This window comes from Podarcis muralis, chromosome 13, assembly GCF_964188315.1.
Source record: "Podarcis muralis chromosome 13, rPodMur119.hap1.1, whole genome shotgun sequence".
Lineage (NCBI taxonomy): Eukaryota > Metazoa > Chordata > Lepidosauria > Squamata > Lacertidae > Podarcis > Podarcis muralis.
The window spans coordinates 30222678-30365022 of record NC_135667.1 but is presented as its reverse complement, the minus strand read 5'-3'; the positions used below and the strand labels follow the sequence as shown (position 1 = coordinate 30365022).

At 46.0% G+C, this 142345-nt stretch overlaps 5 protein-coding genes and 1 non-coding gene across 6 annotated transcripts; all 6 read left to right on the top strand.

The window, feature by feature from the left end:
• Positions 1-10611: 10611 nt before the first annotated feature.
• LOC114582592 (keratin, type I cytoskeletal 17-like) lies at positions 10612-24208 on the top strand. The gene is made up of 9 exons (XM_028703744.2): positions 10612-11031; positions 14487-14615; positions 14956-15038; positions 17931-18087; positions 18861-19022; positions 20334-20459; positions 21927-22135; positions 22410-22438; positions 23953-24208. Exons 1-9 carry the CDS (start codon positions 10792-10794, stop codon positions 24048-24050), a joined length of 1233 nt encoding a protein of 410 aa, XP_028559577.2. The 5' UTR covers positions 10612-10791; the 3' UTR covers positions 24051-24208.
• Positions 24209-57700: 33492 nt separating this feature from the next.
• LOC114582343 (keratin, type I cytoskeletal 14-like) lies at positions 57701-67413 on the top strand. Its single transcript, XM_028703290.2, has 8 exons — positions 57701-58546; positions 60428-60510; positions 60667-60823; positions 62429-62590; positions 62708-62833; positions 64036-64256; positions 65657-65691; positions 67167-67413. Exons 1-8 carry the CDS (start codon positions 58040-58042, stop codon positions 67262-67264), a joined length of 1389 nt encoding a protein of 462 aa, XP_028559123.2. The 5' UTR covers positions 57701-58039; the 3' UTR covers positions 67265-67413.
• On the top strand, positions 58579-58652 carry TRNAI-GAU (transfer RNA isoleucine (anticodon GAU)). Its single transcript has one exon. It is a non-coding gene; the product is annotated as a tRNA-Ile (tRNA).
• Positions 67414-78659: 11246 nt separating the features above from the next.
• LOC114582404 (keratin, type I cytoskeletal 42-like) lies at positions 78660-90551 on the top strand. The gene is made up of 8 exons (XM_028703412.2): positions 78660-79465; positions 84347-84429; positions 85240-85396; positions 86200-86361; positions 86488-86613; positions 88331-88551; positions 88879-88919; positions 90159-90551. Exons 1-8 carry the CDS (start codon positions 78956-78958, stop codon positions 90254-90256), a joined length of 1398 nt encoding a protein of 465 aa, XP_028559245.2. The 5' UTR covers positions 78660-78955; the 3' UTR covers positions 90257-90551.
• A 14166-nt stretch (positions 90552-104717) lies between these two features.
• Positions 104718-113175, top strand: LOC114582571 (keratin, type I cytoskeletal 19-like). The gene is made up of 7 exons (XM_028703683.2): positions 104718-105528; positions 106465-106547; positions 107219-107375; positions 108052-108213; positions 108972-109097; positions 110791-111017; positions 113029-113175. Exons 1-7 carry the CDS (start codon positions 104788-104790, stop codon positions 113156-113158), a joined length of 1626 nt encoding a protein of 541 aa, XP_028559516.2. The 5' UTR covers positions 104718-104787; the 3' UTR covers positions 113159-113175.
• An 8456-nt stretch (positions 113176-121631) lies between these two features.
• LOC114582074 (keratin, type I cytoskeletal 17-like) lies at positions 121632-129953 on the top strand. Its single transcript, XM_028702852.2, has 6 exons — positions 121632-122325; positions 123880-123962; positions 126556-126712; positions 127190-127351; positions 127952-128077; positions 129187-129953. The coding sequence occupies exons 1-6, from the start codon at positions 121735-121737 to the stop codon at positions 129424-129426; spliced, it is 1359 nt and encodes a 452-aa protein (XP_028558685.2). The 5' UTR covers positions 121632-121734; the 3' UTR covers positions 129427-129953.
• Positions 129954-142345: the final 12392 nt, after the last annotated feature.

Here is a 142345-nt window from a genome sequence, read left to right as displayed (position 1 = left end):
TAATAATAATAATAATAATACTCCTGGAACTTCATGCATATGCTTCAACATTTCTCTGATGAAAATAGGGATGTCCTGTTCAATACTAATACTAATACTAATATTAATGCTAATACTAATATTTATACCCCACTCTTCTGATTGGGTTGCCCCAGCCACTCTGGGGCGGCTTCCAACATATTTAAAAACAACAAAACATTAAATATTTAAAAACTTGTCTATACAGGGCTGCCTTCAGATGTCTTATTAGTATAGTTACTTATCTTCTTGGCTCAGGGGTCGCATAACTCCATGCCCTCCAACATTACTCCAATGAAAACATGGACATCCTGCCATACCCTCCAACATTTCTCCATGAAAATAAGAAATTTGGGACATCCTGGAACCAAACCAGAAACTGGGATGGCTTCTGTAAGTCTGGGACAGTCCCTGGAAAATAGGGACACTTGGAGGGTTGTTCATGTTTCCTGCTGCTTACCTGGGATGTTCACTCTTCTTTTTCACCTGCTATTAGGCTGGAAGCTAGTTGAACCTTATAACGGCATAACCTGCTTTCTATAGCCAGTTGCCAGATCTTCCTTGAATTGGTTTTGACCCTGGGGCTCCTAGGTGCTTGACCCCTATAGTAAAGCAATGCAGAGAAACATCTGGATGTTATTTTCCTATGACTACGACTCCCCAGCTGGAACCAGAACATACCTGCCCAAACCTGATTTGTATTTTCTGTGTGGTGCAGATCACATAAACAGGCTCTCAAACATAGACTCCATTGGATGACCTTGCACCAGATTGTCTATAAGCCATTCCACAGAGGAATGTGGCCCAGTCAGTCAATGCAGGTGAAAGCTTAAGAATGGATTAACTCTTTCTGTTTGTCGTGGTTTAAATGCCTGGTGCCTGTTTTCATCCCCAGTGTCTGATCTGATTATTTTATGCAAAAGGGGAAGTGATGCTTCGCATTGGATCAACTCGTGTGTTGCAAGCGTATACACGCTTGTGGGTTCAACCTTCCCAAATGTTTGGTATTCTCCACGCATTATGATTGCACCTTAGATGTGATTAATTTGTGCGACTTCAAGCTCGCGTACTTGAAAGCTGGCCGGTTGAAATCCCACAAGTTAATTGCCCACAAGGCAGAGATCTTAAAGGCTCCCTTTGCTCTGAGTTTCCCCAGCGTGGAAATAGCTTTTAAACTTTCAGAGTTGCTTACCAGGCCCTGGGAGGCTCTCGTGAGGTTTTGTGGGGACTCAAACAGAGCCTTCTAGAGACTGGTAAGCAAGGCAAGGTTAGCCATGTGGGGGCAGTTCCAAGGGGGTGGTACAGGTGTTATGTACTGAAGTTCTCACCCTGGGCCAGCAGGGGGATACTGTAGATAGTTTTCACTCAGGTCCACGTCAGTTATTTTAGGCGGGAAACCCTGGGTTGTTGTTGCTACAATGTTGACAGCTGGCTGCCTATAAAAGCAGGCCGGCTGAGCTGTTTGCTCTTCAGTTTCTGTTCCAGCTTACAAAATAAAGAGCTGCTTTGGAGAAATCGCTGTGTCGTCTGCCATGTCTACCCACTATTCAACAACAGGTATACACAATTTTGCGTGCATGTGCACAACCCCCGTGCAAAGCGTGTTCCATTTCTCGATGCATACATTGCATGAGTTAGAGATTTCCCATGTGCAGGGCAGGCAGGCAGGAAGAAATGTGTCTGACGATAACAAAATTTGGGTTCACCCTTTGAATGGCAGCTTTAACAAAAAACGGTACTAGACTACTTGTCAAGGGTACAGCCATGCAAATAAGCTACCAGAGAGGCTGCAAAGCAGAGATGTGTAGAAGAGGAGGGGTGTTGCCTGTGGGGAGTCGAAAGAGCCAGATAGAGAAGCCTGGAGGGGAGCATTTGGTTCCCCATCCCTGAATCATTACCGTATTTTTTGCTCTATAAGACACACCCGACCATAAGACACACCTAGTTTTTAGAGGAGGAAATCAAGAAACAAGAAAGCAACACAAAGCCTCTTGAGCGAAGAGGGAGGAGCACTCCGGCTGCGCTCAAGAGGCTTTGTGTGGCTATCCCTGAAGCCAAGAGAGCAAGAGGGATCAGTGTGCACTGATCCCTCCTGCTCTCCTGGCTTCAGTGATAGCTGTGCAGCCTGCATTCACTTCATAAGACGCACACACATTTCCCCTTACTTTTTAGGAGGGAAAAAGTGCGTCTTATAGAAGGAAAAATATGGTATATGTTGTATTCTGGAAACGAGGTTTTCGATCTATACCCTGATGAGCCTGGCTTCAAATTAAACCTAATGCAGGGAGGAAAAGAAGGGTGAGTGTGATATACAGCAATCTGTTTCAAATACTTTGAATTTGCCGCCCCTCCTCCTATACAGCTTATTGGGCCCCCAAGTTCACCCCAATAAGCTGTTCCATACATCCTTGTGAGATCTTTGCTCATGGCTGTGTAAAAGGATCTGTGGAGCAGTAACCCTACGCTGGGGCAATGAGAAGAAGAAGCAGAGCTGTGCATCCCCGATGGCTCTCCTGTCTTGGCCAATGAGGCAGGGAGAGAGGGATCCTATTTTCCCCTGAAATGTTGCGTCATGGCCTGCCAGGGCCCGCCCCACAGTTTGCAAACCACAAAGGAGGCTGGAGAGGGAATATCCTGGAACGACCTTAAAAGGCAGCTTGCCCCTGTTGTGTCTTGTCCACCTTTCCAGAACTGCCTCTAGGCAAAACATTCCTTCTGACCAGATTTTCTTCTCTGAAATTCCTCCATTCGCAATCACCGCAATTTTTAGGGGTGGTGGCGGAATATCTTGCAGAAATAAGCTAGAGATGATTGTTGTCAGGTCCGAAGGATGAGTTCAGGGTTGCAACACTTGGCTGAGCCGGTCCTGGAAGTCAACATACATTATTTCATCCCATGGCCTTAGCCTTGAGAAGTTGGGCGGGTTGGTGGTTGGCAATGCTTGCTCCATTGCACCTGCTGGCAGAAAGCTCACTGATTTCAGTCTGTGCCCAACTATGCTCTTTGTTTCTCTGGAGCTGAGGGCATGCTTGGCCCACTTTGGTTGTGGCCATCCAGTAAGAGTAGAGAACCTTTACCTGCCTAAGGGGGCCATTCACTCATGGGAAATGCCAATATTGGATGGGGCCAGAGGCAACAGCGAAACAGCAACGGGTGTGAATCTTATCTTTGTACAGGAGTTCACATTCAGTCAGATTACGGTGCTTCTTTTTTCCTCTGGGTCACTCAGAATAAAAATTGGTTTGTGGCACAACAAATTTTTTATTGATATGAAATACAATAAATGGAAAGAACCAATTCCTAGCAGTGCTTGATTTATAACATAGAACACAACTGCCTTATAATAGTACCATGGGACAGCCAGAAAGTATAAAACAATGCAGCCACATAAGAACACAAATCATTCCCAAAATATACATGCCTCTTACATGTATGTATACAGACTCGATGGGAGGTGTGAGCTTGCTTTTGGTGGGCAATCTCACTTACACAGGGTCTAATTTGAGACAAACAAACTCCAATTTCCTCATCAACACAAAGAAAGCTTTCTCTTTTCCGATCTTCCATATTTGTCAGAGTTGAACCTACCTCACATGGTTGCTGTGAGGATAAATGGGGAAGGAAAGGAACCATGTATGCTGCCATGAATTCCTTGGAGAAAATGGTGCAATTATTATTGTTATTGAAGTGCTCAGCCCCAATCCCTGAGCGATGCAAGATTCCAGGCGCTTACCCAGGGTTCGTGTTTCCTTTTCGAAATGAGGCACAGCGGAGACTGTGGGGTCTTTATGATATATGGTTTATTTACACATATATATAACCTGAGCCTGCAATGGAGGGGTTCACAGCACCAACACCCCCAAAGGGTCTTGTTTCTCCCATAGTTACAGCCTTGGATTCAAACAGACAGAAATCAACATGGCTCTCAAACGTTGTTCTGACTCTCTCTCCAGCTTGCTGCTTTACTTCTAGGTCCCTCTCAACTCTCACCTTTGCCTTTTTCTCACTACCACACACCCATCTGCCATCTCACACAGAACCACTTTGTTTCCCTCAATGGCCCATCACCCAGGCGATCGCCACAACACCGAAGCTAGCCTGGCTTATATTTTAACACTTGCTGGATCCAGAGGTTAGAAGGATCTCTGCATACAGTCTACTTTTCTCCCACCCCAAACTCATAACATTATTACAGTATTAATCCAGAATGTGGATGGAGACGTGCATCAAAATGTGCCTCCAATGAAGGCTTTGCAGCCACACTTTGATGCACGGTGGGTTATGCATCTGACTTAACACTGGTTCTCAGTTCAGCAATACTCAGAAGCCTCTTTCCACAATGACCTCCTTACTTGGGGGAACAGCCTGGTTTAGTAGGACTGGCTGGGTGATAGCTGCTGCAGCCTCTCTCTGCTAGAGATGAAAGGGCTCTGCTTGAATAGAGGTGCTGTGGTGGGTGTCCTATGCCAGGGATGTGGGAGGTGCTGTGGTCTAAAACACTGAGCCTTTTGGGCTTGCTGATTGGAAGGTTGGCAATTCAAATCCCCACGATGGGGTGAGCTCCTGTTGCTCTGTCCCAGCCCCTGCCAACCTAGCAGTTCAAAAGCACACCAGTGCTAGTAGATAAATAAATACCACTGCAGTGGGAAGGTAAATGGCGTTTCTGTGTGCTCTGGTTTCTGTCACGGTATCCTGTTGTGCCAGAAGTGGTTTAGTCATGCTGGCCACATGACCCGGAAAGCTGTCTGGATAAACGCCAGTTCCCTCGGCCTGAAAGCAAGGTGAGCGCCGCAACCCCATAGTCACCTTTGACTGGACTTAACCGTCCAGGGTCCTTTACCTTTTTTTTACCCTATGGCAAGGAAAGGCAGACTTCAGGTTTGCGGAATCTATACCCTGAGATCCACCATCCAGAACCAGGTGCAAAAGTGGCACGCTTATCATTAAATTCTAAACCCTGGAATGGTTTTTGAGCACCAGAACAACAGAGCTCACAGCCCTTCTGCACAAAAATCCAGTCCTAGCTACCTTTCATTCTGCTATAATCTAGTGAGTCGGTTGTCAGTATTAAATAACCGAGAGTACAAAATATTTGCTGATCTACTTCAAAGAGAGGAGATATGATAGCCATCTTCAAATATCTGTAGAGCTGTCACAAGGAGGATGGAGTAAGCTTGTTTTCTCCTACTCCGGAGGGTAGGACTTGGACCAGTGGATTCAAGTTACAACAAAGGAGATTCTGACTTGAACACCATGAAGAACTTTAAAATAATTTTACATTTTTTGAAACTTTCCAACATAAGGTAAAGGTAAAAGGACCCCTGACCATTAGGTCCAGTCGTGACTGACTCTGGGGTTGCGGCGCTCATCTCGCTTTATTGGCCGAGGGAGCTGGTGTACAGCTTCCAGGTCATATGGCCAGCATGACTAAGCCGCTTCTGGCGAACCAGAGCAGCGCACGGAAACCCCGTTTACCTTCCCGCCGGAGTGGTACCTATTTATCTACTTGTACTTTGAGGTGCTTTTGAACTGCTAGGTTGGCAGGAGCAGGGACCAAGCAATGGGAGCTCACCCCATCGCTGGGATTTGAACTGCTGACCTTCTGATCGGCAAGTCCTAGGCTCTGTGGTTTAACCCACAGCGCCACCCGCGCCCCTATAACTTTCCAACATACAATACAGTAAAAACCAAAGTGATCCAAATAAGAATTTTCTGAGTAAGAGCTTTTTGACAGTGGAAGGGACTCCCTTTGGAAGTTGTGGACTCTCCTTCATTGAAGGTATATAAAAAGAGGTTGGATGGCCATCTGCCATGGATGCTTTAGTTGAGATTCCTACATTGAGGGGGGTGGTTTGAACTAGATGACCCTCAGGGTCTCTTCCAACTCTTAAATTCTATGAGATCACCCAGATTTCTACCAGTAAATCCTGATCTACCTCCCTGATGCATGTGTGTGTAATGGGACACCCTGATGACACACCCTGCTTCCTCCTTTAGAACTTCAAAAGAACATTTACCTTCATAGTTGAAAGTCTCCTGAAGTGGTGGTGGTGGGAGTTGGATGCCCTACTTTGCTTGCATTCAGCTCGGTCTCCACCACCACCATGCTACTTGGAGATGCTCAACAGTATGTGAGCAAATCATTCTGCTCAGCTTTTTGCTACCTGCAGCAGTCATTCCTCCTCTTCCAAATTCTCCAGTTCCATGCACAGCCTGGTAATTTCCTCCATTTTTTTACCCCCCCCCCCCCGGTTGATGCAAGAGTAGCAGAATCACAGCTAAGAAGCTCAAATCATATATCTGACTGGCACCTTTCTTTGGGAATTAAATCAATGTCCAGACATTAACATTCAAAAAATTTACTTGCGGAAACCTATTTGTTGTTGTTGTTTAGTCGTTTAGTTGTGTCCGACTCTTCGTGACCCCATGGACCAGAGCACGCCAGGCACTCCTGTCTTCCACTGCCTCCCGCAGTTTGGTCAAACTCATGCTGGTAGCTTCAAGAACACTATCCAACCATCTCCTCCTCTGTCGTCCCCTTCTCCTTGTGCCCTCCATCTTTCCCAACATCAGGGTCTTTTCCAGGGAGTCTTCTCATGAGGTGGCCAAAGTATTGGAGCCTCAGCTTCAGGATCTGTCCTTCCAGTGAGCACTCAGGGCTGATTTCCTTCAGAATGGCTAGGTTTGATCTTCTTGCAGTCCATGGGACTCTCAAGAGTCTCTTCCAGCACCATAATTCAAAAGCATCAATTCTTCGGTGATCAGCCTTCTTTATGGTGCAGTCTCACTTCCATACATCACTACTGGGAAAACCATGGCTTTAACTATATGGCCCTTTGTTGGCAAGGTGATGTCTCTGCTTTTTAAGATGCTGTCTAGGTTTGTCATTGCCTTTCTCCCAAGAAGCAGGCGTCTTTTAATTTCGTGGCTGCTGTCACCATCTGCAGTGATCATGGAGCCCAAGAAAGTAAAATCTCTCACTGCCTCGATTTCTTCCCCTTCTGTTTGCCAGGAGGTGATGGGACCAGTGGCCATGATCTTCGTTTTTTTGATGTTGAGCTTCAGACCAACCAATATTTGCGCTCCTCCTCACTTTCTGCCATCAAGTGGCGGAAACCTACAGATGAATTCAAACATAATATTTACAGTTGCATGCTTGTCCAAGCATGGGCCTTTGGTCTCTTCTTCTAAAGCCCAAGCAACTTATTTTTCTCCCTTTCCAGAGCTCAGCACGCAGCCTTCTGTATCTCAATTAGGCCATGTCTTGCAGCTCCTATGAGAGATTTCCACTTTTACCTTCTCCTGCAGCTTTGCTCTCTTTCTTTCAAGTAGAGAAGAAGCACTGCAAAACTTTATTCAATTTAGCAGTGCTCCCGATCGCATGAGAACTACTAGAGAACGCTCTAGAATTCAGTTACCAACCAACCAAATATAAGGACATAGTAATGCATACAAGCATTTGCAATTTCAGTGAATTAAATTACTAAATATCACTGACCTGTACAGCTTGAGGGTCCCATCTTCACCTCCCCTTCATCAGCAGAGACCTACTCCTGCCCTTTCTGCAGGAAAACCCATTTAATACGGAGAGTCTCATAGTACCATCAAAAGAACCATCAGTGTATATGGTGCTTTGCAAAGGAACATCTAAGGAACAAACAGCTTTCTGCCCCAAAGGACTTACAGTCTCAATTTCTACAGTGGAGGAAATAACAAATGCCAGGGTGGAAAAAGAAAGCACTCCTATGTATTCTTGAACTGCCCCACTGAAAGCTATTGCTTTGCTTTAGGGCTACTTTGATGTGTGTAGGTTGTGGCTGTTTATTTTGACTAGTGTCTTTAGCGTGTCACACTTACAAAGATGTAGGGTATGTTCACATTACCACTAATTCTGCCTCCATCATTAGCCACTTTCCATATCGATTCTGTAGTTTGTTGGCAAACACTGTTGTTTGGTGTGTCCCCCGCCCCCCCCCCCAAACCAGTTTCAGTCCTGCTAGAAAACCAAATGCAGAGGAAACAGTGAAGTGAAATTCGAGACAGCTGTTGCACATATGCAGATGACAACTTTGTGAATAGGAGTTTCAGTCGTAGGGGGGTTGTAGGGGCAGGGAAACCAAAATGGTGCTGTGTGTTGGGCAAAGATATCCTTCTGATGTGAACAACACAGTGCTTAAAATGCAGTTCGTGGGGGAAATGACCTTGCTGCGTTTTAAGCTTCTAATGTGAGCATACCCGTATTTTGGAATGTGTTGCCGAAACTGCTATGGCCAGGGATTTTTCCGTATTCTTTCTTCCATATTCAGAACGCCACTTTGTGGAAAAACCCACGGAACATTCCGGGCACTGGAAAATTCCACATACCTGTGCTGATGTTTCCAATACCCTGCCTGCCTCTACTCACCAAGCTCTACTATCTTGAAATGTCTGCATTTTTTCTTGTGATCTGTCCTCACTTTCAGCATTCTTCCACTGAGCTCTTAACTTGGGTGTGGGCCAAGAATGGCTTTCAGGAAAAATATATATTGTGCATCTGAATTTTGAAGAGAGCAAAATCCTGGAACGTTCACAGTTTGGAGTGGGTGTGGGGAATCAACGTATTGCAAGAGCTTTCTATCTACTTTTTATGGTTTTAATAAAGCAAGATACATGCTGCCTCAGTCATGAAATCTCTCTCCTTCCTTACACCCACCCAGCCACCCTCCCTGACTGGGGAATGTTGTGATCTGGACTTCATGAGTGTGGGGGGGCGGGGCTGGGGGGAGAGGCTTTGCTGTGTGCCAGTCTTACGGTTCTGAATCCAAACTCAAATATGCTCCATGATCTTGTATGAAAAAGGGATTGGGGCTCCAAGCACACACCCCGGCAATGCTTTATTGCAGACCTATTTTGCGACATCTTCTCCCCTCCCAAATACAGCCATACTTTGGTTTCTGAATGCCTTGTGACTCAAACATCTTGGCTCCCGAATGCCGCAAACCCGGAAGTGAGTGTTCCGGTTTGCAAACTTTTTTTCGGAAGCTGAACGTCCGACTTCTGCGGCTTCCAATTGAGTGCAGGAAGCTCCTGCAGCCAGTCGGAAGCCGTGCCTTGGTTTTCCAATGTTTTTGGAAGTCGAACAGACTTCCAGAACGGATTCCATTCAAGAACCAAAATACGACTGTATTTTTTATTGATTTTGTCAGCTACATATAAAATGAAGTGCATAAATTTTAAATACTGGGGTGACAGGGCCAAAGAAAAACAAGAAATGGTAAATAAAAGAAAAATACAAAAAGCATTAACATTGACAGAATAGGCAAGTTCTAACACCTATGACATAATGATGTGGGGGGCGGGGAAGAAATATCAAAACAAGCAGGTAAGAATATGTTGATTCAGGTGGCATTAGATTACGTAACCCTCTCCAAAGTGATAGCTGAGCAATGGTGGGGGAATAATCGTTGAATGTTTGTTTGCATAACCTAGAAACAGGAACCAAACCGCATCAAAACAATCTGTCTTCAAAGTGCCACAGCTTTACTATATTATTAGTAGTATTATTTATTAAATTTCTATACTGCCCTTTCTCTGAGGATCACAGGAAGGTTTACAATATAAAAACACAAAAATACATAATATAGTAATGAACAAACACAATAAAAAAGGTAAAGGTACCCCTGCCCGTACGGGCCAGTCTTGCCAGACTCTAGGGTTGTGTGCTCATCTCACTCTATAGGCCGGGAGCCAGCGCTGTCCGCAGACACTTCCGGGTCACGTGGCCAGCATGACAAGCTGCATCTGGCGAGCCAGCGCAGCACACGGAACGCCGTTTACCTTCCCGCTGGTAAGCGGTCCCTATTTATCTACTTGCACCCGGGGGTGCTTTCGAACTGCTAGGTTGGCAGGCGCTGGGACTGAACGACGGGAGCGCACCCCGCCGCGGGGATTCGAACCGCCGACCATGCGATCGGCAAGTCCTAGGCACTGAGGTTTTACTCACAGCGCCACCCGCGTCCCTGAACAAACACAATACCCACCCCCCAATTGCAAGTGTAGGGTGTTCAGCTCCTTAGTCTGCACTGTGTTATATGCTTATAATAGTGCTATAATAAATGATGCTATAATAAAGGAGTTAGTCTCCTTTACTAGCAGTTGTGCGAATCTGTCATGGTTTCTCCATGCTACCATGTCATTGCTGTCCATAGAAGGCTACAGCCTGTCCAGGAAACCTTGCCCAGAATATCTGTGGCATGAGAAGTTCCAGGAGTTCAGCTGGAAGTTGCAAGATATGTACTACCCGAAAGTTCTCTTTCAAACCAAAGACACCTGATGGTCAGAGACTCTTGCGTGACAAGCCGCTTCCTCCAGCCTGTTCTTGCACGACCGAACCTGCCAAGGGTTCCTTTCACATGGACATGCCTCCAGAGATTTTTGCACCCACTGTTCATATCTGGTTCTGGGATTGTAAGGGGCTGCTGGCAGGGAGACGAGAAAGGGCCATTGCATCTTGGTTATCTTGGCATCCATCTGGCGTTGACAAATTGGCCGGGGTCCAAATCTGATCAATGGCTGTCGCAATGGCATTGCAAATCTGCCTCGGGGAAAGAGGACTACAGGGACATTTCCCTTTCCAAAACAAATGCCTTTCTTGTGAAGGACAGCGAAATGATCCAATGTGGGAACGGCTAAGAGTTAGCCCTGCCTCTCAGCTTGCCTATATAAAGGGAGCTCTCCAGGACTGACCCTGCTGACTCTCCCACTCTGCATTGCCTCCTGCGGCCAGAGAGAACCATGACTACTTACTCCAGCCGCAGCCAGTCCTTCTCTGGAGGGATCCAGAGTTCCCGAGGGGGGAGCCTGCGTAGCCTAGGCAGGTCTCCGACAGCATCGAGCATCTATGGGGGCACCCCAGCAAAGAACGGCCTGGCCTGGCGCTATGGGCAGAGCGGTGCGGAGGCGAACATCTTTGACATGAACGAAAAGGGCACCATGCAGAATCTGAACGACCGCCTGGCTGCCTATCTGGAAAGGGTGAGTAGCTGGAGTTTCCTAGCAGGGAAAATGGGTGCTGAGAACTGGCCTCAAGATATACGGGTGGTACAAATGCTCCTCTGTCTACCTCAGGCTTTGCTTTCGGAAGGCAGAGGAAACAGGGGCAGGGCTTGATTTCTAAAGGGGACCCTGTTGCTCCGTCTGTGTTGGCAGCTGTGCCACAGGGCCGGCCCTGCCGTTGGCAGAGTGAGACATGTGCCTCGGGCGGCTGACTAGGTGCATGAAAGGGCAGGAAATTGCCACTTATTTTATTTAGATCATTACAGCTTCACTCCCAGGGAGAAGAGCTTTTGTGGTGCTAAAACAACTTGGCCACTTTGCACCTTGACTTAAGCATCATTTGCTGTTCTGCTTCAGGCAATAAAACGGCTTGGCTTGGGCTGGATCTGCTTTGCCATCTTCCCTGGAAGAAAACCCTAAATTCACACACTCAGCATTCAGCAACCGTTTCAGAAATGTCAAACGTTTGCAAATGCAGTCAGTTCAACACTGTGAGATACTTCAATAAATAACAGGGGAGGGGGCATTATTTTGCCAAATGGAATTGCTTTATAACAAGTTTAGGCTCCCTACCATTCTCTAAATCCAACATAATGCATAACTGGGAAACTTGGGAAAATAGGACTTACTCAGTTAGAAAGGCCAAGGACTGAACTGTTAGTGCAAAATGTTATTCCTTTATTGAGATCAGCACATTGTTGGAAGTACTTTTGGGGTTCTATCTATCATCTATATCTATCTATCTATCATCTATCTATATCTATCTATCTATCTATCTATCTATCTATCTATCTATCTATCTATCTATCTATCATCTATCTATCTATCATCTATCTATCTATCTATCTATCTATCTATCTATCTATCTATATCTATCTATCTATCTATCTATCTATCTATCTATCTATCTATCTATCTATCATCTATCTGTCTATCTATCTATCTATCTATCTATCTATCTATCTATCTATCTATCTATCTATCATCATCATCTATCATCTATCTATCTATCTATCTATCTATCTATCTATCTATCTATCTATCTATCTATCATCTATCTATGATCTATCTATTTTTAAATTTGTATATTGTCATATACCTCCAGGTCTCAGAGCAGTTACAACATAAACTGCTTGATTTCTGTGTTAGCTTGTACTTGATTTGGGGGTAGGATTTACTGGACCCAGTGCATTCCACGTGAATCCCCCCCCCCCCCGACTACTGGCAAGAGCTGCTGCTAAATGTGCATATATTAGCTTAGATTAGCCTACCTTACAAGGCTGTTGTTATTTGTACAGTGGTGCCTCAGGTTAAGAACTTAATTCGTTCTGGAGGTCTGTTCTTAACCTGAAACTGTTCTTAACCTGAAGCACCACTTTAACTAATGGGGCCTCCCGCTGCCGCCGCACGATTTCTGTTCTCATCCTGAAGCAAAGTTCTTAACCCGAGGTACTATTTCTGGGTTAGTGGAGTCTGTAACCTGAAGCATCTGTAACCCGAGGTACCACTGTACTTATTTGATTTCTTACCCACCCTTCCCTGTAATGTCTCAGGGCAGGTTGCAGCAATATGAAATAATAATTATTAAAAGCAATTTAACAACAAATCACAGGAGTAGGCAGGATCCTATTGCAAAGATAAAAGTGGAAGGAGGGGGAGGATAACGTACACAATGTTGAATTCCTGTGTAGAAAAGCAAAATGCAAATATGCAATGTCATTCGCAGCAGCCCCCTTCCTTTAATTGCCATGTTTCGTAGTTCTGACATGTCCAAGAATATATACATAAGGCTTCCCACCCCGATAAATCGCAACGTGCAAAAATAAATAAATAAATAAATATGTGCAGTTTCAAACTATCGACTCTCAGCATAGCCTACCTCACAAGGCTGTTGTGAAGCCTTCAGCTCCCGGGAGTGAACTCAATATCCAAATATAGAACAAGAAGTAAGATATACATGTGATTTCACAACTCTCTGTGAATCACATACACAAACCATTTGGTCAGCCTTGACCAGCAAAATTTTACAGCCTGCAGGGATTTAAATTTTCTGCAGCTGTAAGGTGTTTGATTATTTATTTTCTCTTTTCTCTTTTTGCTTATGGTTACTGCATATGAATTAATAACAGCCCAGTCATGACAAGCAGGCCACTAGTGGCTGGGTGGCGGACATTGCATTAGTGACATTTTTCCTAAGTAGGGAGGAAGCACCTGGCCATTATTTCAAGAGAATTACTTCTGAGGAAAGCAAACCAAAGCCAGCCAATTCTGTTTTATTCTGTAGAGGCAGTACATTTTGTGAGTGAACGAAATATTATGGAAAAGGAGGAACGTGATTAAGCACAGACACCCCCAGTGTCTTCCTCTGTCCAGCATTTGCCTAGCTGCAGCAGCCTCTGCTAGTTTTTCTGCTGCTCTGGGAGGGTCCCTCCTGAGTCCCAGGTGGGGATGGTCTGTATCTCTTGCTCTAATAGCTTAGCAACCACTGTTAAGTGTCCTTAATGACGCTGAAGCCTTAGAGCTGCCTCCGCATTTTGTGCTTTAACTTTCTTCAGAAATCTCCAACTGACTTACTTTTTTTTAAAAAAAATGAAAGTTAAGAATCTGGGTTCCCTGTTGGCTCAGGGCCTGGTCCCTGTGTACCTTCTGTAACACCCCACCACCGCTGTTGTCCTCCACAACATTCACAATTCATTCCTTGCTACTATTCTCCATGACCATCACTTACGGATCTTTTAAAAAAGGCAAGGATCTATACCCTATCATCATTCCCTCTAATATAAAACTTAGGTGGGTCCTATGCCGATCAGCTTGGAAGCAAAACGAGACCATTAAAAAGTAAGACAGTTGTCGTTGTTTTCATCCTTGGAAGGGTTCCTTAGGTTTGTGAAAGTATGTTTGTTAATTGAGTGAAATAGTTAAAAGCAACAGCCCAGAAACAACCAGGCAAGGACTTGTGCTCATTAGCTTCCTGGACCTACAGAAAGTGGAGAGTGTCAACTGAGAAAAGGAAGATAAAGAAGGAATCTCTCTGTTTACACCCTAAAGCTATTGCAAGCTACTCTCTAGTGAGTAGACTGAAAAGTCAAAACAGCTTAAAGGAGAGCACACGTGTCCTTGGTGGGCTTCAGCAACCCCTTTATTCAGATATCATCACTGTTGAATAGTGGGTAGACATAGCAGACAACACAGCGATTTCTCCAAAGCAGCTCTTTATTTGTAAGCTGGAACAGAACTGAACAGCAAACAGCTCAGCCGGCCTGCTTTTATAGGCAGCAATAACAACCCAGGGTTTCCTGCCTAAAGTAACTGATGTGGACCTGAGTGAAAACTACCGGTATATACATGATACTCCTGGTGGCCAGGGTGAGAACTTCAATACATACAATACATAACAATCACCACCCTGTTTGATTTCCTCTGCCATATGCTAGGTGCGCTCCCTTGAAGAATCTAACAGTCAGCTAGAGAACAACATCCGGGAGATATACCTCAAGCGAGCATCAACGGAGGCTCCGGATCTGAGCAGCTATTTCAACACCATCACTGACCTGAAGTCTAAGGTACCAGGATGATTGCCAATTCTTTTTCTTCCAAAGGGATATAGCTTAGTGGCAAGAGCATTTTGCATGGAGGAGTCCCCAAATTCAATCCCTGGCATCTCCAGGGATGTGCAAGATTTTCAGTTGCAAAACAAAACGATTTTGCCTACTGATGGGCTTATTCTTGCACTAACAGAAGCCTGTCCTCTGGGTGGTGTAAACTGGGCCTGTTTTATACCTCCAACACTGGACTCGTGCATGGTCAGTATCCAGGCTTGGTTCTCTGGTGGCCTGCAGATCCCCATACTGAGATCTACGATACCATTATGGAGACTAACCGACCTCTTTCATCCCTCTGCAGATCCAGCAGGAGACCTTGAACAACGCTGGGCTGCTCTTACAGATCGATAATGCCAAACTCGCTGCTGATGATTTCAGAGTGAAGTAAGGACTCTTCATCCTAGCTGCCTCTTTCTGTCCATCATGCATATACAGTAATAGCCAAGGCAAGACGATGACCAAATACAAGGATACAATATCAATATACACTTTTTATATAATATGAAATAGATGAAATCACATAAACAGAAAACTTATGAATCTCTGAAAGTCACAGAATATGCACTCTTAATGGATTCTCTTGAAAACTTAAAACCAAATAAACATAAGTCTTAGAAGGCTCTGAAAGTCTTTGAAAACTATGTAAGTCTCTGAAAGAAGCAATGTAACATAGCATTATGACCACAGCTCCATAGCAATTGTTGTTATACTTTTCCATTCACCCTATACAGTGGTACCTCAGGTTAAGTACTTAATTCGTTCAGGAGGTCTGTACTTAACCTGAAACTGTTCTTAACCTGAAGCACCACTTTAGCTTAAGGGGCCTCCTGCTGCCGCTGCACGATTTCTGTTCTCACCCTGAAGCAAAGTTCTTAACCTGAAGCACTATTTCTGGGTTAGCGGAGTCTGTAACCTGAAGCGTATGTAACCTGAAGTGTATGTAACCCGAGGTACTACTGTAGATGGGTTTCTGAAGCATTTCTGTATCCTTCTGCTGTGCTGAAGAGGAATTCCACCAAAGAGTGGGTATATCTGAGATCACTGTTCACAACGTCTGTTTGTGAACTACTTCGGCAGCGTTGGACGCCATAAACAAAGCTTTACAGCCTGTTTTCACCAGCTAAGAATCTGATACATTGCTTCTTTCAGAGACTTGCATAGTTTTCAAAGACTTTCAGAGACTTATAAGCCTTATATTTATTTGGTTTTATGTTTTCAAGAGAATCCATTAAGAGTGCATATTCTGTGACTTTCAGAGATTCGTAAGTTTTCTGTTTATGTAATTTCATATACCGTATTTTTCGCTCTATATTACGCACCAGACCCACAAGACACACCTAGTTTTTCGAGGAGGAAAACAAGAAAAAAATATTCTGAATCTCAGAAGCCAGAACAGCAAGTGGGATCGCTGCGCAGTGAAAGCAGCAATCCCTCTTGCTGTTCTGGCTTCTGGGATAGCTGCGCAGCCTGCATTCGCTCCATAAGACGCACACACATTTCCCCTTACTTTTTAGGAGGGAAAAAGTGAGTCTTATAGAGCAAAACATACGGTATTTCATATTATAGAAAGAGTGTATATTGATATCGGATCATTGTATTTGGTCATCGTGTTGCCTTGGCTATTACTGTCGTTTGCAACACAGGGGCTAAATGGTTTGGTTACACATCATGCATATACAGCAGAGGTTTTCAACCAGTGTGTTGTGGCACCCTGGGGTGCCTTGAATGATGGTCAGGGGTGCTGCGGGCAACGCTGTCCTCTGTCCATCTTCCCTTCCCTCCCTCCTCTGATGTCCTCTTGCATCTCTGTCTCCCAAAGGCTTGCACGGCAATTCGTTGCAGCGGCTCTGGGTACAAGCTCCCCAGGCGAATGGTGTCTCTGGGGCTGGCCAGGGTGCGTTTCTCAGCCGCTGTGGGGCAGTGTGAGGAGGCATCTCTTTTTGGGGCGGGGCAGTTCAGAGACCAGGAGCGGCAGCTGTGGCTGTTCAGAGGACTCCCAAGGGGAGAGGAGAGGAGAGGAGGCTGAAGGAACCCTCCACAAGGGATGTTGTTTGAGAAAGGGTGAGAGGCTACCAGTTTTGTAGGCAAGGGGTGACATAACTGGGCTCCTGAGCTCCACAGGGGTGGCACAGAAATAATGCAGTTGGTCAAGGGAGCCATGAACTCCAAAAGGTTGATAATAATAATAATAATAATAATAATAATAATAATAATAATTTATTTATACCCCGCCCATCTGGCTGGGTTTCCCCAGCCACTCCCGGCAGCTTCCAACAAAACACTAAAATACAATAACCTATTAAACATTAAAAGCTTCCCTAAACAGGGCTGCCTTCAGATGACTTCTAAAAGTTTGGTAGTTATTTTTCTCTTTGACATCTGATACACAGTATTATTCCTTTTAAAAGGAGGGTGGCCCTGCAACATGTTTTTTTAACGGCCCCAGTGCCTTTGCCAGCATCCAGAGATGCAGGGATTAAATCCAGGCTTTTACAGGAAAAATTCTGGCGACAGGCCAGGGAGTAAAAATAAAATAAAAAATGAAATAAATTGGCTGCACTGTTTACCCCACATCCCTGTAGGGTCAACCACCCAGCTGATGACATGTATCGGCCCTGGGCCTTGGAAGATGGGAGGGATCTGCTGCCGTAAAGGCCACACAGAGGCACAAGTTAAAAAGAGGTTTTCCTTGTTAGAATTTTCCTTATTCTATGGCAATTTATCCAGCTTAATAAAAACCTGAAGATGCTGAAAAGTCACCATCGGGGGGGAAAAGAAAGATGATCCACGTTGCTGTTGGTTAAGGCTGAACAGCAGATTTAGGGCCCCTCCAGATCTAGGGATTTAGGGAGGTTGTATGGTTACTTATCTCCTTGGCTCAGGGGTCGCATAACTCTATACCCTCCAAAATTTCTCTGATGAAAATAGGGACGTCCTAAGGAAAAGCGGGACGTTCCAGGATCAAATCAGAAACTGGGACGGTTTCTGAAAATCCAGGACTGTCCCTGGAAAATAGGGACACTTGGAGGGTCTGAGATTAGGGGCTCTCAATAATAATAATAATAATAATAATAATAATAATAATAATAATAATAATTTATTAATACCCCTCCCATCTGGCTGGATTTCCCCAGCCACTCTGGGCAGCTTCCAACAAAATATTAAAAAGACAACACAACCAGAACCTCAAGGATTGTCCCAGCACACCCTCAGTTATGTGGTTTTGCAGAGCCTTGGCTGGAAAAATACTGCACAGACCCTATTTGCCCACTTCAGGTTGGAAACGGAGGCGGCCATACGGCAGTCCGTGGAGGGGGACTTTGGTGGGCTGCGCAAGGCCCTGGAGGAACTCAACACCAGCCGGGCTACCTTGCAGGTGCAAGTGGACAACCTCGAAGAGGAACTGGCCTACCTCAAGAGGAACCACAAGGAGGTGAGAGCTGGGTGGGCATAGGGACTCAGGAACAGCAGGGCCTTCACACAAGCAGCGGGAAGCTATTCTGAGAGCCGCATGCCAGCGGTGGTTGAAGCCAGAGGCAACAGCGGAGAAAGCAATGGATGCAGATTTCACCTTTGCTCCCTCCGAGTCTCTGCCCTATTTATTTATTTATTTATTTATTTATTTATTTATTTATTTATTTATTTATTTTACAGCTTTATATTTTTAAGAAAAATCTCAAAGCAGTTTACAGCATATTAAAACAACCCGAAGAAAGTCAAATATAGAGTATAAAGTCAAAACAACATAGTTAACAGAAGACTAGAATATTATCTTAAAGATTTCAAAATAAAACATTACAAAGGAGGTCAACTACAGAATACGTATTTAAGCACAAACAAAGTTAACACAAAAAACTTAAACATTTCAAAACACACACAATGAGACTGCTAAGTGAAGTCAGATATAAACTGCACGTTTAAAACATAATTAACAAGAGAATAGGATATTATCATAAGCATGACAGGGCTGTTTGGCAGGCACAAAAAGATGGGGCAAAAGAATCAGTTCGGGTTTGTTGTCAGGCATGGCAACGTCCCTCTGGTCTCACCAGGAGCCTCTTTGGTAGAGCTGGTGAGTGTGGGCCTCATCCCCTAGGCCAGGTGGAAAGGGCCTTGCAGGGAGCAGCCTTCAAGACTCACAGCCCTTTCTGACTTCCGGCTGGTTCCCCACTGATGTGCCTACTCGCCTCTCTTCTCGCCCCACAGGAGGTGACCTCTCTCCAGGGGAGGCTGGGGGGCACCGTCAACGTGGAAGTGGACTCCATGCCTGGCGCCGACCTGCAGAAAGTGCTGGCTGAGATCCGAGACCAGTACGAGGACGTCACGGAGAAGAACCGCCGGGAAGCTGAGGCGTTGCACAAGTCCCAGGTTAGGAGAGGCTCGGCGAGGAGAGATGGTCAAACGGCTCAGGGGCAAAAGGTGGCGGAGGTGGCAGCTTGCTGATGGGATGCATTTGCACGTAAATATTCAGCCTATGCCAACCTGGTGCCCTCTGGATGTTGCTGAGCAACAGCCCCTATCATCTATGACTATTGGCCAAGGAAGGCATGGGTTTAGCATCCTTTTTAAGGAAGTGTTGGGAAGTGGGTGGTGCTGTGGGTTAAACCACAGAGCCTAGGACTTGCCGATCAGAAGGTCAGCGGTTCGAATCCCCGCAACAGGGTGAGCTCCCGTTGCTCGGTCCCTGCTCCTGCCAACCTAGCAGTTCGAAAGCACGTCAAAGTGCAAGTAGATAAATAGGTACCGCTCCGGTGGGAAGGTAAACGGCGTTTCCGTGCGCTGCTCTGGTTCGCCAGAAGCGGCTTAGTCCTGCTGGCCACATGACGCGGAAGCTGTACGCCGGCTCCCTCGGCCAATAAAGCGAGATGAGTGCTGCAACCCCAGAGTTGGCCATGACTGGACCTAATGGTCAGGGGTCCCTTTACCTTTTACTGTTACCTTTTACTGTTGTGTTCCAAAACAACATGGCATACTTTTCCCTTCCAGAAATCTAGCTGGCAAGAACATCTTATTTTCTTTCCGTGCAGCTTTTAGGGATGAAGTTCAGAGTGGGCTTTACTGGCAGGAATGGCAAGACCTCATTATTCCACGACCTTCAGATCTGGTTCAGGATCTGTTTCCATTTCTGGAAGATAAGAGTAGCCACCTCATGTGCTGAAGCCTGCTCCAGCTCCAGCTTCCTTTTCTGTGCTTTGACATTTACATATTCGAATGCTGAGCATTCAAATAACTTCCCCCTCCTTCCTACGCCTCCCAAAGTTTCTGGTCCTTATTGAATTAAGCTTAAGAATGTTTGGGCCGTGCCCTCTGTTTTGCAAAATCTCAGATGCCAAAGGAAGGAAGGACAGGCAGAGTTGGTGCATAACATAAGTTTAAGCGCTTTGCATTCGGTTTCCTGCATTGTTCCCTGGGAGCAAAATTAAGAACACCAATGCAGAGAAACAAACACATAAATTGCATTTAATTTGCATTGTCTATTTAGTCTGAGGAAGCTTGGGAAGATGGGTTGGCTTGGAATGCTGAATTGCTTTGCCATGTTAAAAACATGCTGAATTAACGTTGATGCAGAATTTTGATTTGATTAAAAAACACACCATAAGGCCCTTCTACCTAAGCTGTCTGGCTGGAAGAGGATGCGGGGAGGTTGCACCAGAAATGAGGACTTCTTCTGTCTTGCAGATGGATGCACTCAACCAGGAGGTTGCTGTCAGCAGCGAAGCTCTGCAGGCAGCTATGCAGAAGATCACAGAGCTCAGACGCCTGGCTCAGGCCTTGGAGATTGAGCTGCAGTCTCTCCGCAGCATGGTCAGTACCAGCCACTTTCCCATGCTGCCAAGAGGCTGTGCATCGGAAAGCATAGCCAGAGTGATGTGGATTCCGTGGTTGCTCATGTTTGCCAACGAGTTTGGAAATCTCTGTTTTCGCTTCCTCTTTTTTTTAATTAATGCAAAATCAAGTTCTGGCCCTTAAGTCTGCTACCACAGCCTCGACTGTCTATGTACAATTTGGGTGTGTGTATGTGTGCATGTGTGCACTGGAACAGAGTTCCCAGTTAGGAGAGAGGGAGAGACAGAGCTCCAGCACACTGCATATCTCTTAGTCTGTGTGAGGCTTGAGGAATCCTCTCCCTCCCCACTGATGGCACCAAGAGGCAGGGAGGAAACAAGAAAGTTCTTACGTATGATTTATTCAGTCATCACACTAAAGACAAATAATTCCGGTCATTCCTCCATAATGGAGTTCCTCGCACTGAGCTCCTCCCCCTTCCCCCTCTAGCAACAACACCTGCTTCTACTGTGTCCGTCCGTGGACAACTGTCTCTCACTCTTTGTTCTTGCACCCTTAATGAACTCCATTTTTTTTTTGGCTGGGGGGTCAGTTATGTTGTCCAGAGACGTGTCAGTTAGCTGCTCTGTCTCCCCTCCACCTTCTCCTAACTCTGCCTAACTCTGCTGTTCACCTATCTCTGAGCTGTTATCTCCCTCCAAGCCCTCCTGTAAATCAAGACTGCCTTCCTTCTCTCTGGAAGCTACAGGAGAAGGGAGTGAGGAGACCTCTCACCATTCCTCCTCCTCTTCAGTCAAGTCCTTGACAGCCTGTCCCCATGGATAGGAGACACATAATTCAATTCACACAATGCATACGGGTCCCAGAAAGTGCCTTGGCACAGAATTTAGGCAACTTTGGAGAAGTGATTTGGTTTTGGAGAAGGAGAGTAGTCCGTCACATGTTCCCTTGTAAGCATGATGGGAGTGTGCAACCATTCATGTGTCCCTGCAACTTTGGACACCAGAGATTGGTTGGGGAGCTGTGGTGCTCTCAAGCCCTGAGCTCCTTGCAGCAAAGACAGGATATATAATAGAGACAACAAAAGGCCTCTGCCAAGGCGCCCGGCCATCTGCTTGGGACTTTCACAAAGCAACTTTGAAATATACTCAGAGTCGAGAGTGGATCTCATGCTCTTTATTCAGCTCATAGTGGTGAGGAGGAATGAATGTCTCCGCAAAGTATCTGCTTTATATACATTATTTACACAATGGGCTGCACATGATTGGCTAATTCTGGAATTCTCCTGTAGGCCAATCAGGTTGTGGATTCACTTCCATCTGGAGCCAGATTGGGTGACTCCTGCAGACCAATCATACTGCTGCATTGTTCTAGGACCAATCAGACTGCTGCATTTTGGATCCTATTGTTCTAGGACCAATCAGACTGCTGCATTTTGGATCCTATTCAACTCAGTACATAACAAACTTCCTTCTTTGTTTCCAGAAAGTGGCCCTGGAAGGTTCCCTGGCCGAGACCGAATCCCGCTACGGGACAGAGATCTCGCGCCTGCGTGATCTGGTGAGCGCCAGGGAGGCTGAGCTGTTCCAGCTCAGATCTGATGCCCAGAACCAAGCGGAGGACTACAAGCGACTGATGGACATCAAGAACAGGCTGGAGCAGGAGATTGCTACCTATCGGCACCTCCTGGAAGGGTATGAGGATATGGGGGTGGGGAACGCAAACAAGGCTCCGTCTCCCTGGACCTGCTGGTCACCATTCCTTCTATTTCTGAAGTTCAGGGGTGAGGGTGGATCTTTATGTCACCGAAACAGGAGCCCCCACATGCAAGAGGGAGGTAGCAGCAGGATCAGGGGAACTCCAGGGTTGGAAGAAGTGCAAAAGATCTTTAGGGGAAACTAGCCTTAAGGCGATTCCAGGTCTTTGGGGTCTTTTAACTGACCCAGTGTTCTTTTCTGCTCCCTTTAGGTCAGAGCCTGAGCCACCGCCTACCCCAGGTAAGCAGAAAAACTTGGCTTCTGGGCTGCCCATTAGGAAAACCTGCATATCTTTGCATACATAGAAACTGCAAACCAGGACACCATATCTTTCACAGATGAATTCAGTGGGGCTTACTCCCATTTAAACGGGGCTAGGAATGCAGCCCTGGTCTTTGGTCTGGAGTAAAACACACTAAAGCCCATTGATGAAATCAGTGTATGGTGATTTCCCTGCACAATATAAACAAATCAGCCCGGAATGAATCAGATCATAGTAGTCAGTGTTTTTGCAACACCGTCTGTCCACCAGGGGGCAGCGTGTCCCCACTCCAAATAGGATAGCAGTGCAATCTCTACCAACCTGGTCTTGCCTATGAGCATCATATGAGCATCATACCTGGAAGATGCAGGAAGATCATATTATACAGCCAACCTTAAAAGGCAGCTGTTTCCTTCTGCCAGCCCCTTGCAGTTACACAGTCTAGGACACAAGCTGAGATCAGGACTACTACAGCACAATAGCTTGAGCAAGGGACTCAAGTCACATGTCTGTAGAAGGAGAAGAGAAAAAAACCCCCAAGCCATCAGGCGTTGTCTAAGCAGTTTGTCCTGGGGTTGTGTGTGTGTGTGTGTGTGTGTGTGTGTGTGTGTGTGTGTTGGGGGGTGGGGAAATCTTTCCAGATTCTAAAGACAGCCTGACTTGGAACATGAGTAAAAGGGCCAGATCTCTCAATAGCTTCAGTGTACACACTTCTCTGCCTTTTGCATCGCAGTTCTCCAGCCAAGCGATGTGTCAAAAAATGCATCTGCCGGGATGACGCATGGACAGAAATGCACATTGCAGTGGAAATAGCACACGCCGATGCACTGATCAGAGGAAACCACTTTGCAAAAAAAATAAAAAATGTGTGCATTAGCCAAAATTGCAGATGGCTGGAGGAATTCACACTAAAATGCTGACGGGTTTTCATGAGGACTTAAAAAAAGAGAGAAAAATATTCCCCGCAATTTGACATGGCAATGTGGACAACAATAACAACAACAATTCATTATTTATTCCCTGCTCATCTGACTGGGTTTCTCCAGCCACTCTAGGCAGCTCCCAACAGAATATTTAAAACATGATAAAACATCAAACATTAAAAACTTCCCTGTATAGGGCTGCCTTCAGATGTCTTCTAAAAGCCAGATAGTTGTTTATTTCCTTGACATCTGATGGGAGGGCATTCCACAGGGCGGGTGCCACTACCGAGAAGGCCCTCTGCCTGGTTCCCTGTAAACTCACATCTCGCAGTGAGGGAACCGCCAGAAGGCCCTCGGCACTGAACCTCAGTGTCCGGGCTGGACAATGGGGGTGGAGACGCTCCTTCAGGTATACCGGGCTGAGGCCGTTTAGGGCTTTGAAGCTCAGCACCAACACTTTGAATTGTGCCTGGAAACGTACTGGGAGCTAATGTAGGTCTTTCAGGACTAGACTTAAGGCTGAAAAAAATGAGAAAAACTTAACTTGGCTCTTCTTCCCATCCTTACAGAGCCCTGCTCGAGCCGTCGGGTGAAGACTCTCATTGAAGAGCTGGTGGATGGCAAGGTGGTCTCTTCCCGGGTGGAGGAGGTGGAGCACCAGCTCTGAACGAGGCTGGCTTGGCCACAGAAAGGGCTGGCAGAAGACGGGTGATGGTGGCGGGTGGCGCTGGGGCCACGATTCTGCATGACTTTTCCTGCTGAGCTGATTATATACATGCCCAGACTTCTGTCTTCAAATAAAACGAGTCTTTCGCTTCTGCTGAAGGACCAGCTTTGCTGTGGTTTCTGAGATGGGGTTTGGGGGAGGGCCTTCAAGTCAACATGTGACATTTTCTCCTTTACCTGCACAGCCAGTGTGGTGTAGTGGTTAAGAGCGGCAGACTTGTAATCTGGGGAACTGGGTTCGCGTCTCTACTCCTCCACATGCAGCTGCTGGGTGACCTTGGGCTCGTCACACTTCTCTGAAGTCTCTCAGCCCCACTCACCTCACAGAGTGTTTGTTGTGGGGGAGGAAGGGAAAGGAGAATGTTAGCCGCTTTGAGACTCTTTAGGGTAGTGATAAAGCGGGGTATCAAATCCAAACTCCTCCTCCTCTTCTTCTTCTTCTTCTTCTTCTTCTTCTTCTTCTTCTTCTTCTTCTTCTTCCTCTTCCTGGGTCACTCTCTGGCCCAGGCACCCTTGCTATAATATTTTAGAGGCCCACAAAAAAGTTTATTTCAGCAAGCCTATCCAGACACATAATTTATATAGCTATTTTAAAGAATCACTGATTTTATCTATCATCTTCTTCTTCTTCTTCTTCTTCTTCTTCTTCTTCTTCTTCTTCTTCTTCTTCTTCCTGGGTCACTCTCTGGCCCTTTTGACTTCCCAGCTCTCTGGTCCTGTCCCCTCCATTATATTCCACTGCTGTGTTTTTATCTGGGAGTTGGGGACTGAGCCTTGATGATGGAGCACATGGTCTTTGCAGAGGTTCAATTCCTGACATCTCCAGGTAGGGAGGTGGGAGGGCCTTCTGACTTGAAACCCTGCTATCAGTCTTTGTTGACAATACTGAGCCCGATAGGCCATGGGTCTCACTTGGAATAATGCACCTTCTGGTGTTTCCCACCTGACTACCTTTCTTCCATCAACATCACAGGGGAAGGACTGTAGGTCTGTTGTCGGGCATCTACATTGCACCCAGAATGTCCCGGGTTCAATTCCTGACATTTCCAGGTTGGGCTGGGAGAGACTCCTGCCAGTCAGTGTAAACAATGCTGGGCTGGACGGACTAATGGTCTGACTCGTTATAAGGTAGGTTTTTATATTCCCTGGGCAAAAATAATGGTTGGACTCCACCTCCCATCATCTCTGAGCATTGGTGACGCTGTCTGGGGTTGGTAGGAGTCCAACAACCAGGAGAAAACACCAGACTCACTGGTTCTATTCTATGTGGTAACATGCTTTATAATCTGATTTAGGGATCGTGGAATTGTAGAGTTGGGAGGGACCTGAGGGTCATCTAGTCCAACCCCCTGCGTTGCAGGAACCACACCTAAAGAATCTCTGACAGAAGATCATAAAACCTCTGTTTAAAAAACTTCCAGTGTTGGAGAGTCCGTCACCTTCTGAGGTAGCCCATTTCACCCTTGAACAGCTCTTACCATCAGAAAGTTATTTGTGATGTTTAGTTGAAATCTCCTTTCCTGGGATTTGAACCCATTGGAACAGGAGAAACAAACTTGTTCCATCTTCCACGTGGCAGCCCTTCAGATATTTGAAGATGGCTCTCATGTCTCCTCTCAGTTTCCTCGTTCCCAGGCTAAACATACCCAATTCTCTCAACTGTTCCTCGTAAGGCTTGGTTTCCAGACCCTTGCTCATCTTGGTTGCCCTCCTCTGCACACGTTCCAGCTTGTCAATACAGTGGTACCTCGGGTTATGTACTTAATTCGTTCTGGAGGTCTGTTCTTAACCTGAAACTATTCTTAACCTGAAGCACCACTTTAGCTAATGGGGCCTCCTGCTGCCGCCGTGCCGCCAGAGCACAATTTCTGTTCTCATCCTGAAGCAAAGTTCTTAACCCGAGGTAATATTTCTGGGTTAGTGGAGTCTGTAACCTGAAGCGTATGTAACCCGAGGTACCATTGTATCCTTCTTAAATTGTGGTGCCCAGAACTGAACACAGTATTTCGTGTATGGTCTGACCAAAGCAAAATAGAGTGGCGCTATTACCTTGCTTGATCGGGACACTTCTGTTGATGCAGCGTAGAATAGTATTAGTTGTTTTTGCTGCGGCATCACACTGTTGACAGTGACAGAACGGTTCCATTACACACCATCATCATCAACCTTTTATTCGACCGTCAGTCAGAAAAAAGTACATTTGTCAAAACACAGTTAAAACATCCAGGAAGATTTTAGAACTTAGCCAACACTAAAATGGGCTAAACAGATAGCCCTATACCATTACACACTTCCCATGCCATTCACATATAAAGTTTGTAGTGGATGGACTTACTTTGACAAAGCATGGGGAATCTTCTCTGCAGTGATACCAGATATTAATGTTAGGCAGGCACCCTTGCTATAATATTTTAGAGGCCCACAAAAAAGTTTATTTCAGGAAGCCTATCCAGACACATAATTTATATAGCTATTTTAAAGAATCACTGATTTTATCTATATTTTTAATTGACATACCACATTGTTGTTTTTGAGTTTTAGATGGCGCTGTTTATGTTTTTTCTCCAACTATAAATGAATAAAAATCAGAACTGGGAAGGGAGAAAGATTCTCCCCTCCCTGCCCCCACTGCTTTATATGTGAATTGGGCAGTCATGTGGTTAATAGTCTTGTGGCATCTGGCTTGGCCCTCAGTTACTGTAGGTCAGGGAGTAGTTGTTGAACTACGATGCTCCACAGACATCTGAGATCAGCACCTCGCTCCCTGTGCGTCATAGGCAAACCCCAATGTAATTCCGACCATCCTTGGCCATATACTCTTCTTGCCACCAGGTGGCAGTAGAAGCTGCAAAATCCATCCCAGGATCTCTAGGACTAGGTAATTGAGAGTGTCTCTAGCAGCTGCAGGGGGACCTGAACTACAACTCCCGCCAGAAAGATAGTTAAGGACCAGGGATGATGGGAGTTGTAGTTCAGCAACATCAGGTCGACCAAAGATTCCTCACCCACCAACTGGGATGTAACAATGGAGTTGTCTACACACCGCACTTTGCTGCTGCACAGACTTGCAAGGGTTAAAGGTCGTTTCTTTGCAACATCCTTGGGTTGAAACAGCTGTTCTTTTAACGGGGTAGGTGGTTTAGTTAAAAATGGTTTAGTTAAAAAAGTTTCTTTTTGGGTGGGGGTGGGTGGAAGCAATGAAGAGCCCTCTAAAAAGTCGCACGATTCCTGCAGCACGAGCTTTTTATAGGCAAGAACATGACCCCCCCCCCCCAGTTGGAAGTCACTGCACTGCTAGATGACCCATTCTGAGTCTGTTCCACGTTCAGTCTTCTTAAAGCAGCTAGAAGTTCAAAAACTCATTCCCGGAGGAAAAAAAAAAAAGTAAAAATACAATCCGCGATAGAGTCGTCATGTTGTTCTATGTGCAGCCACCAGATGTCAGTGCAGCCTGCATGTTAAGGAGGGTGGGGGGGATGTGCCGATGGAAACCAGGCTGTACCATGGACAGCTCACCATCTAGGGGTGCAATAGGACAAGGAATGCATGTAGTAAGCTACACCTGCGGGACTCAAGCGAGCAGACTTTCTCAGAGCCAAACAAGACCAGTCAATGGTCTAATAATTCCTTTTCAAAGCAGCTGTTGGGGGAACTCGCGTTGCATCGCACCCTCTCCCCCAGGATTTGCCTTCTGCAACGGAACAAATAGCACTGAGGGGGAAGGGAAGATCCAATTTGGGCGGCCACTCCCCCCAGCTGTTTTTTAAATGATAAAAAAGTAAGTTAAAACAGACAGGACTTCTGATCTCTTTCTTGGTGCTTCAGACATCTAAAAAGTCCATGTCCTCTTCCTGAAACCAGCCCAGCCCCTACTGAGACCTGGTTAGCTCTGGCTGGGCAGTTGCAGGATCCCAGAGGTCCCTGCAAAAGATGCACCCTTTGCCTGCAAGGAGTGAAGAATGAAAATGGAATTCTCCTCTGCTCTCTCTCTCATGTACCAGCACTTGCCACGGCCAGGCAGCTGCAAAGGCACTTTAATTCACCCCCCAACAAGGCACTCTGAACAGATGAGGTGCCCCTCCCCTCCACACCCTTAGTAGACTCAGGCAGCTGGGTCCAGGAATCGCAATTTTAATTCCCCACAGTGGCTCCACAGTCACATCACTGCAGGCATTGTGGGAAATGAAAATGGCAGCTCCCAGGCCAGGCTGCCTGCTGCTGATTGGAGCGCGTCTGTCGCTTTGCTGCCTGCCGCTGCCATGTTAGGCTCAGCCATGTGGGAAGCGGACCACCAATGTAGGAAGGGGCTCACTAGAAGGCACTTTCCTGAGGGCTCCCTCAAACCCACAGCCGGTTTCTGCTGCCTCCGATTGCCTTGACATACCCTCCAACATTTCTCTGATGAAAATAGGGACGTCCCATTCCATAAGGATAATTTTGCTATTTATATCTTACTGGGTTGCCCCCGCCACTCTGGGCAGCTTGCAACTTATATAAAAACATAACAAAAATTAAAGTATTTGCATCAGCCACTAGCCATAGCAATAAAATAAAATAAAATGTACTGAAGATAAGAGGTAAAAACTTAACTATAGAAAATACATTTTTTTTGGGGGGGGGGTTTACATCCATAATCAAATAACAAATCTTATTCTAATTGCCCCCGCTAAAAACCTTGCAGTTTTTGCTGTCACCTGATCATCTTGATCTGCTAAAAGAAAGGAAACAGTAGCAATGGTTGAGCGACCCGGCACGGACAATAACAGAGGGGCAATAACCTCACTCCTCAAATCTTGATAAAGAGTGCAAACCAGAAGCACATGAGCCACTGACTCAATACTGTATAAAACATTAAACATTTTTAAAAAAACTTCCTAATACAGGATTTCCTTCAGATGGTTCGGGGGTCAGATAACTCCATCCGCTCCAACTTTTCTCCAATGAAAATAGGGACGTCCTAAGGAAAAGCGGGATGCGGGTGGCGCTGTGGGTAAAAGCCTCAGCGCCTAGGGCTTGCCGATCGAAAGGTCGGCGGTTCGAATCCCCGCGGCAGGGTGCGCTCCCGTTGTTCGGTCCCAGCGCCTGCCAACCTAGCAGTTCGAAAGCACCCCCGGGTGCAAGTAGATAAATAGGGACCGCTTACTAGCGGGAAGGTAAAGGGCGTTTCCATGTGCGGCTCTGGCTCGCCAGATGCAGCTTTGTCACGCTGGCCACGTGACCCGGAAGTGTCTGCGGACAGCGCTGGCCCCTGGCCTCTTGAGTGAGATGGGCGCACAACCCTAGAGTCTGTCAAGACTGGCCCGTACGGGCAGGGGTACCTTTACCTTTAAGGAAAAGCGGGACATTCCGGGATCAAATCAGAAACTGGGGTGGCTTCCCTAAATCAGAGACATCTCTGGAAAGCAGGGACACTTGGAGGGTCTGTCTTGAATGCTCTTTGCAAAGTAAGCATGGCAGTGGGTTGCCTTTGGCTACTCTAAGGGCACTTAGAAATGCCTGACATTTCCCAGAGCTGACCCAAGCTGTGAACATAGGAATGTTGGGTGCTGCTTTATAGCAAGTCCAAAGAACATTGGTCTATCTAGAGCTGTACTGTCAACACTGACTGGCAGCAGCTCTCCAGGGTTTCAGACTGGAGGTCTCTCTCCCAGTCCTACCTGGAGATGCTGGGGATGGAACCGGGAACCTTCTGCATTCAAGGCTGGCGGTCCATCCACCGAGCCACAACCTTCTCCCAGTTTCGTATTTGGTTACAAAGGAGCTTGGGCTGCAAGCCCTGGTGTGTTCCCTGCTCTCTACCGCTTTCTGCTGAGGATCCTGGACACAAAGGTCAAGGAGGAGGTTGGAGGCCATTGCCAGGAGGAAGGTGATGGTGGCCGTTCTTGCTAAATTGGCGGTGGAGACAAGGTTCTTGCACCTGAGATGGGTGACGAAGAGCTGGGGCACTCTCTGCATCTCTGAGTCAATATTTTAATTGGCAGCTGAGTCAAAGCTTTGGCATTGGACCCATTGCTAGGAAAGCGCCAAGAGTGTTTGCAGAGCCCGGCCTGGCGCTGCTTGCCCACCCTCTCAGAGCCAGCCGTTTGCAGATGCCAGGGAGCCTCCAGTTGCTCAGGAAAACAACGGACGGAGGGCCTAAACTGCAACTCGGAAACGCAATTGAGTAAATCAGAACTGCAGAGTGAGACAGTCTTAGGCGTTGAATTTGGGATTTTCTGCATGCAAAGCAGATGGTGTGCCACTGAGTCACAGCCCTTCCAGCTTTTTCTATAGATTGTTGCTGCTGTCCCAATTTAGTCCCCATGGAAGCAGAATCCCTAGGATGCCTGCAAGGATCCTGGGATGTGTAGTTTACTGCCCACAGTGCCCCCAACAAACTACAATTCCCAGGATTCTTTGGAGGAAGCCATGTGCATTAAGTGCCATTTAAATGCAGGGTGTGGATATGGCCGCTGAGCTGAGAATTGTCTTTATGGTGGCTGGCAGTGGTTCTCCAGGGTTTCAGGCAGGTAGGGCATTTTCTGCCCGACCTGGAGATGCTGAGGATTGAACCTGGTACCTTCTGTATTCAAAGCAGATGCTCTTCCACTGAGCTATGGCCCTTCCCAAATTTCTGCAGCAAGGAGGCAAGGGAAACACAGCCCAGACCACATATGAACCTTTCAGAGGCAAAGCATGCAGTCTGGTCACCCTCCTCTCTGGAAGTCCTGGGAGTAAGCTGCTCCTCAGATGCTGTGGAAATCTCTCACCGGTTCGCTGTGACGGACACATGAAGCTCTGGGTGAACTTCAGGCTCTGCGTGCTTCTTCAGGCTGGCTTCCTGTTGCCCCTCCAAAATCTGGAGGAGCCAGAAATCAGACGGCTGATTGCAGCAGACTGAGTGGCAGTATCATGTAGAGGGTTGCCAGGCCTCTGGGCTTGACCTGAAGTGGATGAGTGGCAGGTGGGTCTCCAGGCTGGAGATAGGGCCTTTAATCATAACGACAAAATTATTAGGAAGGCTCGCAAGCTTCACCCTGGCAGGAGACGGCTGCAAACTATGGCACAGACACTTGGGAGGGTGTGTCTGTTTGTCTGCCCTCCTCTGCTCCCCTCTCAGCCTCCAGGGTCCATCCCATGACATCACCAGGGGCTACCCCAGCTCTCAGGTGTGAGCCCTGAAATCTTGAAGAGTCTGGGATGCTGCTGACCTGGCAACCCTAGTTGTGTAGGCCCTAGGAAACACAAAGCAACTCACCCACCCTGCTTGCTTGCTGCCCCTTGCTGTGTAGTGGGGTGACTCAAAAGCCAATAAAATCACTGCCAGGGGTAGAAAGATAGGGGAAAAAAAGTTTATTTCAAGCTTAAGCGATAAAGAGGCACAGAGAGTTAACGCTCTCAAGATTCTACGCACCACGCAAAGGCACAAAAGCTCAATTCCGTCTGCAAAAGTTTCATGCGAACAGCACATGTTATGAATATGCATAAGCAACTTGAGGCACATATGCACTTTCCCATTGGTTACAGAAGCATGTTCTTATTTGCATTTGCAACACCATGGCAGTGTTAAAGCAAAGTTGCAATTTTAGCTTGGTTTGCTGTCCGTATCAGCTAGCTGCGCAGTTGGAGCAGATTATTCCCACAATGCGAGGATTGATTTGGGGCCTGAGGCAGTGGGGCTTCTGAATGCCAGTTGCTGGAATTCCCACGAGCGGAGAGTGTTCTTGCACCCGGCTCCTGCTTTTGGGTTTATACTGGTTGGCCACGGTGACAACAGGATGTTGGCCTAGGCCCAATCTAGCAGGCTCTTTTTGTGTTATTATGCTCTTAGTTTTCGATTCCAAAATTCCTTAACAAAGCCCACAATACCAATTCACACCAGCGACATCAAGTGTTATCTATGGAAAACACGGGGTGGGAGGAAAAAACAGGCCGCAAAGCCTTCCTCAGCCAACTCTTGGTGAGCTGCGCGCATTTCTCCTCAGACGCCGGGCGGGACTGGTGTTTGCACACACAAGAGCTCGCAGAAAGGGAGTGTCTGGCAGGCTGCCACTATTTGCCCCTGAGGGGGGAAAAGGCTGTGTGGGTGGGAGCCAAGTTTTCTTCCCTTCCTTCTTGGCAGCCAGGCCCTGCAGGAATGGCGAAGAACTCAACTCACCTTGCATGTTAAGGCAGACACCCTTTGTTTCTGCCTGGATCATGCCAAACTGGAGCAAAGGCGAAAAAAAGAGGAGGCCTCTGTGTGAGGCAAAAAAAAGTCCAGTCATTTGCACGACCATGTTTTGCTTACTCCAGCCTGTTTGTCCAGAGGGGCCAAAAGAGCTTGGAAAGTCCCTTTGGCCTCGTTCCTCTTTCCCTTCTCCTCAGAGAGAGAAGGAGGACCAGTTGGTGTTAATGGAGCTACCTGAGCTGTGCCCATTAATTTCAGTGGGTCTCCTCTGAGTAGGGCTTTGCAGGAGACAACCCCAACCCTGGCAAAGGGAAGCTGCTGAGAGGCTTCCTCATTAGCAGATGCCGAGGCCAAGATATGGAAAGGGTTTGGCTGACCATTTCATAAATTTAGGAATGTGGGAAGTTGGCTTACACTGAGCCAGGCCATTGGCCCTTCTAGTTCAGCGTTTCCTGCACCAGTGCCCTTTGACCTTGGCTTCCTGGTGTTGTTGGACTCCAGCTCCCATGGTCTTCAGCCAGCTCATAGCCAGGGGTTGGGAAGTTGTGGTTTGACAACATCTGGGGACCCTAGGTTGAAGAGCACTGATCTACACTGACTGGCAATTGCTCTACAGGGTTTCAGGCAAGAGACAGTCCCAGATCCTGGGGGCTGGACCTGGGACCTCCTGCCTGCAAAACAGATGCTCTACCACTGAGCTATGACCCTTCTTCTCCTTAGCAGGACAGCATCTTTAGTTCTTTCTCAATTTTACTCCAAGGAGAGGGCAATTCTGCCACCTGGAATGGGAGGTAGGAAGCCCCAGACATAGGGATCGGGGCCGGGCTGATGTATTATAGCCCTTCCAGCAATGAGATGTGGTGGCCAGGAGTAAAATAAAGTAAAATAATTAAAATAGATGCATCCAGTCAAGGTATCTGCAAAGCAGACGGAGGCAGACCATGGACTGTGACCATGGATCTATGCTGGGTCACTGGGCATTTGGCAGTTGTCCTTTGTGGGCTAGTGGGAACCAGTCCTCTTTTGCAAAATGGCACCTTGCATCAGATGGTTCCAGAAGAGCCTGCAATTGTCCCAGCTCTATCTAGCAGCATTGCACTGCATTCTGGAATCTGCATTGCACTGCATTCTGGAATGCAACCCCTGAAAGGGTTTCAACGTTACCCAGAACAAGTGGGGCAGCGCTGCTCTCTCCCCTCACTGCAATCTGCAAGACGCAGAGAAGGAGAGGCAAGCCAGAATCTGAGCTCTTCCTTCTGGAGGGATGGGATGGAAGGGAGGCACAATTTGGCAGTGGTACAGATTTTCACAGGCACTTGGAAGTGCACCGAGGCACAACTGAGAATGGATTCTAAGGAGACTTACAAAAAACAAGTCAGCATGCTGTTTTGAGATTCAGCAACTATCAGAGAAGAGAGGAGCCATGGGAGCTAAGAACGGCTGCAGGAAAGAGGCCTTGTTCTCACTGAGGTGGTGTTCCTTACTTGATTGCTCCTCCATACAAAAGAACAAAACAAAACCATTTGATAAATCCACGTACCTAGAAATCTAGCAAGTTAGGGAGGAAGGTCTCAACATTCCATTCCCAGCAAGCTAGCTTTCTATTTGCAGGGGGAGGGTCTACGGAGAATTCAGTCATGTGAGCTTCCACTTGCAGCAGTACAGGCTAGAAAATGGTAGCTACCCCCGTTCCCCCCCAATGACCTCCAGGTTTCATGTGGCAAAGCCAGAACTGCAAAGCAAGCCTTTGGTAGCCAAAGCAAGCCAAGGCGGCCTTTCTCACCAACTGTCAGAGCAGGAGGTCAGTTTCCCAAACGAGGGCAGTGCATTTTAGCTTGAAAACAGGCAGCCACTGGTTTTCAGCTGACGCTTCTGTTTTCTTGTTGGCCAACGCCCTGGCTTAGTCACAGATTAATGGGAAGAGCTGGGTGCTCTCTCTGGAGACGATTCTGGGGCTCTGCCCAGGGCGTTCCTCCCCTTTCAGGCCTTGCCAAGGTGGCTAAGCAGGTGGGGAGGAATGTTTGCATAACCTGAGCTGCCTGCCGCACCCTTCAAGGGAACAGGCCATACTTTTAACCATATAAGGAAGCAAATTGCAGCGTGCATGTTTTTGCAAGAGCTGTGGGTGGCCTAACTCTGTTGACTGATCATGTTTTGCCAGGGAAATGAGGCTGGGGTCTGGGGAGGCTGGGGGGGGGGGAGATTGCCATGTTTGTGGGCACCTCACCAAGGTGGTTCCCTAGTCAGTATGGTCCCGCAGTTGTGGATTTACCTGGAAGCAGCCACTTGGTCTAGGAAGCTGCCGGCCATATGCAATTCCCACAATGCTCTGGTGCAATGCTACTCTGGGGCATTGTGGGAAATTTAAAATGGTGGGAGGCTTCCCAGATTTTGGCTGCTTTCACCACAGCCATGAGAGTGGGTCGGGATCGATGCTGCTGAGGCCCGAGTGTGCTGGGCACTGTGAAACCACCAGCCTAGTCTCTGCCTCAGGGAACGATGCTTTTGGTAGTGTCCAGAGAAGGCAGGGGAAACATGGACAGCTTGGGCCTCTGAAAGCTGAGACTGGAGTGGGAAGATGGTGGAGGGAGGTGCAAGAAGCCACTGATGGCATTGCTTCTGCAACAGCTGAGCTAGGTCTCTCCCTTTTTGCAATCTAAATTAGGTGAAATCCACTCCGTACATTCAAAGCGTCCTTATGCATCTTTAGTAGCAGAGGAGAATCTTGGAAACCGTAGTTTGTGAAGGGCACTGACCTCACAGTGCTCCAGTTCTCTATACCTGTGGCAAGCTACAGTTGTTGGGACTACAAAACCCATCAGCCTCAGCCAGTATGGCTGGTGGTCAGGGATGATGAAAGCTGCAGGACAGGAAAATCCGGTGGGGACAGCACCGGGTTGGTGACGATTATTCTACAGCATCATCTTATTCACCCTCATGATACCTCCATAAGGATAACAATGACAGTGAACTGGTGACAGATGATCTATGCTTTGTTTGGAAAAACTGATTTCCAATAAGTGCCCCCCCTTATTTCCATAACAAGTCCTTGGATCTGTACTCTGAATGGTGACACCAGGGACGTAGGAGGTGCAGGGCTTGTCAGTCCAACCCCTGCACAGTCTCATCAGGGCTGACCTTAAGGCAATTGGAGCAATTGGGCCAAATTGGGCCCCGTGGGCCGCTCCTAAGGGAGCCCCTGCACCAGGGCAATTTTGATGGATTTTATTTATATCTACAATGGTACCTCAGGTTACATACACTTCAGGTTACATACGCTTCAAGTTACAGACTCTGCTAACCCAGAAATAATGCTTCAGGTTAAGAACTTTGCTTCAGGATGAGAACAGAAATCGTGCTCTAGCGGCGCAGCAGCAGCGGGAGGACCCATTAGCTAAAGTGGTGCTTCAGGTTAAGAACAGTTTCAGGTTAAGTACGGACCTCCGGAACGAATTAAGAACTTAATCCGAGGTACCACTGTATAAGATTTTGCAGATTTTGGCTGTAAACTGGGGCCCTACAAAAAAAAAAAAAATGCAAGTTGCGCCCCACTGCTTCAAATTGGGCCCCACTGGCTAGCCCTGAGTCTCATAGTTGCTGGGCCTGAGTTGCCCTGCCCTTGCATGAAGTCTTGGGTTTACAATTTTGGGAGAGGGGAGACTGTGGCACCGGGGAGAGGGCAGGCTGGTGAGGCCCCCTAGATTTAGAGGCCCGAGTTGCCCTGCCCTCACATGAAGTCTTGGGTTTGTAATTTTGGGAGGGGGGACTGCCTGCTGGGGAGCGGGAGGGCTGGCGAGGGCCCCTAGATTTAGAGGCCCTAGGCTTCAGCCTACTTAGCCTATACATAAATCTGGCACTTCCAACACGCCCAGGCCCAAAGAGTGAGAGGGAGTTTCCATGGGCTGTTGCCAAGTTCCCAGGTTTGCAGTGTGAGTCACACAGCTCCTGGCATCTCTCAGCATTGTGGCCCAACAAAAGATTTGAGAAGAGGCCCAGTGAGACCCATGTATCTTTGGTTTCTCTTGTTATGCATTTGCAGTACTTGCTGGAACTCAAAGAGGGGCTTTCATAAGGCTTGTGTTTCCGATCTTCTCCTGCAATTTTATTTTTCCTGGGCACGTCCCCTTCTTGGGCAAAACCACCACCATTTTGGGCTTAGATGAATGAGATCTTCCTGTGCTTAGAAACAATGGATTCTCTGTGTCTTCCTTTGCTGGCTACCTCAATGGAGTGCAATTGATGTGCTCAGTAATCTTATCTTGAATGTTCCCCACCATTTGACATTAAGCTAACTTAACCTCCTTCCTCCCATTCAGTTCCTTTTTCCAAAAGGTCTTCTTCTGGGTCTCCCAGATGATGAAGTGCAAAGGTCAAGAGGTCTCTTGTATACACAACATTTTGGAAGCTGCAGGGTTTTTTTGTTTTGTTTTCCCAGGGCACAGTGAAATCTCATCTTAAGGGAGGGCTCTTTAAGATGCAAGGACTTTACCACCCTTTTCCACCTCACCAGACCAGAGAAGGCCAAAGTTCTTCAGGCTGGAGATCTGGAGGCCACCCTGTGAGACTGCCACCCACCCAGCCCCATTCTTGGACTCCTCTCAGGCTGCTTCTTCTTAAGCAAAATCTTCAGAGAGTAGCCCCAAGTGTACACAAAGTGCTACTTCTCACCTGGAAGAAGGAAAAAACCTGACATGTCCTTGTTTTCAGGAGAAATGGTGTCTGGGGAGTGGGGATGTCATGGGGAAAATGGATGTATGGCAATGCAATGGAAAAAGTAGTGGAAACTACTCTACTTTTTTTTGGTTTGTTCCCCAAAAAAGTCCAACAGGAATTTTACTTTTTGAAATATGGCAACCCTAGCACCATGTAGGTCAGGGGTCAGCAATCTTTTTCAGCAGGGCCGGTCCACTGTCCCTCAGACCTTGTGGTGGGCTGGACTATATTTTGGGGAAGAAAAAGAACGAATTCCTATGCCCCACAAATAACCCGGAGATGCATTTTAAATAAAAGCACACATTCTACTCATGTAAAAACATGCTGATTCCCGGACCGTCCGCGGGCCGGATTTAGAAGGCGATTGGGCTGCATCCTGCCCCTGGGCCTTAGTTTGTCTACCCATGATCTAGGTAACCTCTTGCTTCCCAAGGCTGTCAGGGGAGAAGTGACACCTGGTATGCCCAACTTTATAAACTGCTTAGAAGCCTGTTTTGGCATTAAGTGGTTGGTTGGTTGATTAATTAATTAATTAATTAATTAATTAATTGATAGCAGCATTGTTGGTGGGAGAGATGGCAAAATGGTAGCGGAGCCCAATCTGGCTTATAGGCTGCTCATCAACCTTCCTTGCCTTCAATTTGGGGCCCCCCAAAGTGGCACCTGTGGACACTCTGGTAACCTCAGACAAGGTCAGACAAGGCTCTCTGCCCGTCTCATTTATAAAAAAAATTGAGGGGGGGGTTGTTAGGTTTCTGTTCTAGTTCTGGGGGATTGTTTGGAGCATTGTCTGCTCTTTTTTAGGGTTGTTTTTTATTGCTCTTTTTTGTTTTAGGGTTTATATATATATGTTTTGCCCATTCTTTGGGAGGTAGGGCAGTTATCTGAGCATTGCCATTTCCCCCTTCTGTGAAATGGGTATTTCCCGTCCCCCAATGCTCCTTCCCTGCTCCCCTCTCGGGATAAAAAGAAAGGAAGTCAAGGGACCCCTGACTTAGAGAGAACCATGGGAAGGAGGTTGAGCCCGTTTGCTTCTGGTTCTCACGCATCTGTGTCCCAGGCTGGGTTTCTCACCCTCGCCCAATAAAAATATAGGCGCGGAAAGGTACGGCGCACTCGTTAAGCAACTGCCGCATTTCTGAGAGTCCAGCTGTGCTTCGGGTGCGGCTTGGTGAGAAGGTATGCAGAAGAAGCTTTGAAATCCTCGCCCATCCCTGCAATTAGTTGGCTTGCAAGTTTCAGCACAGTTGATCCGGGGCGTCCCCAGCCCTGGGTGAAGTCCAGAGCAAAGAAGTTGCTGAGGCACACAAAAGATACACGCCTCCCCAGAGGGAGAGGAGGGGGGGAGGGCATGTTGCTTCCTGACAAAGGAATGAACAACGAATGATTCACAGGTAGTTGGGCCTAATCCTCTGCAAGGCTGGCAGAGGGACTTCTCAGATCATCTGCATGGAGGACCTAGTATTGCCCTCCAGGTATTGCTGGACTGCAGCCCCCATTGGGCTGTGGTTGCACGATTGGCGCAGGTCCCTATTGGACAATGCCGGTGATGTCACTATCACGGCTGGGGGCTGCTGTGAGCTGGAGTCTCACAACATCTGGAGGACCACAGATGTTCTTCATGCCTAGAGTTCTCATCGTCCCTGACCAGTGGTCCTGTTAGCTAGGAATGATGGGGGTTGTGGTCCAAAAGACCCAAGTTTGGGAACCCTGTTTTAGGGCATGCATGCCCCAAATGCACGCTTGTTCCTCATTGGTTGCATGAACTAGCCTTCCTCAAGGAAAACAGCTAATTTTGGGGGTGTGGGGAAGGATATTCTTCTTGCTGGGAAAATGTATTTGCTTAAGATGTTTCTCATTCCTCCTTTCCAAGGCTCAAGGGAGACTAACATCGCAAAAAGTGAAATGTACACTGCAACGTGATTCCTTAGCTAGCGGGGCCATTGCAACTTGCTATGCAGAACACCAGGGGAAGGGCTGTAGATTTGTGGTAGAGTCCCACGTCCAATCCCTGGCATCTCTGGTTAGGGCTGGGAAGGTCCACTTCCCGAAACCCTGGAGAGCCACTGTCAGTCAGGGTAGATTATACTGAGCTTGTTGGAACAATGCTCTGATTCAGGTATAGGGCAGCTCCCCAGGTTACTTAAAGTGCTTAACCCGAGGTACCACTGTATACAGGCGGAGGGGGCTGCAGTCCTTTCAACAGTTGCTTTGGACAGGGAGTCCCTGTAGAAGAAGAAGAAAAGAGTTTGGATTTGAATTCCGCTTTATCACTACCCTAAGGAGTCTCAAAGCGGCTAACAACCTCCTTTCCCTTCCTCCCCCACAACAAACACACTGTGAGGTGAGTGGGGCTGAGAGACTTCAGAGAAGTGCGACTAGCCCAAGGTCACCCAGCAGCTGCATGTGGAGGAGCGGAGACGCGAACCCGGTTCACCAGATTACGAGTCCACCGCTCTTAACCACTTCACCACGCTGGCTCCAGAAGCTGTACCCAACCGAAGTTCCCTCTTTGATATACAACTCTTTAAAGCAGTAGTTTCCAGTCTTTTCAGGCTCACCAGGACCTGTCTTTAATCCCAGACTATACTGAAGACATATAGTGGAATGGCGGCACACACAAGCCATTCCTTCTCCCCAAGGTACCCTGGGAATTGCAGTTGAGGGTTGGGAGGTTAAGTTCTCGGAGGCTGCAGTCACCCCATCCACTTAAAGTGCTGTGATGCAGCTTTAAGCAGTCATGGGAGAATCCTGGGAGCTGTCGTTTGTTAAGGGTGCCCGGAACTGTACTGCAGCTCTGTGTGTGTGGTGCTCACGACAGCTTCTCTAGTTTGCAAATGTGCGCAAGGCTCCCCCTCCAAGTGTGGTGAAGACTAAATTAAGTGCAAGGAGGGGGAGAGGAGCGAGAAATTTTGCTACCTCAGACAAGATGGTACCCGCTCCCATTCCATGTACAGTGGTACCTCGGGTCAAGTACTTAATTCGTTCTGGAGGTCCGTTCTTAACCTGAAACTGTTCTTAACCTGAAGCACCATTTTAGCTAATGGGGCCTCCTGCTGCTGCTGCGCCGCCGGAGCCCGATTTATGTTCTTATCCTGAAGCAAAGTTCTTAACCTGAAGCACTATTTCTGGGTTAGTGGAGTGTGTAACCTGAAGCGTATGTAACCTGAAGTGTATGTAACCCGAGGTACCACTGTACAGAACTTGACCAGAGTGACCGACACGGATGCCAACTTGAATTGGGGAGGGGGGCAGGTAAGCAAGCCCCACCCCACATAATTGATCACATGACGTGGTGCGCACACACCATTTGAATGGCAATGGCCATAAACTTGGAGGGATGGGGACTCGGCCCCCTCAAATAATTTATTGGGGGGCCTGAAGCCCCTCTGGCCCCTTGGAGTTGGCCCCTATGTTGACCGACGACTCTTATTTTGACAGCGGCGATGGGCTAGCATCTTCTGTTGAACTTGAGGGAAAGGGGCTAGCTGAAGGGGTTCTGGGGAGCCACGTGGCAAGCAGCACCCGGCCTCCCAATGTCTCCCCACTGCTCTGCACCTTCTCCCTGGGGTCACCCCCTCACTCTGCCTAATGGCAGGGATGTTGCTGGAGAGGAGAGAAGCTAGGTGTTATGACCACATGCTCTCCGTCTCTATATTGACTAAAGGCATAATATTTATTCAGGATCGCGGCGCTTAGGAAGCACTCCTCAGGCGTTGGCTTCACCTTCTTACGCCGGTTAATTCCAAATGCATGGGAGGGTGTGGGTCACGTGACCCTGTTCTGGCTGCCTTTTCTGCACCGTGCAGCAGCAGCTTGGCGCCACCTCTGGGTAGGGACTGGTTTTGCATGCATGGGCTCGCATCTACGTTCCCGTCAAGGATAGCAGAAGACAGGGCAAAAACGTGGAAAGCAAGGCAGATAAACAGCAGGTAAACTCTTAGCTGGCACACTAAAGCAAATACCTTATTTTTCTGTGTACAACACGCCCCCATGTATAAGAGGACTCCTATTTTTTGGGACCACAACAAAAAAAATTAGGGGGGGAATTTGCCCAAAGTTGTTGAGCTTCTTTTGGGGGAAGATTGCCCAGAGTTGTTGATCTTTCCCCCCCTTTTTTGGGGGGGGGTGTGTGTCACCACACCAATCGCTCTATAGCCTGCCTACCACTGCAAATCACGCACATTACCACGGCCACCAATTGTCTACATGCTCACCGCCAAAACCCCACCTGCCCGCTTGATGCAACTGCAGCTGATTGCACGCAAGCCTCGCCACTGCCGTAGATCGACCGCCCAATTGCCGCAGCCAATCATCAGCAGGCCTTGCTGCAGCAACCAATCACATGCCCAATTGCCTCTGCCAGTCTCCTGCTGGCTGCTGCAACCAATCGCCTGTCTCCCTTCTGCTATCTGTGTATAAGTTGACCCGCAATTTTTGCCTATTATTTCTAAGGAAAATATATCGTCTTATACACGGAAAAATACGGTACTTTTAGGCACAGCAAGCAGCTAGAATCCTAGGGACAGGATAGGACATTGCATACATGCATAGCAGGGATGGGAAATTGCAGACCCAGAGGCCAATTGCAGCTCCCTGGCTGTTTTGGGACTCTCCCCAAGCTGCACCCCTCTCCTCAGGCCACATCTCTCACCCCTCGGCCTGTATGCCCTCCTTTTTCTTGGCCAGGATGGCATGCATCCTTGAACTCTGGTAAAGCTTCTTGTTTGCCTGGATAGAGGACTGAGAGAGGTGTCTGAATGTGTGCAGAAACTGGCTGATGGCCACAAAGGTGGAATTAGCATCCGTTTCTCTGCCCATACTTGCCTCTGGCCCTGGCTGCCACAAGCATTGGGAGATTGCCCAGATGGGAATGCTGCCCTTAAGCTGAAAAAGATCTCTGGTTTTCCCCCTGTCCCATTGATCGACACAGATGCAACAATGCTCAGAGTGCCGACATAGTTACAGTGGCAGTGTAACCTATGGATCAGCCTTCCCCAACCTGGTGCCCTCCAGATGTTCATGGACTCTCGTCAGCACCAGCCAGCATTTACCATCTCCAACCATGGAACCAAGAGCATAGCTTCCTCAGACCCTCCAAGTGTCCCTATTTTCCAGGGACAGTTCCATATTTACAGAAGCCGCCCCTGTTTCTGATTTGATCTTGGAATGTCCCACTTTTCCTTAGAAGGCCCCTATTTTCATTGGAGAAATATTAGAGGGTATGGTAGGATGTTCCTATTTGCATAGGAAAAATGTTGGAGGGTATGGAGTTATGTGACCCCTGAGCCAAGGAGATAAGTAACTATATAACCTATATTCAAGACATCTGAAGGCAACCCTGTATAGGGAAGTTTGTTTTTTATATATGTTGGAAGCCACCCAGAGTGGCTGGGGCAACCGTGTCAGGTGGGTGGGGTATAAATAATAAATTATTACTGTTATTATGGAATAGGATGTCCCTATTTTCATCGGAGAAATGTTGGAGGGTATGATGTTAGCTAGTACTGTGCTTCCCACAGTACTAGCTAACATCATTTAGTTGCTGAACTAAATCAATTTGTTGCTGAACTAACAAATTGAATTGGAATACAAAAAAGGGAGGTGTGAGGAGGTCCGGGAAACAAGCAAATGAAAGATAAGTAATGGAAAGATTGAATTGTTTTTAACTATTTTTATTTTGTATTTTTCTTTTTTCTTTTTGTAATAATTTGAAAATCTCAATAAATATCTTTAAAAAAGAAAAAAAAGTAAAAAAAAGTACTGTGCTTCCCAACCTTTTTCTGACCGTGGTCCCCTTCCACAGAGAGATTTGCAAACTCGTGTGTGTGTGTGTTTGTGTGTGTGTACATGTGTGTGTGACAAAATCCAGAGAGGCCATCCTGTTAGGCGGCAATTGATTGTAATGAATTGCTTTGAAGTCATTTCAGCACCAGATGAAGAAGAAATCTGCCCCCTAACCCTCTGCCCCATCCCATCCTGTATTTTGCAAGAACCAAGATGGTGCCCCAAGATGGCAAGTGTTGCCTAAGAAGCTGGGAAGGGCATTTATTATTTAATTGTTAAATTTATCTCCACTTTTCTTCCATTGTAGAACTCAAGGCTGTGTACATGAGGTCTATCCAGACACTGACCAGATCAAAATCTGCTCAGCCTCAGTGAGATGGCTGCATCATATACCCTCAGCAATATTTGCCAAAGACTTGGGAAATCAGCAGAGAAGAAACAGATGTAGTGAAATGTGCAACTCCCTGGATCTGATCATGTGGCAGGCTGGAGTTCAAATTCATGCTCAGCTGTGGAATTGGTCTTCAGTCACTTGCATTCTCTCTCGCTCTCGTAGCTTTCCCATCTGCAAAATGGGCACAGAAAGGGACGCCCTCTACTGAGACCACTGGCCCATCTAGTTTAGAACTGTCTAGTACATTCTTACTTGCAGACACTCTTGAGAGTTTCAGACAAGCGTCTTTATATATTTGTTAGCATTCATTTTGTTACAATTTTTTAAAGCTGCATCACAAATTTGGAGAAGTGTGTGATCTTGTGTTTCAATCCACACATTAGTAGGTGGGGTGTGGATCAGATCAACTGGATCTGACAAAGAAATTATTCAAGCACCCCTATATTCAGGAACAACAAATGACAAACACTTATTCTGAAAATGGCATGTAAAGTCATATTTAGAGATATTGATAGGTAGAGCCCAGGACATGATGTGAACCTACAATCCCAGGATGCATATTAAGAACACACTCTGAACCAGCATATGTATGTCAAGAAAATTGTCAGGGATGCTAATTGCTCCAGTAATTGCAACCTTGTAGGATGATTAGATCTTATTGACTTCAAAGTGACTTCAAAACACTTCATTGTGTGCGGTCTTTCCACTGTTACAGCAGGCGCCCGAGATCGTGTGAAATCGTCTCACCGATTTCACTTATGCGGAAACGTTCATGCACATCTGCTCTGCCGCCAGGTGAGGGCACCTTTGATACACTTTTGGAAGATGCACCTCACATACAGGTGAGTAGGCAGACAGACAACTGGCACGGCTTGAGCTTCCTGCCTGCTTCTTTTGCTTTGACAGGCGATGATGGGTACCAGCTCAATCTCATCTGTAGCATAGAGGCACACACAGGACCGCAGCATGCCTGAGGAGGACTGCCTTGGATGGGAGAACGGGCTGAGAAACCCACGGGAGTAGTTGGAAAGAAGACCAGAGCCCTCCCCCAAAATAAAAGTATATTTCAGTTTTTAAAAAATTCCAAAACAACAAATTCGCAAAGCTTGTTTCCACCGGTTCCTTTGAGAAAAGATTTGCCCTTGTTCTCTCCACCTTTCCAGGCAGCGTACTTTCAGTGGCTACGGGAGGGATCGTTTGGGAAGAAGCTCGTGCTTTTCTGTCTTGGGAACAGCCACGCCTCGCTCATTTCAAGGGCTGCCCGCCTCAGTTTCTCCTCTGGAGGTGCTTCAGGCCACCCATCCGTCAAGTCACAGGGACTGATTGCAGGTGGAACTTTCTGACAGATACTTCACACAAAGCAGAGCAAAGACAGCTGTCTCCTTCTCTGGGGTTGGAACACACACCGTGTCTGCCAGTGCTGGCGTGTGACTGATGCAACTGAGCCGTGCTTCAGTGAAATCTGGCACAAAGGAGGGATGAAGTGTGCCGCATGTGATTATGCGCCCCCTTTTCGTGAGGCGCATACCATGCAGTTCTGGGAGAAGGCCAGCTTTGCAATGCGCATTCTCTTCTGGACCACAGAAACCCTAAGGGGCAGATGTGCATTGTCTAGCAGGGTGGGGTTCAGCACCCGATGGCAGAACGGAACGCCGAGGTTGGCGGGTTCAGAAAGGCAGAGCGAAATATGCAAAGCTAGAGACAGACGGATTACCAAACGCAGAGCCGGTCAAAACTGGGAAACTTCATTGGGAGCAGCAGCAGACAGAGCTTGTGAAACCAAGGAGGCTGCTGAGTACATAATGCAAAATGACTCAAACGAGGAAACTGCACACTGCAGGTTGAGAGTGTAAGAGGAGCCCAGCTGAATCAGGCCAAAGGCCCATGGAGTCCAGTGTTCTGTTCGCAGAGTGGCCTACCAGATGCCCAGATGAAGCCCACAAATAAATCTTGAGGGCACCAGCCAGGGAGCCAGTGTGGTGTAGTGGTTAAGAGCGGTAGTCTCATAATCTGGGGAACCGGGTTCGTGTCTCCGCTCCTCCACATGCAGCTGCTGGGTGACCTTGGGCCAGTCACACTTCTTTGAAGTCTCTCAGCCCCACTCACCTCACAGAGTGTTTGTTGTGGGGGAGGAAGGGAAAGGAGAATGTTAGCCGCTTTGAGACTCCTTAAAGGGAGTGAAAGGCGGGATATCAAATCCAAACTCTTCATATACAATAGTGTCTCACAGAAGTCATTCAGGTTCCTCCTCCAACTTTTCTGCATTCATCCTGCATTCTTTTACAAGGTGCATCCAAATGCAAAGGAAAAACTGATGTTTATGGAATCACTATAGGGAAAGGAGATTGTTAGCCGCTTTGAGACTCCTTTGGGTAGTGATAAAGAGAGATATCAAATCCAAACTCTTCTTCTTCTCCCAAGCCAGTGGTGGAGGAAGGGAGTGCGAGGAGTGCGGACCGCCCCGGGTGCCATCACTAAGAGGGGTGACCAAAATATGAGTTTTAAAAAATAATAATTTTAAAACTGGGCACACGAAACTTTTTAGTTCAGTCAACAAATGTAATGAAATGCGGCTGGCAGTGGGCGCCACACTGTGGGGGCCGGCACTTAGCGCGGTGCCTGCAGCGAGCCCGAGCCACGCGTCTCTCCTGGGAGTGACGTGGTGGCTTGGGCACCTGCAGGTTCCGCACTGCCTAAAACGGCAGCGTGGGGATTGCATCTGCCCACCGCCTCTCCCTCAGTCGCCCTACAGCTGAGGGGAAGGCAGTGGAGAGGCTCCATGCAGCGCACCCTGCCTTGGCTCGCCCCACCCCCATGCGCGGCTCGCCCCGCCCCAGGCTGCAGGACGTGTGGGCCGCATCTGGCACCCGAGCGGCTAGCTACGTCGCTGTTCCCAGCAACTGGTATTCAGAGACATGCAGGCATTTCATACCCTTCAACATTTCTCGGATGAAAATAGGAACGTCCTATTCCACAATAAAGGGACGTGGGTGGCGCTGTGGGTTAAACCACAGAGCCTAGGACTTGCCAATCAGAAGGTCGACGGTTCGAATCCCCGCAACAGGGTGAGCTCCCATTGCTCGGTCCCTGCTCCTGCCAACCTAGCAGTTCAAAAGCACGTCAAAGTGCAAGTAGATAAATAGGTACCGCTCTGGCGGGAAGGTAAATGGCGTTTCCGTGAGCTGCTCTGGTTCGCCAGAAGTGGGTTAGTCATGCTGGCCACATGACCCGGAAGCTGTACACCGGCTCCCTCGGCCAATAAAGCGAGATGAGCACCGCAACCCCAGAGTCGGCCACGACTGGACCGAATGGTCAGGGGTCCCTTTACCTTTTTATTCCACAATAATATATAATATGAGAATGATGATGATGATGATTTTATTTATACCCGCCTATCTGACTGGATTGTTCCAGCCACTCTGGGTGGCTTCCAACATATATAAAAACACAACAAAACATTAAACATTTTAAAAAAGAAACGTTCCTATACAGGGGTGCCTTCAGATGTCTTCCAAAGGTTGTAGAGTTACTAATCTCATTGGCTTGGGGGTTGCATAACTCCATACCCTCCAACATTTCTCCAATGAAAGTAGAGACGTCCTAAGTCAAAGCAGGACATTCCAGGATCAGATCAGAACCTGGGATGGCTTCTGTAAATCCAGGACTGTCCCTGGTAACTAGGGACACTTGGAGGGTCCGCCATCCTGACACTGGGAGTAGAACATAGTCATCATGGCTGCTAGCCATGGATAACCTTATCATCCATTAATTTGTCTAATCCTCTTTTATTTTTATTTTTTATAATAATTTTAAATAAGTTTTCAATTTTACATTTAAAAATAAACATCTTACAAACTTTATAATATCCAATGACTTCCCTTCACATATTTCACATATCATACATTCCTGCATATTTTACTATAACCATTCAAATCAGTCCCCCACTTTTACATCCATCAGAAATTATTTGTTGAATTTATTTTAATGCTGCCAGCGTTTTCACCTATATAATTATTTTCCATATATTCAATAAATGTTTTCCACTCTTCTTTAGATATATGTTCTTCTTGCTCTCTTATTCTATGTGTTAAATCTGCAAGTTCTGCAGATTCTGTCAACTTAAGTTGCCAGTCCTCTTTAATTGGGACCTCACTCACTTTCCATTTTGGGGCTAACAAAACACAGGCCGCAGTTGTTGCATACATAAACAACCTTTTTTGACACCTAGGAATTTCTTTCTGGGTTATTCCCAACAAAAAGGACTCTGTTTTGGGGGGGAAAGTTGAGCGCCGCAACCCCAGAGTCGTTCACAACTGAACTGTTAAGGGTCCTTTACCTTTTTAATTTTAAACATTTTTTCCCAATTCATTATAAATCATTTCCCAATATACTTCTACATTTTTACATGTCCACCACATGTGAAAAAGGTTCCCTCTGCTTCTTTACACTTCCATCACATATCTGATTCTGTTTTATAAATCCTAGCCAACCTACTCAGAGTTAGGTACCATCTATGAATCATTTTCAAATAATTCTCTTTCAATGAGTAACATGCAGTAAATTTCAGGTCTCTTTTCCAAAGTTTCTCCCAGAGGTTAAGATCTATTTGTTGTTGTTTAGTCATTTAGTTGTGTCCGACTCTTCATGACCCCATGGACCAGAGCACGCCAGGCACTCCTGTCTTCCACTGCCTCCCGCAGTTTGGTATCTTCAAGAACACTGTCCAACCATCTCGTCCTCTGTCATCCCCTTCTCTTTGTGCCCTCCATCTTTCCCAAGCTATATCTATTGCCCAGTGTGTCATTGAAGCTTTTACTAGCTCGTCTTTGGTTTCCCATTCTAATAAAAAAGTACACATTTTAGACTGAAGTTTATCCTTATTTTGTAAGAGTTCTTTTTCAAATTGTGAGCTTTGGTCCAACAATCCATTCTTTCTATCTAATTTAAACATGTCGTATATCTGGTGATAATGCAACCAATCCATAACTTGGCCCCTTTAGTTTTCCATTGATTTTAGTTTGGGTTCCCCGTCCCCCCTGTAAAATCCAGCAGTTCCCTGTAAGTGACCCATTGTCTATCCATGTTAACTCTCTTAATTGTAATTGCTTCAATGGGAGATAGCCATAAAGGTGTTTTTCTTTCCAGCAGATTTTTATATTTCTCCCAGACTCTATATGGATTCTTCCTAAGAATGTGGTTCATAAAACTTTTATAAATTTTAGCCTTCCCATACCAAAGACATCCATGCCAGCCGAATTTTAAATCATGACCTAAATCTAAAATGTCTGCATTGTCCAATACAATCCATTCTTTTAACCGACAAAAACAAGCTATTTCATAATACAACTGCAGATCTGGCAGGGCAAAGCCTCCTATTTCTTTTGTATGTGTCATGGTTTTATTTTTAATTCTTGGTTTCCCCCCTGCCAGATAAATTTAGAGAGATCTTTTTTCCATTCTTTGAAGCAGCTTAAATTATTTACAGTTGGGATTGATTGGAATATAAACAACATCCAGGGGTGTATATTCATTTTAATGGCTGAAATTCTACCTAACAGGGAGAGTTTCATTCTCCCCGACATCTCCAACTCTTTCTTAACCTCTTTCCGCAATTTAATATTATTATTTTCAAATAGGTTAAGATTTCTTACTGTCAGCCAAATTCCCAAATAAGCAACTTTTTTTGCCTATTTTTAAACCAGACATCCTTTCTAAAAATTTTTTTGGACTGCTCATCTATGTTTTTGACCAAGATTTCGCTTTTATCTGGGTTTATTTTGAAACCTGCCACTTCTCCAAACCTTTTAATTTCTTTTTTTTTAAAAGTAAACTGACATGATCAACATTTCCTGTCCTTATAAACAAATATACTTTATCCTTTGGCTTTCTCCCTTCTTTAGATTTTGTGATATAGTCCTCTGTTCAAAAATGTCCTGCTATCTGCATAAGTATTTTTGGGCGAGATGCATAAGAAGGTGCACATTTCAGGGTAAAATGAACACATGCATAATCGGTGGACAATTAAAAATAGTAATAGATTTTTTCCTCCTCCTCCTCCAAAATGCAGATTGATGCTGGAACAGAACAGAACAGACTAATGAAAGGGCACATGTCAGAAGCACAGGAGAAACAGGCCAAACCATCCATCTCAACCTTTTGCAACTTGAGTGAAGCAACAGCAAAGTTCCTGTCACTCTAATGATTCATTGATATTGGCGTAGGGTCAACATTTCTCATCCTTATGTAGCAAAATGAACCCATCACAACTCCTTCTTCTCCACGATTCCTAAAGGTATGTTTGAGCCTCATCATCCTTTGGTCCTGGAAAACTTAATGCGTATGTAGAAGGAGCCTACTGGATCAGGCCTATGGCCTGTCTGGTCCAGCAGCCTGTTTTAACAATAGCCACCCAGAAGCCTGTCCAGGAGGACGTCCCCTCCTGCGATGTCCAGAAACTGGTCTTCAGAAGCATTGCTGGCAGTGACTGCGGAGGCAGAGCCCAGAGACCATGGCTAGTAGCCACTGGTAGCCTTGCCTTATTTCTATGAATTTCTCCAATCCTCTTTAACACCATCTACCATCTGAGGGCCTCCTGTGGAAGCAAATTCCATAGTTTTAACTACACGTTGCATGAAGGACTTTCTTTTGTCTGTTCTGAATCTTCAAGTGTTCAGCGTCCCTGGATGTCAATGAATATCTCTATCTCTGTCTCTGTCTGTCTCTATCTATCTCTATCTATCTATATCTATCTATATCATCTATCTATCTATCTATCTATCTATCATCTATCTATCTATGATCTATCTATATCTATCATCTATCTATCTATCTATCTATCTATCTATCTATCTATCATCTATCTATCTATCATCATCTATCTATCTATCATCTATCTATCTATCTATCATCTATCCATCTATCATCTCTCTATCTATCATCTATCTATCTATCATCTATCTATCTATCTATCTATCTATCTATCTATCTATCTATCATCTATCTATCTATCTATCATCTATCTAATCTATCTATCATCTATCTATCTATCTATCTAACTATCTATCAATCTATCATCTATCTATCTATCATCTATCTATCTATATCTATCTATCTATCTATCTATCTATCTATCTATCTATCTATCATCTATCTATCTATCTATCTATCTATCTATCATCTATCTATCTATCATCTATCTATCTATCATCTATCTATCTATCTATCTATCTATCTATCTATCTATCTATCTATCATCTATCATCTATCTATCTATCATCTATCTCTATCTCTATCTATCTATCTATCTATCTATCATCTATCATCTATCTATCTATCTAATCTATCTATCTATCATCTATCTATCTATCTATCTATCTATCTATCATCTATCTATCTATCTATCTATCTATCTATCTATCTATCATCTATCTCTATCATCTATCTATCTATCTATCTATCTATCTATCTATCTATCTATCCATCATCTATCATCTATCTATCTATCATCTATCTATCATCTATCTATATCTATCTATCTATCATCTATCTATCATCATCTATCTATCTATCTATCTATCTATCTATCTATCTATCTATCATCTATCATCTATCTATCATCTATCTATCATCTATCTATCTATCATCTATATCTATCTATCTATCTATCTATCTATCTATCTATCTATCTATCTATCATCTATCTATCTATCTATCATCTCTCTCTCTCTCTCTCTCTCTCTCTCTCTCTCTCTCTCTCTCTCTCTCTCTGTGTGTGTGTGTGTGTGTGTATGTGTGTGTATATATATATATTGGTCCCTCAATGAGACCAAACTTAGATTCACCAAATGTTTAGGGGTATGCGTACCGCTGCGCACCCCCAGAAAAAAAGCACTGAATTTTCTGTTTTACAATTTTGAATGCTCATTAATACATCCTTAAAATATCAGTGATTTCCCTTCTTCTCTTTCCATGGTTCGTTTTGCATATCATAAATCCCTGTATATTTTACATAAACCAAACCATTCAATATTCCTTTATTATAGCCATCAAAACTTATTCACACTGTTGAATTTATCTTAACGCTGCCAACGTTTTCAAGTGTACACAGTCCCCCCCCATATATTCAATAAACATTTTTCCAATCTTCGTTAAACATATGTCCTTCTTGTTCTCTTATTCTATACGTTAGGTCCGCGAGCTGCACATATTCCGTCAGCTTAAGTTGCCATTCTTCTTTGGTTGGGACCTTGCTCATTTTCCATTTTTGGGCTAACAAAACGCAGGCCACAGTAGTGGCATACATAAATAGCATTTTTTGACACCTGTCTGTTCTGAATCTTCCAGTGTTCAGCGTAATTGGATGTCCTTGAATTCTGATGTTGTGAGAAATGGAGAAAAACATTCCTCTGGTCACTTTCTCCATGCCACATGTGGTTTTGAACACCTCTTTATTATGTTGCCTCTCGTTTTCCTTTTCTTTAAACTGAAGGTTCCCAAATGCTGCCACCTTTCCTCCTAGCAAGTTTCTCCACAATCATCTTCTGGGTGCCCCTTTCCTATTGTTTTCAAGGTGAGCCAACCAGAACTGCACACGGAATTCCAAACGGGTTGCACCATATATTTGCATAAGGCAGGGGTGGCCAACTCCCAAGAGACTGCGATCAACTCACAGAGTTAAAAACTGGCAGTGATCTACCCCCTTTTTTTGGGTTCAGGTCAAAGTTGTTGAGCTTTCTTAGGGAGGAGGAAATCACCTTTTTTGGGGGGTGCAGGGCTAAACTGTTGAGCATTTTTAGGGGAGCCAGTGTTGTTGAGCTTCTTTGGGGTGAGTCAGTGATTTGCCTCAGATGTCCAGGGATCTACCAGTACCCATTTAGACCGGGAGAAGCTTCTTTCAATAACTAAAACTTTAGATTTTTCATAATTAATGGATAAACCATTTCCAGAACAATAATCAGAAAATTTCCTCAGCAGATAATACAAACCTGGTCTGGAACGTGAGATGACGGCCACCTCATCAGCATATAACAACAATATATCAATGATCAGGTTTCCTAAAAACAGGTGTCCACCAGTTAGAGGCCCCAGCTTGGGCCCAAGATTTGGAGAGGGGGAGAGCTAGTGCCACGGTTTGCATGCGATGTCGTGCGCACGTCACACATTAGTGACACCACAAGCATGGCATGCATCGTGTATGCATTGTCTGGAGGAGGCTGAGTGGCTGGCCCAACACCGTGCGGCCTCAGTGGCCACAGTTCCACCTCTCTCGTGCTCAGGAGAAGCCTGCCACTGATGTTGCACTGTGTTTGGCTTGGTGCTCAGCCTCCTCCGCCCCCTCAATATTGCAAGAGGCTGAGCCCCTCACTCAACAATATTGAGAGGGCTGAAGGCACCTCAGCCCTAAGGAGTTTCTGCCTATTCCACCAGTTAACGTGACTGCAGAGGTGGGAGGGTACATTTGCTGGGGTGGAGTGGCAGGTGAAAGGGGGTGCTTAACCAATTACTAAACCCACTAATTCCACACACCCCAAAATTCCTCGCCTCTGTCATTTTTGCCCCTGATTTTGCTGACTTCGTGTGATTCAGTTGCATGCCCCCAAATTCAGGTTGCTGAACCACAGCTGCTTGGGATGTCTTGTGCAACACATCCGCTTCTCGCAAAAGACCAGATATTTTGCAACAAGGACGGCGACGGGAAAACAGATTGCGAAGTGTGGGGTGAGATTTGCTTGAGGCAACGCTGTCTAGCCTCCCTGCAAACAGGGAGATCTATTGAATGCTCAGGAAACAGGTTGTCTGGAAGTGTCCTTGGAACCTTTTTGGAGGATGAATTCAGAAGGAAAATGAAGGCATTTGCAGAGAAGACTTGGTGAGCAGGGCTACCCTAAGATATTTTGCCGGCTTGAGACACTGTGACACCAGATGGCGCTGTAGAATTCGATCCAGCCCAATGTGATTTCCCATCACGAAATTTACAACGCGTTTTCCTGAAACGTTTTTTTTGATGTGTCTAGATCCAGCCCAAACTGTACCCTTGCCTTCTCTCCCCTCAATCAAAATCGTAAATAATTTGCGCAAAGATCCTAGGTCCAATCTCTGACATCTTCAGGTAGGGCAAGGAGAGGCCCAGTCTGAAACCCTGGAGAGTTGCTGCCAGTAAATATACGTGATTCTAGTCTTGGTGAACCAATGGTCAGACTCAGAATAAAGTAGCTTCCTATCTTCCTGAGGCTGGGCAATTTGTTTCGGCACTTGAGGCAGAAAACCCCCGAACTCCTCTCCTTGTTTCATGATAAGAAACAAACCAGAATTTGCTGCCCTTTTGTGACACCAAATCAGCTGCCCGAGGTGACTGCCTCACTCTGCCTAATAGTAGTGCCGGCCTTGCACGTGAAAAGAGTTAAGCACTGCCATTATGCTTGCTGATTCTCTCCTGCAAATGCAAGAAGGTCTTCAAGGACAACAATAGGGAGCCTGTCAAGCTTCTCTAGGGAGGGAGTTCCGAAGTCTGGGAGCAGCCACTAAGAAGGCCCTGTCCCACGTTCTCACGGTGGCAGGACCGAGAAAAGGGCCTCCCCCTCGGTTGGTCAAGTGTGTCGGGAGTGGTTGAGGTTGGCATACTTGGTCAGAGGAGCCAGCAGAAAAATACGGTATACGGTATATCCAGCCTTTTCAGCCTGGGGCCCACAAGGCAGCTAAAATAACATGTAGTAGAAAAGAATACATAAAACAAAGATTAGGAACAAAACACAAAACAAAACACACAATAAATATGCAATTTATAAAGTGCTAATTATTATTTTTTAAAAATATATATCCATCTTCTGATGGCTCTTGCCAGGAGAAATCCTGGCACAGTTGCCTAGTAAAAATAAAAATAATAAAACCATAATGAAAGAGAGAGAGACACCACAAACCAAAAGTATAAGTCATGGTTGGCAATGCTGCCCTGAGGCTATTCACCCAACAGAAGCCACGTAATTCCTTAAGAAAAGGCGCCAAGGTGAATAGGATGCCAGGAGTCAAGCCAGGGCAAGTTTTATTGATCCCCGAGTACACAGAATTGTTTCCACCTTTCTGAAGGGTTGTGAAAAGAAAAGGAGAGGGAAAAAAAGAAATAATTAGAGCTTGGTTAAGAGCCAAAGCTGGCAACGCGTGGGAAATGCAGGAGCGAAGAAACAGAATGCGCCAGTCACAGTGTGACAACGTGCCTTTGGCACTCAGTCCCCTTGCGCATGATGTGGCAACGGCCGCCAGTGCTCTCTGGCTGTGATGCAAATGCTGTCTGGACTGGAGAGTGGAAGGCAGGCAGGTATCCAGGGAAATAGCCCTCCCTCAGAGACGGGGGTCGTCATTTCAGATTTGTGTGTGTAGGGGATGCAGTAAAGTCCATAGGTCTGCATTCCAAGCGACATTTGCCTTCAGAATTCACTGCCAGAAGGTGTGGCGATGGACGTAGGCCCAGGAGGGGTCTTGATTTGGCCCACTAGGCCGTTTCTCTTCAGCCACGCTCACCTGCCCTACACCTGATGTCATCCATGCTGTCAGGTGCAGGGCAGGTGAAGTTGCTGCTCTCTGCAAAAAGCAGAGGACCTGTAAATCCCGGAGCTTTTGCCTGCGCAGTTTTATTTCAAAGGTGCAGGATGCCTACCTGTCAAAAGGACCCGTGGGGAAGTTGGGGGGAAGTCAGGATCCGGCTCGCTGACTGGAAAAGGTTCGCCAGCCCCGAGTGACACATTTTCACAAAGGATAGGCTGTTAACCATGAGAGTTAAATGGGACCCCTGAAATGTGAGGATGAAGAGGGCGGTGAGAAGATGAGCTCCTTTTGGCTCATCCAGGTTCCCGCTTCCTTTTGCTCCTGGCTTCGTCTCTGAGCATGAAACCCCAAAAGCTCCTTCTGGGTGAGCGGACACAAGAAAGGGCTCCTTCACTTTCCCTTCTTGAGCAGAACAGGGAGTTTCAGCAAGTGTAGCTTGCCAGCAGCTGTGACTTGCATGACAAACCATCCCTGCCTGAAAATCCCTCTTTTATGCCTCTACTAAAGTTGCAATGGACCTCTCCTCTTTTCCACCTGGCCATCCTAATTATTAATATGTTGTTGTTGTTGTTTAGTCGTTTAGTCGTGACCGACTCTTCGTGACCCCATGGACCAGAGCACGCCAGGCACACCTGTCTTCCACTGCCTCCCACATTTTGGTCAAACTCATGCTGGTAGCTTCAAGAACACTATCCAACCATCTCATCCTCTGTCGCCCCCTTCTCCTTCTGCCCTCCATCTTTCCCAACATCAGGGTCTTTTCCAGGGAGTTCTTCTCTTCTCATGAGATGGCCAAAGTATTGGAGCCTCAGCTTCAGGATCTGTCCTTCCAGTGAGCACTCAGGGCTGATTTCCTTAAGAATGGAAAGGTTTGATCCATGGGACTCTCAAGAGTCTCCTCCAGCACCAAACTTCAAAGGCATCAATTCTTCGGTGATCAGCCTTCTTTATGGTCCAGCTCTCACTTCCATACATCATTAAATTATTAATATAAGGGTTTGTTTGTTTGTTTGTTTTGCTTCCTGCCTGCATAGAGCAGATTCACTGCTGCCATCTTGCTCAAGCACATATATTTGGAAGTAAATTTGGCAGGAATATAAAGCAGTGTTTCTCAACCTTTTTCCGACCATGGTCCCACCTTGTTTCCTTCCTGTGCCCCCTCTTTCTACCAGTAGAAAGGTAGCTATTTTGTTTATAAATAGAACATTTTAAGATATTTTTTATAATTATACAAATTATATAATTTCACCTGTGGCTGCCTTGGAACATCCTGGGGGCCCCCAGGGGGCCATATGCCCCCCCCCCAGTTAAGAAACACTGATCTAAAGAACTTCCAAATAGGTTGGGGTAGGGGAAACTGTTAGTCCTCCGGATGTTGTTACAATTCCCACCACACTCCTTGGCTATTTGCTGTGTAGTTGCGCCTGATGCAGACCCCTCAACTGTCCCAGAAATACCCTGAAATCTGGGTTATTTTCCTTATGAGAGAACAGTGGCTATTTTGGGTACTGTGATCTTGTGTGATTCTGCGCCACGACTCCCCCGGAAAAATGACTTTTTTTTGCAGTGCGTAATTATGCGAGATCATGGTACCCAAAATGGCCGCCACGTTTTTGCAAGAAAAAATGGGAAGATGGCACCCTGGAAGATGGTATTCTGCTTTTTGCCTTTGATGCTTTGCAGGGAGCACAAGTCTGGAGGTCTGCAGCTTCCCCACCTCTGGTATTAATCAGTGTGGGGTGAAAGTGTAGTGACAAACACCCACTTTTGCCACAAAATGCCACAGGGCTTTCAAAATGGAGATTTGCAACCAAATACCTTTGTCACCTGATCTAAGGTTAAACACTCATGGTTTAGCTAGCAGAAAACAACAATAGTTAATTATCAACCCATCAAGGAGTTCAGAGACCACTTAGTATACTCCAGTGGAATTTCCTTATGTTAAAGCCTTCAGTACATTTAGGCATTCCCCATTTCAGTGGGGCACAGGAGTTCACCCTACAGTTCTGACCAGCTCATAACAAACTACAGTGCCCAGAAATCTTTGGAGAGGGAGATGTGCTTTGAATGTGCTTTAAAGGTATAGTGTGTACACAGCCTCAGGAAGAGCACAAAAGTTGCAGACTGGAGAAAAACAACAACTTCATACTGGTAATAAAAAAAACAAGCTCTCCCCAAAACCTTTTAATGCCCTTGAAATGCACTCTTTGTCCTGAAAATGTTCATCGGTACAAATTCACTGCGGTGCAATTAGGAAGTGAGGGGCCTAGATTAGTGGGTGCGACTTTCTCCAGTTAGGTGTGTGTGTGTGTGTGTGTGTGTGTGTCTCCTTGCACAAGGGCACAGCAGGCTTAGCTCTTGCTGTCACTGTGGCACCCTGCAGTTGTCAGAAGGAGGTGAACAAGGCTGTGAACTGTCTGACTTTCTAATTGTGACTCAGCTGCACCAGAAACGAGAGCCTGGTGTGATCATGATTGGAATAACTTGGAACATGTGGCATTTTGAAGCTCCCATGAACTTGAACAATAGTCCCAGGCCTTCCCTTGTTTCATTTCTTGCTTTAAGACGTAAGAACAGCTAAACAATCAGAAACTCTACGGATGTAGTTCCCTTTCCCTGCATCTTTGTTCAATCAAAGGACATTACATACTGTGATATTGGTGAGAGTTCCCTTCTGGTGCTGGGATCCAAGCTCCCACGGGTATCGACTGACAAATCTCCCACCGCACATCCATGCAATGTGAACCTGCAATCTTCTGTGTAGGACTTTTTCTTCATTTCTTGCGCTCCCTGAAGCAGCCCCTGGCCAGAACTTTCAGGTTTGCGTCTCCTGCCAGAAACAGATGTGCACGGCATTTAGAGCTTGGACTCCTGTATGAATATCCCTTTGTTTTGTAATGATTTCCCCCCTCTCCCTGAGATTTCCAGCTCTCAAGGGCTCATTGTTTCTACCTGGGCACGCTGGAAAAAAAAAAAAAGAGGTGGCAATCTTACACCGTACCCTTGAGCAATAGTCCTCCTGTTTTCTGAATCACACTACCTGGGAACAGAAGGGGAAACACAAAACCGCCCTTTGTAGGGCAAGGTGTATCTGCTGGAATGTGACACACGCATGAATAGACCTGGGGAGACAAACGATGAGCGTGGATGTTGGCTTTTGATGTCTGTGATGACGAAAGCCCTGGGGAATGCAAAGCAGAGAGAAGAAGGGCTTTTCCAAAGCAACGCCCCCCTCCAACCTTGGAGATAAAAGGAGCATGGGGCATGAGAGAGCCGTTAGTTCACTCGGCCGTTTAGAAAGCAGCAAGAACATCTCTCTGGGCTTGAGTGTCTCCATTTCCTGGCAGCCATGACCACCACCTACAGGCAATACACCTCTTCCTCCTCGATGAAGGGGCCTTCCTTTGCTGGGGGTTCCTCCCGGCTTTCCTCTGTCCATATGGGTGGAGGATACAGAGCCCCGAGCATCCATGGCGGAGCTGGTGGCGTCTCCATCTCTTCCTCTCGCTATGTCTCTGGGGTAGGCAGTGCCCTTGGTGGCGGCTATGGGGGCAGCTTCTGCAGCAGCAGTGGCCTTGGTGGTGGGTTTGGTGGTGGGTTTGGTGGAGGCTATGGTGGAACTTTCGGTGGAAGCTTTGTTGCTGGTGGTGGTGAAGGCCTTCTGGCCGGAGGCGAGAAGGAGACCATGCAGAACCTGAACGACCGCCTGGCTAACTACCTGGACAAGGTGCGGGCGCTGGAGGAAGCCAACACCGAGCTGGAGTTTAAGATCAAGGAGTGGTACAAGAAGCAAGCACCTGGTCCAGACCGTGACTACAGCCCATATTTCAAGACCATTGAGGATCTGCGGAGCAAGGTATGGTGAGGTGACCCTTAGGGGGCTTCTTAGCCTGGATAGCTCAGTTGGTTAGAGTGTGGTGCTGATAATGCCAAGGTTGAGGGTTCGAGTCCCTTATGGGACAGCTGCAGATTCCTGCATTGCAGGGGGTTGGACTAGATGATCCCCAGGGTGCCTCCCAGCTCTACAATTCTAGGATGGAAAACCGTAGCAAACTGGCTCTTAACAAGCCCATGAGGAAAGTCTGAAAGGTTTGGGGAGAACCCCCCCTTTAAAAAAAAAATCTGCTTAGCACCCAGAGACCTCAAATCCAATTCTTTTAGTCTGTGTAACATGTAAGTAGGCATTAGGCAAAGGATTTTTAAAATCCAAGAACACTTAGCTGATGATGTCAGAATAATATTAACCACAATCAGAGAATCATATTAAAGGGAAGTTCCAGCATGAACCTGCTGAGCTAACATTGATCAGCACATTTGATGTCCCCCCCCCCTTGAATTTAGACTTAATCAGAACTGTGTGTTTCTTTCCCACTATAGCTGTTAAATTTGTAAAGCAAAGATTTTTAAGATAGTGCTTGCTAGTGCTGTGAACGGGTCACAGATCTTATCTTGCCGACGATTTGTCCTTGCATAGAAATGCCATTGAATTTCCCCTGTCTCTTACATTTCATAGCCATTGGCTATTCCCCTCCTTTCTTACATAGCTTTCTTTAGTTAAATGCTACCACAGGACTCTTGGCTGTGTAGCTGCAACTAGCCCAGTTATCGTCCAGAAATACCATTATCGCCACTACTGCACTACTATTGTGGTACTACTAGTGGTATACTACTTTCTTTTGTGCCTTAATTTAATTTTCATTTTCATTTATTGAGAAGACTGTACATACAGCCTGCAAGCTTCAGCCTGGCAGGAGCCAGCTGCAGATTATTGCAGAGACTCCCTCTTCCAATTAACTTCCATCTCCAGGGCTCAGAGGTGGGAGGGAGTGCAGCGGAAGAATGGCCAGGGCCCACCTCTTTGACATCACCAGGGGATGCCCCTAAGCCTAAGGTTTGGGCCCTGAGATCTCAGGGTCTGGGATGCTCCTAGTGTACACCCTGTCTGAAGATGTACACTTTCCCCCTACACAGGACCAAGGACCTATGTGAAGTAGCCCAAGGTCCAACACAACCTCCTAATTGGGAGGGATAATTATTAACTGTTGGGCTATGGAGGCTGTGGAGGAATGACATCAGCCCAGGACATTTTTTGTTCCTCAAGTCGAATCCAGAGGGTGACTAACCTGTTCTTCTCCAGATGTTGTGGGACTCTAATTCCTATCAGCCCCAGCCAGCAATGCCAGTGGCCAGGGCTAATATGGGGGACTCCCAACAGATTCTGGACAGCTGTAGGTTAGACCCTGTACTCTAAATGGTGTCCCCTCTAATTAATACGGGGCACTATCTACTGGGATGTTCCCTGGCACGAGCCCTAGTAAAAAATGCATCTGGAATGCTGAAGGATGAAGATGTCACGTTTAAAATAATAATAATGATGATAATTTAGTGCATGCCATGCTTCTCCTGGAGAGCTCAGCTGGTTAGAGCACAGTGCTGATAATGCCAAGGTTGCAGGTTCGATCCCTGAATGGGACAGCTGAATATTCCTTCATTGCAGGGGGTTGGACTAGATGATCCTCAGAGTCCCTTCCAACTCTGCAGTTCTGTGATTCCTCTATGATTTCCAGCCCTTGAAATGGCTTTCTGTTAAGTAAATTAGAAAGAAAGTCCCAGAGCTTTCACGTAGCACAAGGCTAGGTCCTGAATGAAACGCCAGTCGAGGGTTCCCTAAAAATAAAATAAAACTTGCCCAGAATTTTTACCATTTCAAACCACCCATTCCCTACTTCCCTTGCAGATTCTTGCTGCCAGTGTTCAGAATGCCAGCATCCTCCTGCAGATTGACAATGCGAAGTTGACTGCTGATGACTTCAGAACCAAGTAGGTTTAATTGTTAAAAAAACAACACACAAAACTCAGTGGTTGTGTTGGTTTCACAGCCAGCACCATGGCTGGGAGCTGTAGGATAAACATTTCCTGGGACAACCTCTTACTCCTTTCCCCTTCCCTCTTCCTCTCAATCCTTTGTGGATGCAGGTTTGAGACAGAGCAGGCCCTGCGCATGAGTGTTGAGTCTGACATCAATGGTCTGCGCAGAGTCTTGGATGATCTAACACTGTCCAGATCTGATCTGGAAATGCAGCTGGAAAATCTAAAGGAGGAATTGGCTTATCTGCACAAGAACCATGAGGAGGTAAGAATGCCCAATGGGCAACGTCACAGAGGGGTGCACATTTTTAAAGGAGAGGGGGAGGACACCAGCATTCAACTGGTTTATGTCTGATGAACCCAACGCTTGTTCTTTTTGTCCAATGTGGTTGCACATGCTACAAGCATCTTCTGAATGGCCCAGCGCAACAGGCTGTGCCACAATGAAATGTCTTTGAAATATCATTGGAAAAAGAAACAGGAAAGAAACAGGAAAGAAAAAGGGCAGGAAACAGACCTTTTGGGCTGTGATCTAGATACTTACCAAACAATTCATGTAACCATAAACCTGGGCCCTATTTACCCATGAACATACCTTTGATCACAGACGTCAAGTCTAGGAATGGACTCCATTGGAAAGCATTGCGTTTAAAGAGGTTCTTACTGCTCTGTCTGTAAAGGCCCACTCACATGTGTAAGTCACTGTTAGATACTGTAGCCATCAAGTGTTGAAGATGCATGAATGAACCAGCCCTTAAAAGTCCATTGGAAAAGCGAACAGGTTGAGTTCTGCATGTCAAGTACAGCTGTGAGAATCTAGCCTAGATCTGCTCCAGTGTGCCTTTTAGGGCAGAAATGGCCCTTGAAAACAATGTACAAGATTTCATAAACACATACTACTACTACTACTACTACTACTACTACTACTATTACTAAAATATTAATAATCAGTGCTATTTTTCTAGAAAAAGAGGTGCCAGAGTTCACCATGAACTTCTCCCTTGTTCTCTTAGAATGGCAATGGCGCCCACTTGAGAGGTGTCAGAAATGAGCTCTGGCAAGCTCTGGCTGAAAAGAAATAATAATAATAATAATAATAATAATAATAATAATAATAAGTCATGTAAATCAAAACCACACTGCACCCCCCCTTAAAACGGAGTAGTAGCAATGTCTACAATTGATTGCAACAATAATGAGATAAAAACCAGCCTCTACAAAGCCAGACTGCAGCAATGGTTGGCCTCCAATCTAAACTCATTGTATCCAGAGCAATGTGCAGAAGAACTAAATCCTTGGGGCCATGGCTCAAAATAATTCATTGTGTGAGAATTAGGCTGTCAGGATCAAATGACCGCAGGCACCCGCTGATTCCCTTACCAGTCATTCTCTAGTACATCTTCAATTAGTTTACTAGCAAGTGTGGTAACTACCGTATTTTTCCGTGTGTAAGACTATATTTCCCCCTATTTTTTTCAGGTTTAAAATTGGTGGTTGTCTTATACACATATGGTGCATATGGGGGATTTCATTATTTGGAGTCCCCAAAAATAGGGGCCGTGTTATACATGGAAAAATATGGTACTGATCCGGGATAGCTAACTCTTTCAGAAGCATGTAGGTAAATCCTTACATGAAACAGAAGCACATTATGAAAGACACTTTCATTAGGGCTTGCAATCCAAGTGCAATATAGGTTTAAAAACAACCTATATTTTTCAGATTGGTGGAATTTCCCCCAAAGAAGTCGCATTTGATTTATCTATAAGAATATTTCTAAACTGCCAACACTTAAAAAAACAATAATAAAACCAACAACATGATAGAATCTTAATTACGAATAACCTCGCTCCGTGTGCCTCCATCACAGGAAATGACTGTCCTCCGAAGCCAAATCCGTGGTGAGATCTCTGTGGAAATGGATGCTGCTCCTGGGGTGGATCTGACCAAGATCCTGGCGGACATGCGTGAGCAGTACGAGACATTGGCGGAGCAGAACCGGAAGGATGCTGAGCAGTGGTTCTTCAGCAAGGTGGGTCTTCCTTTGGGGTGAATGCACTTTCTTGGGGGGCGGGGGGAAAGAATCAAGAAAAGAATGCTGTTTCGATCGGTAGGGTCACTATTGCACTGTTTCCCCATTTCCTTGTAGACCGAAGAACTGAACCGCGAAGTTGCCATGAACACGGAGCAGCTGCACAGTGGCAAGTCAGAAATCACAGAACTGAGACGAACCCTCCAAGGCCTGGAAATAGAGCTGCAGTCCCAGCTTAGCACGGTACGGTGTTCAGGCAATCTTCTCCCTGCCCCTTAATCAGGGAAACAAAGGCACAATGTTGCATCCCACCACCAGACTGACTTGCTGGGAATTCCTAGAATGACTTTCTACCATCTCCGAGGAAGCAAATATTAGAATTTGCTTCCAGAAGGTGTTGTAATGGCCATCAGCTTGGAGGGCGTAAACGAGGGTTAGACAAATTCATGGAGCTATCAATGGCTACAAGTCATGATGGCTGTAGGCTACCTCCACGGTGTCAGAGACTGACCTTTCCAGGGAGGAGGAAGAGGAAGACAGTATAGATTTACAACAGGGGTTTGATGGAAGTTGCAGCTCAGAGGCAGTTGAGGGGGAAATCATGGCAGAGCCAGAACAACGCCTGGCTGACATGTCATCTTTAGAAAGCATTCCAGACCCTCCATCTCCAAGAACTGGGCGAGCCTTAAAAGTAGGAGAGCAAAGAGCTCAAAGACAGAGGGCGTGTAGCAGCACCCGTAGACGTCATGAACGAGGAAGTGGGAGAGACGGGGATGGGGGTGGAGAATCATTTGGGACAACGCCATTATCCAAGAGCCTGGGTTCTATAGCCTCTCTCTGTAGAGATTGAAATAAAAAGGGACAGTAAGAAACTTTTCCTTGTCTTTATGCTTTCCTGGGCAACCAGCCGGGAGTCGCTGACAACATCCTGACACACATTCAGAATGCTAGCTGCTGTGAGTCTCAAGTAGCGAGAGTGGTGTTGCATTCAGATTTTGCTTGTAGGCTTCCCCCAGGCATCTAGTTGGTCACTGGAAGAACAGGATTCTGGACTAGATGGACCACTGGCCTGACTCAGAAAGACTCTTCTTATGTTCTTAATATGCATTGACCAAGAGCCCCTGTGTTTCCCTTCGATTCAGGAATCTGATTGCACAGGATTCCCAGTTACGGGGAGGAATCCAGTGAAGGTCTATTAGGGTGAATGGGGTGCTGCCCCACCAACCTCAGTTTGTCCTCAACGAGCTGCCACCTGCCTGCCTTCTTGCTTCTGACCAGTCAGAGGGTGGCTGTGTCTGTCTTTGGCTCATTGGCGCCACCTACTGTTGGGCTCCCTTCCTTCTACCCTACCAGCCACCGCTGGAGGACTCTAACATTAAAGGTTGCTGTGCAGGCTCCCTCAGAAGCTGACTCTGATGTCCTCTCTCTCAATTCTCTTCCCCCAGAAAGCAGCACTGGAAGGCAGCTTGGCAGAGACGGAGTCCCGCTACGGAGCCCAGCTCGCCCAGATCCAGGTTATGATCACCAGCGTGGAGGAGCAGCTGGCTGAGCTGAGGTGCGACATGGAGCGCCAGAACCACGAATACAAGATCCTCCTTGATACCAAGACCCGCCTGGAACAGGAGATCGCCACTTACCGCCGCCTGCTGGAGGGAGAAGAGGCCCAGTATGTATAAAGAGGGGGGCTGTTTTCTAATGTTGGATAAGGAGTCAATAGGCTGAAATAGGAAGAAGTCAGGAGTGAGCTGGCAGTAAATCACACTGTGCAAGTTGGAGCTAACTCTTTGTTAGCAAGAATATGATCTGCACAGACTTGGTGGAGTGTCGGGCCTAATGAACCTGGCAGCTCATCCCTGGTAGGTCTTGCCCCATGGATCAGTTGCCGAGACTGAAAGTTCCCACCTTGTCATAGCCCTCTCCTCTCCAGTGTTTTCCCCAAGCAATCGGAGACTGTGCCTAAGTGCAGCCAACCTTTCCTCTGCCCTTTTCACTCCTCTTCTGGTTCTGGGAGACCAGTGGGGAGGGAAGCTTGTTGTAGCAGGAGAAGACACTCTTGCCTCTGTGCCAGCCGGACTCATCTCTGCCTCTTGGCCTTCCTCATCCCATTCTCCTGCTTTAGTTTCTGCCTCTGATTCTGGACTTCTCTCTGTCACAGACTCTCCCAGCTCACTAAGCCCTGTTACCTCTTCAGTTTCCAACTCCTCCTCTTCCCAGTCTTTTCCCTCTGACCACTCAACAATGTCCCACCACTACTCCCCAGGCTCTGAGCCTTCTTCCCCTGGTGGTTCCCCAGCTGGTTCCTCCCACCATTCCTCTGTGCCCAACCAGTCCATGTCAGAGTATGTCTTTCAATTGCCAAGTAATTTTTTAGGATTGCTGGCTGTTCTCGGCCTGTCCTCCCATCCCATTATTTCTGATGTATGTTAAGCACATCATGTGCCATTGGCACACTAGGCCCAGCTGTTGTGGGTGCTCTTGGTGCAATTGTGTCAACACATCATGCTACCCTTGAGCAACGTCTTGTGTTGGCTTGCGAACCTGGTACATTTCTAAGGGTGACATTGGCACAGAAGTCCTATATCCAGTCCTCCACCCCCATTGGCCTGTTGCAGAATATTATAAGGGCCTTTCACACATTACGGTACATCCAATGAGTGTACAACCTGCATTCTTGTGAATACAAAGAGTTGTGCTTGCATGCTCATACAGTTATTTACACATGTCATCCAACTAGGATACACTCTGTGTACACAGCAGCTGATCTGCATGAATCAACACAGGTACACTTTTTCACACAAACACTCATAGCTGTGTTTGCTGTAATGCGTGAAGAAGCCGATAGTATTGGGCCAGAGGAGAAAATGTAACAAATGAAAATATTCCAGGGCTTCCTCTGGGGTTCCTTTATTTTAAAGTAATCTGATCATGAAATTAAATGGACACAAGGTTGTGTTGTTGTGCCTTTCCTTTTAGCGCATTTGATTACAATTCTGCACCTGCTGCATTGCAGCTGAAAACGAACTCTTCATGTTTCTCTAATCCAGTCTTGTCTTTCTTCCCTTGCAGCATTTCTTCCCAGTATTCGTCAGCAATTTCTAGCGGTAAGGATCTGTTGGGCCGTTGCTCTTCCTTTTGCTTTTCAGAAGTTCTCTTTGTTTTATAAAAGCTGAGAATATTGAAGCATGCAGACAGACAGCAGATGATACATTCATCAGTATGCTGTCAACAAATAGGCCTAGCCATTCAAGATGGTAGCTGCGTCTATATTTTTACCATCCAGTAGGGATCGATCTAGTTAAGTTTGCCAAAGTCCAGTCTGTGATTTCGGCAGTTGCCATTCTTAAGTGAAGTATTTCATAAAAGGGTGCCATGTTTCAACAAAGCCGTCTACGTCATCTGTATTAGTCAATGCAAGTAGTTACTTGATAACACAGGAAACTAATTGGATTAAGGCACTGGTCTTCAACGAATGAGTCATAGTCAACAACCGGGTTGTAACTCAACCTGGATCAAGCTATGGGTTGTCCTATAGGGACATAGGAAGCTGCCTTAGGTTGAGTCAGACCATTAGTCCATCTAGTTCAGTATTGTCTACACTGATCGGCAGCATCTCTCCAAAGACTCAGAGTGGGCTCTATCCCAGCCCTACTTGAAGATGCTGGGGCTTGGCTTTCAGTCCTTCTGAATGCAAAGCAGAAGTTCTGCCACTGAACTATGGTCCTTTCCTTTTGAAGAGGAATGGTAGGAGTTGCAGAATAGAAAAGAAAACATGTAGTCCTTCCTCACACAGCCCATAGTTAAGGCATGGAAAGATGTAGTGTTGGCCACCAACCTGAACAACTTTAAAAGGGGATTAGACAAAGTCATTGAGGAGAAGGCTATCAATGGTTGTTTGGCATCATAGCTTTATCGCCTTCAGTGTCAAAGGCGGCATGTCTCTGAATATCAGTTGCCGGCTGTTGTGGGTTTCCCAGAGGTATCTGGTTCTGCCCTGTAGATATAGGATGCTGTGTTACACAGACCTCTAGGGTGACTCAGTAAAGTTCTTCTTAAGCAGGTCATGCCAGTTAAGTCTTAAGGGGGTCGCTGCCACTATTTTCTTTCTTTGTTTTGTTTTTTTTAAAAAAGAAGGGGTAAGCTGGAGAGGAGAAAGATGGAAGGAGGGAGAGGGGATAGTGTGTGCATGTGTGCATGTGTGTGTGTGTGTGTGTAGGAGAGAGGGAGAAGGGAAATGAGAAAGACACATACAGTATTAAATAAAAGTGGGTGCCATGTTACAAATAGAAAGTGGCTGGTCGGAGTTGGCCCCAGATCTGTAAAGGTTGAAGAAACATTCTGCAGATGTTGAATAAAGCACAAGAAGCCCTTTAAATGCCAGTCCTGCAAAGCATGCTCTGTGTTTTCATGATTTGGTAAAGCAACGCATTCTGAGGTTCCATGGGAGATGTTAAAATCCAGTTCCTTCTAACAGTGAGCTTTGGCTGATGTGTAGGACACAGAGAGGCAGGTCAGCAAATGGTGGAGGCTGAATCACTTTCCTGCAAATAATGTTTCTTCCCCTTCTGTCTCCTTGTAGGACCCTCAACCACCCGCCAAGTCCGCACAATTGTCGAGGAGGTCCAAGACGGAAAAGTGATCTCATCTCGTGAACAGGTCCACGTCTCTGGCCGTTAAGTCTGCACCTTGAACACATCAGCCTTTCCTTCTCATTTGAGACACTGCTCTGATTTTTCCTTTCCTGCTTGTCTTCTTACCAGCTGCAGTTTGAGTTCTTGTACGGCTGCATACCCAAGGCTCTAATAAAGTGTGTTCATTCCAGCAAATCAGGAGTTTTCTGTGGTCAGTTCAAGAGAATGGCTTCATTGCTCTTAACCCTACAACCTTCAGCCTTCCTAGATGGAAAGAAGACATGCCTTTTCCAAATAATTTCATAGATAGATAGATGATGATAGATAGATAGATAGATAGATAGATAGATGATAGATAGATAGATAGATAGATAGATAGATAGATAGATAGATAGATATGTGAGATTAGACTTGATCGTTGGAGTCTCAATATCGCGGTATCAAAGCACATCTCATTCAGAAGGACCAAACCTTCCAAAACATTGTTACCCATGATGCTCTCAGTGCCCAAATATGCAGTGTGGGAGAGGTCCTTGTGAAAACATCTTAAGCTGCCTCTCAATAGCCTAGGAGCACAGGAGGACAATACTGAGCTAGATAAACTAATGGTCTGACTCGGTATAAGTCATTGGTTTGTCTTGCTCTATATTGTCTATACTAGCCTCCCCCAACTTGGTGTCCTTCCAATGTTTTGGACTACAATTCCCATCATCCCCATCCATTGACCATGATAGCTGGAGATGATGGCAGTTGCAGTCCCCCAAAAATTTGGAGGGCACCAGGTTGGGGGACTACCAGCAACTTTCAAGGGTTTTAAGAAGGGGCTGTTCCCAGCCCTATCTGAGCCAGAGACCTTCTGTGTGCAAAGGAGTTGCTTCACCACTAAACTGCAGGCCTTCTCTCTAACGGAAATCAATGGGCTTAAAATGGTTGGGGAATCTTTGCCTTTCCAGGAATACAACTCCCATCATCCCTGATCATTGGCCACGCTGGCTGTGGTTGTTGGGAAATGTAGTTCAGCAGCATCTGGAGGGCCAAAGTTTCACCACCCATGGCTGGAAAATGCACTTAGACCAGGCCTCCAGACCACACATGCCCCTTTGCCCCCACAACTGAGAGGGTCTGGGACCATGTGGCATCATCACACTGTACATGCATGCCCTGAGGCATGCACGCATAATGTCAGCATGCCGCGGGGCATGGGCGCACATCGCAAGCACATTGCGGAGCATGCTGACATCACTTGTGCACACTGTGAGGCATTCTGACAAGTCTTGCGGATGCCCCATGGCCTGCATATGTGGCCGCTGCAGAATTTTGAGGGGCCCCTGACTCCTTCATTGAACATTTTGGGGGAGCTCTGCCCCCCCCCCACCCTGCACCAGTGCTCCAGACTCCTCCACCAATGAGGCTCCAATAATGTGCTAGCATGATCTGCCAAGAGGCCTCATAATCAGAAACAGAATTGAAGAGTCACATCCATTTTCACAACATTTCCCTAAGTGTTAATTTCCACATTATACAAGTATTTGAGCTTTGGCATGATGCAAAAGCTACTTCTGGAAATACAGTGGAATATATAGCACAAGTTTAGCACTCATTTTCACATTATTTGCAAACTGTTCCCCTCCTCTCGCCCTGGAAGCAAATAACATGGAAATGAGCACCAGACTTGCACTATAGTTCAGAAGAGGCTCAAATATAATGCAGAACTTAAGAGTTAGGGGAAAGTCCTGAAAACAGAATAAACTGCCTTGTGGATGCCGCCTGGAAGCAACAGCAGCAGCAAATACCGATCACATTTGCTGGATTGATTCCCTTCTTCTACACAGGAAGAATAAGCAAGCATTCACGACTTTGCTCTCATTTCTGTTTTCATCGGAATTCTCCAGCTTCCCATAGTAAGCCTATAGGCCTTTGTGCAACTATAAGAAGGTAGCCAACATTCTAACACAGTCACTGCTGCTGGATGTTGTGGTGCACACAGATATTGCTTTTATCCACACATCACTGTCCCCCTTTAGTCTACAGTGGTACCTCGGGTTACAGACGCTTCAGGTTACAGACGCTTCAGGTTACAGACTCTGCTAACCCAGAAATAGTACCTCGGGTTAAGAACTTTGCTTCAGGATGAGAACAGAAATTGTGTGGCAGCAGGAGGCCCCATTAGCTAAAGTGGTGTCTCAGGTTAAGAACAGTTTCAGGTTAAGAATGGACCTCCAGAACGAATTAAGTTATTAACCTGAGGTACCACTGTACACTCAAACTGGTATGTGTAGGTTGTTTCGATACAGTCTGTTCTTCTGATAGATGGCCCCTTTGCCTGCTCTCTGCAGATGCCGTGTTAAAAGCCTTGCTTGTACAGACTTGGTTCAGGGCTTAAATGAAACTCTGCTCTAGTTACTTGGTCAAAAACATGCCCTTGTGCTGTCTGCGGAAAAAGCCTGAAGTTTTCCTCTGCTGCAGTTGCTGGCTTTTCAAAAATAATAATAATAATAATAAAAACTATGGAACTCACTTTCATAGGAGGCGGTGCTGGGCACCAACTCGGAAGGCTTTAATAGAGGATTGTACAGATTCATGGAGGATAAAGCTATCAATGATGGCTTCAAACCATAAGGGCTATGCTCAGCCTCAACAGCTGGTTTTGAAGACCAGCTGCTGGAAGCCACAGAAGGGGATAATGCTTTTGTGCTCAAATCCTGCTGGCAGTTTCCTCACAATCCTCTGGTTGGCCACTGTGAGAACAGGATGCTGGTCTAGATGGGTTAAAAAGTCCAGTCAAAGGTGACTATGGGCAGGGCCGGATTTAGATGAAGAGAGGCTCTAGGCTGCTCTACTTGTGAGGCCCCTCCTCATCCCCCACCCTCACAACTAGAAGAAAATGGAAGAGTCTTATCGCGTGGCGAGTTCCCACCCACCCCCAGGTGGAAGTAAAGACACATGACACAATTATTAAGGTAAATGGGCTAAAAATGGCCACAACTTTATTGGTTACAGGTGATGAGCAGGTTACAGGTGATGAGCAGTATTGGCTTAGGCATTCGTCCTAACTATATCCAACTCCAGCCCGTCTGCTTGAAGTCTGGGAAGGGTTAACCACCAGTAGGGGGAGTCTTGCTGATGCACATCAACTAGGAACTCCCCTGGGGTCACTGCTAGGGAGCGTGCCTAAGGCCCTAACCTCACTAGGCTTCGGACAGGGCAACGCCCCCCAGAATCCTTTAACGGACTACCCTTCAATATGTGGGGCAGGTGATGGCGCTACCTCCCCTCTTCCAACTACAGAACAATACCAATGCCTAGCCCCCAATACCCAGAAAGTTGTGATGATTTGCTACGAGGTAAGCGAAAACCAAGTGGCTGGTGCCAATTTGCCAAGTGGAACAATTCCTACCAGGCCCCACAACGGCGACCAACAGGAACAGCCGGCGGGCGGCAAAGAGGGAGATCCCCGGCCACGTCCTGCCTTTATAGGGCAGGCCACGCCTCCAAGCCAGCCGATTGGCCAGCCAGGGGGTGATGCGGCTGGGAATCCTCCCAATCGCACGGGGCTGGCCTCCACCCGCCGCGCATGTGGAGGGGCCGTGAAGCCCGCAACCCCACCTCCTCCTTAAGGCGGAAGTGGCTTAAACAAAACTGAATGAAGCCAAGGATGATGACGGGTATTTAAAATTCTGCAATTCACAATTTCTCCTCTGAAGGACATAAGATAACTTTTGCAATAACTGAACTTTGTAAACCTTTTGTGGAATAGGCGGAGGCCTGGCCAGGACCACCAGCCTTCTGATCGGCAAGCCCAAGAGGCTCAGTGGTTTAGACCACAGCACCACCATGGTCTAGATGGGCCATTGGCCTGATCCAGCACGGATCTTCTTATAATCTTAAATGAAGTTTGCACACAAATCCTTTCCTGCGTGAATTTACTCCTGATTCCCCAGTCTTTTTTTTTTGGGGGGGGGGAATGTAGATTTCTGTTGTTGCTTCTGTTAAAGCATTGGAATTTGGAAACTTGTGTTGATCTCCGGCAAATCACCTCGCAATCTTCCACTAGATCCCAAGCTCCTTTCTGCATACACTTGCTGAAAGCAGAATTCCAGGAGGGTAGCCTTGGCAGTTAAAAGTGATTTCTGTTGGGGATTAAACTAAGAACATGATCTCATTCCAGCCTGGCTCACTCACCGTGCAGCAATTAACTTTTTGGAAGTGAGTTTTATAGGGTTTCAAACCACCAATTCTGATTTTTTAAAAAAACAACCCAAAAAACTCAGCTTAAGGTTAATTATGGTGCTAAGCAGATGATCCTCACAATTATTTGTCCAAAAGGAGCCAACAAAATATTGTAAAGGCTTGCTGAGTTCCATCATTTCTCTGCGTCATTTTGAAGGAAGCCTCTAGGCTTTCTGAGGTGCCCTTGCCCAGCTGTTGGGGGAAGTTTTTACAAGCGGAAGCCTTTCCATGTCTCGCAGGTCTGTCGTCTTTCGTCTCCCTTTGAGGCAGCCTGTTCGCAAAACATGTTCGTTGCAGTTTCTGGGATGGAATTGTTAGGACCTGCCTTTGAAGACAGTAAAACAGTTGGCAGGACATTTAAGGGAATGCTGTTTCTGACACACCTTGCACTGCCCTGAGTGTGTGTGTGTGTGTGTCTGTGTGATCAAATCATGGGGGATGAAATAGGACTTCTAGTGCAGTATCTGGAAGACTGCAAAGAATGCCATGACTTAGGGCCCCTCCAGATGTCCTTTTCATTGTGCAGCCACAATGTTTTAGAATCATAGAGTTGTAAGGGACCCCCGCGGTCATGTAGTCCAAAAATGCAGAAATCTTTCACCCAACGTGGGGTTTGAACACACAACCCTGGGATTAACAGTCTTCCCTGCCTGGTGCCTCGCACCACTCTTCTGCATCCGGCCAGTCCATGACTCTTTGAACCTCCATAAACTGCTTTAAAATCACTTTAAGCCTGCAATTGTTCTTTTGAAGCCCTACCTTGCCTGCTCTGTACCTGCACCAAATACAGAGGTACCTTGGGTTAAGAACTTAATTCGTTCCGGAGGTCCGTTCTTAAACTAAAACACCACTTTAGCTAGTGGGGCCTCCCGCTGCTGCTGCACAATTTCTGTTCTCATCCTGAAGCAAAGTTCTTAACCCGAGGTACTATTTCTGGGTTAGCAGAGTCTGTAACCTGAAGTGTCTGTAACCTGAAGTGTCTGTAACCCGAGGTACCACTGTAGGTCAAATGAAAAAGCCTTGTGGGCCAACAGGCTGAAGGCTCCCCACCTCTGTTTTAAAATGTCTCCTGGTTTCCTCTTCTATGTCTCACCCCTTCCTGGACTCTCAAGGGATTTGCTGAGACAGGAAATGGATCCATGAGAAATTCACAGTTAAGCTGACAGTGTGTGCTGAGCCAAATGCATCACCTATTTGAGCTTAAATTAATCATTTGCTGAAGGCAATCTAGTGCCGCACCAACAGTCTGATGGAAATACAATGAGTACCCGAGTCTCAGGGCTGCTTTTCACTCAGGGCATCGTTCTTTCTGCTTCTGGGCTGTGCCACTTAAGACAGCATACAAGGTGGAGCTCATAGGATGGAACAACCCACCAATTTAAGGAAATAGCCCCTGCACATCAAAATCTAGCAATTGGGGGAGAAGGTTAGGTTCAACCCATCTCCCCAATACAGTCGTACCTTGGAAGTCGAACGGAATCTGTTCCGGAAGTCCGTTCGACTTCCAAAATGTTTGGAAACCAAAGCACACTTCTGATTGGCTGCAGGGTGACTTTCAACAGAACATTAAAAAACAGAACAAAACTTCAAACATTAAAAACATCCCTAATCAGGACAACTTTTGTTACAACTTTTTAGCACCTGCTCATTTTTGGAACTTGAAAGTTGGAGACAGCACAAAATAAGGTCTTAATCAGTGGTTGTCATGGACCGGCAGAGGAGTGGGAGGCAATAGCTGGGGAACCTCAAGGGAACCCCCAGGGGAAGAAGGCTCAGAGTCAGCGGTTTGGTGGTAGAATGACTATAAATGGCCAGAGGGAAAAGATGGAGCAAACAGGCAGGAGGAGATGTCAGAAGCTGAAGAGGTAACAGGGTTTAGTGAGCAGGAAGAGGCTGTGGCACAGAGCAGTCCAGGCTCAGAGACAGAAGTGGAGGCTGGAGAGGAGGGGGCCAAGAGGCAGCGATGAGTCAGGCTGCTGAAGAAGCCAGGGGAACTCTTCCTCCTGCTGTGACCTGTTCCTCTTCCTCCTGGTCTCGAAGAACACACAGAAAAATGAAGAGGGCAGACCAAAGAGAGACAGGACGAGGAAGCCTTAGGCTGCTGGACAGTGACCTGGGGGAGGAGTTTTAGAGAGCGGTTGGATGACGGGGGCCTTCAGTCCTTGCAACAGCCTCATTGGTGCAAGGCCTACTGCAAGAGTTGCTGCAATCACTAGGCCTGCACTGTTTTGGTTTCTTTGAACAAGTACTTCACGGAATATTCTGCCCTTTGCTGAATTTTGCAATACAGTTTGCAGCTTGGAAAAGGCACCAAACACCAAGATGATTTAAAAAAAAAATAGCCAAAAAAAAAAAGGGGGGGGGAATTATAGAATACCTTAAAGACCACTGTAGATATTTAAAATGTTAGCAGGATTGTTATAACACTTATAATGTAATATGATTTAAGGTAAAAAAAAGGAGATAAAATGGATTAGAAAAATGTAATTAGATACAGTGGGGGGGGGGAGTCTGGGGATCTAAATAATCCTAGATGTCTAGAAATTGAAAATGTTTTAAATGGATAATAATATTGTTTGTTTTTTTAAAAAAATGAAAAATAATTTTTTTTTAAATGAAAAGGCACCAAACTGCATATTCAAGGATACATATATATTTATAAAAGCATACATGAAATATCTGTCTAAATGTATTTTTAGTACAAAATATGTATTTAGAGTTTGAGCATGAATGTCCGTGTGCATTCTTAAACCCCCCCCCCCAAATACATAGATTACTGTGTAAACAGGACAGAACAGATTTATGAATGAATTGCATGTGAAACTGATCCGGACCTGAAATAGACTGATCTGCCCATCCCTGTTTTTCCCCTTTACCTTATTGCAGAGCTCTGAGCTGGCAAATAGATGCTTAAGGTGGAGCACGGTTAGAGTCATAGCAATCCAACGGTATGATGTGTACTTTCATTGTGCATACATGCAATTGGCCGTTCCAGTGGAATGACATAACTGGATGCGGCTAATTCAGCAGTGGATTTGCACAACAAGCAGCAGCTTGCTACATCATTCATATCCACTGGGTAACCCCAGACTTGAAATTTGTGTGTATGAGATCATAGCCACTGCAGTTCACTTATTGTCAGGGGCTGGACTGAGGAGGAATGGTGGGGGACGCCTCCCCCTTCTTCTGAACCTTCCTGAGAACAGGAGGACCGTATAGATTTAGAACAGTGGTTTGCAGAAGGACATAGTTCAGAGGCTGCAGAGGGGAGAAGCTGGGAAATATTGGGAGAGGAACAACAGGAAGAAAAAGTATCAGGGGAGAGACAGCTGACAGACTCAGTGTCCTTGGAAAGCATTCCTGACCCCCCCCTCCCAGGATGAGGTGGGCATTGAGGGTATTAGAACAGAGAGCTCAGAGGCAGAAAGTCCAGATTAGCTGATGCAGGGGTGACATAGAACAGGGACAATGTAGAGCAACGCCACTACAGTGGTACCTCAGGTTACAGACGCTTCAGGTTACAGACTCTGCTAACCCAGAAATAGTACCTCGGGTTAAGAACTTTGCTTCAGGATGAGAACAGAAATCTCGTGGTACTGGCAGCGGGAGGCCCCACTAGCTAAAGTGGTACCTCAGATTAAGAACAGACCTCCAGAACGAATTAAGTTCTTAACCCGAGGTACCACTGTACAGAGAGACTGCATTTCTTTGTCTCTCGCTGTGATTATTGAATAAACTAAGTGGTAAGAACTCTTCTTTGTTCTGCTTTTTTGCTGCCACCGTGGGAGGGATAGAATTCCCCAAAGCCTGACACTTGTGTAACATTTTAAAGACATTTTTACCCTCATGAAGCTGGACATATGAACGCTCCTAGAACTTAAAATTAATCATCAAGAAACTTAGTGATGCCGTGGCGAGAGGACCTGGGATTCTGCAACAGCTGCCACAATGCAAGGCATCCAAGCGCTTTCAGAGCTGTCTACAAAAGTAAGGCATTAGAGCCACTGGACACTGTCCTTTCAGCATGGAGATGGGTCATAGGTCAGTGTTAGAGCAAATGCATTGCATGTTGAATGTCCTCGGTTCTGTTCCGAAGGGCATCTCAAGGTAGGGCTGGGAGAGCACCGTATGAAAATCCTAGAAAGCTGCTGTCATTCAGTGTCAACAGTATTGAGCTAGGCAGGCCAAGGGTCGCCTCTTTCTACATCTCTAGGTGTATAACTAGAGTGTCAAGAAGGAATAAAACAAAAGGTGTTTGCAAGCAAGTATGTCATGCAGTGGGACGCGGGTGGCGCTGTGGGTAAAAGCCTCAGCACCTAGGGCTTGCCGATCGAAAGGTCGGCGCGGCGGGGTGTGCTCCCGGTGCTCGGTCCCAGCGCCTGCCAACCTAGCAGTTCGAAAGCACCCCCGGGTGCAAGTAGATAAATAGGGACCGCTTACTGGCGGGAAGGTAAATGGCATTTCCGTGTGCTGCGCTGGCTCGCCAGATGCAGCTTTGTCACGCTGGCCACGTGACCCGGAAGTGTCTCTGGACAGCGCTGGCCCCCGGCCTCTTAAGTGAGATGGGCGCACAACCCCAGAGTCTGTCAAGACTGGCCTGTTCGGGCAGGGGTACCTATGTCATGCAGTTCCATTTGCCAGCTAGATTTGCCAGCTAGATTTGTCCGTTTCTCATTGTCTAGGGCAATGATTCCCCCCCATTTTTATTAAGTTTTCTGTTTTATAATTTAGAATATTCATTTAACCAAGATTCCATGGTTCATTCTGCATAACATCAATCCCTGCATATTTTAAATAAACCAAGCCATTCAAGTATTGCATTATTACATCCATCAAAACTTACACTGTTGAATTTATCTTAATGCTGCCAACGTTTTCAAGTGTACACAGTTCCCCCCTTATATTCAATAAACGTTTTCCAATCTTCTTTAAACATATGTTCTTGTTATCTTATTCTGTATGTTAGATCTGCAAGCTGCGCATATTCTATCAGTTTAATTTGGGAACTCACTTGTTTTCCATTTTTGGGCTAACGAAACAGGGGCCACTAAGGCTGGGGGCATCCTCTGCCCAGGCCCCTGTGGGGTGGCAGGATGAGGCACCTCTCTTTGGGGCAGGGGGTGGGGCAGCTCAGAGACCAGGGATGGCAGCAGTGGCTGACCAGAGCACTCCCAAGGAGAGGGGAGCAGAGAGGAAGATGAGGGAACACACTCCACAAGGGAGGGTGTTCAAAAAGGGGTGAGGGGCTGCTGGCTCTGAAGGCAAGCGGTGACATAACTGGGCCCCTGAACCCCACAGGGGTGCCTCAGAAAGAAGGTGGTTGGTCAAGGGAGCCGTGGACTCAAAAAGGTTTAAAACCTCTGGTCTAGGGGACACTTGGTTGCAAATGTAGGCTTACTGCTGTGCAGCGTGTGAAATCGCTCTCAGGAATATATATTTCAATATATTGGTATTGAAAGAACAAAAGAAAGAAAGAAAGAAAGAAAGAAAGAGAGAGAGAGAGAGAGAGGGAGGGAGGGAGGGAGGGAGAAACAGAAGACCAGTGCAATTTAATTTCTCTCTATTCTCTTCACGCCCCTAGCTTTTGGTTTGTAAGCTCACTGGGGCTGAGACCTATTTACAGTGGTATCTCGGGTTAAGAACTTAATTCGTTCCGGAGGTCCATTCTTAACCTGAAACTGTTCTTAACCTGAGGTACCACTTTAGCTAATAGGGCCTCCTGCTGCCGCTGCACAATTTCTGTTCTCATCCTGAGGTAAAGTTCTTAACCTGAGGTACTATTTCTGGGTTAGCGGAGTCTGTAACCTGAAGCGTCTGTAACCTGAAGCACCTGTAACCCGAGGTACCACTGTATTGATCTGGGCCAAACTAATGCTGGGTGCTGTGGCATCTGGAGAACCAATGGCGGATTGATTTATGCAGAGTTCCACAACTCAGACAGGGCTGAACAGGGATGGGCAACCTGTGCTCTCCAGATGATGCCCCCCAAAGCCAGCATGGCCAATGGTCAGGGATGATGGAATTTGTAGTCCAGCAATATTTAGAAGGTTGCAGGGTGTCACCTCTCCAGAGCAAAATGGCAGCGGGAGAAATTTGACGCAGTTCACATTTAAAACTGAATTTATCAAATTTGCACTTTCTGAACTAATATAAGAACCTAAACAGCCATCTTACAAAATTTGCACTTATCCAAAGTCTGAGGTGTAGTTCTCCAACCTTTGTTCACAAATACGCAGCTATTGGGGGAAAGTGTGCATACAAATGTGTAGATTAGTCAAAACAGTATGTGAAATTTGCACTAAGATATATATTTGCTGCAAAAATTTAAGACTGGAAAAATGAGAACCAAGAGAACCAATACAGGGCCAGGGCGCAATTTGCAAGAAAGAGAGGGCAGATGGGAGGGTGCTTAACCCTTACCCTCCCAGTCATTCTTTTCTATACTCCTTTCAAATGACAAACACACATCTGGGAGCCCTAACTTTGCAGGCTTGTTGGGGGTGTGTGTCTTATATGAGGAGGGGGAGAACCAAGTGCCATGAACTCCTTGGGAAAAAAAGGTGGGTTAGAAATGATGATTATGTTCCATTAGAGCAGTGTTTCTCAAATGTGGGGCTCCAGCTGTTTTGGACTACAATTCCCATCATCCCTGACCGTTGGTCTTATTAGCTAGGGATGATGGGAGTTGTAGTCCAAAAAACAACTGGAGACCCAAGTCTGGAAAACCCTGCAGTAGAGGTTCTGGGGGTGTCCTCTGTTGATGCCTGCATGTAACTAAACCTCTGCAACAAGGACGCTGTGATGGAAGATAAGCTTTGTTTGCTGTCTGGCCCTGAGATTTTCAGTTCCCGGCCAAGCGAAGTCTTGCCAGCAGACCTATCCTTCCACTTGGTCATTGGTTATACGCTCTTAAGAGTCTTTGGCTGAACCCTGCTTTATAGACAGAGTCCACACACTCCACATTCCAGAAGGTGCTGAAGGATATGGGTGCTTAGGAAAGACTCAGCAGTGGGAGCCAAGAAAAACACGAGAAAGGCAGAATGCCCTGACTTTTCAGAAAGACATCAGGGCGGAGTCTCCAAATACTTTATTCTTTCTTACTTGCATTCCATAGCCTTCCTGGTACAGAAACCCTTTAAAAAAAAGATATAGCCTTGGGTGGAAGAGCCACCTTGGCTGAGTAACAGCTGACGATTTCTTTTCGGAAACAAAAGAAGGAACGGTTCAATAAAAAGAAAAGTCCGCCCTCTGGAATGTGACATAGGCATGAATAAACGCAGGGAGGAAAAGGATTGTTTGGGAAGTTGGCTTGGATGCCCGGGGTGATGAAACCTTCAGGGAATGGAAAAGAGAGGAGAGCAACCCCCACCCACCCACGCCACTCCTTGTGGCAACGCCTCCGTCTCAGATATAAGAGGAGAATACAGACAAGGAGCTGCTAGCTCTCTCCAGCCTTTTAGAACGTAGTCAGAACATTTCTCTTGGGTGTCTTCAATTCCTGAAAGCCATGACCACCACCTACAGGCAATACACCTCTTCCTCCTCGATGAAGGGGCCTTCCTTTGCTGGGGGTTCCTCCCGGCTTTCCTCTGTCCATCTGGGCGGCGGATACAGAGCCCCGAGCATCCATGGCGGAGCTGGTGGCGTCTCCATCTCTTCCTCTCGCTATGTCTCTGGGGTAGGCAGTGCCCTCGGTGGTGGCTATGGGGTCGGCAGTTCCCTTGGTGGTGGCTATGGGGGCAGCTTCTGCAGCAGCAGCTTTGGTGGTGGGTTTGGTGGAGGCTATGGTGGAAGCTTTGTCGCTGGTGGCGGCGATGTCCTTCTGGGTGGAGGTGAGAAGGAAACCATGCAGAACCTGAACGACCGCCTGGCTAACTACCTGGACAAGGTGCGGGCACTGGAGGAAGCCAACACCGATCTGGAGGTCAAGATCAAGGAGTGGCACATGAAGCAGGGACCAGGTCCAGAGCGTGACTACAGCCCATACTTCAGGACCATCGAGGATCTGCGGAGCAAGGTAAATGGCAAACCAGAGAGCCTTTGGAACCACTGAATTGTAGATTTGGGCCGTCTAGAGCAATGCAATGGTGTAAAAACAGTTAAGAAAAGAAGAGTAAGGTAGCTGAAAAAAGAGTTGCTGTGGAGGTGATGCTCAAGGGATCCTTGAGCCCAGCAATAAGGGCTTCCCAGGCTGCCAGATTGCAAACCTAAGCATGGCTATTAAGGCATTTGAACCCTTTCCACTGGTTTCCGGCGTAAGCCCGTATGCATGTGTAGCTGTTACAGAGCCCAGAACAACTTGTGGCAATGCAGCTGTGACCATTTGCCTTGCACATAAGAATAGCAGCTATCTGCAATTCCTGTATGAAACTGGGGTGCGATGGAGAGTTTGGTGCTTGCTGTGGGAAGTGGGGGTTCAGATCTCTAGAGTGCTCACATTTTAGGGCTTCTCACACATTATGTGGCCAAGTGTGTTATCATCCGGATGCTTCTTAGGAAGCTACAACAAATCCTTATCCTGTCGTCTGCCCCAAATAATGCTCATGTTTCCATATATATCCTTCTCTCATTTACACACTACATTTTAAAAAATTATTGCATGCTTAAATAATCTTAGGGGTACAAATGGATTCTTACTCAGAGGTGTGGATCTCCTGAACTTAAGCTATGTCGTGCAATTGAGATATGTTACCTAAGTTAGATAGTGGTATAAGCCTTCTAAATGTAGGGCACAGAGGAATGTAGGAAGATGCTTTATACCAAACCATTGGTCCATCTAGCTCACTATTGTCTTCACTGACTGGCAGTAACACTCTACGGGAGTCTTTCACAGCCCTACCTGGAGATGTTGGTGATTGAAACTGGGACCTTCTGCATGCAAAGCAGATGCTCTACCCACTGAGCTACGGCCCTTCCCCATTTTCCTGCTCATCATGGGGAGGGGCAAGAAGGGCATCCTGATTTCTGGTCCACCAGTGAGACATTTGTAGAGTCAAGTCAAATGAACCAACAGCTGAGAGGTTTCCTCCAGAACACATCATATCTAATCCTTTTGATTAAGATTCTGATTAAAACAACAACCCCATATAACCTTCAGGGAAATGAAAGTTCACAGAACGACCGAGCTGGAAGAGGTCTTGTAGGCCATCTAGTCCAACCCCCTTCTTGATGCAGGAAATCAAGCTAGAGCATCACCAACAGATGCCTGTCCTCCAACCTCTGCTTCAAGCCTACCCACCCCTAAGTCCAGGGCACCAATGAGGTGACCTTCCAAATGTGGTTGGACTCCAACTCCCATCATCCTGACCAAGGGCCATGCTGGCTGGGTGGGGGAGTGGATGGGAGCTGGAGTCCAGCAATGTCCAGAGGACACAATGTTGGCTATCCCTGTCCTGGGTAAACAGCACCATAGTCTAACTGCTTGTAACTTCAAGAGGTTTCTCCTAATGGTCAACTGAGATCTATGCTCTTGTGGCTTAAAACCATTAGATCTAGTTCTTCCTTTTAAAGAAGCAGATAACAACTTCTTCTTCTTCGCCCTCATCTATGTAACAACCCATTAGGTACTTGAAGTGCTGCTCAGCTGCTTTAGAAAAACCGGCTGTGAGACAGGTGCACACCTGACATGTAAAGTATACTCAACATCCATTTAAAGCACCAGGCTTTCCCCAAAGAATCCTGGGAACTGTAGTTTCTCCATGATTCCTAGTTCCCTTAACAATTCCCAGGATTCCTTGGGGCAAGTTGGGTGTGCTTTACATCTCTGGTGTGGACCCACAGTTTCTAAAACCCTTGGTCTCTAATTATTTTAAGAGTGAAGGGTGTGGACTGATGGAGGGATGGAACTGGATTAATTTCCAGTTGAGCTAATCCCTAGGAGGATGACAACCGCAAGAGAAAGCTACCAGCTAGAGCGCATGGCTGCAGGGCACCACTTCAGGTGCACCCAAAAGGAATACAAGGGCCGTGAGTGATGTCTGTGCTGACAGGACCCTGGGCTTGTGGATGCGTGGCGGATATGACTTGCGTTCCAAGTATGCGCTCCCTCTGCCAAGCTGCTCAGATAATGGAGGGGCTGGAAGCACCCCGGGGCAGGGAGAGGAGAGCTCTCTGACGCAGCTCACCCTTTTGTCTAGTGTCGCAGTGACAGGGCGATGAGAAGGCGCAGGAGCAACGGTTTTTCACTGGACCGAAACGAGAGATTAGGAGAGCTCTTTGAAGAGCAAACTGGCTAAATAAAACAAATGCAAACCTGCTCAATTCCACGTTCCACAACAACCCTGTCAAGTAAGCTGCATTTCACCAGGGGGTCCAGGTGCAAAAGGAGGCAGGCTGATCCTGCACCTTTAATATGATGATGATGATGATGATGATAATAATAATAATAATAATAATAATAATAATAATAATAATAATAATAATAATTTATTACTGGGTTTCCCCAGCCACTCTGGGCAGCTTCCACAAAGACCAAAAATACACTAATATGTCATACATTAAAAACTTCCCTGAACAGGGCTGCCTTAAGATGTCTTCTGAATGTCAGGTAGTTTATCTCTTTGGCATCTGATGGGAGGGCATTCCACAGGGCGGGTGCCACCACCGAGAAGCCCCTCTGCCTGGTTCCCTGTAGCTTTGCTTCTCGCAATGAGGGAACCACCAGAAGGCCCTTGGTGCTGGACCTCAGCGTCCGGGCAGAACGATGGGGGTGGAGACGCTCCTTCCGGTATACTGATGAGAGTGAGGAACCAGGGTGGCACGCTGGCTTGGACCAGGACCTGGGAGACCAGGGTTCAAATTCCCACTTGGCAATGAAGCTTGGACCAGTCACTGCCTTTCAGCCAAACCTACCTCACAGGGATGTTGTGGGGGTTAAGTGAAGAGGAGAACCATGTGAGCTACCTTGAGTTCCTTGGAGAGAAAAAAAGGTTGGATATAAATGCAATAAAATAGATGATGTGTTGGAACTTCAGCAGTTCTGTGCTGCCATGCCAGCTACACCAGCTGAGACCCCCTCTTCTGCATGAGTATCCTGCCCCCTTTCTATCTGCCCACCCTGCATTTTACAGATGAGGAGCTGACAGCACAATCCTATACGCTTCTACTCAGAAGTACATCCCATTGAGTTCAGTGGCACTTACCCTTGTGTAAATGAGTATCTGAATGCAGCCTGAGTTGGAAAGAGGCCTCACCTAAATAATTGTAATAGAGGAGGAACTTTTTGGAAAAAAGATGTAATGCAGCAGAAAAGATATAATTCAGTAGACAAGGTTTGAGGAAAAACACTGTGGAGGAGTCAATTGAGGGTGGGACGTCAACTCAGGAAACAATGCAATTATTTGATTTGAGGGGCATTGTGAAAATTTTTTTTTGTGTCTGTCTATCTATCTATCTATCTATCTATCTATCTATCTATCTATCTATCATCTATCTATCTATCTATCTATCTATCTATCTATCTATCTATCTCTATCATCTATCTATCTATCTATCATCTATCTATCTATCTATCTATCTATCTATCTATCTATCATCTATCTATCTATCTATCATCTATCTATCTATCTATCTATCTATCTATCTATCTATCTATCTATCATCTATATCTATCTATCATCTATCTATCTATCTATCTATCTATCTATCTATCTATCTATCTATCTATCATCTATCTATCTATCTATCTATCTATCTATCTATCATCTATCTATCTATATCATCTATCTATCTATCTATCTATCTATCTATCTATCTATCTATCATTTATCTATCTATCTATCTATCTATCTATCTATCTATCTATCTATCATCTATCTATCTATCTATCTATCTATCTATCTATCTATCTATCTATATCTATCTATCTATCTATCATCTATCTATCATCTATCATCTATCTATCATCTATCTATCTATCTATCTATCTATCTATCTATCTATCTATCTATCTATCATCTATCTATCTATCTATCTATCTATCTATCTATCTATCTATCATCTATCTATCTATCATCTATCTATCAATCATCTATGCCTTGAGTGAGATTTCTGAGTTTGCTCATGGATCACCAGAAATCTCTATCCATTGCTTGATCTACTGATGTCCTTCCTTGAAAATGGCACCTAATGAGGAGCAGCCAATGGATAACAACATCAGAGAACAAGTCCTTTCCTTGCTTGGCAGCAGACTTTGCCAATCTGGCAACTTCCAGGCATCATGACTCTGCTATCTAGGGCTGATGGGAGTTGTAGTTCAAAACAGTTGGCAAGCAGCAGGTTGGCAAAGGCTGCTTTCCAGTTTCCTCATGTTTATCATAACCCATTTATTTAGTTGACAATAATAATAGTAATAATAGTAATAATAATAATAATAATAATAATAAGAAGAAGAAGAAGAAGAAGAAGAAGGCAATAAAACATCAAGCATTAAAAGCTTCCCTAAACAGGGTTGCCTTCAGATGTATTCTAGAAGTCAGATTGTTGTTTATTTCCTTGACATCTGATGAGAGGGTGTTCCACAGGGATTAGTAGGGATTGCTATTAATATGGCCAACCCAATAGTGGCAGTGATGGGTAGAGTAAGCCTGTTGGATAGATCATAGAATCATAGAATTGTAGAGTTGGACGGGACCCTGAGGATCATCCAGTCCAACCCTTTGCAATATAGGAATATGCAGCTGTCCCATATGTGGATAGAACCTGCAACCTTGACGTTATCAGCACCCCACTCCAGCCAACTGAGCTATCCAGGCTGACCTGATGCACGTTACCTTGGTGCCATGAACTGCCACCCTAGGCATCACTTAATGCCTGCTCTTGTCCTGTATACTTAAGAGAGTACATAATTCAGACAAGCCTCTTTAAGACTTCTCTTTAAAACTACTTGTTCTTTCCCCAGATATTAGCTGCCACTGTTGACAATGCTGGCATCGTCCTGCAGATTGACAATGCCCGCCTGGCAGCCGATGACTTCAGAACCAAGTAAGTTGAGCTTCCGCAGAATATGTATGAACCATGAGCAGGTGGAACAAACATTTGATTTGGCGAACAGTCTCCAATCTACAGCTCCCTGGACTGATGAAATTGCTTCAGCCATATTAAGCACTGGTGCTAAATTCAAATAGGCCAACAGCTTCCAAGGCAGATCTAAAAGCCACTCAACAAGTTGGAGCAAGGAAAGAAAATTTAGGTTTAGAAAGACAGAGTTTGGTCCAGAACACAAGCAAGGTGTAATTAGCAGGCTGGATTAGGAAGCCAACAAAGGAGGCTGGATAATCTGACGTCTCATATATCAGGAAACTTAACTGAAGGGCTGTCATGAACAACTAGTCTGAAAAAAGCAAATACTGTATTTTTCTGTGTATAAGACGTCCCCTATTTTGCGGGACTAAATTTAAAGAAAATGAGGGGAGAGGGCCCAAAGTTGTTGAGCTTTTTTTAGGGGGAATTGCATGCCATCACCCCAGCGGGGCCGTTGCCAGGGGTTGGCAAAGTGGCCAGCCACTCCCCCCATACCACTGCAGGCGAGAAACGCTCCCTAGACCATGCGCACCTCCCTCAGCGGCATGGGGAGGGAGTTGCGTGCCTGCCAACCAGCTGGCTGGTGGCGCACAGCTTTTCCCCCATGCCACTATCTGTGCCTTGGACAACCCCAGTTTTTTGACATATTTTTGAGCCAAAAAACCTTGTCTAATACATGGAAAAATACAGTAAGCAAAACTATGTGGAACAAAACAAAACAAAACAATATGAAAAAGGGATATCTTTTATTTGTCCTTTTTCTGCTTCCAGGTTTGAGACAGAGCAAGCGATGCGCATGAACGTGGAGGCTGACATCAATGGGCTGCGCAGAGTCTTGGATGAGCTGACCTTGTCCAGGGCAGACCTGGAGATGCAGATTGAGAACCTGAAGGAGGAGCTGGCTTATCTCAGGAAGAACCATGAAGAGGTGAGAGGCAAAGCTGCCCTGAACCTGTATCACATGGCCAGTGGCAAGTAAAGCATCCTACGCTTGCTGGCTTCAGTCCCATAACCAACCAGTCATATGCCTGTACTGCCATGCTCAAGATCTGGTCTTTGGAGTGCCGGGACAAACCCGCATTTAGGGTGGCTTGTGACGGTGTGCAGAAAGTCTAATTCACAGCAGCTGAGCAGCTGGTCAAAGCCTGCTTGCTAGCCACCAAGACAGAGCCTGTCTTCAAAGGACCATGGCTCTATTCAGTGGTGGAGTATATGCTTTGCATTCAAAAGGTTCCCTGCTAAACCCAGGAGAGCTGCTTCCAGTTGTTTTGGGAGAAATGGACAACTTGGACAAGTATGCTAATCTGCCACAAGGCACATATCTATGTGGTTTTGGACTCCCATGTCACAGCTGGAACAGATAAGCAAATAAACATTCTTTCTTTTTTATTAAGAATGTTCAGAATACATTACAATAAAAAACAAATGATCTAAACAATTTTTTAAAAAAGAAAGTAAAACTAGAATGCAGAGTCCTCTCTCACAGGTAGGTCTTAACTCTTGTCCCATACAGAAAAAGGTGAACCCTCTCAGCTCTCACCTGGGACCTTCCTTTTCTTCTCCCAACCTCCCACCCTGGGAGAACTTCCCTTCCCTGCATCTCACACAGGGTCCTTCACCATCTTTCATCACCTTCATCTGCATGCAGTTCCCTCCTTAACCTAGAGTAGAGGACAAAAAACCAAACAAAAACAAAGCTAATAAACTTTCCATGTTTTCCTCGCTTTCCAGGAAATGGCTGTCCTCCGAAGCCAGATGGGTGGTGAGATCTCTGTGGAAATGGACGCTGCTCCTGGAGTGGACCTGACCAAGATCCTGGCAGAGATGCGTGAGCAGTACGAGCACCTGGCAGAGAAGAACCGCAAGGATGCTGAACAGTGGTTCTTCAGCAAGGTGGGACTTCCTCTCAGGATGAAGGGGCTTTCTGGAGGGGAAAAAAAAGAGTGCCAGAGGTTCTCAAATGGATACTTGGTGCTCTGAGTTTCATGTGAGCAGCACGTCTTCTCCTTTTGCTTGCAGACCGAAGAGCTGAACCGCGAAGTTGCCATCCACACAGAGCAGCTGCAGAGCGGCAAGTCGGAGATCACAGAACTGAGGCGGAGCGTCCAAAGCTTGGAGATAGAGTTGCAGACTCAACTCAGCACGGTAAGGGGGCACGTGGAACTGGGGAGGATGATGAATCTCTGAATGTCCCCTTGGCTCTATCTCAGTGACACAGTCCAAGAAGTAGGACCTTTTCATTTGAATGATTTGCGGTGCGTTTCTGGCCATTGTGTAACATTGCCCATTTCCCCTCTTTTGGACAATATCATTAGTGTGTCCTTACACAGAGTGCAACTTTGCTTTTGACTGCTCCTCAATAGCTCAAGAAAAAAAAAAGGTAGTTAAGAGCACAGAGACACACAGGGCTCAAAAGTGAACTGTGCTTAAATCCCATTGAACTCAATGGGATAGGTTGGTGGTGACAAATGGTGCAATCTTATATATGTCTATTGAGCTCGTTGAATTAGGTAGGACTTACTTCCGGCAAAGTGTGCAGCCTTTATACACTACACTGTATCAGATTGCAGTCTTTGCGTTCTTTGGGTGAGAAAGTCAGAGGTGTGGCACTGAGAAGCGATGGAGCGAGTCGCCCTGCTGCTCTTGTCTCATAGCCTAGAGGCTCTGCAAAAATTTAATATGGGATGATTAAAAAGTGGTTTCATGGCTAGTTTGTCAGATTAGGACCAGGGAGACCCAGAATCTACTCCCCATGCGGTCATGAAGTTCACTAGGTGACCTTGGACCAGTCACCATCTCTCATCCTACTGCACCCGGTAGAGCTTTCATGAGGATGAAATGTGTGCCTGTGTGAGTGAGTGAGAGAAACTCCTTTAAGCTTCTTGGGTGAAATATGAATGCAACAACAAAGCTGTGAGATAATTTCCAGAGCGGTAACTCTACTGCAGCAAAAACAACCTAGAGTCTTGTGGTCTTGTGGCACCTTAAATACTAATTTTTATCACGGCATAAGCATTTGTGGACTGCTTTCAGGCTTCCCACAGGCATCTGGTTGGCCACTGTGAGAACAGGATGCTGGGCCAGAGAGACCTTTGGCCTGATCCACCAGGCTCCATAACCCAAAGTTATTTGCTGATTGGACACCTGCATTTATCTAAGGACTTTAGATGTTATTCCTGATTTGACAAATCTGACAATGTTAGTTTCTGTCACTTTCTCATTTTTCCAATCTTAAATCCAGTTCTCCACATCTCAGTAGTAATGTGCAGGGGTTTTAGAATTTTGTCTGAATTCTTCCTGATAAACACATTTTTATGTGGACACTTTTTTTGCAAGCAACATCCCTCAACATAATGAATTTTGTGGAAATTTCCTCTAATATATGCATATTATTTGGTTAGGAAGCTGCACCACAAAATCTAGAAAAGTGCAAATTTTGAAGGATAGTTGTGTTTTGGTTTGCAAACCAAAATCAATTTCCCTCCATCCCTCCTCGAAATATTTCATGAAACCTGTTAAGTTGTGGGTGAACATATCAGACGACACAGTGATTCTTCAAACAGCTCTTGTTTATTCACAGGCCAGAACAGAACTGAACTGAAGGGTTCAGTCAGCCTGCTTATATAGAGCTCCATTACAACGTAACTGTAACAATTTTCTAAAACTATCCAATCACTGAACGTAACTTTTGATCCCTTATTTGCATAACTATCTACAGTATCCCCCTGCTGGCCCAGGGTGAGAACTTCAGTACATAACAAAACCAGCGTGCAGCCCACTACTGTCATTGCTATATACCTGATAATCTTCCAAAGTTCTCAAAGCAATGAATGTGACCCTCCTCTCAATTCTCTTCCCCCAGAAAGCAGCACTGGAAGCCACCCTGGCAGATACAGAGTCTCGCTATGGCTCCCAGCTCGCCCAGATCCAGGTTATGATCAGCAGCATGGAGGAGCAGCTGGCTGAGCTGAGGTGCGACATGGAGCGCCAGAACCACGAATACAAGATCCTTCTCGATGTCAAGACCCGCCTGGAACAGGAGATCGCCACCTACCGCCGCCTGTTGGAGGGAGAGGAGGCCCAGTACGTAAAAGAGGGGCTGGGATGGCTGTGCTGGGGAGGGATGGCAAGAAGGGAGTTTTAAAACAGCTCATGTGGAGCAAAACAGGGAGGGTCTTTCAATATCTTAAAAGGCAATTTTATCCAGATTTTGGTGGTGCTGGCATTAATAGGTCCATTCATTATTTGATTATCTAATCAACGAACAACATTGTAATTGGTACGCAGCCCTGTTTCCATATTTAAGATGCATTTTTAGGATTTCCTTTTTTTTTGTATTATCACACTGGCATTTCATAATGTATTCTGCATTTCTAACTTGGCCATGTTTCTTTCCTCCTTTTCTTACAGCATCAGTTCCCAGTACAACGCAGCTGTGGCCGGAAGAGATGGTAAGAATGCATGCCAACTAAAAAAAGTTCAGTTCTCAGATTATGGGGGAAATATAGTGGAGCCTTTCAAGAGGCCCTGACTTGTCCCATTTTTAGCCAAACCCAGTAGCCTTCTAAAAACAGTAGCTGAAGGACCACCACAAATGGTAAGGAGATGGTAAGGAGATAATCTGAACACTGAGACCCTTCATCTTGGGGGATGTTATCTGCTGCCACTGCTAAGTGAGTCAGGATGAAGATATATCTGCACATCAAAGAGCGCTGTTCACCGACATCACCATCTTGGATTGCAGTGTTACTATCACCCTTGGCCAGAATCCTGAGCAGATTTCAGGCTGTTCAGAAAAACATTATGATGGTTTCCTAAACACACTTACTGGGAGTAAAGCTGTGCACACATTATACATTTAAAGCACATTTGAAAATCATTCTTCCACTCAAAAATTTCTGGGCACTTTAGTTTACCCCCATAGAATTGCAATCCCTAGCAACCACAGTGCCCAGAATTCTTTGAGGAGAAAATGTGCTTCAAATGTGCTTCAAAGGTATAATGTGTGTGCAGCCATAGTCACGCTGAACTCACTGAACTCTGAGCAAACATGCCTAGGATTGCACTATTAATGACATCCCAGCCCACACAATTCCTGTTTTCCCCAACAATTCCAAGTAGATAAGAGGAAAGTAGATGAGGTACTCATCTCTGCTATTATGACAGGGCACAGACGGGGAGTAGGTGCTCGTCCAGATGTTGTTGGACTCCAACTCCCATCAGCCCCAGTCAGGATGGCCAATGGCCAAGGCTGACAGGAGTTCAGCAACATTTGGGGGTGACCCACAGGTTTCCCATCCCTGTAAGACATCCTACTTTTGTCTCTCAACTACATATATTTTGCAAACTGCTTTGAGGTTGTTGTGTTTTTTTACAATCAAGTGGTGTGTGAGACAAGTTATGAAATAATATCAGGAGCAACTTCCTGGGGTCTTCTGTATGTGGAAACGGAAACATTAACCATTCTGCTCACAGGCCCAGAAAGCAACAGAAACCTTCCAGCCTTCCTTGTTCCTTCCCTCAAGGCCTGATGGGCTCCCAGTTCAGCCTCCCAGTTGGCTGAGGACCCTATATAAGCTTCTCGGGTCCTCTCACCTCCTGATCATTCTGTTTTTGAGATGGAGTTATCTGGTGAAGTTATGAAACATCTGAAGAGGAAATAAACCCTCTCTCCAATTCTTCTCTTGCAGTGACGAAGACCTCACGTCAAGTCCGCATGATTGTCGAGGAGGTTGAAGATGGAAAGGTCGTCTCTACTCGTGAGCAGGTCAAACAGTCCAGCTATTGAAAAGAACCTGCCATCAATAGTGCCCCAAGACTATAGTTCTGTGGATACAACTGAGAGAGTTTAACATCACAGAATCTTCATGCGTTCTGCAGTATGCCTTCCTTTTTTATTAAAAAAATAGTTATCAGCAAGTTTTCCAAATTAACAAAAACAACACACATTTACTGTTATGTATGTGTGTGCATCTACATGAAACCTTTGCATAAGGAAGAAAAAGCACACTGTTAGGTGACCTTTACAGTCAACTGCCTTGCTTGCTAATAGCTAATAAAGCATTATTTCCTATAAAACATGAGATTGTTTCATGGTTGTATATTTAGGGTTCTCAAAAATGTAATCATTGTGGGATTCCTCGAGAAAGGATAAAATTGGGAAAGAACCAGTGTTTTTTTATTGTGGAAAAAAACCAGACTTCAAGATTGTTTTGGGGGTGCAAAGATCTGTTTTTATTTGAAGCAATTTACACACAGGTCCTGCTATCCAAACACAATTTCCCAGGAAATTGTTTGTTAGCTGAGTGTTTGTATAATGACTTCATGATTTCCATTGGTTCCTATTGGAATTTTTTTAATGCATTCCCAACCAAGGAATTTTGATCTGCAAATGATGAAAAAACCTAGGGAAACCCAGGGAAACCCTCTGAAACCTTGCAGAGGGCAAAAAAGTAAGGGGGGGGGAAAGAAATGCTCTCATATTTGTGCAATCTCTCCCTCTCCCTCCCTGCTCCTTCTCATCGTGGTTTTTGATGAAATGAAAGCCGCAGGCCAGCTAAACACACAAAAAAGTAAGGCTTGTTTAAGGCTGATAATCTGTTTACAGTACTACGTGCAGGTCTAGATGTTTGGGTATCTGAATCTGCAGTGTGTATAGCGAGGTTTGAGTACTAATTGCTCATGTTTGGATAAGTGAATTTTCATATACTGAGCATTTGGATAGCAGGACCTGTGTGTATTGCTGAAAGGAGCAGGTAGAAAACCCAGCAGAGAGTCCCTCAGCTTAGGTTGGTTCCTCTAAAGAAATCAGGCATTTTTACACAGGTTTATAGGGCTGCAGATATGGAATTTAGCCAGGTTATTTCCCAGAAAACAAAGGCGTTTCAGCTTTTTAGTTTCCAGCTCACCTTGCAGTTTTGCTCTTTTAGTTACATTCCAAGAATGTTCTTGTAATAACATTTGAGACCTGGGCTTTTTGGCTTGGAATCTTTTTCTTCTACATCTTTTTCTATCTACTGTTTCATCCACAGAAAGAGAGTCCAATCCTCAAAGGGAGCTTAATGAATATCCTCCAGCCACATTCTCAGTTATCAGCTTACCCTTTCATTCTTCTCTGTCTCCTCCCACCTCCTTCTGCAACTACTGTGTTTTGCTAAAGAACTTCTCAAAAACTCAAACTTGTGGTGAACAGGAAGACAACACAGAACCACCTTTGGATTTTGTGGGGTCTCGTCTGAGCAAAATACCCCCAGTGGGACTACCCACTCCTTGATTCTCTCCCAGCTACCCATTCCTTTGCTCTCCCTCCTACCCCAGTATGTAGAACTGCCTGGAATGGATGACACAACCATAGTCACATGCTCAGAGAGGATAGGTGAACAGGCAGAAATAGCAAGCAGAAGGGCCAGAAGGGAGGAGGTTGGGGACAAAAACAAGATTAGTTGGCTCTGCCTCACTGGCTAGCAGCTTGCTCTGGCTCCTCCTACTGAATACTGTCAACCTCCCTGAATTCCACCCTACCAGTCCTAATGAGCACCACCCTTCACTTCAGCCATGGAACCTCTCCAACTGTAACCAGGGTTGGGCAGCTTTAGGTGACAAAGAATGGCTACGGCTATATGGAGGACCAGTAATCTCCCCCTACACCCCTCCCCATTTCCATGTTTATTTACTTATTTAGAATATTTATATACTGCCCTTTGCACAAGTAAGAGGTCTGCTTACAACAACATCAAATAGATAAAGATGATGATGATGATTTTCATTTCTACTCCACTTTACATTATTAAGAAAAAAATTCTCAAAGTGGTTTACAACACATTAAAACATCAAATAAAATAATGTAAAATACATACAATCCCTAAAATAGCACTATCCTTTAAAGAAGACCGCGTCAACAAACCACTAATCATGGATTGGCTGTGCTGCCTGGTGGTTGGCCTTGAGCACTTTTTTTGTCTGGTAGCAAGATTTGAACCAGGGTCTCCTCTACAATACAGTGACTGCACGTTAGCACTGACCCCCTGCTGGCGGAGGTGAGAAAAGCAGGGAAATATTAGCATTGCCTCCTTAGACTCCTGATTGGCTGGGAGGATTCATGTGACAGTTTCCTGCCACTTTGGGTTGGCATAACTGGATGCTTCCCTTGGCTGCTCAGTGCATAGTTTTTTTGGTTTTTTTCTGTGATAACTTGTCTTGCCACACCTCACTTCACCACCATGGGTGTCTTGCCAGAATCAGAATCCCAAGCTTCACGATCAACATTCCTCAAATTCAACCGCACAAGTATTGCCAACATCAGGCTAAGGACTTTTGAATGACAACTTGCTGAGCCAAATCGACTGACGGAGCCTTTTGATGAAAGTGAGCTACTTGCTTGTGTGTGCAACAATGTGGTGGTCAGGAGAAAGTGCAAGGGCATAAAAACGAGAACATCAAAACCTTGTGGTTAACCAGCATTTGTACTAAGCAATGCTTTGAAGGGCTGGAGTACTGCAAAGGAGCTTGAGCTTCATTAGAAATGGTGATTAAACTGATGATGATTGCCTTGCTGGAGGTGAAACAGTGCCCTCGATATGAACAATGCAGACAGGTAAGCCTGGACATCAAAGGAACGAACAAGGAACGAGGTGGTGGAGACAGAAATTTCCCCGCAACACATAGCTCACATTACTGAAGATAACTGGGAAAAGTGCAGCAGAGGACAGTGAAATGGCAGAGCTGGAGGCCTCCATGGTGCAGGAAGCAAGAGATGGGTAGCAGAAGCAGGATCTTTTAGAGTGGTCAGCAAAAATGGCCTCTCAAAACATGCTGGTGGGCAGAGAAAGTGTGCTGACCATTTCCACTGGATTTCTCCAGGGGGAGGAAAAAATCCACCAAAAAATGGGGAAGTCAGGGATTTTTTTGTGACAGGACTCCCTAGTATGGAGTATTGGAACTTTTGGGCTGGCACCCACGGCACTTCTATAAATATATGAGAACTGGCACTTCATTTTTTAACAAAAAAGTGAAATTATTCAACTTGAATTGCTCTTCAAATTCACATTGTTTCAATGCGTTGCTTATTCCCCTGACTATTGCTTCTTGGTACAATTTCCTTTCTTCTTCTTCTTCTTCTTCTTCTTCTTCTTCTTCTTCTTCTTCTTCTTCTTCTTCTTCTTCTTCTTCTTCTTCTCTTCCTCCTCCCTCACCACCCTTGACCTTAGTTGCCATCCACTCTGTAACATCATCAACAAAATCACATGGGTTGTCACAGCCAATACATCAGCAGTGAAGGAAGATGAGGTTGAGTACTATGAAGGGAAAGAACCATAAAGGGAAATAGCAATGGGGGAACAAAGGCAGCCCAAAGACAACATCAGTGGTGCCAAAAAATGGAAGGCAGTTTTTGACAGTCGGGAAAAGAAACACTAAACAAGGTAAATCGTTTCAGCCTATGTCCTTGACAAAACTGAAGAACAGCAGAGAACAAGCCCAAGGCCAGTAAAATTGAAGCCTGCCTTTATTATCCTCCCTAATGGGGTGAATAGGTCCATGGCCCTGCAATCTATTAATTGCAACCATTGTGGAAAAGCCCATAGCCTTTGCATCTCATACGTAGCACCCTCCAGCCTGCGGAAAAACCCATTAAAAGTTCTCTCTTAAGGTCATGTTCTGTTATACACTTCATGCCAATCATGGCACTAACAAGACCTCATAAAAAGGAAACAATAACTGAATGAAATGTCACCAAGTAAAACTGCCCTGACTCAGCTGGCTTCATCCTGATGCCGTGGGGCAGTTAACAGTGATAGAGCAGCCCCCTTCAGGCCTTCAAAAAGAATTCATGGAGCTCAAAGTGAGCAGGAGGTGAACACACCAGGCACCCCCATTTAACTCCCCCAACTGTCCCATGTTGATCAGTCACAGTCCACAGGGACTTCCACCACCCAGGAGGGTGATCGGCCAAACAAGGAGAGGTCAGACATTGCTGATTGTCCAGGCAGAGGAGCAAGGCAAAGGTTAGCCCCTTGGAGGGTGATTAAGGTCTGGGTTCAGCACCACAAATAGCTCTCTGAGAGCTGAGGCCAACCATCCAAGTTGTCTCAACAAAGACTTGGCTGAGTTTTATAGCAGCGCAAGGGAGTCGTTGATTGGAGGCCCCACCCAGTGAGTCAATAGCCTCCTGACTATTTAAAGGGCCACTCCTCTTAGCTCCTTTTGGGGTAATGGACTTTCCAGCTGTGGGATTGCTTGATCCCCTGAGGAGTCTATAGACCAACCATCAACATCTGCTAGCAATGTTTCCTTCAGTCTCAGAGAAGGGGATGCAGGCTCCAGGGATAACAGTCCCAAACAGGAAAGACCTGGGGGTGGGTTCTCCTCCCCCTCCTCCCCCTCTTCCTCAGAACTGTGGTTACTAGAGGAGAGGTGGTCCAAAGCCATGACAGAAGGAGGCTCCTAAGGGCACACAACTGAAGGCCTTCTTGCTCGATGCTGGGGGCAGAATGGGTACAACCAGTGCCTGTGGGAACATGGGGTAGAGGCTGGCAAGTTCATCCCTCCCCAATTTGAGCACCCTCCACTTTTTTTGAGTACCAGAACTAGTAAGGGTGAGCTTTAGGCAATCATTATTTTGCACACAGTATCTCGAGATCTCATGGGGCCTCCCATTGGGTCCTGTTAGGCTTGCCAACAAGGCCTCTCTGCTCTCTGAACCATGAGGATCAGGTTAAAAGCTACTGGTGTCTTTGGAGCCAGAAACTCTGTTTATCAGAGGCTGAAATCCTCCTCCTAACATATTTTCTGAGTGGGTGAGCTTGAGATTAGAAAGCCAGCTGGACAAGAACTGCAAAACAATTAGAGGGTGTTTCCTCTGTCACCAGTGCATCAGCTATGCATGGGACAAGGGACGATAGTGACACAAAAATTGTGTACAATTGAAGTAGTTCCAGTGAAGGATAGGAGGGGCTGGAAGCTGCAAGCCTCTGATTCTCTGGGGCAGTGATGAGATCTGGAAGATCCTAGGATGTTGCCATGCTACACCTGGGATGTTCTAAAAGATCAGATTAAGTGCAGAGCTGAAACAGGAATGAAGTGGTGCTTCCTGAACATTTTCACCCATGGCAAAACAAGCCCTGCGACTCAGCATTTTGTTTTATTTTTGCATTGCACCACAACTTGTGGAAACTGCTTCAAAGGAGGCAGGTGGCCAGGATGAAAGGGTAAAGTGCTGCAGTTGCTAAGGCAACTAGGCTTAATCAAGAACATAAGGTGAAACAGATCCACGGTGGACAATCAGTGGCTTGTCCACACCAGAACAAAATGTGTATCTGCACTGGTCTGTCCCCCATCAATGTAGGAGAGAAACTCTTCCGATCTCACAGTTGTCCTAGATCTTTCCCCCTTTAAATGTGTCCCTGTCAGAGACCAGACTGAGGATTACAGCTCTGATGAGGAATGGTGGGAACCTCCCCCTCTTCCTGCTCCTGACCAGGATCCTGAAGCTGCCCAGGAACAGTGGAGCAGTACAGTGGTACCTCTGGTGACAGATTTAATTTGTTTCAGGGTGCTGTGCGCACCCTGAAAAGTCTGTAACTTGAGGTGCTGCTTCTGCGCATGTATGTGGTGTGATAGAGTGCTTCTGCACATGCACGTTCAGAGTGCCTCTGCGCATGTGCTTGCGCGAGCGGCGAAACCCGGAAATATACACTTCTGGGTTGCCGCGGCCGTAACCCGAAGATTCCATAACCTGGAAGTTACACAACATGAGGTACCGCTGTATAGATTTAGAGACTTGGTTTGCAGAGGGACATAGTTTGGAAAACCACAGCTGGGCAGAGCTGAATGGGGGACAGCTAAGAGAAGCAGAACAGGTAAGAGAGAGAGATAACTGACTCCCCTTCGCTGGAAAGTGTCCAGCCTCTCTCTCCAACAGCAAGAAGAGCTGATAAGGTTGCTATGCAGAAGGCTCACTGGTTGCAAGATCAGGTTGTGAGAAGGGGAACTGACGGGGAGGACTTGGGGGGGGGGGAGTAGGAGGAAAACTTAATAGGGAGCACCTTCACTCCGAGAATGGCTGCTTTGTTCTTTTTCTCTGATCATTAAACACTCTTAACTGGTAAGGGACTCTAATTGCTATGTTCTGCTGATGCACGGCCAAAGGGGGGGGGGGGGGAGAGGCAGCCTTTTCCCTGACACCCCCTAGATTTGAATGTATTGTTATGTCCCTAAATACCTCAGTTGTGGATCAATAGGCAGTGGTACTTTGAAGTACTTGTCTGACAGACTCCCTCTCTACAGATGTCACTTCACTTACTTTAAATCAGGGGTCAGCAAACTTTTTCAGCAGGGGGCCGGTCCACTGTCCCTCAGACCTTGTGGGGGGCCGGACTATATGTGGGGGGCCGGACTTGTGGGGGGCCGGGGGGAAATGAAGGAATTCCTATGCCCCACAAATAACTCAGAGATGTATTTTAAATAAAAGGACACATTCTACTCATGTAAAAACATGCTGATTCCCAGAGCGTCTGCAGGCCGGATTTAGAAGGGGATTGGGCCGGATCCGGCCCCCTGGCCTTAGTTTGCCTACCCATGCTTTAAATGCTATCCCCTCCCTTTGTATGGTAAAGAGCATTATTACACATTGTGCTCTTGTGCTCAAGTCCTCCTTGTGGGCTTCTCACAGGCATCTAGTTGGCCACCGTGAGAACAGGATGCTGTTGGGCCATTGGCCTGATCCAGCAGAACAATTCTTAACTCCTCATGAACGCCACTCCAAAATGTGTTAAGCCAGCTCTGCTGTCCTGCTCCATTGGCACTGCTGCTCATAGGAAGCTACCTCATACTGAGTCAGACCACTGGCTCAACCAGCTCCGTATTTTCTCCTCAGTTACTCACAGTGGTTCTCCACAGTTTCCAACAGGAATCTGGACCGGCCTACCTGCTATGGAGCCTTTACATCTGCAGCTGACTTCATCTGCCAGCTGAACTGTTACACCTTGCCCTCTCCCTAGGAAAAAGTGTCATTAGCAATATTATAATTCCAGTGGTATATCCAGAGCTCATCCAGAGCAAATTATGTGCTTAATGCTTGGGTTCAACCCAGGAATCTACAGATGAATGGCTGCCACTTGGCACACATAGACTGCAATTTTCTTTTCTCGTGGCCTGAGCACAGTCCAGCACAACCACTCACATGCATGCTTGTTTTAGAACTTAGCTGCAAGTCAGTTTGTATTTGTTTTTGCAAAGGAAAGCTACACGCGAATAAACGTAACCCCACTCCTTTCCCTTTTCGATTCATTAACTTGCCCTTAAGCTGCAGAAAGCATCAACGTTGCAAGTTAATACCTTCTGTTCAAGATGGCTTGAGAAGTTGTTTTGATGACTTAGGAAGGCTCACCAGGGCAAAGCTCTGCTACTTCTTGTCTGCTGTGGTTCCAAAGGCTTAAAGTCCACAACAAGACAAGCTATACTATCAAAACTGAAGAACAACTGAAGCAAGTGAACTGGCTCTTTTGAACAGGGATGGGGAACCTGTGGCCTTCCAGATGTTGCTGGAAACTGCCACCATCCCTGCCCACTGGCCATGCTGGCTGGGGCTCATGGGAGCTGGAGTCCAACAACACCTGGAAAGCCACAGCTTTCCCACCCCATGTTCAAGGGTTTGAAGGCAAACAACTAAGGGTTCATCCACACTTCCATTTGCCTCGCAGCTGTACCCTGGGAAAACCATGGTTTAGCACAGAATCAGAACAAACAGCAATCAGGTTTTGTGTGGATTGTTGTTTGTTCCGATTTAGCACTGAAGAGCAGGTTTTCTGGAGTAAAGCGCCTGAGCAAAGTCAAAACTGCTTGGACTTGTGCCTAGAAAGCACTGGAAAAGTTGAAAACCTCTCAGACCTGCACTTTCTAGGCATGGGGCAAGAGGAAATATGGACAATCCCTTGGTCATATTCAGAGGAGATGCATTAGAATCAATGGAGTTAAGTTCATTGTTTTTGGTGGATTTGCTGTTGAGTATTACTAACAGTGTTGTGACAGCATTTTGTTTCAATTATCAGAAAATCTATGTTAGTGCTGAACTAAAAATTCCTGATTCAGCAGGAAACCATGGGCAATGAGCTTTAGGAAGATAATTCTTCCAAAAAATTACACACCTCTTTTCCTGGACTCTGTTATTTAGCAAAGCAGTAATTAACGTTAATCTCTCATCAAGTCAGAAAACAAGAGACTGAGAAGGGCTTGTGTGTCATAAATTCCATATCTCCTTTTAAGCATGTAGAAAGATAAGAAATGATGCTTTTTATTCTTTGCAGAAGGAAAAGAAGAGGATTATTTGTGTTATTCCTTGCTTGAGTTACAATGATTGCCATTGTGTTGAAGCGGCGATGCTCAAAAACATAACACACAAGGATAATAAAAGTGCTCTAAAATGAAGTGGAAGCGGGGAGGAGAGAAATTGTGATGAAACAAAGAAAGACTTCTTAGGGCATTGCCACAATTTCTAAGTGGGATTCAATCATATACTGGCAAATTCAGGCTGCACCATGAAAGTTAATTGTGAGCTCTTGCACAAGGAACCCTCTTCCCCCAAAGATCAGCCTTTCTGCAGCAAGGAAAGTGACAGGAAATGCACTGGAAAGTGTGGGATGAGACTTGTTTGACACAGTGGCATCTAACTTCCCCACAAACAAATCAGAACAAATGTTCAATAAGCAGTCAACGTCATCTAAACTCCCTGCAAATGGATCAGGTTCTATGCTCAGCAAGTTGTCTAGAAGTGTCTTGTGTTTTTGTCAACCATTTTCTGCCACTCTGATGTACACTTCTCTTTTCCCCACTACTCCCCTTGAGAAATTTTTTAGTTTTACACCAGTCTTAAATAAGGGTCACCCCACCACATACTTTTCCTAGGTGGTTTTTATGAACATGGAGAGGCTCTGGGTTTAAGTTGAGCACCATGGAGGCAGCAGCGTAGCTAGCCGCCCAGGTGCCCGGTGTGGCGTGCGTGTCCTGCAGGCAGACACAAGCCCCACGCTGCTAAAAAAAAGCAGTGTGGAGCTTGCAGGTAGTCCGCCCGCTGTCTCCCCCTCAGGAGAGATGCATGGCTCAGACATGCTGCAGTCCCCGCAGTGTGGCACCCAATGCCCCCTGCCTCACCTAGCTACCAGTGGCATAGGAAGGGGGGTGCCGAAGTTATTTTTTCAAAAAAAGTGTTATGAGCCCATTTTTTAATACAGTAGTACCTTGGGTTACGGGACGCGGGTGGCGCTGTGGGTAAAAGCCTCAGCGCCTAGGGCTTGCCGATCGAAAGGTCGGCGGTTCGAATCCCCGCGGTGGGGTGCACTCCTGTTGTTCGGTCCCAGCGCCTGCCAACCTAGCAGTTCGAAAGCACTCCCGGGTGCAAGTAGATAAATAGGGACCGCTTACTGGCGGGAAGGTAAACGGCGTTTCCGTGTGCTGCGCTGGCTCGCCAGATGCAGCTTTGTCACGTTGGCCACGTGACCCGGAAGTGTCTGCGGACAGCGCTGGCCCCCGGCCTCTTGAGTGAGATGGGCGCACAACTCTAGAGTCTGTCAAGACTGGCCTGTACGGGCAGGGGTACCTTTACCTTTACCTTTTACCTAGGGTTACAGACGCTTCAGGTTACAGACTCTGCTAACCCAGAAATAGTACCTCGGGTTAAGAACTTTACCTCAGGATGAGAACAGAAATTGTGTGCTGGCGGTGCAGCGGCAGCAGGAGGCCCCATTAGCTAAAGTGGTACCTCAGGTTAAGAACAGTTTCTGGTTAAGAACAGACCTCCAGAATGGATTAAGTTCTTAACCTGAGGTACCACGTATATATTTTAAAAATACATATTTTTGCTATTTTGTCACTCCTCTCAGTGAGGGCCACCGCACCCCCCTTCCTATACCACTGCACGGAGGCTCCCAGAGAGCAGAAGGTCAGGGTGCTGAAAGCTGGAGAAGAACCAAAGAGACCACTAGATCAGGCCAATGGCCCATCCAGTCCAGCATACTGTTCTCACAGTAGCCAACCAGATGCCTGTGGGAAGCCTTAAACCAGGATTTGAGCACAAGAGCATTCTCTGCCTCCTAGGTTTCCAGCAATTGGTTTCCAGAAGTGTTGCTGCCTCCAACTGTAGCGGCAGGACATGGCCTTTATGGCTAGTAGCCACTGAAAGCCCTCTCCTCCATGAAAACGTTGAGCTACTTACTCCAGAACAATGTTTTTTCATATACCCTTTAGCACATTCCCATTCTTTTAATAAGTATATCGGTATGTAACGAATGAAACTTTGCAGGGTTAAAGAAAGAGAAAAATGGTGCAAAAAGTTTAAAGATAGAGGTAATCTACATTAGACACAACAATTTAGAAAGAGTAAAAAATTTGAGGTCTTAGAACAAAGGAAGGATGTCAGTATGAATATATGTATGTAATGATTAGAATGATGATATGGTTTTATTTGTAGATATGTGTTTTTGTTTTTTGTTCTTTTTTCTCTTGTGGTTTTTTTCTTGTTTGTACTGCTTTATTTTGGATTCAGTGTTTGTAATTTTTGTTGTAATTTTGCATTGAAAATATTTTTTTTTTTAAAGAAAACGTTGAGCTTCTTCCAAATGAGAGCAAGTGGAGGCTTATCTGTGGTGGTTTAGAGGTGCTGCCGGGTTCACTCGGACATATGGCGCCAAGCAGCTGTGGGACAGCTGGGAGGAGCATATCCAGGAGGAAGCTGTTCTTCCCCTGGCAATTGTCCATTTCCCCCTTGTGCCAAGGCAAACCCCACATTTTGAGAATCTCATCAACCAAAACGTCCCCTCCGCAGCCGGGAACGTGTTGCAAACCAGGAAATGCCATGAAGTTAAGAGTTTCAGCCGGTTGAGGATGTGACCCCAGGGTTTCTCGCTGAGGCACCCAGTTCCTTTGAAGCTGGCATTTAAGTTTTAATTTCCTTCTGCACCGGCTGGGGTGAAAGCGTAGGGAGATAGACAGACTTGGTAGGAGTATATTAAAAGGGATTTGGGATGGAAGTTTATCATTACTTGGAAATAAACCCCAGGCTTCTGGGCCATTTCTATGAGCAAGGCTTGAGGTAATTAACTCAGTTTACAGTAGCTTTAGCCTCGGATGAGTCAACCAGCTATACCATCTGCCCAGGCAGTACCTGTGTGCTAGCTTTGGGGGTTTCCAACAGACACTGTTGTCCTAATGAAGAAAGGTTAACAAACTGGTTGGTTGCACCTGAAGCAATGGTGTGAACTCAGTTCTAATAAACAGAGGGCTTGTCCACACTTCTCTTTGCCCCATCGCTTCCCCTTGGGAAAAACCCGTTCTTTAACACTGAATCAGAGCAAAGGTCCATTGAGTTTTCATTTGCTCTGATTAAGCAGTAAAGAGGGTTCCCCCCCCCCCCCCCCCACAGACAGTGATGGGGCAAATGGAAAGCTGCTTGGACCCCTGCATAGAAAGCATGGGGAAATAGGGAAACCTCTTGAACCAATGCTTTCTAAGGACAGGACAAGCCACCACTGGTAGAAGGTGTAAGCAAGGAGCGAAATGCGCTTAGTGTTAATCTGGCTTTTCAAAAAGTCTGGCAGGGAATTTGTGCAGATGGAAAATCTTCTTTAAAACCCGCTGCTGATTCTCCCCACCTGCGATTCCAAGCGACAAGCTATTTGCTAGGCATTCCTGTTCCTTTTCCAGCTGGAGAGTCTTTCAACAGTGCCTTCAACATGCGTGTAAATACTGTCTTTACTGTACCTTGGCAATATTGTAGTGGTTTTCTATTGTTACTTAAAGCAAATAATGAAAAAGTAATGACTCAACATTTTCTCTGACAATTTCTCTTGTAGAATACAGCAAGTTCCTGGCTGTTGTTGTTGTTTGCTGAATCAAATCTGTCCCTGTTCATATTTGTCCAGCTTCATTAAAAAGTGAGAAAAGACCAAAACGTCTTCCTAGGAAAAAGCATCTCTCAAGACTGGTTTGTTCAAAAATGAGGTTTTATTTCTACTGAAAATGTTATCAGAATGCCAAAAACCCCCACCAAAAAACCTTTAAAATGCCCAGTTCAGCTTAGAAGGCTCTGGTACCATTGGACTATGAGACACCAGATGTATGACTTCATCTAGTTCTCAAAATGAACCCTAATTTCCTCCCACTCTAAAATATTTCTAAGTGAACGGAATAGCTGTTTATTCCTTGACTTTTGCCTTTCAGGTGGATGGGCAGCAGTGTTAGGAGGGTGGTGAGACTGGTGGAGCCCTCAACTTTCACTATTTAAACTCTTAGTGGTGTTGGGCCTGAAGTGCAGAAAGCGGGCGGTAAACTTAAGTCCGTATGGCAGACACTCCAATTTCATTAAGAGCAAACATTTGTCAGTACCACAAAGGACTCAGAAGATGTATAATCAGCAGCCCCTTTGGGCTATTATGCCAGTAGAGAGAATGAGATTTAATAACCAGAGTAATTAGCTAGCCCCAAATCCAGCAAGCAACTAAATAAGAGACACTTCTGAAGTCAAACATCGTTGGACAGGCAACACCCTTCTCGTGAAGTACCACAAGAAAAATGTTGACTGGGGAATTATTTTCTCGAGTGAGAAAATGGAGAAACGAAAAACACAGTGAACTAGCAAGGCTAAAGCTAAGGTTGGGACTGAAATGGAAAATAATGCAGTCCCACTCAAGTTGTGGTGGGGGGCTTCTTTGAGAGGACATCGGGTAATGCCATAGCAACTTATTATACCATCCCCCCCAACCCAGCAAAATGAATTTGCTTCACAAAATTATTTGCTGCACATATTGATGCTTAATATATACTGAAAAGTCACCAGATTGTTCAAAATTCCACTGACATTTGTATTTGCCAAAAGGCAACGATCCCACCTTGCCACCCCAGTTATAATAGCAGGCATCAATATTAAATTTCAGGCTGTAAAATGTAGAGCCTCTGTATTGTTATATGGCCAAACTTAATTCAGAGCTATTACACTAAATTTAAGCCAGGGTTGTTGACTGGTTAGAGCAGCATTAGCCAAACTAGTGACCTTTATTGGTTTAGTACTAAATCTCCCAGCAGCCCTAAGCAACATGAATAATGGTCAGTCCAAAAAACCTGGAGGGCATCAGTTTAGGGAAGGCTGCTCTAACCAAGCCACCACACTGGCTTAAATTCTGAGTAAAAAATTCACATTCAACCTTTGATTATTTGTGAATATTCATTCAGCATTTGAGCGAATAATTTTCAGCTATATATTGAATTGGGAAACATAACTGCTTTCACGCTTAAAATGGGTCACGTTTCAATTCTACTAGAGTTGTGTGTGGAATATCCTTAGATTTTGATTTTTGGGTGGAAAATAGAAATGTGCTACTCCCCTCTTGCCCCCATTCAGTGACATTGTTCCTTCTTAGCTACAGGAGCTTTGGTACCAGCCACCCCCTCCCAGTCTCATCTTCTTTCTCCTTCCTAAATGAGTCGTAAGAGTGACCCCCCTAGCAAAGCAGGAGTCCTTTGATGAATACAATGACACAACAATGTGACATATGCAAATCATATCTGACTACAGAATGAAGTTACTGGGGCAAATCAGGGAGGCTGAGAATGAGGACAATGCTTCTGGGACATAGGTGAGCCCAGCCAATCAAGGATCACGGAATGAATAGAGCGACACCACCAATACCACACAGTCAATCAAATTTGTCAACTTGATGACATCACTGAGGGCAGCAGACGAAATCCTTTTCAAACAAGATCAAGTCAGGCAGCTATTTCTCAAGAGGTGTCAACGTCGTCGGTGAAAAGGAGGCGCTTTTCAACACTCAATCAATCAAAGTTCGAAAACTGAGTTGTTTTGTCTCATCCTTAAATTGACGAGATTGCATTCCAGCTGTGGAACAAAATTAGGCTGGCTCAGGAAAGCCTCTTTTCATCCTGTAGGCAAAAGAGGCTATTATGTACTGCAGTGCCACAATCTGTTTGCCAAGTGTGTCTCACAAACAACACAACATTTTACTCCTCGTTGGGTTTTTTCCTCCTCCCAGAGAGCTGCTGACACGCGCAGCATCTTCTTCAGATCCCATTATATCTTTGCCTTTGGGAGATCTGTGGCACAGATAATTACAGTATCCAATGCTGCGAGTTTAGAAGAAGGGGGGGGGAACCACCTCACACACAAAGCAAAAAAGGAGCTCAACCAGTACTGGTGACACCCTCTGCAGAAAGTATAAATAGAGACCTGGTGGGGCCCGGAGCCTAGCAGTCTTACTTTACATCCAGCAGTGCCTCTTGCTTCCTGCTTAGCACTAGAGATCCTCCATCACCGTCACAATGAGCTGTAGCGCAAGGCACACCGTCTTAACAGCTGGAAGAAGCAGCAGCGGCAGCTGCAACCTTGGTGGAGGGAGGGTGGGGGTCTCCTCGGTCTCCTCTGGACGGTACACTTCCTGCGGGCTAGGCAACGGGAGAGCCAACTTCTCTGGCCGGAGCCATGTCGGAGGAGGCTCCACTTGTGCCTACGGAGCAGGAAGAAGCCAGTTCTCAAGCGGAAGTTGCAGCGGGGCCTTTGTTGGTGGCGGACATCTTGGGGGAAGTGCCAGCTCTCATGCTGGGAGCGTTGCGGCTAGGAGCGGTGCAGTTGGTGGCACTGGTGGTGGGCATGCTGGCATGGTTGGTGGCATGGGTGGTGTGGTTGGAGGTGTTCCTGCTGGCATGGTTGGTGCCATGGGTGGCGTGGTCGGAGGCCCCCATCCTGGTATGGTTGGTGCCATGGGTGGCGTGGTTGGAGGCGTTCCTGCCGGCATGGTTGGTGGCATGGGTGGTCCTACGGTAGTTGGCGGAATGGTCAGCGAACCTTTCTGCGGAGGCATGTTCTCTAACCTTGATGGGAAAATGACCATGCAGAATCTCAACGACCGCCTGGCTAGTTACCTGGACAAAGTCCGGTGCTTGGAGGAGGAGAATGCTGAGCTCGAGTGTCGGATCCGGGAATTTTATGCCAAGCAAGGCCCGCTCTGCGAACCCAAGGACTACAGCCATTACCACCAGCAAATTGAAGATTATAAGAACCAGGTAGGGTGCCAATGGACAGCCAACTTTTAGTCATTCTTGCATGCTTTCCTTTGAACTGACTACAGACAGCAGGCCTTGGCTTAAGCTCAGAACTGAAATGACAGTGGTGTGAAGTCAGTTCATGAAAGACAAAGGACTGAAATTGTCTTAAGCTTGTTCTTGGAATTCCCAAACTCATTCAGTAGATACTCTGTTTCCTTAAAACTTGGTATTGCTATTTTTCAACGTTGAAAGGCTTGTTCAGATGTGTGATGTGGACTGTATGAAACTAGAACTGCAATCAGCAAGACTTAAAAAAAAAATCCTACAAGATTATTATCTTCATTTCATATTGGTGTATCGCCTATGATGTTCCACTGCAATTTCTACTGCTATCATTCCAACTGTGGGGGAGCCTGTGTATAGTTTGGGTGGTTTGTGGTTGCATGGATGGCATTTTGCTAGGCCCACAGTGCAGTAGCGGACTGTGTGGTAGGGCATCAGTGCTTACCTGACCTCCTGAAAGTGGAGTCGCTGCTGCTTACCTAGAAGGAGTGGAGGTGGGATGATGTGCTAGGGAGGTTGGGATGACACAAATGCACTGTCAGGAGTGTGGATTGGCTTTGTAGATGTGCTTCCATTGCAGTGACCTCCCCACCGTGTCTCTCCTTTCCCTCCCCTTCCTGTCAATCAGCAGTAACTCATCTGTTGGGAGGTCAAGTAAGCACTGCTGCCTCACTACCCACTTGTGATCATGGTGGCTTGCTGACTTGTGGTTCACCTGTGTGTAGATATGGAACTGTTATGGACCAGTTGCACACAATGTCTGAAGACTGGCATGAAGATAGAGTAAGGCTGATAAACATCTGGCGTGGATTGATGCACTGTGAATCTTAATACTAGATCTTCACATGCAGGGGTGGTAACTGGTCTCTTGTTAACTTTTTCTGTACCCAGCTCATTTGTACAAGCGTGGAGAACAACAAACTCCTGCTGTGCATTGATAACAGCAAGCTGACTGCTGATGACTTCAGAACCAAGTGAGTAATTCTCAGTAAACAAGGGGGCGTATGGAACAAATATGTGTGCGTTAGATGGGGTCCCATTGTTCGAGTGAGGGAATATTCTTGGTGGCTCAGGTTATCTGCTGTTGGGACTGTCTGAAGATGGGGGTTTTGTCCTTCCAGCCATCAGGGATTGGAAGTGTCTATTCTGCGGGAATACATGGTGTTCCTCAGAACTGAAGGCCATTTCTGCTCTAGGGTGGGGAGCCTTTGGCCTTTCAGAAGTTTCTGGGCTACAGATCCCCTCACCTCTCATTCTTAGCTATGCTAGCTAGGATTGGTGGGAGTTGGAGTCCATCAACTTGTGGAAGTCCACAGTTTCTCCATTCCAGCTATAAGACACATGAGGGGGACTGTAACACGTTTCCTGGGGCAGCAAAGCCAAGTCTTGACAATGTAATCAGCAAACAAAATCATCTTGTTTGTTGGATATTTCCCCGTGTTTCCTCTTTCTATACTCCGTGGCATACAATCTCAAGTTGGAGATGCGTTTCCCACAATGTGGGAAAGCCTATCAGAGCTAGCAGCCCTCCTGAAAAGCTAGGCTATAAGAGTGATGATCACAATTGGCCTTCCCTGAGGAGGGACCACAATAATAATCCAGCAACGAATAATGGAATTCTCATGCTCTGCTCTTTGTGGCTTAGGTATGAGACGGAATGCTGCCTCCGTCAGAATGTGGAGGCTGACATCAATGGCCTGCATCAAATCCTGGATCAGCTGACTGCCTGCAGGTCTGACCTGGAAGTGCAGTGTGAGAACTTGCAGGATGAGCTGTGTTGCCTGAAGAAGAACCATGAGGAGGTGAGGGACACTGCCTTCTCCTTTAATGAAGTCAAAATGGAACATGTGGAATGATGCTTTCTTGATCCCAAGGGCATTTTTGAACATGGCACAGCTTTATAAAATGAGTAGATTGGATCTAAGACGTGGATAGCTGAGTGCATTTTCAGCCACTGAAGAAACTTTGATCTATTAACTGGCAGAGCATCAGTCCCTAGCAAAACTGCCTAGAGCAGGACTGAGCAAGTTATGACCCTTCAGTTGTTGTTAGACTACAACTCCTATCACCCCCAGCTATCAGGACATGCTGGCAGGGGCTGATGGGAGTTGGAGTCCAATGGAAACTGGAGGGCCACAGCCTGACCACCTCTGGCCTAGGGACTCTTCCTTTCACTTGCATAGTTAACATATCACAACAATGCACGAGCCTCTTTATATTAAGGGGTATTCAGTCACATGCATTTTGAAGCAGCACAGCCCCAGAATGGCACTGCCATTCACTGTTGGTCCAGAGAGGATCCATCTTGTCTTCTTGAGACAGATCTCCTGCTTTGAGCCTTCATTGACTTCTATTATCACGATAGTTCTCATTAGAGAGTTCATTGGGGGTAGAATGGATAGTAGAAAATGGGAGGTGAGAATCTGCCATGGGGGTGGGCAGAGGCTTCATTTGGCTTGCAATCTTTTTTTTTTGCAGGAAGTCACCTGCCTGAAGAACCAGTCAACCGGAGATGTGAATGTGGAAGTCAATGCTTGCCCTGGACCGGATCTGAGGAAGATCCTGGAAGAGATGAGGTGCAAGTATGAGGCAATGATAGACGGCAACCGCAAGGAGGTCGAAGCATGGTATGGATCCAAGGTAAGCTGTACACCTCCAAGTCCATAATACATAAAGCAGAGGTACAATGGGGACTGTAAAAGAATTCAAGTAAAATTGAAAAGTGCAATGGATACAGTCAGTGGTTAATTCCAAATAAATCAAGCCTGCTTGGATGTCAACCCCTAGACATGGAGAAGCTATTTACACCTATTTCTAGTTGCATGTAGGCTGCTTGCGTAAGCATTGGGGGGAAAACCTACTCTGAATATGCTCAGAAGCACTCTCCTTTCATGATTTCTTACATTACTACAGATATTATGCATTCTCTATAGACTGCTCCACCATATCATGTTGGCCAAGCAGGTCTACTCTTAAGGGCAGGTGCTTTTTGGACAAATAGCCAGCATGGGAATCTCTGTCCAGATCAGGAGTCTAATTCAGGGGTGGGGCTTAGGGTGTTGTAAAACCTCTCCTTACTCTGGGCCCAACCTGCATCAGGACCTCTGCATCTGCAACTGATGCTGCCAAAAAGGATTCCATTCATTGGGACACTTTCATGGGTACTTTCCCCTTTAGAAGTATTTAGAAGGAAGCCCCAGAAATACCCTCAGTGAGGAGAAACATAGGAAGCTGCTGTACACTTAGCCAGACCATCTGTTTTGTCTAGCTTAGCGCTGTCTTGCCTGACTGACAATGGCTCTTCTGAAACTTCAGGCTTTTAGATGTCAGGGATCAAACATGGGACCTTTTGCGTGCAAAGCTGAGCTTCATCCTTTCCCTAATTCCACACATTACAGATTGAGGAGGTGAATCGTGATGTCTCCACCAGCAGCCAGGAGATCGAAGAAAGCAATAACAAGGTCACGGAACTGAGACGCCAACTGCAAGCCCTGGAGATCGACTATGATGCCCAGTGCAGCCTGGTAAAAGAGAGAGCAAGAGTTTCCTTTGGCATCATTGAAGCTGCATGCTGTTGGGGTGGCAGAGATCAATAAACTACAGCAGGCAGCAACATGCCTTCATGCAATGAACTGGCACAAGCCACGACTGGAGGAGGGCAATGAGAACAATGATGATGGGGAGCTGGTGTGCTCATCCCTGCTCTCCCCTCTTGGGTTTTACTCTAGGCCAGTGGTTCTCAACCATAGCTGTCAACGTTTCCCTTTTTTAAAGGGAAATTCCCTTATTCCGAATAGGATTCCTTGCAAGAAAAGGGAAAAGTTGACAGCTATGCTCTCAACCTGTGGGTCCCCAGATGTTGTTGGACTACAACTCCCATCATCCCTGAGCCTTGCTAGCTAGGGGTGATGGGAGTTATAGTTCAACAACATCTGGGGACCCACAGATTGAGAAAGGCTGCTCTAGACTCTAGTTTCAGAATTCCTGGAGAAGGCTCTAATCCAGCTTCACCTGCTCTTCCTCCACCCCTTTCCTTGCCATTGTGCTTTAGTGGCTGAGATTGAACAGGGCAACCCGATGCAAGCTTGCATCACCCTGTGCACACTATGCTAATCATTGGGACATGCAGTGCATGTGGCTTTGCAAGCCCCAGTGATCAGCTGTGACATCAGGTGATTGACAGGTTGGCAGCCAGTTTCCTATGCCTGGGGAAAACCATGTTCACACCCCAGCTCACTTATGGATTTTTTCTTACAGTGTAAACCCAATGAAAAAACAAACAAACAAACAAGGAAATATTTCTAATGCTAGTCTGTGTCCCTCCCTCCTGCCTCCCTTTTGCCAACTACAGTGGTGCCCCACAAGACGAATGCCTCGCAAGATGGAAAACCCGCTAGACGAAAGGGTTTTCCGTTTTGGAGGCGCTTCGCAAAATGAATTTCCCTATGGGGTTGCTTCGCAAGATGAAAAAATCTTGCGTGTCCCTGCGGTTTTTCCCCGCTCCCCCCCTTTTCCTAAGGTGCTAAGCCGCCTATCAGCTGTTCCGCTGATAACCCGCTTAACAGCTGATCTCTGAAAGCCGCTAGACCGCTGTAGCGCTAATCCGCTAAGCTGTCAATGGGCTTGCTTCGCAAGACGAAAAAACCGCTAGATGAAGAGAATCGCGGAATGGATTCTTTTCGTCTTGCGAGGCACCACTGTATAGCCCCATTCATGCCATACATTTAAAGCACTATGATTCCATTTTAAACAGCCATGGCTTCCCCCAAAGGATTCTGGGAGCTGTAGTTTGTTGTGAGTTCTGAGAATTGTTAGGAGACCACCCCTCCCCATTCCCCTCCCATAGTTCCCCTCCCCTCTGAAGAGGGGTTGATAGTTAAAGCACTGTGGCAACTGTGAGGGGTCTAGGGGTCTCTTAGCAACTCTCAGCACCCACAACAAACTACACTCCCCATAATTCCTAGGTATGATCTTGCTTTAAATGTATAGTGCAGATGGGGCCTAAAAGCAACATTCATTCATTCCACTTTTATCTTTCGCCCCAATGAGCTGAAAATGGTGTACACAGTTACCCCCTCATTTAATCCCCACAACAACCTTGCTGAGTGAAATTAAACCCTTTTTATTTTGTAGTAATTAACACAATGGTTATGCTTATCTTCCACAACTGTACTCCTTTTAAAAAAGAGAAATGGTGGGTTCTGTTTTGTTTCCCAGAGGGACACCCTGGAAGCCTCTCTGGCTGAAACGGAGCACCGCTACAACAACCACTTGGGCGAGCTTCAGGAGCGCATTTCCTGCCTGGAGCAGCAGCTGGCAGAGCTGCGCTCGGAAATGGAGTGCCAGAACCATGAATACACGGAGCTCCTCGATGTCAAAAGCCGGCTGGAGCAGGAGATTGCCACGTACCGCTGCTTGCTGGAGGGCGGGCAGCATGATATAGTGTAAGTAGCATGCAGAGACGTCAGTCACCTCCAGACCGTCAATGTTTTGCTGGTGGGATTCAAGCGCCTACTGGAAATGTGGTTTCGTGCAGTTGAAGCTGATTAACGCAGCTTAACAGATGCACTTTTCCAAAAGGGACTTTTTAAAGGATGGGGGAGTAATTCAGGCCAGCGTGCGCTTACAGGCAAACCTACCCAATTCACACTTCTCAAAACTGAAACACAGGCATTTTTCGAAATTTGCACTTTGCTGATTCTGCAGTGCAATTCTTCAGTCAAGTAACAACAACAACAGCAAAAATTTATTATTTATACCGAGCCACTTTGGGCAGCTCCCAACAGAATACTAAAAACACGATAAAACATCAAACATTAAAAACGTCTCTAAACAGGACAGCTTTCAGATGTCTTCTAAAAGTCAGATCGTTGTTTATTTCCTTGACATCTGATGGGAGGGTGTTCCACAGGGCAGGCGCCACTACTGAGAAGGCCCTCTGCCTGGTTCCCTGTAACTTCACTTCTTGCAGTGAGGGAACTGCCAGAAGGCCCTCGGAGCTGGACCTCCATGTCTGGGCTGAATGATGCAGGTGGAGATGCTCCTTCAGCTATACTGAATAATTTGTATAGAAATATGTTCTCTCTCTCACACACACAAAATGCTAAGTGCTATTTTTATTAAAGCAACTAGTTCTTTTGGATGTGGGAACTCAAGAGTCAAATCCTCGCTCTGCTCTGAAGCAGCTTGGGTAATCTTGGGTGAGCCGTTCCTACTTAAGGCAAACCCAACTCACTGGTTTTTTGTGTGTGTGAAGGCAAAAGCACTGCCCTAAACTCCTTGAAGGAACAGCAAGCGTTTAACAAAGAGTTAAGGGTTAATCCTCACCACTTATAACCTGATTAGTTTCAGGGCATCTATGTCACCTCTATGAGAAGGATCATATTAGGGTCCTCCTCTTTCAGCCCATTAATCTCTCCCCAGGCCTTTCCCACTTTCCTTGGCTTCCTTTCCCCCACTGCTGAGCTTAATCTATAATTAGATGAATGGCATGGGGGGAAATCCTCCCCCTGCACTGCCCAATTATTTTCAGATTACAGCTCAACTGTTAGGAAGAGGGAACATGACTAAATCCAGCTGCCATGCTGCCTTTGGAGGAAGGGATTAAAGGATCACACTCTTTTTCAATGGACAGTTTGCTATGCTTTCATGCCGCAGAGTGAAAAAGGGACTTTGTTTTTCACCGCACAGCGTGGTATCGAATAGGGTTGCTGCCTTATTATTGAATATAGGATTTAGCATCATGTATCCAAGTCATGGGAGGTAATAAGGTGCAATCAAGTCCATATGATGCACAGTTCATTTTAGGACATGAGTGTGCCCCTTCTCCAGGATACGCTTCAGATGCTAGATTTAGTTTCATAGATAGCCTGCTGTCCCCTTGACAAACTCAGAGTGCTTTGCATCAGGTTTCCAGAAAGTTGACTTACATAATAGTTTCAGGACTGTGTCGCCTGTCATCTTAAGTCACCCTTTTGCCACCTCGTTGCTAAAGCTAAGCAGGTCTGAGTCCGGTCAGTACCTGGATGGGGGACCCCTGAGGAGATACATGCATACTGCCTTGGATTCCACAATGGGGAAAAAGGTGGAAAATACATGTAAGCAAGTTAATAAAAAAAGACAAATAAGCTGTGCCCTAAGCATCAGATCTCCCACCAGAGATGTGGATGTTGAGAACTGTCATGGGTGCTTTAGTGGTGATTGCTGCATGGCAGGAGGTTGGACTAGATGACTCTCAGGGTCCCTTCCAATGCTACAATTCTACAGTTCTACAATTCTATGCTTAAGTGCAGGTGCAAGTGATTCTTACACCCACACAATCTTATAAGGAAATACTCAGTTTAGATAGAACAGCAGCTGATGACCAATGCACAGGGCTGGGGCCTCCCTGCTGCTGTATTTTGTCAGGATTGATTTGTAGCCTCGCTGATCAAGACTCTTCTTCTTTCTCTGCAGTGGCGGAGGGGGAGGAGCAGCTAGAGCCAGCAGCACGTCAGGTGGAAGATCTGGGGAAGTCCGGACATCCCACACTTACGTGACCCATTCCGCAGGTCATGCCTGCCACGGGGGCCACTTACACCACTAGATCGCAGGAACGGAACGCATAAGGTAAGAAATGTCCCCCACTCTGTCCTAGCCTTTGCATCCCCAACACCTATAAGGAAATGGGGGTGTGGGTGAGGGAATTCTGCAGCATTTGTTCCCTGTGTCATGTGCTGGTAGAAAGGCGGTGCCTGGGGTAGAACCAGGTCCTCCAAGAGCACTGAAATCAGGAGTGGGGAACCTGTGGCCCTTCAGATGTTGATTATTAGCCATGCTGGGGGCCAATGGGGGTTGGAGTCCAACAACACCTGGAAGGCCATTGATTCTTGAATCAAGGCTGGATTGAGTTGAAATTCTGACTGAGGCTCAAGCAGATGGTGGTGTAAGAACAGGCCGAAGATCAGAGCTATGATGTCCTGAGTATGTTTTATTATTTACGGCAAGTAAAATGTCTGTGGGCTTGCAATTATAAAAGTATGTCAAGGAAGGAAAAATGGATGGGAAGGAAAGAGGAAGATAAGCAAATTCAGGCACTGGTCTCTTAACAAAGCTGGCGAAGGGAGCCCTGGAGTCCCAATCTCACATATGCAGTTATAGAAACCTAGGAGCTGACATGCTTGAACCACTGAGTGATAGTTTCTCAGCTGACTGAGTCGCGTGGTTTCCTTAGAGCAGGGGTCTGCAACCTTTAAGACAAAAAGAGCCACTTGGACCCGTTTCCAAAGGGGGAAAAAACTGGGAGCCGCAAAACCATTGCGACATTTAAAACAAATATATCTCCAGAGCCGCGATCTGACAGCGGGCGGGAAGGTGACGTCGGGATGGTGCGTGACTAACGCACGCACCGCCCCCATGTGATGTCACAGCCAGTACAGCGCCCGCCACAGTGGGGAGTGTCGGGGCGCACAATGCGCCTCCTCCCCTCGCTAGTATCTGCCCCGGAGCCGCGACAAAGGTGTAAAAGAGCTGCATGCGGCTCCGGAGCCGCGGGTTGCAGACCCCTGCCTTAGAGTAACAATTCCTGGTCCACTGGATAAGGTCTAGGATCTGCTGCTCTAAAGCCTAGTTTCCATATGCATTTTCCCCCATTTGCATTCAGAGCTATAAAAAGATGCTATCTCTAAATGGGCCAATCATAGTTTCAAGAGTTTTTGAATTTCTGGGCTTTATGGAGCAGAGCCGTCTTTGAGAATAAGCGAGTAGGAGAAGAAAATCATTCGAACTCGCACAACTACACCTTGAGCTTATTGCAAATCTGTGCAGCTATTTTATTTTCCAAGATAGTTATGTGTGTCTTAGAGATAGTGGTGATGGGGGCATAGCAAGAACCACATGGGTGAACTGCCTGGTCACAGACTGGCATGCTATGAACTATTTTACAACACCTACAACTGGATAGTAATGGATCTCTGATTTGCTGAATGATGCCGTCATCTAAAATGTATTATGTGTACATGAACTTAAAATGTTTTCTGTTGAATGGAATCGTAATGGACAGCACCATTGATGCTTTTTTTTGCCATAATAATTCAATCTTGTTTTTCCTTATCTTTTCTAGAAAACTGCCAGAGAATGGGCAGAGAGCATGCTGCCCGCAAGAAGTAGTTAATCCAAGCTGTTGTTGGTCCATCTGCCCAGCGGTATCCTTCAAAGTTGATCAGATGCCCTACTTCATTGTCTCCAATCTACTTCCCCATTATTTTGCAGCATGCCATTTGCCCAGACTCTTGTTTCTCACCCATCATGCGTCAGTGCCGTGGTTGGCAACCTGCTGACCACCGAAAACAAAAGAAGTCCAAAAAAATAAATAAACCCCTTGCTTTTCTCTTGATGCCACCCAAGGCCTCTGTGTACAAAATTGTTGTTGTTTTTTCCTCATCCAAACATTTCTAAAAATCATATGGAGAATGCTGAGCCCTCCCTGCCAGTATATTTAATTATCCATGGTGTGGGGAAAGTGGATGGGGAGGTTTTCTCTCTTCCTCATGACAGTGAAAGGTCGAGCTGAATGGTAGGGGAAACAACACCTTAGAGACTAACGAAATCATTACGGCAAGAGACTAACACAGCTAACGCTGTCTGGTGGGAGTTTCAGGACACACGAAAGTACGTTCTTCACACAGTTCATAAAAGCTTCAGAATTTGCCACCACAGGATGTACTGATGGCCTCCAGCTTGGATGAATTTATAAGGGGATTAGACAAATTCATGGAAAATAAGACCATCCCTGGCTATTAGTCATGATGGGTATATGTTATTTCCACTATGGGAGGCAGGATGCTGTTGGGAAAAAGAGTGGGGAGAGGCTACTGTGCTCATGTCCTCCTTCTGGGCTTCCCAGAGTCATCTGGTTGGTCACTGCAAGAACAGAATGCTGAACTAGATAGGTTAGGTGTGGTGAACTTGTGGTCATCCAAATGTTGCTGAACTACAACTCCCATCATCCCTACCCATTGGGTCTTGTTGGCTGGGGCTTGTGGGATTTGTAGTTCAGCAACATCAGGGGGGAAGGTTTTCCACACCTGAGATAGGTCTTTGGTCTGATCCAGCAAGGCTCTTCTTATGGTCTTACATTCTTAGACAACATATGCAGGCAGCAGTCACATTAAGTTACCATATTCTTCCGATTCATCACTTGGACTAAAGTTATTGCTGTCTCAAAGGGTACAAAGTCAAGTGTGTGTTTTTGAATGTGTATAAATAAGCATGCCTGTGTGTTAGCGGAAGCATGTGTGTATGACTGTGCAGGCATGTGTATGTCCGTCCCTGAGTGTAGGTGTGCTACAACAACGCACTACCCCTACATTAGCTGGTTCAGTTTCCAGCTGGAAGCAAGATAGACCTCCCAAAACAGATCAGGCAGACTTCAGAATTTCTAAGAGATAGTGACTAATTGTCTCATTCCTCACTGAGAAGCTTATGAATTTTCCAAGCTCCCATGAGTGCTTTTTCTCATACAAGTATCAGGCACTCAGATTGACATTTTCCTTTTCTTCCAAGGAAATCCTTCAATTTATTCTCCAGAAGAGCCTGGCTCACAATTCTATGTTTCTATGTTTCATAGCTGTCAACTTTTCCCTTTTCTTGCAAGGAATCCTATTCGGAATAAGGGAATTTCCCTTAAAAAAGGGAAATGTTGACAGCTGAGGCCTGGCTGGATCTCAGACATCTGGTCCAGCATGTGCACAACAATGATTTGATTAGAAAGGGTTTCCAGATTGACAGTTCAGGCTCTGTCTTAGTCATGTGAGCTCTCAGATATCTTTGCAAAATGTTGTGTCCACTGTGCTACTCAGATGAAAGATCCTCCACAATAACTGAGCAATGGCTAGTTTATGAATAGTCTGGAAGAGCCCTCACCCTCCCATGTGATAAATACTGTCTTGTTAACCAACTCTCAGTATCCCTGAGAGAAGCATCTTGCTAGCTTCCAAGTTACGTTTAAGCAAGAGCTGATCAAAAGTGATCTCTTGAAATGCCAGGTAACCAGATTTCTTGTTTTTCTTCTGAAGTCAACATATGCCCATTTTTGTTGTTGCCACATCTCCATCCTATCCATTTATGATACTTATACACCAAGAAGAGGGTCCACATTGTGTCACAGACAGCCTTCAAGGGGCTGTCTGCCCAGGGATGGTATTGGCCAGAGGCAAGCAGTGGGCAAAGCAACTCATTTACCAGTAATTATTGGCTGCATACACACTACCATACCCTCCAACACGTTGCGACGAAAAACATGGACGCCATCTTCCAGGACCCTGCTCCCATGCAAGTCATGTAACCTGCATGAGACCACAGCCCCGGAAAAAAACATTTTTGTGCATGGTGCCCAAAAACGGGCATTTTGGGAGTACCATGCAAGATAGCAGCCTTATTTCAGGGGCACAAAATCGTGTGAGATCATGGTGCCCAAAATGGCCACCATGCTCTTATGTGGAAAACCCCACAGGATGTCCAAGTTTTACCGGGACAGTTGAGGGATATGTACCATATCTTTAAAGCACATTCAAGGCACATTCCTCCCTCAGTAATTCTAGGCATTGTAGTTTACCGCTCACAGAGTTACAGTTCCCAGGAACTAAAAACATACTACAGTGGCCAGAATTCTTTAAGGGGGGAAATGCACTTTGAAGGTATAATGTGTATACAGCCCTTATCTCTGTACAGTGGGCCGTGGGCCAGCCACCACATGGAAGCCAGAGGTTTCTACACTTGAATCACTTGAAAGAGGCCTTAGGACAGCTGAAGGACATAGCCCAGGCAGGGTAAAGATCTGAAGCAGGGTGTGGCGAAGCATGGCTGGAGAAGGGTGTGCAGCCTGGAATCAGACCTAGAAGGCCACATTTGACCCTCCGGTCTGAAGTTACCCGCCCTTGCTATAAACAGACATTTGTAAACTGTGGAATCCTCTCATATCTCAGCCCTGCATTCCTCTAAAGAACCTCCACTTTACCGCCCCTCTGCTAACACGAGGCTTTTCTATTCTGTCATGGAGATTATATAACAGTAGGGCGAGTCTGCCGTGACTGCTTGGGTTGGAGGAATGCCAGTTGGAGGATGCAGGTATTTGTACTAAGAATGTTTGATACTCTTAAATGATTACAATCCAGCGCTGTGTGATGCACTCCCGGGGTCACCACAAGTTCTCTTACATCAGATAACCATCACTCTTATTGTGTGCTTCCTGGAGGAATCAGCTTGGTTGCCAATAAGTGCAGAATTAGCTATGAGACGTTCTCATTAGCATCTTGGTCAAAAGCAACGCTCACAAACATACAGTGTAGAGATGTTCACGCGTGCAACTAGGATATTTTGCTGGGCTTGGCTGATTGCTTTTTAATAGATATAATGGGAAGAATAGCTAAACCTTATTTACCTCCCTACCATGACTGCCACCTCAGCTTGGCAAAGAAAGGTGGGGGAGATCTTGCAAAGAGCACAGTTCTTGGGCTTCAGAGCACCTGAGATGAGGTCCATATCTTATGACTGGGCTGCTTTTTCCTCTGCCTCTTTTTTTTGCCCCAAAGCAAGGGCATTGTGTAGCTGGTTGTCCTCTTCAGGACAAATGTATCATCTAGCCATTAGTTGAGGTGGCCCCACATATGGAAACAGCATAGCTTCATTGATGGTGATGCAGGAGAATGTGCTTCCCCGTCCAAATTCTGCACCAGGGACTGTCAAAACCTTGTGCCCAGAATCAAGGGTGCAAACCACACAATTTGTGTAACATACTCCGATTGTGACAGCCAAGTGATTCATGCAATTTTGAATTCTTAAGCACTCCAGAAGAATGTGTGAATGAACAGGAAGAAAGTGTGAATATGTGAATGTAAAAAGGGGTGGGTGGGAGAGAGAGAGACAAAGGACAGTGCCAGATGGTCAGTGTTTTCAGGTGTGATTCAGTCACATACTGGTCGGTTTAGGTCTTGTGCCACAAACACACTTCCCCCAAAGATCAGACTTTTGTGACAAGGATAAGGAAAGTGCCTCATGGTTCCTGAGGCAGTGAAGCCAGTGAAGACGATGTGATCAGCAAATGAAGCCATCTTATTTGTTGGATGATTTCCCTGCGCCTGCTCTTTCTATACTCTGCAACATATGATCTCAAGCTGGAGGTGCGTTTGCCACAGTGTGGGAAAAGATGGTCTCAAAGCCCATCAGAGCTTTTGGTCTTGTGTGCCACAGTGGCCATCTGGATGTTCCTGGAAGTCACAGGCCTCCTTCAGTAAGGAGGGAGGGATCTGTCAATTTCATTTCTCTTGGTTTCTCATTTTTCCAGTCTTAAATTCAGTCCTCCACATTTCTGCAACCATTTATGATTTTTCTAAAACAAAATCCCCATGAATATTCACCAGCATTTCAGTGCAAATTTCTCCGAATGAACACATTTTTCTGTGCAATTTAGCCCAATTTTTGCAAAGCAATTTTCCCTAATGCAGGCATGGCCAAACTTGGCCCTCCAGATGTTCTGGGACTACAATCTCTATCATCCCTGACCACTGATCCTGTTAGCTAGGGATGATGGGAGTTGTAGTCCTAAAACATCTGGAGGGCCAAGTTTGGCCATGCCTGCTCTAATGTAACAAATTTTTAATGATATTTTCACAAATATATATGCATTTTTATGGCCTCTTTACCCCAGTATATGCATATTTGTGCACACTTGTGCACATTTGTGGAGAACTGCGTTGCAAAACTCAGAGAAGTGGGAATTTCAAAGGATGGCTGTGTTTTGGTTCACATAATGCTTCAGAAAGCGTGGAATTGCCAGGTTTGCCTTTAAAAGCGAACTCCCCCCCATCCCTACCTTGAAATAAAAGTTGTACAAGTGTCCTGAAGGAACAGTGTGAGTAAAATCCCATGATGAATAATATTATCTTATTTTTTAAAAGAAAACAAGCATTCTGCATAAGCTGCAATTAAAGTAATAGGTCTGCCTCCTTGGCCAGAGGGACTTTTGAGCTGGGTCTTTGAGTCTTTGCTGACTTGCATTTAGGGAGAAGCTGAGATGCTGTTTTCCCGTTGGGGAAGTTGAGTTGTTTAGTAGGGCAAGGCAAGGAGATGGGGGAAGAACTGGGCTCTCTCATTTGTATTTCAAGATAGCATGAAATAAGGAACAAGAATTGCAAGGAGAACTGAAGAACTGGTGTGTGGCCTTGAGCAGTGCAACATTCCCCCTCCCACAGAGTTGAGTCTGTTCCCAGAACTGTCTCTCCCTCCCCACCCACAATCCCGTTGGAGAACATTGCTGCTTCCCCTTTTGTCCGTCTCATCACATAATCAGGGTGAAATCCCCAGGGTGCATAGGGGTGTGGGAGAAATGTAATTCAGTTTGCATCTGAAGACCAACTCACCAGTTCCACACTTTCTGAAACAATACACAAACTGAAACATAGCCATCCTTTGAAATTTACGCTTCTCTGAATTTTGCAGCGAATCCCTCAGCCAAGTGATGCGTATGAAAATGGACACACTGTGGCAAAGCGTGCACATAAATGCATATATCAGTGACAATAATATGCAAGGGTGCATTGTATTGGGCAAAAACTGCTTTTATTGGGAGAAATTTGCACTAAAATGCTGATGAATTTTCACGAGGGCTTAAATAATTGTGTTACAAATTGGCATGCAAATGTGGAGAAGTGAACTTGAGATCGGGAAAATGAGAAACTGAAATTAATGTACTTTCCAATCCCTAATGGTAAAGCAAGACATTTTAAAGTTTTGGCCTGAGCAAGGTTGGTGGAAGCACCTTTACTTATTTATCTTCTATTCTGCCTTTCACTTGAGAATCACAAGGTAGTTTACTTTAGAAAAACAGCAACATGATAACAAACAATACAATAAACCTCCCCCAGTTTAAAAGGTCATATATTGTTTAATTAGCCAAAGCCCTGGGAAAAGAGACATGTTTTTGCCTGGCACTTAAAGATAAGTAATGAAGGTGCCAGGCAAGCCTCCCTGGGGAGAGCATTCCACAAGTGGGGAGCCACTGCAGAAAAGGCCCTGTTCTCATGTTCCCACCCTCTGGACCTTCCGTTGACAGGGCACGCCAAAAGTGCCTTAGATTATGATCACAGGGTCCAGATTGGTTCATATGGGAAGAGGTGGGTCCTTGAGGTATTGTGATCCTGAGCCATTTAAGGCTTTATAGGTCAAAACCAGCCATTTGAATTGGGCCCAGAAACTGATTGGCAGCCAGTGCAGTTGGGCCAAGATTGGTGTTATATGCTCAAACCATCTTGTCCAGGTGAGCAACCTGGCTGCTGAAATTTGCACTAGCTGAAGTTCCTGAAACATCTTTAAACGTAGCCCCATGTATAACACACTGCAGTAATCTAGCCTAGAGGTTAGCAGAGCATAGACAACAGAAGTTGTCCCTGACCAAATAGGGGTACCAGCTGAAGCTGATGGAAGGCACTCTGAAACAGCCAGGCCATGTGAGCCTCAACTACCTGACTTTTAGAAAACATCTGAAGGCAGCTCTGTTTAGGGAACTTTTTAATGTTTCATGTTTTATCATGTTTTTAATATTCTGTTGGGACCCGCCCAGAGTGGCTGGGGAGGCCCGGCCAGATGGGCGCTGTATAAGTAACAAATTATTATTATTATTATTACTATTACTATTATTATTATTATTATTATTATTATTATTATTATTATTATTATTGCCAGCAAGGGATCCAGCAGTACCCCCAAGGTAGTGAAATGTCTTTGGCCAGCATCAATTCCGTCTCATAATATGGACAACAAAAGGCTCCCCCCCCCAGTTGCTTCAAGGAACTGCTGTTTCCTCTCCTTAAGAAAAACAAGGCAGACTTTTGATGATTCTGTACAACTTTAATAACATCTGGTGTGGTAACCTTGTTTAAAACGAGCAGTAGATGTGTGAAGAAACTGCCTATTTGGTGGGGTATCTGGAGGCAAATTGCCGGTGGGACGAAGGAGAAGCCAGCAGCAAACCTGCGAGAAGAAAAATCAACACTCCTTCCCAGTGGTGACACCCTTAGCAAAAGGTATAAATCGAGACCTGCAGGATAACCGCGGCACACTCTGACTGAGTGTCAAACCTTGAGCGCTGGCTTCTGCTTTGGGTTGGATTTGCAAGTCGCTCTCGCTATGAGAAGCAGCACCGTGCACAGTCCAGTAATTGTGGGAAGAAATAGCGCAAGTGTTGGCTCAAATGGGAGGTCCAGGTTTTCCTCTGTCTCTTCCAGCTATCGCACCTCTTGTGGGCTCAGTAGTGCCAGAGGCAATTCCTCCCGCTTTGAAGGTCGTTCCACCCATGACTATGGAATTGGCCAAAGCAACTTTCTGAGCAGCGGTTGTCATGGTGCAATTATCAGGGGTGGCCATAAGAGGAGAATGAGTACAGGTAGCTGCCCCAGTGGTAACTATGGCGGTTATCCTCCATTTGGATATGGGGATGGGCTAGCTGAAATCAGGTCCGATGGAGCTGGCAATGGAGTTGGCGGGACGGGTGGTGATCCCGAAGCTTGCGGCATTGTCTTTTCTTCTACTGACGGAAAGGCGGTCATGCAGGACCTCAATGACCGCTTGGCCAGTTATATAGACCAAGTGCGATGCCTGGAGGGTGAAAATGCTGAGCTTCAGTCCAAGATCAGTGATTTCCATGCCAAGAACAGGTTGGCTGGTGAACTGAAGGACTACAGCCACTATTACCAGCAGATTGAGGAGCTTCAAAACCAGGTAGGAATGTCATCTCTCAGGAACACTCAAAGCATTCCTGGTGGCCTGGTTTACATGACATGATAAGCCCAACGATGGCTTGCTGGGGTCATGTGGATGTGTGGACTTGGAGAGGGACTTGGAGCCTCTTTGCTTCTCCACAGTCATTTGTGGTGCTGTGCTGAGCTAAGCCAAGGATTGACTTAGCACAGGCATAGGCAAACTCCGGCCCTGCAGATGTTTGGGACTACAATTCCCATCATCCCTGACCACTGGTCCTGTTAGCTAGGGATGATGAGAGTTGTAGTCCCAAACATCTGGAAGGCCGTAGTTTGCCTATGCCTGACTTTGCATGTTGTACAAACAGGGACTTGTGGCTAAGCTCTGTCCTCACCAGGGATGGCCAAATCTGTCAAGTTCAGTTTCCCTCTGTTTCTCATTTTCCCAGTCTTAATCTCAGTTCTTCACATTTCCATATCGGTCTGTGATTTAAATAAATAAATAAAACGCCCCTTTGAAAACTGAGCAGCATTTTAATGTGAATTTCTCCCAATATACACGTTTGTGTGTGTTATTCTGTCAAATACAGTGGTGCCTCGCAAGACGAAATTAATCCGTTCCGCGAGTCTCTTCATCTTGCGGTTTTTTCGTCTTGCGAAGCACGGCTATTAGCGGCTTAGCGGCTTAGCGGCTATTAACGGCTTAGCAGCTTAGCGGCTATTAACGGCTTTTAACGGCTTAGTGGCTTTAAGAAAAAGGAAACAAACTCGCAAGAACTCGCAAGACGTTTCGTCTTGCGAAGCAAGCCCATAGGGAAATTCGTCTTGCGGAACGACTCAAAAAACAGAAAACCCTTTCATCTAGCGAGTTTTTCATCTTGTGAGGCATTCATCTTGCGGGGCACCACTGTACACACGTCTCCCAATATACACGTTTGTGTGTGTTATTCTGTCAAATACACACATTTATGTAAAGCAATTTCTCTGAAAATAATGCTTTTCAGTATGTTGTTTTTAGCAATATATGCATTTCTGTGGACACTTCACCCCAGTGTATGCATTTTAAGACCCATCACTTGGCTGGAAAACTGTACTGCAAAGTTCAGAGAGCTGCGAATTTTGAAGGACGGCTGTGCTTTGGTTCTTGTGTGGAAATGAGGTAGCCTTGGCTTAAAAAGGGAACCTAATCAACTTGCTGCCCCAAAGATTTATTCTTGGCTACAGCTTGTGGTTGGTGAGGACAGTTCTTAACCATGAATACTGGTCCGGATTGAAGGCTAAGCCAAACCATGGCTTAGCCCAGTATGGCATGAGAGCAAAAAGGACTGGGGAGGAACAAAATGGTTGTTAGCAGCTCTGGGGAAGCCCACCCCTTCTTGCTATGCCGGTGAGCCATTGATTGGCTTACCATTGTTGTGTGAACCAGGCCAGTGTGTGCATTGTAGTTCTTGTGTTGTAGGCAAAGAAAGCCATCTACCCAAATCAGCTTTTTCATCATTCAGCTCTGGACTTCATTCTTTGGTCTTTGTATAGATCAGGAGAAATTAACAAATTCCATTTCTTTTCTCCCATCCAGATTGTATGTACAACGGTGGAGAACAACAGCATAATTATCAAGATTGACAACAATCACCTGAACGTTGAAGACATGAAGCACAAGTGAGTTACGCATCGCTCTGAACGTCTCTTGCCTTTTGAGCCTGAAATCTTTGTGTCACTGTTAAATTCATATTTGCAGAAAACTTGGATTAGGTTGAGGAAGACGGCTGGAATGGCTGCATAAACAGGGGAGGTGTGCAGATGTCTCCAAGACTGTAGACATCACACTAATTTATGTACTTCTGTGCACACTTTACCCTGTCACATGCATTTTTGTACAACCTCCTCGGTTGGAGAACTGTGCTGCAAAATTAAGAGAAGTGTGACTTTTGAAGGATGGCTGTGTTTTGGTTCATGCATTGCTTCTGAATGTGCAAATTTTGAAGGGCCACTGTGTTCCAATCCCTGTCTTGTTTTAGAAAGTGCCGATGGTGCAAGCTCGCTTTAAATAAGCAATGAGTTAATCTTCTCTCCCATTCCTGCTCTGGAGAAGGGTTTTTATTGGGATTGGGGCACCGGCAGAAAGATGTGAACTCCCTCTCCTCCTCCACCCCTGTCCCGAGACTGCTCGGGTTCACCCACCATTACACTGCTATTTATGTAATAAGAAATGCATGTAAATTGCATTAATGCAATTAGAGTTGCATCTAGTTTGGCCCTTGCTAAACAAGAGACCCAGGCCTGCTAACTTTGTCAATAGCCACGGTTCTTTTGCAATGTCTCATTTAATTTAATTTGATGTTAAGAAACTCAGAGGAGGAGCACTAGCTGGGACAGAACATAAGGATCCCAAATTGCTTTTATCGTTCAAATCATACTAAAGCCAGCCTTTAGTCATTTCCGTTTACGGCAAACACCTACCAATTTTAGCGTGCCATGAATGAATCAGGGCTGGGCTTATCATGAAATGCATAAAGCTAATTTGTTCATTCTAGGATGGGAATCTTTTCCCAATAATAATAATAATTTTATTTGTACCCTGCCCATCTGACTGTGTTGCCCCAGCCACTCTGGGCGGCTTCCAGCATATACAGAAACATAATAAAACATCAAACATTAAAAACCTTCCCATACAGGGCTGCCTTCAGATGTCTTCTAAAGGCTGTATAGCTACTTCTTGACGTCTGATGGGAGAGCGTTCCACAGGCTGGGCGCCACTACCAAGAAGGCCCTCTGCCTGGTTCCCTGTAACCTCACTTCTTGCAGTGAGGGAACCACCAGAAGGCCCTCGGAGCGGGACCTCAGTGTCTGGGCTGAGTGATGGGGGTGGAGATGCTTCTTCAGGTATACAGGGTCGAGGCTGTTTAGGGAGTTAAAGGTCAGCATGAACACTTTCAATTGTGCTCAGAATCTAGTTTCTCCCATGCTCTGCACACAGGCTTCTCATGGGCCACTGGTGGGCCACTGTGAGAACAGGATGCTGGACTTAGATGGGCCACTGGCCTGATCCAATCAAGAGCTCTTTTGTTCTTACTGTGTCTCATTAAACATATAGCTCCAGCATAAAGCAGTGGAGCGTTTCTGTGGGTTTACCTGAAGTACTTCTGTCAGGTGCACAGATTTTGAAGGCGTGTAAAAACAACAACCCCAGCTTGCTAAGAAGGCCCAGCTAACCCCATCTCTCACAATTTTCCACCAGAAGATGTATGAGTTTTTATTCAGCCGGGTCTTGTGTCAAATTGTCATTTTACTGGCCTTACTTTGGTGTTTTATTGTGTTTTCATAATATTTTATCATCTGTGTTGTTATTGTTGCTAGCCCCCTTGAGCATCGTTTGGTGGAAATGCAAAATACAAATAACAAATAAGAAACCAACACATAAAAAAAAAATACTGTTCCCCCCTGATGTCTAGTTGGGACATGGGTGGCGCTGTGGTTTAAACCACAGAGCCTAGAGCATGCCGATCAGAAGGTTGGTGGTTCAAATCCCAGCAAAGGGATGAGCTCCTGTTGTTCGGTCCCAGCTCCTGCCAACCTAGCAGTTCGAAAGCACGTCAAAGTGCAAGTAGATAAATAGGTACCACTCCGGCAGGAAGGTAAGCGGCGTTTCCGTGCGCTGCTCTGGTTTGCCAGAAGCGGCTTAGTCATGCTGGCCACATGACCCGGAAGCTGTCTGTGGAGAAACGCCACCTATAGATCAAGATGAGCGCCGCAATCCCAGAGTTGTCTGCGACTGGACCTAATGGTCAGGGGTACCTTTACCTGATGTCTAGCCTCTGATTCAGTTGCTGCATTTGAGCATGCTCATACTCAGTAGTGTTAAAATGGGGAAAGTCTCTTGAGTTTAATTTTTAAGCGGCTGCACTGGCCCTGCAGAAATAAGCATGGTTACTAAATACCGTATTTTTTGCTCTATAAGACTCACTTTTTCCCTCCTAAAAAGTAAGGGGAAATGTGTGTGCGTCTTATGGAGTGAATGCAGGCTGCGCAGCTATCCCAGAAGCCAGAACAGCAAGAGGGATCGCTGCTTTCAGTGCGCAGCGGATGATCCCTCTTGCTGTTCTGGCTTGTGAGATTCAGAATATTTTTTTTCTTGTTTTCCTCCTCCAAAAACTAGGTGCGTCTTGTGGTCTGGTGTGTCTTATAGAGCGAAAAATATGGTAAATAGAGTGCAGCTAAGTCTCAGAGCCCTTTCCTTTTTTTGTCAATATAGGCTTGATACTGAGTGTGGCCTTTGTGAGAATGTGGAGGCTGACATTAATGGCTTATACCCCGTTTTGGATCAACTGGCCAGCTGTAAGACTGACATGGAAGCTGAACTGGAGTCACTGCAAGAAGAACTGTCTGGTCTCAAAAAGAACCACGAAGAGGTACATAGTTGGCTCAACAAAATAAGAGCCCCTCGTTTTCATAAAAACAACGCATGCATGAATTGCGTACATTATACAAAAAATTGGCACAAGCCACTTTTTGACACCAAGTGCCCCCAAACAGATTACATTCATGAATTCAAACACACACACACAAATTCAAAGAGGATTGGGCAAATTCATAGAGGAGAGGGCTATCCATGGTAACTAGCCATAAGGTCTATTCTCTTTCTCCATGTAGTAAGTTATGCTTCTGAATACCAGTTGCTGGAAACTGCAGGAGAGGAGAGTTCTCTTGTGCTCTGGTCCAGCCATCTGATTGGCCACTGTGAGAACAGGATGCTGGACTAGATGGACCAATGGCAGGCTCTTCTTATGTTGTTCCACAGGAAAGGTTGAACAGTTGATGCTGTGCGCAGCCAGCCCTTTTATAATACAACAGCAAAGGCATGGTTCTCATCAAAGTTCTCTTTGCAGGAATTAATCTCTTTGCAAAAACTTTGTTCAAGTGATGTCAACATGGAAATCAGTGCCTGCCCCAGTCGAGATCTGAAGAAAATCCTGGAGGAGATAAGATGCAAGTACGAAGCGACGATCGACTCAAACCGCAAGGAGGTTGCAGAGTGGTATGAAGGCAAGGTAAATTAATCCGGCCCCTATAAGGAAGCAAAATTTTAAAAGAAGAAGAAGAAGTCTGATGGGAAAAGGGCAGGGGCTGCAGGAGTCTCCAGAGTGATGGTGGTGGTACGATGCACTGCGTTGTTTTGTTATTCACTACTTTTACACCCACACCTTCCCCCAAAGACCATGTGTGGTTCCTCCCACCTCCTCCATTGCATCCTCACAACAAGCCTGTAAGGTAGGTTAGGCTGGGAGATGGTGACTGATTCAAGGTAAGCCAGCAAGTTTCATGTCCTTGCATGGAGATTGGAACCCAGGTCTCGCCACTGCTCTTCCCTTTGGCTAATCAAAGAAGTAGGAAGAATGCCGTGCAGCAGTATACCCAAAAGTGCAATGTTATTCAGGTTGCAATAACTAGAGCCTCTAAAAAAAAAAAAGGGGGGGGGGGAGGAATCAAAGCATATACAATCCTGGCTCAGCATCTCTAAAATAGAAAAGAATGTGCTCTTTTCTTTCCTTTTGTTCTGCCAAAGCCAATGTTCCACTCCCCCGCCCCGCATACCGAATAGTACATAAAACCTCTGAAAATGCTGATGTTTCAGTCAATCTGTGTTTCAGCTGGAGGAAGTGAACCAGGAAATCTGCACTGCTAGCAAGGAAGCTGAGGATGGCAACCATAAGGCCATTGAGCTGAAACGTCAGCTGCAGGCCTTAGAGATTTATCTCCAAGCCCAGCGCAATCTGGTAAGGAGAGCGAGTGTCAGGTGCATCTTATTGCTCTATCCTTTTTGCGGCTCAGAGCAACTCACATGGTGGAGTCACGGTGGGTCTTCCATCCTGGGACTAATCAGGTCCACAAATCCCTTAGTTTCAATCATGCCATGCCATGCCATGCCATGCCATGCCATGCCATGGGGTCCTCTCCAGATATTTAGTGGGTACAGATGCTTGGGTGCACAAGGTGAGAGCGCTCAGTTAACTTAGGTCCAGTAGTGGTTGGTGAGGCAGGACAAAGCAGAGTGGCATTGGAACACTGTTGCAATCATTAATACATAAAATAATTATCTCAGTGATCGAGCTGGGATATAAGGTTTCAGACAGTCCCTAAGCTACTCTAGGTTGTTCAGGGCTTTGTAGATTAATGGAAGAGACTTTGAACCTGGCTTGATACTAGATGAGGCTTCAGCAAAGGTGTCACATGAGGTAAAAAAGGGGTAAAGGTAAAGGACCCCTGGACAGTTAAGTCCAGTCAAAGGCAACTATGGGGTTGCGCCACTCATCTTGCTTTTCAGGCTGAGGGAGCTGGCGTTTGTTCACAGACAGCTTTCCGGGTCGCATGGCCAGCATGACTAAACCACTTCTGTTGCAACGGAGCACCGTGATAGGTCCAGAGCGCACGGAAATGCCGTTTACCTTCCCACCACAGCAGTACCTATTTATCTAGTTGCACTGGTGTGCTTTTGAACTGCTAGGTTGGCAGGATCTGGGACAGAGCAACAGGAGCTCACCCCGTCGCAGGGGTTCGAACCGCCGACCTTCTGATTGGCAAGCCCAAGAGGCTCGGTGGTTTAGACCACAGCGCCACCCTCACCCCCCCATGTTGTAGGCCACGTTGAGCATCATTGGCAGTCTGTTCCTCAACAACTGGCATTCAGAGGAATAGCACCCTGATCCTGGGGGGTAATATACAGACATCATGGTTAGTAGCCATTGATAGGCTGATTTGATTTATGTTCACCTATGTACTTTCTCTCTGGTTTCTGTGTAGCTTCTGGTTCCAAAAGCTTTTCGTTCATGCCCACACATTTAAGGTACTTAGGATGCTGCCTCTTGTCCCCTCCTCACCCCTTTAGAGAGACACACTGCAAGCGTCCTTGGCTGAAGGAGAACATCGCTACAATGCTCAACTAGCCGAAATACAGGATCGCATCTCCTGCATGGAGCAGCAGCTGGCAGAGCTGCGCTTGGAAATGGAGGGCCAGGACCGGGAATACAAAGAGCTCCTGGATGTTAAGAACAGGTTGGAGCAAGAGATCCAGACATACCGCAGCCTGCTAGAAAATGTGCCAGGCGAAGTACATGCCACACCATGAAAGAACAGCCTAATTTCTTATCCCCTACCATTTCCGTTGCATGACTAGATTGGGACTAAGGTTAATTCCCAGCAAAGGCCAACTATGTTGAAATACCTGCATCTTAATTCTTGGTTTCAGTTTTTAATGGCTTCTGGTCATTTCTACTTCTGAATAAGGCTGAGCTGAAAGAGGGGGAGATTTCTGCAAACATGGAAAAACTCCTTTTGGTAACCTGCAGGGGACTGCAGTGAAAGGGGGAGAAAGTGTTCAGGAAGCATTGCTCTGTGTCAGCCTTCTGTTGAAGTGATCATCTTTCTGTATTTTTTTGCTTCTGGCACCTATTCTGCTAATCCACACAACTTGCTCATTTTGTTGTTTAATCAACCCACTTGTTTCTAATAAATGCTAATAAAGGCTTTGCCGGTTGCAACTGAACCTGAATAGCAGCTTCGTCAATTCTGACTGTGTGATGGTGACAGTCATATGAGAAACCACATTTAAGAGGCATCACAAAATGACAGGTTGCGTTCACCCTACACTTTGGAGGTCCCCATAAAACTGCCTTAGACAAGACTAGTTCCAACGTGTCATTCTCATGAATAACAAACCATTACGGTTAATGATAATAATACAGATGGTCTTTGAGAAGGACAACAGGTGCAGATGACTGAGGCCTCACTTCTCTGCTGTCATCTGCCAGGCAGGTTCTTGGTGAGTTTCCATCAACTACCAAGTCAACACTAAACCCATCACCATCCCAGCTTCTTTGTATGCCATGGTTCTTCCAAACAGACCTGCTGTGCACCAGGTAGACCCACCTGCGGGCATGACTTCCAAGTCCCCTTCACTACCTAACAGGCAGCTGATGGCCTTGAGACCCCAGCAACCACATTCAACCCCACCTCTGAGCTAAGTCTACACAGCAGTGTAGAACTGTTACAATTCTGGAGGTCATGCATTCAGTGGCTTAGCGTGGGGCGGGGCAGCCATGGCGATGGTCCGGGACACATTTTAGGGGTGCAATTTTGGGGGGGGGGATGCAAGTTTGCAAAATTTAAGTTTGAAAAGGCCACAAGAATAGAAAACCGCCTGGGTGGGGGATGGGGGCCTTTTTCCTTTCCTTTAACTATACACAGAAATCACGTGATGTTGGAGGAATGCAGATTGATCTCTGGAATGACTTGAAGGGCACATGGCTGTATCCAGCAGCTGCATTATTTGGATTTTGCAAACTTCAGAACTTGGTGTTGGGCAGGCCGCAGGCCAGGGCGTCCTCTTATACACCTGCTGGGATCGACAAGGCATCTGACCCTCACCTGAATCTCATAGCTCTCCTGCAGCTGCCTCTGATTAGTTATCATTTAACTCTTGGGGGAAATAATTAGCATCACACGTCATGTGCGTGGAAATTGCTGAACCAATTAACCAAATAGAACGATTATTGTTAATAGCACCAGTTTTCCTATAACTTGATATTGCTGGATAATTTTGATGAACTGCAAAAGCATTTTTAGTTTGCTTTCTGTTGCCACCCTGGAACTTTTCTTTATTAGTGCCACTTCATTTTGTACGATTCCTTGCAAATGAAAGAAAACAACTTTTCTATTTGTATATGTTGATAATACAATTTTGGTTACTGGGGACAAACAAGATTGTACAAAAACAAGATTGGGTGCAGGCCTGGCCAGGACATAGGCATCCTGACTGTGACAAAGGTGACCTGTGTGCTTGCTTGCTTGCTTGATTAACAGCTGTTGGGAACTTCAAGGTCCCTGTTCTCCCTCCTTATGGTCTTTGTACTGGACCTGGAGACTCCAATAGAGAGCATTCCATGTCAAGAAGGAGGGCAAGTGGGCACTCTATCAATTGACAGGTCAGGAGTTATACGGAGCAGGGCCTCGCACTTCCCAGACCTGCTCTCTTTTGGCCTGTATTTTGGAACTTTATAAATTAGGAAGACTTTGGAAGACTTTGCACCAGGGTTTACACCAGCATAATAGAGTTGGCTCGAAGCTACAAACATGAGTCTGACCAAACTGCGGGAGGCAGTGGAAGACAGGAGTGCCTGGCGTGCTCTGGTCCATGGGGTCACGAAGAGTCGGACACGACTAAACGACTAAACAACAACAACAATAGAGTTGGCCAGGATGCCAGAAGGGCATCCATTATCTGCATAGCAGGGGGTGTTCAGCCAACAGTGCAAAGGCTGAGCTGAAGCATTCCCTGCTGGTTACCTGCTTTCAGCAATAGGGGGTCACTGTTTGGTAGTACCCAATTGGTGTCAGATTCTAGAGCTCCCTATTGGTGGCACTTAGGTAATTCACAAAATACAGAGTCCATTCATAAAACACAGTGTTCATTCATAAAGCAGTAACATAAATCTCCATTGCTACATATTGGGTGTATATTTCAGCGGTTGACCGTACAAGTTTGTGGCCATGCTGTAGTGTAGTGCTTATGCGACTGTGAATAAAAGGTGGCTGGGCTCATTGTCTTGGGGTTTGAGGGGGGGGGGAGAGGTGACAAAACTGATTTCCAGTAAATCCCCCCCTTTATTTCCATAACAATTCCTTGAGTCTGTACTCTGAATGGTGACACCAGGGACCTAGGAGGTGCAGGGCTTGTCAGCCCAACCCCTGCATAGTCTTATCATGGCTGACTTTAAGGCAACTGGAGCAATTGGGTCAAATTGGGTCCCGCAGACCACTCCTAAGGGGCCCTCCACATCTACCTTTCTTTCACTTGCAAAATCCTAACCTTTAAAAGTCCACTGAAGAATGTGGAATGTCCAAGGGGGTGGGGAAGGGCTGGGACTCTGTGGAACAGGCAGAGTGAGGCCTTGAATGCCAAGACAAATGCTTTGAGATAACAGAATGTGCCTCTCAGTTGGAGAGGAGACCTCTGAAATTCTTCTGGAACTTTCCCCCTTTAACATTCAGGAAGAATGTGAAAACATTCCTATTTACCCAGACATTCAGTGGCTGAAGAACACCATTCCTGACAAACCCGATGAAAGAATGCTTTTAGGTGTAATTGCTAATATATATATATAAACTGAAACTGCTTTTAGATTTTTTTCATTGTAACTGTTTTTAGAAAGCTTTAAAACTTTTGGAGTGTTTTCACGGTGATTTTCTGTTTTGAAATTGGGTATCCATTTGCTACTTGAGGAGGAAGGTCAGGATATAATTCAGATGATGAAGATGTTCTGGGTCTATCCAGCAATAATTTAACCATGTGATAGTCTCATTTGGATACGGGATTTTTTTTTTTTTTTAAATGAATCCGCTGTGACACCAAGAAAAGGGGATGAATTAGAATAAGGGACGCCCTGTCAGCCAACATAATACAGTCAAATATATATTAAAGGCAACCCCATCATTAAAAAGGAAAAAAAAAAATTGCAGCACTAACATTTTCCAGGTTGTAGCTGCGCCTCCTGAAATGTAATGAATACATGAATTAAGTAAACATGTAATATAGAATTAAAATTTAATGCCTCTCTGTGTGTGTCTAACACGCAAACACAAATTAAAAGCCCACATTCATTATTTTTCCTATGTTAATTTCTTCCTCAACATTACTTCCCTAGCACATCAAAGACACGGAAAAAGTCTTCATCAGATGGTGCCTGCTAGGCATTATGTAAATCGAGCAAGCTCATTACGACAGGCAACAAGATTTTTTTAAAAAAAGCTTTGCATAGTTGCTGGTGGAAGCAAAGCATTTCTCAGGGAATGGGAGAACTTCTTGGATATTCTGTTCTCCTAGTGGGACTGGGGGTTTAGCCAGGCATGCCCTTTTCTAGGATACAGTTGCACCTTGGCTTTTAAACAGCCTAGTTCTTGAACGTTTTGGCTCCCGAACGATCGAAACCCAGAAGTGAGTGTTCCGGTTTTCGGACGTTCTTTTGGAAGCCAAATGTCCGATGGGGCTTCTGTGGCTTCTGATTGGCTGCAGGACTTCCTGCAGCCAATCAGAAGCCACGCTTTGGTTTTCAAACGTTTTGGTAGTCGAACAGACTTCTGGAACGGATTCCGTTTGACTTCCAAGGTACTACTGCACTCCATTTGACACCCCCTTGGTTTTCTCCAACAATTAGCCAGCCTTCTGTGGCCACGGAGCATGCTTAGTTCCCAGAGGCTGCTTTTGTCCTCTTCTTGTTTCCTTTTCTACTTTTTTTCTGACTTCCACAAACCTTGGGATTCATCCAAACCTGCTGCTATCTCCCTCTTGTGCATGGATTGTGGGGTTGTTGTTTTTTGGTTGTGCAGAATCCATACCCTATACAAATTACCAGCAGAGTCAAAGCACAAAGCAGAAATCAAAAGTGCACACAGTCAGGCAAGACGAGCCTAGCTGCAATTACATGTCAAGGCATAAGCATATATGTAGAGTATTATTAAGGAATTAAGCCTTTAGTAGATTCTAGAACACATTAACCCATTTCGCAGATAGAGAACACTGAGAATGAAATTAGTCCTGAAAACAGTTAGTGAGTCTATGGCAGAGAATGCAAGGGCATGTATTCCCAGGTGTCAGAAAAGGTTATTTATGCATGTAACAACCGCGGCCCACATTTTGTTAGCCCAAAAATGGAAAGTGAGCAAGGTCCCAACTAAAGAGGATTGGCAACTTAAGTACAGTGGTGCCTTGGGTTACAGATGCTTCAGGTTAAAGACGCTTTAGGTTACAGACTCTGCTAACCCAGAAATAGTACCTTGGGTTAAGAACTTTGCTTCAGGATGAGAACAGAAATCGTGCGGTGGCAGCGTGAGGCCCCATTAGCTAAAGTGGTACCTCAGGTTAAGAACAGTTTCAGGTTAAGAACGGACCTCCAGAATGAATTAAGTTCTTAACCTGAGGTACCACATTAGACAAAAATGTTCATGGATGCAGAAAACTAACCTCTTACAGCAGCCTTGTGTTATTAAACGATTGCCTGGTCACCATCGCCAGTGCAGTTGGGCCAGGATTGGTGCTATTTGCCCTGGCTGTTTTGCCCTGGTGAGCAGCCTAGCCACTGAATTCTGCACCAGTTACAGCTTCAAAACTGTCTTCAAAGGCAGCCCCTTGTACAGTGGTACCTCGGGTTACATAGGCTTCAGGTTACATATGCTTTAGGTTACAGACTCCACTAACTCAGAAATAATACCTCAGGTTAAGAACTTTGCTTCAGGATGAGAATACAAATCGTGTGGCGGCAGTGCGGCAGCAGCGGGAGGCCCCATTAGCTAAAGTGGGGCTTCAGGTTAAGAACAGACCTCCGGAACGAATTAAGTACGTAACCAGAGGTACCACTGTCTAACGAATTGAGGTAATCTTGCCTAGAGGTCACCAGAGCACAGAAGCAGAAGATGGGCAATCCTTGCCCTGATTGGGGCATAACTGGGCCACCCGCTGAAGCTGATGGAAGGCACTTCATACCACTGAAGATGCTTGTGCAGAAATGGACCCAGAGGTTGCGTTGTGTAGGTGAAGTGGTTTGTTGCAGACAGTTTGTTACGCAATTCCATCACGGATGCAACACAGTGCAATCAAAACAAAACAAAACATTATGCTAACACCTGTCCTCTTGCACAGCCACTCCCCTAAACCAATTAGGATTCCCTGAGTCTCCCCTCCTTGCCCAGAGGACCTTTTCATACATGATTTCAATTTTGGAGATATTTGCTGAGCTTGTACTTGGGGACCGACTTGAGTGCTGTCCTGAGGGGAAGGATGAGGAACTGTCTGCAGAGCTGAGTTTCTATAGGGACCAGCGGTACACCCTGGGGCGGACTGCTCTCAAACCACCAAATCATTTACAGTGCCGTTGCCAACCAAGCTTGTAAAACAGGGATTGAAGAACCTTAAGACTTAAATGGGGATTAAGTATTCTCCTAAAATGTCAAAGAGGAATCAAGGAAACCTAATCCTTTTGCTGGATTTGTGGCAGCAAATCCACAAGCTCAGACGTGGTCTGTGTTGCACCACTTGTCCCTGTCAAGTAGGGCCAGCCCACCCATGAGGCAAGGTGGGGCAACAGCCTTGGGTGGCAGAATTCACAGGGGCAGCCGATCTGGCCTCCAAGGAAAGCATCGCTCACTGCTACCGCCACTGTCGTAGTGGCAGCAATGGCTGTGACACACTGCTTGGAGGCTGGATCTGCTGTTTTCTTGGCAGCCCTCAATAATGCTGTCTCTACAGTGGTCTCTAGGTGAATAGGATGAGCTGCTGGTCTCGTCCCATCCCTAGGAAGGAAATGGTGGGGTCTCCTGGGTTCTGCACCTGCTCAGCATGTTTCAGAACAGACTCTTCCCTCCTGCAATGACCTTTGATTTTCAGGGCAACCGTCAGCTAAGTTTGCTTTGATTCCACCCCCTTGTACTAAGTGTAGATCTTCCTTTCTCCCTTTCCAGTGGTGTAGCCAGTGTGGTGTAGTGGTTAAGAGCGGTAGTCTTGTAATCTGGTGAACCAGGTTCGATTCCCCGCTCCTCCACATGCAGCTGCTGGGTGACCTTGGGCCAGTCACACTTCTCTGAAGTCTCTCAGCCCCACTCACCTCACAGAGTGTTTGTTGTGGGGGAGGAAGGGAAAGGAGAATGTTAGCCACTTTGAGACTCCTTCAGGTAGTGATAAAGTGGGGTATCAAATCCAAATCCTTCTTCTTCTTCTCTCCCCCCCCCCCGATGTAGATCTTCACTCATCTCTTCCTCCCTGCTGGGGCGGGAATCATTTTGTGGCTTGCCTCAGGTGCCAAAATGTCTCGGGCTGGCCTTGCTGGTGCTGGGTTACAGACCCAACTGGAGGCCATGACTCCTGACTACACTTTCCCGAACTGAGGGTTGAGCTCTCTGTTTAGAGTCCCTCATCTTCCCTTCACTGCCTCTGCCTACTCCTGCACTTCTCGCCTTGAAGGTTGAAGGTTATCCCAGTCTTGCTTTGAATAAGGTGTTGAGTCTTAGAGAGTCTGCCCATAGCCTCCGCCTGGTCTTTATATAAGACTGCAAATCGTGACTCAAAACACAATCTTGGATTTGATGGTTTTCCAGGTTATAGAGATGAGCAATAAGGGTGATTAGCAGAAAGTGTACATTAAAAAAATAATGCACTCCTGAAAACAGCATGCAGATTTCCCACCTATCACATTTGGCCTACAAGAGTAGGAGATGGGAGGATCTGGTGATCAGGTTCCTCGCCTCTGCTGTAGAGGCAAAGCACACTTTAGTGGGGAGACTAAGCCACAGCTGTGGAGCCACCACCAAAAAGGATCTTCCATGGAGCCTTGCATTGTGCACCTCATTCAGAGGAGACCCTCAACCGCTGTCTTGAATGAATGGACAAGTTGACACAGGAGAATATGGTTTCTCAGATATCTCAAGCGTTCAAACAAACCCCACTGAATCTAAAGAGCACATTAACTGGCTACCGCATGACAAAACCAAGAACGACTATCAGTTTGGCTAGATAGGCAAGCTTTTCTCCTGCCAACCATGGACATTCTTCCTAAGGGAGACCCCACACCACCTTGACAACCGCTAAATTCTCTCTCCCGGCATTGCGGATTTGTCCTCTGCTGGATCAGTTGCTGGTGCTTCATCATGAGAAAGAAGCGCCTCGCAGCAGCCTGTTTTCTTTCGCCAACACAGCTTTTCCATTGCCTTTCCCTGGCGCCACATGTGATGCCACGTTTGTAATAAGGAGGTGCAACAGAAGGTCCCCTAAAGGGCTCGATAGTTGCATTAGGCCCAACTCAAAAGCCAATTACTGTTAATAGCTGCTTTCTGCCCTTACTGGAAAAGGAAGAGTGCCCTTTCTGCGTGCTGGGGAGGAGAAAAAAAGTGCTCTGAGATATGCTTTAAGGGTACATTTGAGCCAAAGCTCACACCACTTTGGGCGTGCCTTCAGTGCTAGGAACCTCCTTGGGCCGTCACTGGAGTGCAGGTGCAGATCTCTGAGATTCCATGAATGTTTCAGGTGATTGCTGTCCAGCTGAGATGGGATAGGCAGATTCTCCTTCTTTCACCTGAACCTTACACATGCTTTACACATTATGTTTTCCGGATCAACACCTATTAAGTTTTAAGTGCACACCTAAATACATGTGAGGGGAGCAGTCAATGTCATGCTAATTGATTGAATGCAATCTACATACAGCCATACCTCGGGTTACAGACGCTTCAGCTTGTGCATTTTTGGGTTGCGCACTGCACTGAAACCAGAAGTACTGGAACGGGTTACTTCCAGGTTTCGGCGCTTGCAGTACTAAAAGTACTAAATCGCACAGAAGTACTAATTCGCGCTTTGTGCATGCGCAGAAGCATCAAATCGCAACCCATGCATGCGCAGATGTGGCACTGCAGGTTGCGAACGTGCCTCCTGCAACCTGAGAATCCACTGTATAAGTTTTTGTTGTTGCAGAAACACAAGAACATAACCAGAGCCTGCTGGACCAGGCCAATGGCCCATCTTGTCCAGCATCGTTTTCTCACAGTGGCCAACCAGATGACTATGGGAAACCCACAAGCATAATTTGAGCATTGTCCCCTTCTGTGGTTTCCAGCACAGTTTCTGTCTCCAACTATGGAGGTAGAGCATAGCCATCACAGCTATCGGTAGCTGTGGGAGTGACTTTCATAGTTTAACTATGTGCTGATTGGAGAAGTACTTTCTTTTATATAATCATGGGAAGCCAGAATGACTTTGGTGGGGATTGGATGGGAGAGTTTTTAAGTGTTTTCTGCAATACGTCCTTAATGCAATCATAGTGCAATAGCGGTAGATTTATGCTGGACTGTCCACACATCATTCCACTTTATTGGATATTCAGCAGTGTTTCCCCATTGTTATTGCATTATTGTTGCTTGGAGATATAGACTCTTGCACTGTGGTGCCACAGAATAAGAAACTGTAGCATTTGTGGTATAAAAAGTGACAGGATTCCAGCAGGACATTACAGGACGTTCACAGAATGGAAATGAAGCAGTATGTCTGCTCTGAAACTTTTGCAGGCAGAAACAGCATTGAAAGTGGGATTGTCTATAACTGCCCCGATACCACCATGAGCACAGATAATCATCATTGCAAAGGAAACTAAGCATCTAGAACAGGGGTCAGCAACCTTTTTCAGCCGTGGGCCAGTCCACCGTCCCTCAGACCATGTGGTGAGCTGGACTATATTGTGGGAAAAAAATGAACGAATTCCTATGCCCCACAAATAACCCAGAGATGCATTTTCAATAAAAGGACACATTCTACTCATGTGAAAACTTGCTGATTCCCAGACCGTCTGCAGTATGGATTGAGAAGGCGATTGGGCCGCATCCGGCCCATGGGCCTTAGTTTGCCTACCCCTGCTCTAGAAGTTAGCAGTGGAATATATCTTCTTGGCTCATTTTTGCCACTGAAGCAACAACATAAACTTAATGCTTGATGGTGGATGCTTGTTTTTGTGGGTTGGAGACAGGGGAGAACCGAGGCTGAAATTGCTTTTTTGCACGGATTCCTGTGAAACCCACAGGGCTTCCTAAATTTGGCATTTCATAATCAGAGCTTTTAAGAAGGCTGAAGTTCACATCTTCCAAGCCAGACTGGAACATCGAGACAAACTGGAGTATCGCTCATACTGAACGCTGGCTGGCACCAAACCCGAAAGCTTCAAATGCGAATTGAAATGTAGATTCTGAACTTCAGCTTCCTTTATCTGAACATCTGAACAACTGTGAATATGAATGAGAATTTCCCCCCACGGCATCACATTAATGTGTCTTTCAAGAAGCTCCAGATGTTTTCATACTGTCATTGCTTGGTTATGTAATACAGCCTCCTGGAGCAGAGAGAATGGGACATATCCCAAATATGTTATGGATTGTCAGATTTATTTATTTTTTAAAAGTGGAGGATGCACACACAGACAGAAGGATAGACAGAAAGAGAAGGAGAAAGAAGAATGTTTATGAGTGCTTGTTGCTGGAATTGCAACAGCAGAGATCGTTCCATGTGCAACTTAAGGGTTAATCTTGTTAGTGTTAAAGCCAACTAGCCAAGAGGGGATGGGTGGAGGTGTTGCTTAGCAACCATGCAGAGTGGCATGATGTTTGCTGAGGTAGTCTGTGCTCTGATTGGTTGTGTAGTTCTGAGGGAGTTTTCCCCTGTGATTTTGATTGTATGTTTTCGTGATATGTACAAAACCTGAGCTAAGACAGACAAAAATCTCCCCAGTCCTTTCTCATCAAATTATACATTGTTTTTGTTAAGTTCCCTCAGTAAAGCATTAGCAGGATTAATTTCCTTGCTGGATTCCATCTGCACTATTTCAGTGATTTTGCTAACACCTTTAAGTAGAGGCTTCTAAAGAAAACAGAATAACGGATTAGAGAGATGTTGTTGTGATTTAGCAAGTACTTATGAGATACAGAAAAAGAAAGGTGGTCAAGTGAGAAGGCAGGACAAACAGAGGAAAATAAAATCAGCAATGTTAACAGAAAATGGAAGGGGTAGTATTTTCCTCAAGGCTATATTAGTATTAAGGGAAACTGAAAATATTTAAGTAAATTGGAATCTTTTACCAAAAATCCAACATTATTTAGGAAAAACCAATTACACAGATTTGACGAGTATCAACTTTATACCCATAATTTCACCTTACTGCACATATGTAGGAGGCATAATGCTTATAGATCGTAACTCGTATTACAGCTAGTTATGCATTGTTTCTGTTTCAATTTCTTATAGATTTTGGTTTCAATTTCTTGGAATCTCTCTCTCTCTCTCTCTCTCTCTCTCTCTCTCTCTCTCTCTCTCTCCACTTCTAATTTTGAATAATAATTTCGAATAATTTTAAAAGATTGATAATTTTTGTACAAGATCTTCGGGTCTTGGAAAGGAAGAGGCAGGTTTTCTGTTTCATGCTGTCATTTTCCTTCAGACTGTAAAAGAAATGTAGGCATTCAGAGAGTTAGCATGGCAGAGATCTTGACTGCATGAATAACTTCCACTCCCTGACTTGTAAAAAGCCCCACCAAAAGTGTCTCTAGTGCAGAAGCATTCAGCAAAAATGCCAATGACTTGTTTTCCAGCTTTTTCTCTGCAAATATGAGGACAAGAGAACTGTTTTAAACACCGTGGGAGGACAGAGTCTTAGGATTGTGCAAGTTGACAGCTACTAGGATATAAATGTGAAGTCAGGTATGCTATGACGAGCTGCCTCTGAACACCCCATTCTTTTGTCAAAATAAGCCTTGGCTATGGGGAGTCTTTGCAGGGTCAGATCCATAACAACAAGTGGGTCTGGCTTAGGTCCAGGAAACACCAAGGCAGCTGGCAAGCAGGTAGGCAAAATGAACTCTGGGACATAGCAAGGGCAATAGTCTAATGTAGAAGTGCAGAATCTGCAGTCCTCCAGATGTTGTCAGGCACCAGATCCCATCAGATCCAGCCAGCATTACAGCTGATCAGGAATGCTGGGAACTGTAGTCCAGTAATATTTGAAATGTGGCTGGTTGTGCGGATGCCTGATGATCGTCTTCCAAAGCAACTACTCTATTCCGAACTTAAAAATGGAAAGTGCAATGCTGGTGGTCAACAAAAGAGGTTCAAAGACTGTCTCAAGGTAAATCTTTAAAAATGCAGTATAAACACTGACAACTGGGAAACACTGGCCTATGAGTGCTCCAGTTGGAGAACAGCCTTTACCAAAGGTGTCATGGGCTTTGAAGACACTCAAACTCAGGAAACAAGGGAGAAACGTGCTAAGAGGAAGGCACGCTTGGCAAATCCACACCATGATCATCTCCCACCCAGAAACCAGTGTCCCCACTGTGGAAGGACGTGTGGATCCAGAATTGGCCTCCACAGTCACTTACGGACTCATTGTTAAAACTGTGTTTATGGTAGACAATCTTACTCAATCTTACTATGAGTGATCACCAAAGAAGAAGAAGAAGTTAGGGGAAAGGTTTCTTTGTGACATCCAATAATATGCTCCATTACGAAACTCTTCCCCACCCAGCCAGGAACCTCTTCCTGCTTCCTTTCCATGGGATGCTTTGGATCTGGCCATCCTCCTAGGGACAAGTACCTGAATGATTTTGGCCTTGTATCTGTGGTTTGATTTGCTTCTCTGCTTGTTCCAAGGTGAAGCAAAGCTGGGTTGACTGAGAGGTGTTATGACACCCATCTTCCCATATCCCAAGGGCTGTCACATGGAAGATGATGCAAGCTTGCTTTCTGCTGCTCCGGAGGGTAGGACCCGAACCAACAGATCCAAATTACAGTCGTATCTTGGTTGTTGAACGCCTTGGTATTCGTCCGTTTCGGCTCCTGAACGCCGCAAACCCGGAAGTGAGTGTTCTGGTTTGCAAACGTTCTTTGGAAGCTAAACATCCAACGTGGCTTATATAGCTTCTGATTGGCTACAGGGAGCTCCTGCAGCCAATCGGAAGCAGTGCCTTGGTTTTTGATTGTTTTCGGAAGTTGAACGGACTTCCGGAACAGATTCCGTTAGACAACCAAAGTACGACTGTACAAGGAAGGCGATTCCAACTAAACATTAGGAAGAACTTCTTGGCAGTAAGAGCTGTTTGACAGTGGAACAGAAGGTGGTGGACTCTCCTTCTTTGGAGGTTTTCAAACAGAGGTTTAAAAGAATCTGCGAGGGATACTTTAGCTTTGATTTGTGCCTTGCAGGGTGTCAGAGTAGACAACCCTTAAGAGTCCTTTCCAACTCTACAACTCTATGGTTCTATGACGAGGGAAGCCTCCACATTCAGCTTTGTGTCTTTGTTGCTACTTAAAGAAAACCCCAATGCTCATTAAGTCAAAATAAAATTAAAATGAAATCAAAATAAAATATCTCTAATGACAGCAGAAGGTTGCTTTGTTGCAATGGGCTGTAATTATTTGTTCTCCACTCATATTTTAGGGCTGTTTTATTTGATGATGCTCTCCGGTGAAG

Excerpts from the sequence above, each read along its gene's own strand:
- LOC114582592 (XM_028703744.2), top strand. The coding sequence starts at position 10,792 with ATGACTACTTACTCCAGCCGCAGCCAGTCCTTCTCTGGAGGGATCCAG. Across the intron at positions 15,039-17,930 it reads GCTGATGATTTCAGAGTGAA|GTTGGAAACGGAGGCGGCCA; the intron begins GTAAGGACTCTT and ends TGCCCACTTCAG. Across the intron at positions 22,136-22,409 it reads TATCGGCACCTCCTGGAAGG|GTCAGAGCCTGAGCCACCGC; the intron begins GTATGAGGATAT and ends TGCTCCCTTTAG.
- LOC114582343 (XM_028703290.2), top strand. The coding sequence starts at position 58,040 with ATGACCACCACCTACAGGCAATACACCTCTTCCTCCTCGATGAAGGGG. Across the intron at positions 62,834-64,035 it reads TGCAGTCCCAGCTTAGCACG|AAAGCAGCACTGGAAGGCAG; the intron begins GTACGGTGTTCA and ends CTCTTCCCCCAG. Across the intron at positions 65,692-67,166 it reads TTCGTCAGCAATTTCTAGCG|GACCCTCAACCACCCGCCAA; the intron begins GTAAGGATCTGT and ends GTCTCCTTGTAG.
- LOC114582571 (XM_028703683.2), top strand. The coding sequence starts at position 104,788 with ATGAGCTGTAGCGCAAGGCACACCGTCTTAACAGCTGGAAGAAGCAGC. Across the intron at positions 107,376-108,051 it reads TGAAGAAGAACCATGAGGAG|GAAGTCACCTGCCTGAAGAA; the intron begins GTGAGGGACACT and ends TTTTTTTTGCAG. Across the intron at positions 109,098-110,790 it reads ATGATGCCCAGTGCAGCCTG|AGGGACACCCTGGAAGCCTC; the intron begins GTAAAAGAGAGA and ends TTTGTTTCCCAG.
- LOC114582404 (XM_028703412.2), top strand. The coding sequence starts at position 78,956 with ATGACCACCACCTACAGGCAATACACCTCTTCCTCCTCGATGAAGGGG. Across the intron at positions 86,362-86,487 it reads AACAGTGGTTCTTCAGCAAG|ACCGAAGAGCTGAACCGCGA; the intron begins GTGGGACTTCCT and ends TTTTGCTTGCAG. Across the intron at positions 88,552-88,878 it reads TTGGAGGGAGAGGAGGCCCA|CATCAGTTCCCAGTACAACG; the intron begins GTACGTAAAAGA and ends CTTTTCTTACAG.
- LOC114582074 (XM_028702852.2), top strand. The coding sequence starts at position 121,735 with ATGAGAAGCAGCACCGTGCACAGTCCAGTAATTGTGGGAAGAAATAGC. Across the intron at positions 126,713-127,189 it reads TCAAAAAGAACCACGAAGAG|GAATTAATCTCTTTGCAAAA; the intron begins GTACATAGTTGG and ends TTCTCTTTGCAG. Across the intron at positions 128,078-129,186 it reads TCCAAGCCCAGCGCAATCTG|AGAGACACACTGCAAGCGTC; the intron begins GTAAGGAGAGCG and ends TCACCCCTTTAG.